The 109047-nt window shown below is 33.4% G+C and overlaps 1 protein-coding gene across 1 annotated transcript; it reads left to right on the top strand.

Annotated features, from left to right (window-relative positions):
- Positions 1-29005: 29005 nt before the first annotated feature.
- LOC129216862 (putative tRNA (cytidine(32)/guanosine(34)-2'-O)-methyltransferase) lies at positions 29006-72680 on the top strand. Its single transcript, XM_054851077.1, has 10 exons — positions 29006-29236; positions 33170-33239; positions 39431-39533; positions 43040-43118; positions 51429-51481; positions 55396-55449; positions 55556-55658; positions 58415-58498; positions 67699-67799; positions 72307-72680. Exons 1-10 carry the CDS (start codon positions 29116-29118, stop codon positions 72613-72615), a joined length of 1077 nt encoding a protein of 358 aa, XP_054707052.1. The 5' UTR covers positions 29006-29115; the 3' UTR covers positions 72616-72680.
- The last annotated feature ends 36367 nt before the right edge of the window (positions 72681-109047 follow it).

Below are 109047 nucleotides of genomic sequence, written 5' to 3' on the forward strand. Positions count from 1 at the left end.
TAATATTCCTTTTTAGCCTACTTTCCCAGTAAAAGTCAGAAAAAGAAGAAAAAAGCATGAAAGAAGGCTTAATGCATCTTAAAAATATCGTGAAAAACAAAAAAAGGTCAAAAATAAATAAAATAATTAAATGAATATTGAAAAATTAAAAATTGGAAAGTAGGGTATTGAGATGGGGAAAAATGTCTGTCTGTCTGTCTGTCTGTCGGTCTGTCTGTCTGTCGGTCTGTCTGTCGGTCTGTCTGTCGGTCTGTCTGTCGGTCTGTCTGTCTGTCCCCCCCTAATAACTTTTGAATGAATAGTCCGATTCGAACAAACTTTTTTTTGTTCGAAAGATCTCGGCGAGGACACCTCATTCCCATATTTCACTTTTTGATTTGAACTATTTTTTGTTCAATTTTGAACAGTTCAAAAAAACTTAACATTAGCGCCTACGGGGAAATTCAAAGCAATTCCGAACTGTGAGGCGAATTTGCTTCAAATAAACTTTGTAGGAAAAAGCTTTTGATAAAAAACTTGTATATAAGATATCTTTTTGATTTGAACAATTTTCCGTTCAATTTTGAACAGTTCAAATCCCTTAACATTAGCGCCTACGGGGAAACTGAAAGTCAATGTAGATTCCGTACTTGAAGGCGGATTTACTTCAAACAAACTTTGTTGGAAATAGCTCTTGACGACCAACTCCCGACTCCGACTCCGAGAATTTAGGGGGACCTGACACTGACTCTGACTCCTGTTCCCGACAATTAATCGGACTCCGACTCCCCGACTTCGACTCTGACTTCGTAGCTTTGGCAAACATTTATACACGGAGGACAAATGACTGACTCCGATTCTTGGATATTTGACTCCGACTCTTTTATCCCAAAATGAGATTGACTCCGACTCCGACTCCGCTGCTGTGGTGTTAACTGTGAAATAATTATTGTTGATATGATTTGTTTTTATTTTCACGCTAAAGTTTTAATTTAGGTATTTAGTTTTCGGTGAATAAACTCGTAAAATATGCGCAGACGATTTTTTTTTTTTTTTTTTTTGACAATGAAAATTATTTCTTTAAGTTGACATTTTATTGCTTTTTTTTTTATTTTGGTAAGTGCATTAATTCGTTTAAAAAATTATTTTCGGCAACAGGGGAAAAAGAAACGATTTTATTTATATGATGTATTTATTTTAATGAACATATTATTATTTTTTCGTTTTGAAAGCTGTTAAAAAAATTTTTTTAATGGAAAGAAGTGTATTAGCTGCTTTGTCTAAAAGGTGCTGCTATTTTATTTGTTCGTTTTTTTGAAGAAAAGTAAGGAATATTTTATTCCTAGAAATCAGCTTAAAATATTAAAAAATATATGTTTGAAAAAATTTGCGATTTCAGCTATTTTTGAGAATATTGATCAGGTACTAGAAAGTAGTATGGGTATACGGGAAAGTAGGCTCGTCTAGTTCTAGACGGAACTTCTTGTTTATTTTACATTCATAAAATTACTGGTAATATAACAATTTTAATTCATATTAAAAGTGCCTTATGATATCTCAAACGTTGGTCAGAAAAAAAAGAAAATGTCTTATGCTTGTGCATCGACTAATGAATATTTTTATTTTTGAATCATGCAACTGTGTAAAAGTAGCTAGCAGGGGAAAAAAATGAGTAAAACAGCTAATGTAAAATGAACTCCATTAAAATTGATAAAAATGTTAAATGAAATATTAGATATAAGTACTGAAAGAAAAGCTTAATTTTAATTCTACATATTGTAATAACAATATAAAAAAATAAAGAGCAATTGGAGGATGCATTTACTATTTTGAAGACTTTAGCTTGTGCTTATTAAAAATATCTAATATATATCAAAATATCGGATATTTTCGAAACATGATATTTTCGAACCGTGTAAATTCTTCTATTTATTTATTTTTTAAATGTGCGGTGTGCAATCTGTTGTCTGTTCTTGGAGCAACAAATTTACACTCTGATCTTCTTATCTCGTGATCTTTATATCTCGCAATTTTTGAGGGAAACGTTAATGTAATAACATTTCCTCAGCCCCTGGTTTTCGCGTGTGTATGAGGTTTTTACGTATATTAAAAACTTTTTCTCGTTGTTTTATTGTTTAAATGTTAATTTATGAAGTTGTAGATTGATAACTCGTCATATTACAAGCCTCATACTTCCTACTCCAGTCATAAAAGAATTTCGTAGGCAGTGGGATATTTATTGTTTAACAAGAAGTTCTGTCTAGAACTAGACGAGCCTACTTTCCCGTATACCCATACTACTTATTAGTACCTGATCAATATTCTCAAAAATAGCAAAAATCGCAAATTTTTTCAAACATATTTTTAAAACACTTTAAGCTGATTTCTAGGAATAAAATATTCCTCACTCATCTAAAAAAATTTAATGCGTAAAAAAAAAGCAGCAACTTTTAAACAAAGCAGCTAATACACTTTTTTCCATTAAAAAAATCTTTAACAGCTTTCAAAACGAAAAAATTATAATTAAAATTAATAAGCTCATTAAAATGAATACATCATATCAAAAAAAAAATCGTTTCTTTTTCCCCTGTTGCCAAAAACAATTTTTTAAATGAATTAATGCACTTACCAAAATAAATAAAAACAATAAAATGTCAACTTAAAAAAATAATTTTCATTGTCAAAAAAAAAAAAAAAAAATCGTCTGCGCATATCTTTATGTAGAAACATAAATGACTTCGAGTTTATTCGCCGAAAACTGAATACCTAAATTAAAACTTTAGCGTAAAAATAAAAACAAGTCAAATCAATAATAATTATTTCACAGTCAAAACCATAGCTGCGGAGTCAGAGTCGGAGTCAATCTCATTTTGGGGTAAAGGAGTCGGAGTCGAATATCTAAGAATCGGAGTCAGTCATTTGTCCTCCGTGTATAAATTTTTGCCAAAGCTACGAAGTCAGTTTCGAAGTCGGGGAGTCGGAGTCCGATTAAGTGTCGGGCATAGGAGTCGGAGTCAAGTGCCCCAAAATTCTCGGAGTCGGAGTCAAGTGCCCCAAAATTCTCGGAGTCGAAGTCTGTAGTTTGGCGTCAAGAGCTATTTCCAACAAAATTTGTTTGAAAAAAATCCGTCTTCAAGTACGGAATCTACATTGACTTTCAGTTTCCCCGTAGGCGCTAATGTTAAGGGATTTGAACTGTTCAAAATTGAACGAAAATTGTTCAAATCAAAAAGATATTTTATATACAAGTTTTTCATCAAAAGCTTTTTCCTACAAAGTTTGTTTGAAGCGAATTCGCCTCACAGTTCGGAATTGCCTTGAATTTCCCCGTAGGCGCTAATGTTAAGTTTTTTTGAACAAAATTGAACAAAAAATAGTTCAAATCAAAAAGTGAAATATGGGAATGAGGTGTCCTCGCCGAGATCTTTCGAACAAAAAAAAGTTTGTTCGAATCGGACTATTCATTCAAAAGTTATTAGGGGGGGGGGGGGGGACAGACAGACCGACAGACATTTTTCCCCATCTCAATACCCTACTTTCTAATTTTTAATTTTTCAATATTTATTTAATTATTTTATTTTTGACTTTTTTTTTGCGATATTTTTAAGATGCATTAAGCCTTTCATGCTTTTTTCTTCTTTTTCTGACTTTTACTGGGAAAGTAGGCTAAAAAAACTAAAAAAGGAAAATGTCAAAAAGAAACTAGAATTTGATGCGAAGAATGATTTTTCCTACCCACGATTTTTTAGTTTCTCCAGTTGTAAAACTAGCTTCTCTTTGATGCAAATAATTAGTACATATTGTGTTTGCGTTGTTTTTTATTTTAAAAATATGTCTATTTTGAAGCGACATCGTAAAAAAAATAATAATAAACTCCATGAGAACCGAACTTTTTAAATGTTTGCGAAAAGACTTGTTAAAACTAAAGATTGTGATGCAACTACACCGTCCATAAGTTTTCAAGCGCGAGATTTAAAGAGAGGAGACATTATAATGATTTTGTACAAATTATTGTTACATATTGTAATTTTGTTGTAATGTTTTTTTTTTTTTTTGTTTCTCTTTTTTATATTGATTTTTACATTCTTCTATATCTAATGTATAGAAAAAAGTACATTCGTGAAAATTTTTGAATTTTGGCAGATTTGCACGTTTTGAGGTGTGCTGAGTTTATTTTGACCTTTTTAGAAAAGTCTGTCTGTATGTGTGTGTCTATCTGTGGATCTGTATGTGTGTGACTGGTTTTTTGTGGCCGCTCTAGAACAAAAACTGCTGCAGGAAATCGGAAGAAATTTGTTACACATATGTACTCTCCTGTGAATTGGTGCCTATTAGTTTTTAGCTCAAATTCCTCTCAGGATGGAGCAATCGAACGTTTTCACCATCATGCGTGCCGACTATATCTCAAGAAGTAACAGTCGAAAAAAATTTCGTCCATATGGTGAACCTGGAAGGTACAGATATTGATTCAATTTTTGCGCTAATAGCTTAAAAAGGGATGAGCAATCGATGTTTTTTTTTTTTTTTTTTTGAGTAATAACGATTGCTTATTGCTTTCATTTGACTGTTTTGATGTGCTATGATTTTATTTTCCCACCAGCACTCTCTGCAGCATCACCGTCAACCGGTGGCCTCACGATGCTGCTCCTCTAGCGAGCAGTCTCCAGGTTGCGTCAATATCCTACACTTACACTCATACATAAACGCACGTACACACACACATACACCTACACACACATACACAAACACATACACATACAGACACCTACACATACACCTGCACACAACTACCCACACACTCATGCCTGCACACAGACACAAACACATATGCTTACACACACATACACATTCCCCTTCCCCACACACACAAACACTCATACACACAACTACCCGCACACTCATACCAGCACGCAGACACAAACACATGCCTACACATATACACATACCCACTACACACAAACACACATACCCCCCCCACACACACAAACACACAAACACACACGCCTACATACACATACACACACTCGTGATTGCGAAAAACATAATTTTAATTCCAGATGTCAAAATTCAAATTAATTGTATTTTATTTATTTTTTTTCCGTTACTTGTGACTGCTATGTCACGAGAAGTAATGAACGGAATCAAACAAAAGTGGACCGACAGGTAGACCTTAGAGGGTACAAGAGTTGATTCTTATTTGGCGCCAGTAGCTAAAAGGAGGGTGGTGCAATCGAACGTTCTTTCTTGTTCCATGTGAGTGCTATATCTTAAGAAGTAGAGCACATTTTTGATGAAATTTGGAGCAAATGTGAACCCACGCGGAAACAGGAGCTGATTTAATTTTGGCGTTAATCGATTGCCAGGGTAGTTGAATTTTGCCGTCGTTTACTCGAATAAAAATAGTTTCATCAATACAACGATGTGAAATACAATTCACATTAAAATACCATCTGCTTGAGAAATCCTTTCACATGATTTAATTATGATAAATGATTGGAAAAATCACAATGATTTAAAAGTTTTATCTGTTACTTTCTTCTATTTTCTAAAATATAATATGTTTACTCATATCATATGTTTGTAGCTAAAAGAAGCAAATATTTTGAAATGATTTTCAATTTTCGCTCTTCAACTCTGCTTTTGCGGGAATAATTCGATAATTAAGAAATAGACTCGGTTGTCAAATTTTTGCGTGGGTAATTTTACTTTGGGTAACTTTGTTATTTTATGATAATCCTATACAAATAAATATTTCCTACTCTTTGTTTGCGCATGTAAAAAAAAAAGGATCCTGGTGCAGGCATTGATCTCCAAAACTGTAACGCTAATGAACTAAGATGCCAATTTCCCAGCTATTGAAATTTTCTTGCTTTTGCAGATAGTAGAACTTTGTTGTAGGGATTACACATTAGATCCGAGAATTCGTAAGGTAGTTATAGAAAGAAATTTTCGTGATGGCCACAACATACTATTGTGTTCGAATTAATTGGGATAAAGCAATTATTTTATAGCTAGCTAGCTATTATATAGCCAGCTGGCAATCAAGTTGATTGCCAGCTAGTTCCAGCAGGTCCCATTAAGGTATACTGTCTGTCTTAATGCAATCTGGATATCGATTGCTTAGAACTGGTATAGGTGAGAAATTATGAATATTGAACAATTCTTGAGATTGCTACGATGAGAAGAAATTAAGTTTTGCATTTGTTCATTTTCGTACTCTAAAAAGGGATATAACTCATTGAATGTTGGCAAAGATAATCGTCAGTCACGTATCTATAGCTGTAAAAAATACTACTTCCGTGTTTGGTATTAAAAAATCGAGCTTCTCTAAGCAACTGAAGAAATGCATTTAACTAAATCATTTCCTCCGCCTGTTGATACTGATATTCATTGCTGGAGACTGTAGCGGAGACCTCTCACTGTTGGTCAGAAGAGAGTTGTCAAAAGTTCGATTTTCTAATACCAAACACAGGAAATATTTTTTATCCCCATGGATTTGTGCGTACTAAGTCCGATTATCTTTGGCTTTGTTCCAACTCTCTAGGTGTTGTATCCCTATTTCTTACACTATAAGGAAGAATGGAAAATGTTACTTTCTCCTCTTACAGAAAAAGCTAAAGAATTTTTCATTATTCTCAATTTGTCCTAGACTAGTTTTAAGCAGTAAAAACCGATATCCAGAGGACGTTAAAACAGACATAATTCATTAGGAAAACCCACTGGAGCTAGCTGGAAACCAAGTTGAAAGTCCCCGAAAAATTATCTTTGTCCCAATTAGTTTGAACGCTACTTTATTTATAGTTTATTTCTTTCTTTCTTTCTTTACTTATTATAAAGAACCCTACAAAATGAACTCGAGGTTGGCCGAAATAGATTTTTGACTGAAGCATCATCGTTTATCGTCGTTCAAAGACATTTTGAACGGAATCTTGGTGAAGAACATTCGCATAGAGTCAGGTCGATAGTCTACTCTAGTGGCTCTCAACCTTTTCGCTACTGGGGACCACTCATAACCCTTCCGAATCCCATGCGAACCACATACAATAGAAATAATATTTTCGCACCAAATATGAGGTGGAATGAGAAAATCCAAAAGTTTTCTTTAATAAATTAAATAACAACTAGAAAAGTGATACAGTTCAAGTTTCACTACTGTCTGACCACGGATTGTATGGAAAGACAAACATCCGTTTTACAGCCGGAAATGGACAAATCTATTATTTTTAGCGATGTCAGCTTTTTCAGAAGCAGTCTCATTCAAATGAGCGGAATACGCGCGTCAAATTTTTACTTTTCCCCCTCTTTCTGATAGATTCGTCTCATTTGGACGTTTGGAAATTCCATACAATCCGTAATTGGACAGTAACTCTTCGCGGACCACGGGAAAATTGCTCGCGGGTCACAAGTTGAGAATCACAGGTCTACTTTAGTTACTACTGGTTACTAGCTGGATCGTGTGATTTCAAACACAATGCCATTGATGTCTTGAACTTTGAGATCTCCAGATCTAATCCCAAGTGGTTTTTTCCCCTGTCGGTATTTTGTTAAATACATAGTGTTTGTGCCTCCTTTTCTAAACGATTTGCTCCTGTAAGCAGTGGCGTTGCCAAGATTTCATTTCGGGAGGGGGGGGGGGCAAGGAAATTTGACTAATTGATATGGAGATCGTCTTAAAAATAAGCAAAATAGATTTTAGAGATGAAAATTTTATTTATTGTTATTAATGACAAGTAATAATTTTGGTTGCATTTGAAATTAAAACGAGCAGCAAAATTTAACGCAAAATAGATTCCCCACTTCCCCAGAAAGTCCACGCAGGGAGAAAACTCCAAGAAATTTGGAGGAAACTCGACGAAGGATAAGTGCCTTTTTTTAGATTCTAAACTGGTACAGTGAAACCTGTGTAAGTTGACCACCTGCGGTGCAGTACTTTGGTGGTCAACTTAGACAGGTGGTCAACTTATAAAGTGGGTAATGATTTTTTTGAGCAATCACGATTGCTTATTGCTTTCATTTGACTGTTTTTGACGTTCCTTTGATTTTTCCCACCGCCACCCTCTGCACCATCACCGTGGACAGGCGGGCTCCTCACGATGCTGCACCTATAGCGAAAGCCGTCTCCAGGTTGCATCCATGTCCTACACACACGCGCATACATACACAACTACACACACACACGCACATACACACACACACAAACACATACACACATACACCTATACACACATACACCTACACACACAAACACATACAACTACACACACACAAACACATACACCTACACACACAAACACATACACACACATACACACAACTACCCACACATTCATGCCTGCACACAGACACAAACACATACACCTACACACACAAACACATACACACACATACACACAACTACCCACACATTCCTGCCTGCACACAGACACAAACACATATGCCTACACACACATACACATACCCCCCCCACACTTATGCAAGCACACAGACACAAACACACATACCCCGTACATACAAACACTCCCCCCCCCCACACACACACAAACACACATGCCTACATACACACACTCGTGATTGCGAAAAACATAATTTGAATTCAAGATGACAAAATTCAAATTAATTTTTTTTTTTTTTGTAATTCTTGCACCATGACACCTTTTGTAATTCTTGCAATTGACACCTCCTCTTTCTGTTTAACTCACTTTCATTGTTTAGCATTACTTTGAAACAATAATTAAAGATGTTATTCAAATATTTTTAGAGATTATTTTCCCAGAATGACGTATAATGTGTCGTGCAAATTTAAAATTTCAGTAAATTGATCAAAAAAAAAGCCTTATTGTTTATGAAAAGTTACTCATTTTATATTAATAGTTCCTAAAAATTTATAGTTAATCAAAAATTACAAAATTTTCGCTTAACAACAGAAGAAAAACAAGTTTGGAGAATAAAAGGGTTCTTAGTAGTTTTCCCATGTGGTTAAACTTACAAGGAGGTTTAGTTATGCTGCTGTTTCATTTAGTTGGTAAAATGCTTGTCTGGCATCAGAAATATTCTTGGAAAGCTTTAAAAAATAATAATAAAATCAAATAATTTGCTGAAGAAAGTTTTTAAAAATAAACCAAGTGGTCAACTTACAAAGGGTTTTTTACAATACTCCAAACCAAACTTGGTGTTCATTAGTGGTCAAGATAGGCAGGTGGTCAAGATAGAGAGGTGGTCAAGTTACAGAGGTTTCCCTTCATTATATAAGATAGGACTAGTTCCGTTCCTGACAAAAGCGGTCAACATAGACAGGTGGTCAACTTACAAAGGTGGTCAACTTTACAAGTTTTACTGTACAGTGAAACCTGTGTAAGTTGACCACCTGCGGTGCACTACTTTAGTGGTCAACTTAAACTGGTGGTCAACTTACAGAGGTTGGTTTATATGATATAGGGCTGATTCGGTGCCTGAAAACAGCGGTCAACTTAGACAGGTGGCCAACTTACTAGGGTGGTCAACTTCACAGGTTTTACTGTATATTCTTAGAATCTGCATCTACTTCAATGATTCAAGGGAAACCAATGCTTTGGAGACGACAGAGATTAATATTTTCACACACGAGGGAAAAATTGAGAATCATTGCAATAAAAGGTCTACGCCTGACACCGCCCCCTGATTCCCCCCCCCCCCTTCCCTCGCCCATTTTACTTTACCAAATTTCCCTTCAAAATTATTTTGTATGTTATATAACTTACAAGAGAAATACATATGCATATTTTTTCTTGTTCCATTTTTTTTTCAGTTAAATGCGTTCTTTCAACACAATACAGTTTTTTCTTCAATGATATATTTACATTTAGTCATTTCGGAGGGGGGCCGGGCCCCCTGGACCCCCCGGTGCATAAGGTCAACTCTGAGGTAATGAGAAACAGAATTTCATTGTTTCAACTTTAGGTTCCTTTTGAGTGAATTGAGAGACTAAATTTTGGTCATTGTGTCCACGATTACACTTTCTGAGAGTAACTGGGGAGGAATAAAATATGATTTTATTAGTGTTAGTTAGTGTATGGAACCATGCTGTCGTGGGAACAGCAAATTTTTCATTTTTTAAAAATTTTTGTCATCTGTTGTACGTTAGCTTTTGTGTACACGCACTTTACCTTACTTGGTTTCCGCTGAAGCTAAGTAAGGTAAAGTGTAAAAATGAGATTTTGAGATGTTTGAAGAAATGCGTTTTGGATTTCGTACTAAAAATAAGAAAATTCTGGAATGGGGTTGTTTCCTTCAGTCAAAAGTAGTACTTTTTGTCACTGAAATTGATAGAATAAACAAAAAAAATAACATGGAACCAGAAAATACTTTCATTTTCCCAACAGTTATTTTGAATTAATTTTTTAATGTGTCTGATTTTTGAATCAAGGTGTGGTCTTGATGACATCACAAATGATGCCCTTTGCCGCATCTTTCTACCGCGATTCCACGTTATGATAATCAAGAAACGAATTAAAATTGCGCTCCACGCTTGCTATCAACCCTATCGTTGCCAATGCACGTGAGTGAAGATGCGAATAAAATATTTTGCTCTGTGAATGGCAACACAGAATGGCATTTCATCATTTGTGATATCATCGGACAGAAGCATAAACATTAAAAGCGCGCTGATTTAAGTAATTTTTTTAAAAATATTAAACTTAGACAAATTATTTAAAAAATGGTCAGATACTATGTTTTTAAGCATGCTCTTTCAGAAAAAAATACTTTTAAAATTTTGGAAACGACCCCCTTGAACTTTTTTCTTTTCGTTCTTTATTTTCAGCAGAAACTAAATGAGCAAACTTGTACAATGGATGGCAAAAGAAAGAATACTGCGCTTTACTACGGCATTATTGATCCGGAATGGGAACTTGGAAGACTTTGTGGTTACGACATATTTAACGCGTCCGAGACACCATTAGTGAACACCGAGGATGTTTGACCGGCTGACACTGAACCCGCGACAGTCCACTAACGAATGGATCTTGATTTTTGGGAATCTTTCCACATCCTGAGGAATCGTTCTAATTTAGTTAACCGATCTTACTGCTATTCCCTATTTTTCTTCTGTGTGGACTCCTTTGTTAAAATTGGTTTAGTTTTTCGATTATTTTTATGTAAGCGTCGTAAATTTCTTACTTTTATTTTTTATTTTTTTCATTTTTTGCTTTCTTATTTCGCTTCGTGATTAACTAATTCCAATATGTTTATCCTTCACTCTGTTTGTTCCTGCATTTCTCCATTTGATACATTGCTTCCATACATAGTTTTTCCCGCTGGTAAATTTATTGCTAATTTATTCAGAGTGGTTTCATTTTTGGACTTTTTGCATTGTTTATGGGTTTTCTTGGAAAATTTATTACTTAACGGTTTTTTCCTGATGGAATTATGTAATAAATTTTGCCTCCAGGTGTCATTTTATCTTTTTTGTTTTGTTTAATTTCTATTTTTTTGATATTTATACTATCTCCTCTTCCACCGTGTTGCTTTTCTCGGATGACTTTTCATCCAGAAGCTCACATTTCTTTGCATTGAAAAAGGTGTTCCTTGTAACACCGAAACACGTGTCTGCAATAATTTTGCAATTTTTGTGCTTTATAACGTTGGATTACTGATCATTTGAATTTTCAGCACAAAGGTATTTATTCGTTTTTTACGTATAGTCAGTTTGTTATCATACTAAAATATTCACCATCAAGTATCCCGTATTCAAATATTTTTACTCTATCGTAGCTTATTTTCCATTTTCCTCCTGTCTAATTGAAAGTAGGTTATCTCTATCTCGAGTTAAGAGGCGGAGAAAACATTTTCTCGCTTCCGCCTCATAAAAAGTTTCCTTTAAAAGCTTCGGGAACAACATTTTAAATGGGACGTTTTCGATGTGCGAAATCGAAATGAGAAATGTTCGCCGCGGGCTCCGACCGCCCCCCCCCCTCCCCCGCCCCGACCGGACTCTAGACAACTCGAGGTGGTGCGCCCCCGCGGGGGGGGGGGGAGTCGCCATGGCAACCGGTGCCGCCGCGCATCGATTCTCGCGCCTCTTCGCTAAAAATAGACGCGTGGCATTTCACGCGCGGGAGAATTCTCCCACACACACCCACCTGTCGATGCTGCCGGAGGGTCCCGATCATGGAAGAGCCTCAGGGTGGTGCGTCTTCATCTTTTGCTCCAGGCAGGGGCCCATTAACCAATAATGGGGCTCAATGGAGGGCCCCTTGTAAGAAGTGCAATATCTAAAAGTCACACTGCATATAATGTGTATAAATAGTGTTATTCGACACATAATAATCTATATATATATAAATGGATGTATGTTTGTTGGTATGTATGTCCTTATACAAATCCACCGTTTTCGTCGGATTTCTTCCAAATTTGGCACAAAGGTAAACTGTTGCTCAGGAATTCATATAGGCGGGTTTTTGAAAATTTTAAAAAGACCCAAAGAGGTCTAATTTCATATTTTGAGTCATGAAATTGCTCTTTTCTGCCCGAATGAATTTTTGTATAGTTATGAATTTAGTCTAAATGAAAAGCCCGTAAAAAACTAGCCTAGATGAAGTTTTTTCAAAGATTAACTTTAATCATTAAATTTGTGAACCTTGGTTCAAAGCAAATGCAAACGGTTATCAACATCTAACCAACAGGAGCTACTTTAAATTAAATCATTCTTTGAAGATTTGAGCCTAGAGAGTGGTGTGAATGCAGTTTTTTACTGTCATTTAGATAGAATTCATCCATTTAATTATCTAAAAGATATGTTGCATTGAGAAGCACCCGGGTAACGCCGGGTAGTAAGCTAGTAGTAATTAAAGTATTAAGTAATGCCAGAGGGCGGATACAGAAAAATCTTTTGGGGCCCGGGTAAATGAATAGCCCCCCCCCCCCCCATTCGATGTTTCACAACAAAGTTTTCATGACTTTATTTTCAAGTGGTTTTCAGGCCAATGAATCTACTTCTAAATACATAAATATTATGCACTAATATACGGAGCAGCATCTTCAACGTTTCAAGCTAATTAAATACTAAACCCAATTTAATGTCACCGAGATCGAGGTGCTATAAATTGAGCGGTTTTAATTAGGCACATTGAGTGCAATGTTATCAAAAAAACCTCTCATTTGAGTTTAAATATATTAATTTACATTTTAACTGCAAAATATTATTTGAGTAAGAAAATCATAACTTCGTAACATATAAGTTTTTATTAAAGAATTCAGAAACTATTTCTGTGTGAATTTATTCAAAACAGTTGCTGATTTGTTTTTAAAAACATGACACAGTTGAGATAACATACTGATACTCCATGCCGTTTTCATTAAGAATCATGATTTTTCCAAGAAACTACCGTATGATTTCGTTCATTTTGCATTTTTTATAAGCTGAAAAAGAAGTTTATTGTTTCGCAAATAGCTTCCTGGATCAAAATGACTCTTTTAGGTGCGCCTACACATTTTTCTTAAAAATGTTAATTTTTGATTCCATCAAAGAATTAGTAGATGAATGGCGATAATAAGTTTCCTTGAATTCGAAACCAGTGAGATCGGGGGGCACGGCAGTGCCCCCGCCAAGTCGAGCGTGAAGCAAACACTGCCGTACCATCCTATACTGGAACCATTTCGCCGCATTTTCAGGCCCCTATTTGAGAACCTCTGGATGAGACCAGAACGCAGAAATTTTCGTCATCCAGTAAGCTATAATCACATACTTAAAATCCAAAATTTCAAGTCTGTAGGTCATTTAGTTCCGAAGTTAAGCGAAAGCAAAGTTTCGCATTTATGACACTCACTCACTCACTCATGATCATCAGAATAGAACTAGTACTTCCCATAAACTCAAGAGGTGAAACTTGGTACAGAGTTAGGGTTTAATGGCCACATAAAGGGAAAGCTATAAAAACTAGGCTAATCGAAGATCTGGAGTGACCCTGATTAGAAAACACAAGAGCCCAACCAAACTATTAGAGATCGACATACCGCCTTTACAAAAAATGTTCAACTTTGTGGGCCGCTTCATTTGATGTCAAAAATCGAAAGTCTGAAGTATCTAATGAAGAACCCTCAGCTGTATTAGAGATATGGTAATGCCCCCTTTTACTATTGGTACATAAAAAAAATCGACTGTCATTGCAAAATTCCAGCGTAGTGGGACACATCTTCTAATTTAATCTAGCCTAACTTTAGTCTACTCGAACATTACACAAATGTTTCTACAAAAAGAAGTGAAATCCCACCAAAAACATTCTGTAAAAAACTAGCCAAGTCTCGATTGAGCTGCTTGTTTATCTCTAAAATGTAATGAAATCTAGACAAAGTCATGACAAGTCTGAGGTTTCTTACTGCGATTTCTTTATTATTAATGTTGTGTGACTTGGCCGTTAAAGGGTACTACAAAACCAGGTGCTCCATGACACCATTGCACGAATCTGTCGCCAGAACCGCTACCCATTGACGATGGAAAATTGACACTTGGAAAACGTGTAAACAAAATTGACTTGTACCCACTGACGTATAAAGAATGTTTAACGGCCAAGTCACACAACATTAACTATAATAATAAAGAAATCGCAGTAAAGAAACTTAGACTTGTTATGACTTTGTCTAGATTTCATTACTTTTTAGAGATAAACAAGCAGCTCCGTCGAGACTTGGCTAGTTTTTTACAGAATGTTTTTGGTGGGATAAATGTATTCTGCCACTCTGAGCCTCTGACTCCAGTAATGCTTCTTTAGCAAACAAAAATGCTTTTATTCAAAATATGCTGTGTATGTTTTGTGTTCTTTTTAATAACCTATATTTAAAAAAATGCAAAAAAGAAGTCAATTAAAAACAATAAATAAAATAGTTAAATTATTTCATCCTTTTGGGAGGGGGCAGTCCCCCCGCTTTCCCCCCCTAAAATCCGCTACTGAGTAATGCACCTTTTGTGTAAATACAGTAGGCTCCCTGTTTAACGATGCTCTCTTTAACGACTTTCTCTATTGATACTCCACTGTAGTTTTAGAAGCATTCTATTTAAGGACGCATTCTACTTAAGGACGATTTTTTGTGGTCCCTTGAAAGTCGTTAAACAGAGAGCCAACTGTAGTTGCAATAAAGTATCACTATGACACCGCTAAGAACGAATTTGTGACAGCATAAAAATGATTGCGAAATATTCATTAGAAAGTATTATAGCATGCAAATAACCCCCTGACTTACGAGGTGCGTTCCTTAATGTCGCTGAATGAATCTAAAAAGATGTCCTTTTCAAGAACAAAGAAATTTGGAATTTTCTTGCGAAAAATAAAGAGAAGCTGTTTTCGTTTATTAGCAAGATCAACATGCTTCTTGATAGCGTTTACCGGACCGCTGCACAGTGGGCCGAAAACGCCAAAAAGCGCTTATAGATGTTTTTTGAACAATCACAATTGCTTATTGTTCTCACTTGGTTGTTTTGATGTCCTTTGATTTTATTTTCCACCCTCTGCAGCATCACCGTCGACCGGGTCCTCACGATGCTGCTCCTACATCGAAAGCCTTCTCCAGGTTGCATCCATGTCCTACACACATGCGCATACATACACAACTACACACCACACGCACACACACACGCAAACACATACACACACATACACCTACACATTCATGCCTGCACACAGACACAAACACATATGCCTACACACACACATTCATACACACAACTACCCACACATTCATGCCTGCACACAGACACACACACATGTCTACACACACATACACATACCCCCTGCACATGAACACACATACCCCTCCCCCCCCCACACACACAAACACACTCCTACATACACACACTCGTGATTGCGAAAAACGTAACTTGAATTCAAGATGTCAAAATTCAAATTAATTTTTCTTTTTCTTTTCTGTATTAAACCAATTGAGAATTACTAAATTTGCACAGGCCTACCTCTTAGGCAAGCAGAACTGGAATTTTAGAGTCCTTCGTCCACTACAAAGCTGAAGGGAGCCTTTAGAAAGTTGAAGATCCATGAGTGCAGGAATTTACAAAAATTGCTTTTAAGCAGTCTATATTTTTTTTTTTTATTGAAGGCGGGTATACTTAATTTCTCTCGTGTCCAATGATAGTAATGGGACGAAAAAAAAAAGAGCAATCGAATTCTCAAACCGAAATTCGGTTTTGATCAGCACCGAAAACCTGGAAATTCAAGGTTATTTTTCTCAAAACACTCTACAAAAAAAGTCCTCTTATATCCCCTCAGAAATTAATATTAATCAGTCATAAATAGTCTGTAGAAAGCAGGGTTGGCAAGTTTCTGCCGAGGCGGTTAAAACCACTGGTAGAAACCGGTTAAAACCGGCATGGCAAAAACCACTTTCTGCCACTTTGCGGCAGAAACTGGCAAAAGCTCACAAAATGAAAAATTTCTTGATATACAACAGAAAATGCATGAAAAAAATAAGTAATTGTTAAGCAAAGTACTGTAATTTTATTACAAAATTATCACAATTCAAAGTCAAATGTTACATTGTTTGGACCCTGCAATTGCCTCTTAGAAAAGGTGGTTTCAAAAATCTAAACAGGTTCTCAATTTACTGCGCACAAATGAGAAGTTTTAGAATATTCTTAAAACAGAAGAGCTAGCAGACAATGCATCAAGGAGCATGCAATGTTCGTGAAACTTTCATCTATTGTATAACTGGTCCACCATGTAGTAACTGGGGTTGTGGTAAAAATTTGACTCGAAAAATAAGTTTTGATAAATGGGACCAATTTGTTTTGCAAAGGTGTGACATTAGGTACAAAATTTAGGCAAGTAAAATTCTGGCACTTTCTTCTTGAAGCACATGACATGATAATTTCAATCACGAACAATTTAGAGGAAGCATATAAGTGAGCAAATCAGTAATGCCTGTTTAATTCTGTATGTCACTCCTCTTTCCTAAGCATCCCTGTATGATTTATCCTTTGTTAAATTAATCCAAATGCTACAAGCCTCTGCAATTGGAAAGTTCCCTTTCTGAACTAAATCAAAGGCACTAGCATGGGATTTTATTTTTTTAAGTGATGAAATGATTTTTAATTTTTTAGTTTACTTAAACAAATATCATTTACTAATTACTTGAGTTTTTAAGTTTTTGCCAGTTTCTGCCGGTTTTTACCGGTTATAACCAGTTTCTGCCACTGGCACGGCAAAAACTAGTTTCTGCCGCCAGAAAACCAACCCTGGTAGAAAGACCCTGAAAAGGAATTAGCTGCGTAAACCTGCGAACTTTGGACCATGAGCCTTAACAAATCGGAAAAAACATGCCTGTGTAAACAAATAAGCGAGAGAGGTTTAAAAACATTTTGAAGCGCTTTTTGACGTTTTCGCCCCACTGTGCGCCGTGGCTGTTGGATCTATGATTTTTCGGAGCCGGCGCAAATCTTGGAACTGCTTCCGTTATCTACCTTCAAATTTTTACATTGAGTTTCAATTTGAGTTTTCATTGTAAATCATTGAGAAGAAAACAGGTGGGAAGAAGTAAAGCATTCAATTCTCGAAACAAAGATCCCAAGTCACGCGATATGTTTGAAAATTAAGCATTGGAAAAAAAACAGGTTTCTCTTTCACTCGTGTCACGAAAAACGTGTCTCCCATTCGTCGAAGTTGAACCACGTGACTTGAGATCTTTGCCTCATCGTTTCCTAAGCCAATGATTGGACTTGCTTCTTCAAGTTGAGGAGTGTATGGAAACAAACTCCCATTTTGAAACTAAACTGTTGGTGAATGAAGATAAAGTAATACACAGAATATATTCCGAGATTTCCGCGTTTTTCTAACTATATGAGCGTCATCGTTTGAAACAACAGGGTAAAAAAAAAAATTTAAAACGTTTCTTTCATTTCATTTTTTGAAGTATTTCTCAGTGAGAGGGGGAAAAAGTTTTAAAGTCGTCGAAACGGGAGTAGGGGTGTAATCAAATAACTGCATGGAATTAAGACAAACTGAAGTAACGAAGCATTGAAAGTAACATTTAATTGTAACGCTGAATTAACTGTGTGTAATTATTTGTATTTAATTATAGTAGAACCTCCCTTAAGGGACACCTCCGGATAAGGGACATCTCTATTTAAGGGACATTTTTTTTTCTGATCCCAGTCCCTTTGAATAGGGACTTCCATGTATTTTCCTCTAAAGAAGGGACACTATTTAAGGGACATTTTTTCTGATCCCAGTCCCTTTGAATAGGGACTTCCATGTATTTTCCTCTAAATAAGGGACACTCTATTTAAGGGACATTTTTTCTGATCCCAGTCCCTTTGAATCGGGACTTCCATGTATTTTCCTCTAAAGAAGGGACACTATTTAAGGGACATTTTTTCTGATCCCAGTCCCTTTGAATAGGGACTTCCATGTATTTTCCTCTAAATAAGGGACACTCTATTTAAGGGACATTTTTTCTGATCCCAGTCCCTTTGAATAGGGACTTCCATGTATTTTCCTTTAAACAAGGGACACTCTATTTAAGGGACATTTTTTTTCTGATCCCAGTCTCTTTGAATAGGGACTTCCATGTATTTTCCTCTAAATAAGGGACACTCTATTTAAGGGACATTTTTTCTGATCCCAGTCCCTTTGAATCGGGACTTCCATGTATTTTCCTCTAAAGAAGGGACACTATTTAAGGGACATTTTTTCTGATCCCAGTCCCTTTGAATAGGGACTTCCATGTATTTTCCTCTAAATAAGGGACACTCTATTTAAGGGACATTTTTTCTGATCCCAGTCCCTTTGAATAGGGACTTCCATGTATTTTCCTTTAAACAAGGGACACTCTATTTAAGGGACATTTTTTTTTCTGATCCCAGTCCCTTTGAATAGGGACTTCCATGTATTTTCCTCTAAATAAGGGACACTCTATTTAAGGGACATTTTTTCTGATCCCAGTCCCTTTGAATAGGGACTTCTATGTATTTTCCTCTAAAGAAGGGACACTATTTAAGGGACATTTTTTCTGATCCCAGTCCCTTTGAATCGGGACTTCCATGTATTTTCCTCTAAATAAGGGACACTCTATTTAAGGGACATTTTTTCTGGTCCCAGTCCCTTTGAATAGGGACTTCCATGTATATTTTCCTCTAAATAAGGGACACTCTATTTAAGGGACATTTTTTCTGATCTCAGTCCCTTTGAATAGGGACTTCCATGTATTTTCCTCTAAATAAGGGACACTCTATTTAAGGGACAGTCATAGAGAAACAAAGTTACAAAAAATTATGTACAAGTGCTTAAGAAAGAGTGAATTTACTGGGATTCAAGTTTCACTTTTCCTTTAAAAATTAATTGAGGAATGTTGAACATTAACATATGGTAAAGAAAAAAGTATTATACATTGTAAAAATCTTGCTGAAAGTTACATGCATGATTTGCCCATCCGGATATTTTATTCAAGTGTCAGGGCCAAAGGAGAGGGCACAGAAACTGACAAGCTTTTTATATAAAAATTAAAATGTGAACACTAATTGTAATTCACACTGTCTTGCATTGTAAATTACGTGACATGAATCAAATTCATGCAATGAATTACTTCAAAATAAGTACTTTATGGGGGAAAACTTTGGACTTAAACTTTGGACAAATTTTTAACTCAATTATAATTAATAAAATAAAAATAGAAAAAAAAAGATTGAATTTTGACGTCTTGAATTCAAATTATGTTTTTCGCAATCACGAGTGTGTGTATGTAGGCGTGTGTGTTTGTGTGGGGAGGGGTATGTGTTTGTGTGTAGGGGTTATGTGTATGTGTGTGTAGGCCTGTGTGTTTGTCTGTGTGCTGGCATAAGTGTGTAGGTAGTTGTGTGTATGAATGTGTGTGTGGGGCGGGGAGGTATGTGTATGTGTGTGTAGGGATATGTGTTTGTGTCTGTGTGCAGGCATGAATGAGTGGGTAGTTGTGTGTATGTGTGTGTGTATGTTTTTGTGTGTGTATGTGTAGGTGTGTGTGTGTATGTTTTTGTGTGTGTATGTGTAGGTGTCTGTATGTATGCGTGTATGTGTTTGAATGTGTGTATGTTTGTGCGTGTGTGTTTGTGTATTTGTGTGTATGTGTGTGTAGGTGTATATGTGTGTATGTGTATGCGTTTGTGTGTGTGTGTGTAGTTGTGTATGTTTGCGCGTGTGTGTAGGACATGGATGCAACCCGGAGATGGCTTTCGCTCTAGGAGCAGCATCGTGAGGAGCCCGTCGACGGTGATGGTGCGGAGGGTGGCGGTGGGAAAATAAAATCAAAGGACATCAAAACAGTCAAGTGAGAACAATAAGCAATCGTGATTGCTCAATAAAAAAATAATTAAGTGTGAATTTGATTTAGTTGTGTACGAAAAATGAAAAGTATTTAATCTTAGGTGTTAATAGTGTTTGTAAGTTCATAACAAAATTATACTGAGTAAACACACTGTACACATAAACTAAAATACCTCCGAAGAAGGGACACCTCTATTTAAGGGACATAATGTCGGGTCCCATTAGTGTCCCTTATTGAAAGGTTCTACTATATTTGTATTAACTGTTGTACACTTATTGTAAAACAGTGCCACAATTTTGTACTTCTAGAAATTTTAGGGAACCGATACACGCAAAAACTGGTTATTTTAATTAATACAAAAATCAGTAGGAAGGTTTTTTTTCCCCCTCCCTTTTTTCGAAAAGTTAAATATTTCGACAGGTACTTCTTGATGTGTACAATTTGTTTTGACAGTCATAGACTTCATAGGTGGTCCTAATAAGGAACCCAACCGCAGAAATCCGTCTTAGAAATGTTAACTCTGTTTCCACATCACCACTGGGGTAAGAGTTCCGATGCGTTTTTGTTAAGGGGGTATCGCCAGGAGCCCTAATCCCCCGTCAAGACGTTTCGTCTCAACTGTAGAAGTATTGTTTTATTGAAGAATCATTACGTTTTCTGTTTCAGGTTATTCAAACTCCGGTCGATATAGGTAGTTACATGCTTGTGGTGTAGAGGAATTCACCTAAAATGAAAAAGAAAATCTATGAATATCTATAAAACCAGTTTCGGAGATATTTTTCTAATTACATTAATACCTGCACTGTTGGGACCACAAAATAAATATTGTTAAGACAAGTTGTCGTTATAGGCAATTTAGAAATTAATGCAAATGTCCCCTCCCCCACCACCTGCATGATCAATGTACATAATAGATCGAGTTTTATTTAGAAAACTGAACTTGATCGAAGTAATTTAAAATTTGAGAAAAAAGTTAATGTACTCGTATATATAATTATGAATTAATAATAGTTAATTTTACCATTTAAAAATTTTAAGCTTTTGTAATTAATGAAAATAAGAACTGAAAACGTATCTACATACTAGATAAGGACATAATTCAATACTATCAGCATTAAAAATAATTTTGCTCAGTTAAAATTTGGCTGCCCCTCAAAAAAAAAAAAAAAAAAAAGTAATGGCTATATTAAAGCCATTAAATAACATGAAAATAAGTTGATTAAATCAATCCTGCAAACTAAACAAAACAACATAAAAATGCAAATATAAGGGTTGCCCAAACGAAAAGTGAACAAAAAGAAATCGTCATGAAGCACAGGTACCAGCCATCGAGAAGAGATAAAATGGAGGGAGTGAAGACTTTCCTTCATGAATCCAAGACCCCAAGTCACGTGATAGATTTTGAAGCAAAGCATTGGAAGAAATCAGGTTTCTTTCGCTTGTTTCACGCAAAACGTGCCACCCATTCGTCGTTGTTGAGTCACGTGACTTGGGATCTTTGGGTCAACTTTTGCTAAGCCAATGATTGGACTCCATTTTAATTCCTGCTCTAAGGCCGATCCTTGTTTCCGAATGCACCCTAAAAGTAGGAAGTGATTCGAAATCAATCCAGAAGATTCGAAGAAACTCTAAATGACTGCACTTATTTTGTCTACAAATTCAATATCGGGGATGTCATAATAAAGAGTTTGAAAGTGATTGTGAGCTTTACTTACTTGTTTTGAAGTTCCTCTGTCGTTAGTATTTTGCTGCTGCTGTGATGTTTTCTTCTTGAAGATGCTTTAACGCAGCGCCATGTGGATTAAAAGGTGATGGTTGTTGGATATTTGGGCATAGATGTTTTTAGCCATGGAAGGCGTTGAGTGAGTTCGAAGTTGCCCTGAAGTTTTTGGTAGTTCACGAGCACAACATTGGAGTTGGCGTCGTGGTTTGGTTTGGAGAGGGTGTATTTCCCTCTCCGTTTTTTGAAAAGTGTGGATAGGATTGGAATACCACAAAATTTCATCTGAAAAAGAAGAATTCGACATTTATAAAACCAGTACTTTGAAGATATGTTCATAATTATTTGATAGATATGCTAATTATGGTGTCCCCAAAAAATGAAAGTCGATTTTTCAAGTCGTGCACTCTCTCTCTCCCTCTCTCTCTCTCTTTTTCTTTTATGTCAAAGCAATTTTAAAAATAGTTTCATACAATTTGAACAACGGCTATCCGTATCGACTTGCGTCTGAAAGTGTGAACCAGCACTCGTATACTAGGCCGTATCGAAAAAAAAAACATTTTTTAGACCCTCAAAATTTTATGATGATAAAACGTTGCCTCTATACCTTCATATACCACAAAAACACTTATTCAAATTAAAAAAGATTTAGGTATTTAACTCTAGGCCTAAAATGAAAAATTTTCATCCGAAAAGGATTTTTTTTCTATATATTTTTAAACAATTTAAGGTAAATTTTACGGAATTATCAAGTTGTTATTTTAAAACAGTAGAGTAGGTAATTAACATTAAATAGAAATTTTTTTTTCTCTTGCAAAATTAAGTATCCTACATTGCACTCAAAGGTATGGATATTTTCAAGTTTAAGTTAAAATTTTCATTTTTAATATATATGCATTTTTTTTCCTTATTTATTTGCAAATATTGATTTGAAAGTGTGTTCACTAATATTTTTTGTACTTGATATTTTGTTTAAATTTATATGTAATTTTTAGTAAGTACGAAATCGCCGTTCCAGTATTAATTCACCTTTGATATATATGTATTTATTGCATTTCAAACATTTAAGTATAATCAACATTCATTCATTGTACTGTATTCGTAACTTCAAAATCAATAGTTAAATATTTTTGCATAATTATACTCTAGTTTTTAAACTACCCCCACGTTACCTCACCATGGTAGAAAATGGGCGTACCAGAATATGTTGTTTTATTGTATCGCCGAGAGGAAAAAAGCTAATAAAATTAAACAGATTTGAAAAAGGTATCAGATTCATTAAAATGAATTTAACCGTCTGCTTCAGGGGATTTGATTTTAATCCCAACTTCCTAATGCGGCCCCACGTTTATTCGCAATGCTCTACAACTGGAGAGTTCAGCAATATAGCAAAGTAGAACTTATTTTTAAGAAAATATACCTTATTTTTTCAGGATTAGGCAACCAAACAAAATAATGACCAAACCCAAAGGGGGGAGGGTAATTGATCTGTCACTTGTGCGCATGACACCATCAACTTGAATTTTACCACCAAAAACATCGATACATTTCGCAGAACCATTAGTTTTACAAAAAAACGCAATTCCTGCTATTAAATTTTTAATCGAGCAGCTAAGTTACAAGACAAAGGGTAAAGATACATAAAAACTTACTTTTCACACAAGTTTTTCGCAAAATTTCACAAATATAGCAAAAAATTTTCAGAGCGGAAGCTAGAATCCAGCTATTCAGCGTCAAATCTGCTTCAAAGTGAAGATTTTCAGTTTCGTTCGCTCTGTTGCCGAGTTATGGCATTGTTGAACACATTTGTTGACAATTATAACAATGATCTCACTGCTAAGATGTGTTGCGTTACAGTTTTAAGTTGGCAACAATATGGTAAATTTATATTGTTGGAATATCGTTCTTTAAAGGTTAAACAGCATTCAAATCTAAAGCATAATTAATTGCAAAGGGAAAAAAAAACGCGTGCACAGCATACGGTACTATCAGTATCAGCACACACTTTAGTCCTATACTATGGTCGAACAAGGGAATATTCTGAGTTTCGGGAGAGGTCCCCTCCTCCCTCTTAGCTACGCCCTTGTGTACGCACATTTAGAAGTTGTAAATCACGAAGGAATATTGATGAGTCAGCAGAAAGCCTTCGCTGTTGTTAGTCTAAAATTGACACAATACTGTCCAAATACGGATTGTATGGAATTTTTAAACGTTCAGATAAGACAAATCTATCTGAATGAGAGGAAAAAGTAAAAATTTGATGCGCGTATTCCGCTTATTTGAATGGGACTCTGCTTCTGCAAAAGCTGACATCGCTAAAAAATAATAGATTCGTTCATTTTCGGCAGTAAAACGGATGTTTGTCTTTCCATGCAATCCGTGGTCAGACACAGTAGTATTACTACTACCAGATAGAGGCTGAATTATCAGCACAGCCCTTGCTAAGGACCTACCTTTACGTTGTGTTGTAATTAACTCTCTTTCAGTTAATTTATAGATGACAGAATTCCGCAACATAGTCTTTTAGTGAAATTTAAGGGGATGACAAATTGACACTCCGATTTTACTTCCAATTTTCAAAAGTTGAATGGAATGAGAGAAATTTTAAGCATCAGATTCGGCAAGTTTGACACATCTGCTGCTGAGTTCAGCGTTAACCAGGTATTAAAAGTCAGCTATCAATGCTAATTCGTTATTGAGCTTTCAGGATGTGTATATAGTTACTTTGGCGTGGCTTAGCTTCAGATTTAAAATATTTTACTAATTACTTTTTGAAATTGGTCCGAGGTTCATAATGGAGTGATGAATTCGTTCTTTGGAAGAAAATGTCATCTTTTTTCCTATACGAGACTACAAATCTCATTTATTGTAATTCCTTTTTATTTTCCTTTTTCTAGCAATTTTTTTTCAGATTGAATTTGTCAAATAAATATAAGTAGCAGCTTTTCTCGCCGAAATCGTCGACCGCATCAAGCGATTGGCTTATTCGTTTTCCGGATTTCCTTTTTTAAACTTGCATGGCTGTACGCAATTCTTTGCATTTTTTTCCCCAAATTTGAAATGATACCAGCAAAATTCGTATCGAGTTGAGATAAATCTAGACTTAGATCGGTTTCTGTACTATCTTGACGTACTACGTAATCTAGCATTTCAGAAAATTCCTGAAGAGTTTTCATTAGTTCGGCTATATCTGCTTGCAGTGCTTCCATTTTATTTCGATCGGCTGATGATGTTGATCTTGGCGACGAAATAACTTTCGCTGCCGGGCATATTTCTGACGTGCTATAAACAGCAACAACTATCTGCCACTTCCGCAATATTACCAAGAGAATCTTTACTTATTGGTAAAATGACTTGCTTGTGCTGTGGAATCCTTTGTAGCCACAAAGATCTTGTTAATTCAATCCAAATTGAAATTTCGTCAAAATTCTCATTTGCCGAAGAAAATGGAACGAGCGTTTCTCGCCAAGTTCAAGATCGGTCAGAAGTTTTTTTGATCTCAACGATTCTTCGGTGTCAATTAAACTTTTGAATACAGTACTTTTAAACGTGTCTAACTTATAACATTGCCGAGGATTCGATATTATGTCCACAATAAAATCCAAAGCGTTGTCGTCTAAAACACTTTTAAACGATATTGTGTTCCGTTGACTTGAGAAATGTCGCAACGAGCATATTTGGCTTCCAGCTGCAAAAATCATAACTTTGGTTGGTTTCGCCAAAATATCGGCTGTTAAGCGGATACTTCGTTGATTTCTATACTTTGTTATTCATTAAAGTTCATTTCAACGGCGTATTTTAATATCAATCAAGTTCAAAACAGGATTACGTCCAATTAAACCAGATATGGGGGCGTATGGATTTGAGTTAATACACGGTTACGTGAACTATATATTTATTACATCAAAGCATAAAGAGAAACTTTATGAACTACTGATTTTTAAACATTTAAACAGAATCGAACGTGACAACAACCTGATGCCAATACAAAACTACATAAATGAAAAGTCATTGAGCAATCACGATTGCTAATTGTTTTTATTTGACCGTCCGTCCTTGTGGTCCAGCTCCTTTTTCAGAATGGACTATCTGCAATACCGCCGTCCATCGGCCCATGCAGGTGCTGATCGTCTGGTCCTGGGCCTCCACTAGCAGCACTGTCCACCGGAATCTCCTCCTCCTAGGTGGTGCCGTCCATATCCTGCGCACACACACTCCTCACACACACATCTACACGCATACACGTCCTTACACATAGGTCCCATCACACGAGATCGATCGTTTACAACCAGAAACCCCGGATCCTGCAACACCTGAAAGACAACATCCGGCTAGCAATCGCCAACATTCCTGTCAATATGCTTGAAAGAGTGGAACAAAACTTATTCATATCTAGGGTGGATCAGTGCATTATTAATGAGGGCCGCCATTTGCCTGATGTAATTTTTAAATCTAGTTAAAATAAAAATTCAGATTGTGTACAATATCTTTTTGAAAGAAATATAAATTGATACATCAACTACTTTTTCTTTTATTGACTTTTCAAATCAGCAAGTTTCCCTGCCGCACCCTGTATTTGCAGGGCCCGACTAACTAAAAGTGAGGTCCTAGGTCCACAATAATTTGGAGGCCCCCTGAAGACTCTATAGCGGGATACGTTGGTTACAGGTTTGGTAATAGTCAGAATTCATTTTTGGGGCCTCTTTGTCTATCCCAGAATTACGTAAATCATTAACCATGTGCATTTATGTATCTCTTCAGGGCCCCTCATAGTTGTGACATGGTGAATTTGCTAATAGCAGAATGAATAAAAATTCTCCTTTAAGGAAGTTTTTGCAGTTAATAAGTTATTATTATTATCTTTAATTATTATGCATAATTCTTTAGGAAATTTGAGGCCCCTTAGGAAGATGGGGCCTCAGGCCCCATAGTAGGTTCTAGTTGTGCACCTCCCGTTTTGGTTGCATTCGGATGCTCAAAAGGGGGGCTTTTGCCGCTTTTTGGGGGAAAATCATTGTTAATTTAGATGTAAACTCAAGTGGTGTTAAAATTTACAAATACTCTCTTATTCAGCCTGAAATTTAAATTTTTTAATCATCCGCTTGCATGTGCATAGGCGGCTGGTGCATTAAAAAAAAAAGAAGGATCTCAAGCAACTATTTTAAGTCTTTGTTTTTAAATCTAAAATATCAAACCTTTATTAAAGATATATGATTTTTGATTTAAATTTCTTTTGAATCAATTTAAAAAATAATAAGTCCTAATTTTCGACACTTTGGTCCATTACAGGGTGTAAAAGACAAAAGACTACGAAGAACATTTTTGCAGGATGGAAAGATAAAGATTTTTTTAACATCATATTTTTAAAACTCAATAAGAGACGTAACATATTTGCATTACCAAAACGATAATTTTTAATCTAACCATACTTTGGATTAAATGCTTGTTTTTGGTAGATTTTAATAAATTAATGCAAAAAGGATTTATATATTTTGGGGCCAAATTGTTTACCAACTTGTTAATGCAGTTTTAGCCTTTAAGAATATTAATTTATGTTTTGAGATGGCGGTATCGATTATTTTTTAATTGTGCCTATTTTCATTTATTCGCCGGAAACTTATTCTAAGAGCCCTCGTCGATGCCTTTGTAATTGTAAACTGGTAATCAACACTGTATGATACATTATAGACCGTATAAACTCAACCTTCTTATTTTATGGAGTCAAGTAGTCATGTGATAGTGATAGTATATAAAAGTATCATTTCTCCCTGATGAATAATTCTTGTGTAGAATGAGTTATCAAATATTAATGAACTAATTAGTTAACTAAAATAACTAATTGATACTATTTTTTTAATTGCATTTTTATTTTTGCAAACAACATAATAAACATAATTTTTAAACGCTATTTTCCCCCTGGATTACATGTTTGCAGTGGCGGCTATTTAGGGGGAGGGGAGGGGGAGGGACAAACGCCCCCGCACTTTTAATGGTTTATTTATTTATTTTATTTTCCAATTTAGGAATTAAAACTAGAAATTATAAAAAAAAAGCAGAAATGTAAAAATTTTCATATCATAATTCGAGTAACGGCATCAGTAACAGACAAGGGTCCAGTAACAGAGAGTCGTAAGTTTAGATTTAAATAAGAACTTTTGGCGGGTAAAACTGATGTTGCCTCCACCCACGAATACGGTGCAGCCATCTAGTGTTATCAGAGTGACTTTTCTAAGCCAGTTGGCATTTACAAGACAGTTTTTTTTTTTCTTTTTTTGCTGCCGCTAAAAATGGCTTATAATAGTCGATTCTTTTTTTAAATTTGCCCCTCACTTTTCAGTCCCAATTGCCGCCTCTGTATGTCTGGAACCACCTTTGCCTCCGTCCTCCGAACATGTCCCTCCCCGAAAAAATATCCTGGCCACGGCTTTGCAAAGACGTGTAAATTATTATCCATTACATGAAATATACCGCCAGCTCAGTCATTTCAGCCGAGGACTGTAATTTCGTGCTTATTAGCACTCATCAGCCCTGCATAGGAAGTGACTGAGCTGGAGGTGAAAAACCACTAAGAAAGCCAAGAGTGCCAAACAAACTGGTAGCTAATATAAAATTAGCACAGCTGCCGTAGCATTTCTGACTAAGCCGTGGCTATAGGTTGATAACTTACTGATATTATCCAATATTTGTAAATATACAGGCGAAGCAAAATGACCTTTTAATATTCTACTACGGGCAAAGCCGTGCGGGTACCGCGCTAGTAGTAAATAAAATGTATCAGAAGTTTCATTAAAATAAATTTAATAGTCTGTTTTTAGGGTTTTTGTTCGTTTCTAATATAAAAGCCCACTTTCCAGCTCCTGACTCCCTGAATAAGGTGTTTTCATACACCTAACCCTTCCCTTCCAAGAAATAGGGTGGAGTAGCATTTCTTCTGAATATGTTTTGAATTACACAGGAGCTCCTCTCTAAACTGTGACTGTAGCCTTCGAATATTTGTTTACAACTTCGGAGACTAGTTTCGAATTTTTTTTGATGATGTGACTTCGATTTTCATTGTATATTTCGATCGAATGATTTAATTTTATAAGCGCTAGTGCTTGAATATTGCATTATTTTCCGGACTTGTTTATTTGAATCTCATGGGCCGATCATCGAAAGATAAGCGCGATGTTTATTACCGTCTTGCGAAAGAAGAGGGCTGGCGTGCTAGAAGCGCTTTCAAACTGCTTCAAATCAACGAAGAGTTCGAGATTTTCAAAGGTAAAAATCGTTGCTTCATATATGAATGATCCGCGCTTCAAAACAACCCTGATATCGAATTATGTAACGTAATATTTCAGATTTTCGTGAATTCCGCGTGGCATTTCATATCGAAACCGTTTCTCTACATAGTATAAAATGAAGTGTCCAAAAAGCGTCTGTGTGTTTGAACTCGCAAAACTCGAGAACTACCCGGCCGATTTTGCTGAATTTTTCACAGTTTGTTCCTTTAAGTCCTGAAAAGGTTTGCAGACCCGGGTTCGAAAACAATTCGATGAATAGTCCTTTTTTTATTCCAATTTAGGCCCAATTTTCACATCAATTCCCGAATATGGGTTTGAAAAATTATTCGCAAATAGTAATATTATACATCATTGGAAAGGTAAGAATTTTCCGCGTTCTAAGCTATTTGTTCCAACGCTCTAACTTAATTGTGGTGGGAGTTTTTTACGTTTTTAGCTTGAATTTTTTTAGGCTTAGCTGAAATTTAGGCACTAGTTTCATCATTAAATCCATCAATAAAAAGTGAAGGAATTGTCCCACAGTTTTCCTTTTGACAGCATTGGAAAGAGCTGTTTTTTTTACTCCAGATCTAACTCGACCTATGGTCGAAAATTCAACCCTCTATCTCCATTAGAAAAAAAGTTACAAGCGAATTAAATAAAGTTCAAAAAATCTCATTTCCATTCAAATTGTTAACCATTTTCTTTCACATTTTAATTCTTAAACGTATTTCATTTTGTGTTTCCATGGATACGCTTTTTAAATCCATCTTTCTCGATTTAATTTCTGAAAAGTATTTTAATATCTGTTGTCATTGTTTGGGAGGGAAATTTTGCATGATTTTCTTTTCTTTTATTTAAGCCTCATTTTAGAATGTACGTCACTTGACACAATTTTTATTTTCAAGGTAGATCGGGCAAAGCCAGGCAGCGCAGTTAGTTACTTATGTTTATAATCTTCTTAGAATTTTCCCTTTTGGAATTACCTTCGCTTTTAATGCTTTCCTAGTATTAAAAAGTGATATGATGCGAAAAGGCATTTAATGTAGATTGAAAATTGAAGCGAGAATTTAGAACGTTAGAAAAATTCCTGTTCTCTCAATTTAGCGTGATGTTTGTGTAACAGCATTTAAAATTTCAAATGAATAATCTAGCTTCTTTATTTATTTTATTTTATTTATTTTTTATTTTTTGTAGTTTTGTTAATCTATTATAAGGCGCTAGTGGTGAGAAGGAATAACTTATTTTCTTCTTCCATGAGTATTTACATGTTCTATTAGCTCAGGAGCATGAATAGACTAAGCAAAAATGTTTTGTGTTACAAAATTCTTGTTATGGTAACCCCAGGGGTGCCCCCCTAAGAGTAAGGGTGCACCCCCTAAATATCCCAACCCCCCAACCAAGAGCCCCTTTCCCCCATTAAAAGTAAAAAATACCCCTTAAAACAACCCCCCTAAAAATTTCAATGGCACGGTCTGCGCGATGACCCCCCCCCCCCTTCCCCAGTTGGGTACCCCTGATAACCCTGAGTATTGAGGTCTAAGGTTTTAGTAGCTAGAATAATTTACTATCTTTACCAAATTAGACATTTTGTGTGGTATAAATTTATGTAGAATTTGAAATATTATAGTGTTCATGAAGTAAAAAGAACAATAAAGTTGTGTTCTCTCTGAGGTGCCAAAATTTTCAACTAAAATTTGGGCGGGGGGGGGGGGGGGGGCGGCACACTTACTCTCAGTTAAATACTCTCAGTTTTATTTCCCTTTTAATTAGCGTGCCCAGATACCTTAAACCCAAAATCAGGGCAGTTTTTAAAAAAGCATTTTGAAAGAAAATATTTACTGTTTCAATAAAGCAATGCCTTTAAATATATCGCGTACCATATTTAATTCAAGAAACGAAATTTCGTCCCCCAAAATATTTTATGTATGATAAAAAATGAGTTGTACTATAATTTTAAAAAAAAGCATCGGCATTTCATTGTTTTAACCTCCAATCAATTTCGGTCAATCACTTTAAAATACTACTAGAATACTTAAATGAACAAATAACTACTAGTGTGCTCATAGATAAAGAGGACCTGTGCCTGAAAATGAAGACACCTATCAAACTGAAAGTACACAGAACAAAAATACTTGCATTTACCTTTTTAACGAGATCTCTTTACTAAGATTTGGGGCAAATCAGGATAAAAAGAATACTTTGAATTTCAGAACAGAATCAAGACAGTCCCAATAAAACCAGAAAATTTTGGCTCCGTACTTGTAATGTGTAGAGCGTTTTAATGTAAAAGCTGGAAAATGAACCTACTAGTTTGTCAAACACTTTGCCAAGGTGTACAATTAAGGGGTTTTTCTAAAAGTCAATAGAAAGGTAAGACTCAAAATGCAATTTAAAATTACTCTAACCTAAAAATAAAAGTTATTAAAGCATTTTTCTCTTTAAGCAACTGGCTGTTAAACAGAATTGTTAAGTATATTACAACTTTAAAATTATCTTATATTAGAGTTTGGTTATGTTAATTTTCCCCCCAATTATGTAGTTTGTAGAAAGACGTCAAACACAACTTAGGCATATTAAAGGGACCCGGGCTTCATCCAAAATAGTTTTGGAGCTACTCAATGTGAATAATGATACCAGTACAGTAAAACCTGTAAAGTTGACCACCTGTCTATGTTGACCGCTTTTGTCAGGAACAGAATTAGTCCTATCTCATATAATAAAGGAAAACCTCTGTAACTTGACCGCCTCTCTATCTTGACCACTAATGTACATGTACGCCAAATTTGGTTTTAAGTATTGTAAAAAACCCTTTGTAAGTTGACCACTTGGTTTGTTTTTTTAAAACTTTCTTCAGCAAATTATTTTATTTTATTATTTATTTATTTATTTATTTAGTTTTTCATTTGTTGTTCTATTTGGGATAGCTGTTTGTACTCTGTTCAATAAAAATAGGTGTCAGTAGAAAAGTTCAAAGTCTTTTCTTGCAGTTGCAATATGTTGTGGGAACACAGGAATTGTGCTAAAAAGAGCAGGCCCGGATCTATGCATTTTGGGCCCCCCTGCAATAAAATATGTAGGGCCCCTATCTAGTGGCCAGCATTGTCTATTTGTAAAGTAAATCAGTCTTAGTGCTAGTTTTTTCCTATTTTTTTTTCTTTAATTTCTAGGGCCGTTAGCTCCTTTAAAGACGCGGGCCCCTCGCTCTGTGGGTAAGCAGATCTGGGCCTGCTAATGAGTAAAGTTACATGTTTCTGGTGCAAGGGATTAAAAGATAGGACATTTTAATTTTGCCTTTATGAACTGGGAGAGTTGTGCTTATTGCTCTCTGTGCTATAAGTTGTACAAAAAAGGCTTGGAAAAAGAAAGTTAGTTGAATTTGAGATTAATAAAAAGTATGAAATATTATATTAAAAAATATTGAAAATGGAGAAAACCAGAGAAAATTAGCCGGCACATGTGGAATTTCTAAAACTACAGTGTCTAATATAGTTAAAAACAAGGAAAAAAATAAAATTATTTGACTAGTATTTTTAATTATTGTTTGACTTTCAATAATATTAAACAATGAAAGTGAGTTGAACAGAAGGAATAAGGGTGCATTACTCAAAAAATGAATACATGGTGCTAGAAATGACAAAAAATTAAAAAAAAATCATTACCGCCCTTTATAAGTTGACCACCAAAGTACTGCACCGCGAGTGGTCAACTTACACAGGTTTCACTGTATTGTCAACCATAAATTTGGAAATTTCCGATAATATTTGGCTTTGGCCCCTCCCAAAATTAATTCCTATGTTATATACTACTGACTTTTACCGAATGTGCTACCTTTTGTGACTCTGTGTTCTCATGGAAGACAGCATAACGTTCATGAGTGCTTATTATTTTTTTCCTTTGATTTATTGATTGATTTCTAATTTATTTAAAGGTGTAACAAAAGTGGTGGACTTATGTGCAGCTCCTGGAAGTTGGAGTCAAGTCCTTTCAAGGAAACTTAGGTTTGCCATAAATATTTTATTACCAATAAAATCAGTCATTCTGATCTGTTGCTCTTTTCATTTCAGGTTTTCTGTATAGCATGTTTTGTCTCGGCTAAACTTTGTTAGTTCAATTTATTATAAATTTTGACTAACTTCTGATTTAGTTACAATGTCTATGTACAGTGAAATCCCGTTACAACAAACTTCAACGGACTAAATTTTGTTTGTTGTATCAGGAATTTTGTTGTAATGGAATTCAAATAATGTTGTGGCAATTAAATCGGGACTAAAAATGTATTTCGTTGAAACAGAAATTTTGTTGTATTGGTATTCGTTGTAACAGAATTTCACTGCAGTAAGTTATGTTTTTTTTGGTCCTTTTGCATTAAGTGTTTTTGTTCATGTACTGTCTACATCCTTTGCTATGTTAAGTTCAAATATGTAATGAAATAGGATCCTAGTTCAAGCGTGTTGGAAAGACAAAAATATATATACCGTATTTTCCTGTGTATTATCCGCGGGCGGCCTATAATCCGCAGGCCCTAAAATCGGCCTGAAGAAAAAAAAAGCTCTGTATAATCCGCGGATAATTGGATGTAAAAAAATAAAGTTTGAATTTAACATACCATTTGAGCAACTAAACTAAAAACGTGAAAAAGTAATTACTTTGAAGGCGTAATCAAAATTAATCTGAAATATAATCTAAAATATAATGATTTCTTCTTGAAATCTTAATTATAGTACGCTAATTACTTGAAAAACAAAGAGTCAAGACAAAGGAGCAAACGCTCTAATCTTGTGCAAATGGCTACCTATTTCACTGTAATCTTGCTTATTTTACGTGACCTGAATCGCCTAAGAGGAACATTCAAGCAATGTAAAATAACCCATAGACATGGGAACCGGTTCGCTCTCGCTCACTTAACTAGATGGATCAGCCTACCGAAGTTCGGAGGGGAAAATGATTCTCCCTAGGAGTCGACTCGGCAGCCATTGTGAAGGCAAATGCAGTAGAACCTCTCAATAAGGGATACTGAGGGGACCGAAAATTTTCACCCTTAAATAGAGGTGTCCCTTCTTCGGAGGTATATGAAATGATTAGATATTAATTCAGAATAATTTCGTAACAAACATGAACTATTAAGGTTTAAGATAAAATGCTAAAATGATTTATGTATACTGAATAAATTCAAAACCATTCAAATTTCAAAATTTATTCTTTAAATAATTAAAATTTAATCAAAAATTTGATTATCCTAAAGTTTTGCAAGATACATGAATTATTTTGAAGTAATTTCTTACATGGATTTATTTGATTTCATGCAATTTAAAATTCAATACAGTATAAATTTCAATCAGTGTTCACATCTCAAGTTTTTTTACACAAAGCTATTCGTGGGCCGTTGACTATCCATCGGCTGTTAGCCTACTTGAATAAAGTGCTCAACTAATGCTTCAACTTTAAGTTTCAAAGATACTAGGAAACCATACGATAGTGTAATAACGAAAAAATACTGATGATTTAGTAGCAATAGAAGGAGCTATGTACATCCTGTGTCTAGATTCGTACATTTTTTGCCTTCGTGTCCCCGTAACCGAAATATGAAGTTTGTAGTTCTCTCGTAATTTTAAGAAAAGTTTTAATTTAGCAAGTTTCAGTGAGAAATGGATAACATTTTTCACACGCATGCAGGCAGATACCGCTCGAAAACTAAAGTCTTTTGTATTTTTAAGGACATAAAACTTTTAGATCAATCAAAAATTACCGTCGAAAAGTTGTCACCATTAAAAACTGCACGTAATAGAGAATTAATAGCAAATTTTCGTGTTTTATCAACAATTTAGTTGCAAGTGTTACATATTATTTTATTTCGTTATATTTGTTATTGATTCTGATCCGAAAGTGGATGTGAGATTTACAAATCTATGTACCTTATGCCATTTTTGTTCAATAAAAATATTTTGTAAATTTTACTTCTTGCAATTTAAAGTACATATTCTGATTACGAGTAATTAAACATGTTATCATGACTTTAAAAGCCATTCAATATCAATTTTGATTTCTTAAATTTATAATTTATTACCAACCAAAAGTACATATAAATTTATCCATGAATTGCAAATTTTATGCAGTAAACTTCACAGATATATCCGAGTTAATTTAAAATCCCTTTATTTGAAAATATGCGAGAATTCACACAAGATACGAGATGCAGCCTAAAAAATCCTCGTAGTGATTAAAACTGACTTATCCGTTAACCAAAAATTAATTTTTCGTTAAAGACAAAAGTATACTTTAATGTTTCGCATAATTCCGAATGACGAATGAGTTACAAATTAAGAAGATGCGAAATCTATTTTCTGTTTTGAAATTACCTCCAGTAGTTAATTTCGAACAGAAAAATTATTTTGAGGATTCTTTTTTTTTTCAAATTGAAAAAAAAATCTTTCACTGAAAGTACTATTTTAAAACAGAAAAATCCCAGAAAATTGCGGAAAACGAACCGATAGTAAGCTTATGTGATGCGCAGTAAAAAGTTCTTGCCCTACCAATGGCGGACGATCGTTGGTTGAAAAGGAATCACTTTTCTACCACAGGATGATCCATCTAGTTAAGAGAGCGCGAGCGAACCGGTTTCCATGTCTATGAAATAACCAGCAAACATGCAGGCAGCGAGGAAGAACATGCATGCTTCGTAAAATAAAAAACATTCAGTCGGCGTACGGTCTCTATCGGTGAATCCTACTGTAACTAGTATGTTGTGGCCATCACGAAACTTTCTTCTATATTTTTCCTTTTTCTGATCCCTCCCCATGCTTGACGAGGAAGCAATATTCCTAACAAAAACAAAATTACACATGCAAAAACTTGACGACCATCCCAATGTCTGAATTATTGTAAAAACAAAACAAAGAGCGAAAATTGAAAGTTACTTTAAAAGCCTTACTTGAATTAATTACAAATATTTTATTTATTAACAAACATGAGATGGCAACAGTTAAAAATTTTAAATCATTGAGATAATATTTCCGATCATTTCCATACAATTAAAATCACGAGAAATATGCAGACGACAATCTACTATGATTTATCTTTCTTATTGTTGCATTAATAAAGCTATTTTTTATTTGCAAAAAAAAAAAAAAAATCAACACCTCTTGGAGCGATTGGCATCAAAATTGAACCGAAGCCTGTTTACATATGGATTCACATATATTCCAAATTTCAACCAGAACGTAGCATTACTTCTTGAGATAGGGCACTCACAATGGAAAAAAAGAACGGGCGATTGCGCTACCCCCTTTTTAGCTGTTGACACCAAAATAAAATCAGCTCCTATACCCACTAAGGGCTACTTGTCAAAAAAATTTTGTTTGATTCCGTTCGTTATTTCTTGAGATACAGCAGTCACAATTGACGACAAAAAACGTTCTATAACTCAACCCCAGTTTGAGCTATATTATAGGAGCCCTGCTCCTATTAGGGGCAACATATGGACCAAATTTTGTTTGATTCCGCCAGTTGCTTCCTGAGGAATAGCAAGCACGCGTAACTCAAAAAACGTCCCATTGCACATATGTGTACCAAATTTCGTTCAATTTCATGCGGTAGTTTTTGCTGTAGAGCGGCCACAAAAAACTGGTCACACCAGACGTGACACACATACACACACACACACACACAGACAGACAGACATTTTCCGAAAATAGTCGAAATGGACTCGGCACACTCAAAACGTTCGAATCCTTCGAAATTCGAAAATTTGCACGAATCCAATCCTTTCTTCTATATATTAGATATAGAAGAAAGTAAAAATATTGAGGTTCAATGTGTTGGTGTTAAGGGGAAAAAATCACAGATAATCCGCGGCTGCGTATAATCCGCACCTCATAAACTTTGTCTTTTTTAGCAGATAATCCGCGGATTATACGCAGGAAAATACGGTATGTATATATCAGGGTTGGCAAAAACCCGGGTTTTTTTAAAAAAGCCTATGGACCCAGGGTTTTTTTGGGTTTTTTAAATAAAACCCCCCAAAAAAAACCAACTAAAGCTGGGTTTTTTTTAAAAGAAATGAGGTTTTTTTTGTCTTTTTTTAGGGAAAATGTGGAGTACTTGTAACATATTGTAGCATAAGTATATGGACAAAGTACAAAAATTGTCTTGGGGCTAAAAAAGCTGGAAAACTAGTTAAAATTCAGAGTTTTTTGAAGAAAAAAGACGACAAAACCCAAGAATGGTGAAGTTTCAGATTTTTTAGTTTCCATGATTACCAACAGTTAAGTCAAAGTTATTTCTCGCGTGATAAAATCTATTGTTCGTTTTTAATTACTATGTTTTTTTTTTTGCATTTTACTTTATTCTATTTCATTTTGTTATGCAAAACTACTGTAGAACCTCAAGTAGTTTAAAAATCCATTTTTAGTGAATTCCAGCTTAATCAAGACATTTCTTTGAACTTTATGTTGCCTATTTTTCTATTTCTGTGTACAGAGTAAGAAATATTAAATTTTTTCGTAAGATAATGAAAATACTGTACATCCTATTCTGTTTTCTGTCTGACCGTTTGAGAAACCTGTTGATTTCTAAAAAATATACCTTGTTTATTTGAGATTTGTGACGTGTTGGTTTGCAAAAAATAATTCACATGAAAGCCTTTTAGCTAGAGTAGTTTCCTCTGTACAATCTACAAATATTGAGAAAATCAGACAGGACAGGACTAAGTCAAGATAATTTGAGTTATTTATTGAGCAGTTAAAGAAAAAAGTTTAATATATTTATTTAAAATCTTTGAAGTATTTTTTTTTAATGCCCTCATGAGTTAAGAAATACTATTAAAGTTCAAAATTCATTTTTTATGTACATTGCCTGTGGTAAAGAACAACTGAAAAATAAGTTTAAATTGTGAAAATATTTAAATTAATCAATTTTTTAAAAAAATTCTCAGAAAATTTAAAAAACCCAAAAGTGGGTAAAATAATGGGGTTTTTTAAATGGGTTTTTTCAAAAAAAAACCATTGGGTCCAATCCGGCCAACCCTGGTATATATACAGAGTTGAACTCTGTTAATACTACCACAGTTAATACGAAATCACGGCTAAAACAAACATTTTGTCAAGTAAGTTTGGTTTACTATTGAACTACATTAAAAATTTCATGGATATTGCGTAGAATAAAATGAAAGTCTCGGTTAAGACGAACAAAACTTCTGACCTCTTCATAGAAAAATTTCCTGATTAAAAACCTTTTTTTTTCTGATACTTTGTGTCAAAAAGTATGTTTTCTCATATTCCTTGCAGTTCATACTAATGAAAAAGTAATAGAAATACCTTTTGACCAAAGACTGATCCTACCAAATTGCTGCACAATTGCAGTACAACTGAAAAATTTCGAATGAAGTGGCATCAAAAGATGTAAGAATCAGCTACAAATACATAAGAATCAGCTACAAATACAATGTCATCAATGTGTAAAAGTTTTGTATGATTTTTAACACTTAAATTTTAGAAAAAATTGCTTCCAGCGTTAAAATTTCCAGCAAAAGAAAATTTTTGTGAAATGGTGCAGCATTGATTTTTCCCCTTTGCCCTTGATTTTAAAACCCTTATTGTAATTCAGATAAAAAATATTTGAAAAATAAAACGCATTTAAAGCATTGAATTTAACTATAAAAAGTATTTAAAAATAATGTCCTTTAAATTAAATTGGTAGCTAAATATTTAATGCATCAGGAGAAAATTAAAAAGTTTAACAAAAATGAAGAAGATCAGGAACGTGATTTAAAATGAAATCTGCCTTCGTTTTCATAAAAGTAAGTTTTAAAGTATTTCTGCTCAATATTCTTGTTTTCCTAAAATATTTTACTACAGTCAACTCTGTACAGTCAGGTCCCGAGGGACCACCTAACATGTTTGAGTTATTGGTAGTTTGAGTTACGGGAAGTTTCCACAACAGTCTCCAGAGTTTGATACCCCAAGAAAACTTCGAGGCTAAGGAATATTCGAGTTATGAACTTCGAGTTATCGAGATTCAACTGTATTTAGTCGAGTCATTGATAATAGCTCTCAATGATTGAATTTTATTCATGTCCTGAAACTGAGGTATTTTTTGAAATTGTTTTTTATTGTCAAAATCCTTCATTATTTATGCCCATCATTGATATTTAGCTTTAATTTCAACAATATGTAATGAGCTGCCTCTATTCCAGGGGCAATGCCGAAAATCCGGAAGATGTGAAGATAGTTGCTGTGGATTTACAGGCGATGGCTCCTTTACCTGGAGTGATTCAAATTCAGGGAGATATAACAAAAGTAATGTTGCTATTTCTCATTCTCAGGTGTGCTCTGTAACAGTGAAGTAATGTTGAGTGTGGCAAGGGGGAGTATTTGTTTGAGCACAGTGTCAAACTCAGGGACATAATTTTGAGGAGTTAAACTCCTTCCTTCAAAAGATTAATAAAAATAAAATAATAGTAGGAAAGCAGAACAATAATTTAAAAAGGTAGAAACAATGCCGTTTGCTCTGGAAATAAAAATGACAGAAACAACTTTAGCACATAAAAGTAGTTGTAAATAAAAGCACAAAAGCTGCAAATGATTGCTTAAATGAAAATTGCTTAATTAAATGATTGCCTGGGTCAGTAATAATTGTAAGAAACAATCCCTACTTTAGTTTTCTGTTTTAACTGAAAGAACTCAAAACACACCGCTTTGACACGATTAAAAATCCAGCTTCTTCCTTGCCCATAAAAGTAAAATAGCAATAAGTATAAAGAACCAACGAATATTCACTTAGAAACGAAAGCATGAATTTATTAAATATAAAAATTTGAAGAATTTCCAAAATATGAACTAACAAAAATAAAGATCACTAAAAAAAACGTGCGCTTGCTTCATTTAATTAAATAGTACACACATACACAAAAAGAAAAGAAAAAGCTCTCCACTATGTTTTCTTCAGGGTGCGAAAAGTAGAGTTTCCAAATGTTTAAATGACTTTAAACTCATGTTTGCTCCGGAGAAGCCTTGATTCAAAATTTTCATTATGATTACTTTTCATATCGCTGTTAGGCAAAAAATTTTTGTAACAATGGATTTTGTATTTAACCACATAGAGTAAAGAAATTACATAGAGAAGCCTGCTATACTAAGAAATTAAAGCCGGAAGTTGCAACGCTGTATCCCAAGATCCCTAGCTTCTTGCTAAGTATTTTAAGATTCATCTTGATTCAAAACATTCCATTACTGAATTTCAATTGGTTGTTAATTTAAACTTAGATATTGTTGCAAGTTTATGAAGCACGTTTTTGAAATTTCATTAAAACATGAATTAAAATGCGAAACAATCTGCCAGCTACTTTATTCAGTGTCTTTGCGAGATTGGTGAAAACTATACTCGCAAAGCGATCACGTTATCATAACCCAGCTCATCATTGCACCACTGTATCCTATAATTCCGGCTTCAATTTCATCTCCTTTTTACCATAGATGGGGCCTCTCTATGCAGATTCCTTTACTCTATGTTTAATCATAACATGGGAAAATTACATGAAATTTACTGTTTTCCAACATAACTTTTTTAAACTAAGTTTTTTTAGCAATAAATTATAGCCTAAGTTGTTCCCCGATAATGTAACTATCTATGGCGAAAAAATGGTTAAAATCCGTCCAGTAGTTTTGAAGTTTACCTCGGACATCCGGACAGAAGTAGCTCTTTATGTATAAAGATAAGGATGCAACTCCTAAGAAAGCGATAAATATCATGCTTGCTCCAGAGAGGCCTTGATTCAAAATTTACATTATGATTACTTTTAATGGTGCTGTTGTTAGGCAACGAATTTTCGAAACAATGGGTTTAATCTTTAATCATTTGATGAGGAAATTACACGACATTTACAGTTTTCGACCAGAACGTTTTTAAACTAAGTTTTTTTTAGCAATAAATTATAGCCTAAGTTGTTCCCCGATTATGTAGCTATCTATGGTGAAGAAATGGTTAAAATCCCTCCAGTAGTTTTGAAGTTTACCCAGGACATCCGGACAGAGATTAGACCTTTATGTATAACTAGTGGTACCCGCACGGCTTCGCCCGTAATAGAAAAATTAAAAGGTCTTTTGGTTCGCCTGTAATAATGTATGGTGAATTTTCTCGCTAATTGGCTTGTACCCATGTTACGGTTCCACGTTATGATAATTTCGTAATTTACTTGTCCATTTTATAATATTTTTGTTCTTAAAATTGGATTGGAAAAAGAACCACATCGAACTTTCGAAAAATCGCTTCGAGGTGCACACCCCCATGCTACATACTAACTTTGTGCCAAATTTCATGAAAATCGGCCGAACGGTCTAGCCGCTATGCGCGTCACAGACATCCAGACATCCTCCGGACAGAGAGACTTTCTGCTTTGTTATTAGTAAAGATAAAGAAGATTATTGAGTGAATAAATGAAACAAACTATTTCACTTTGCCCCGCATGGACTTGACTAATTGTACAATTAATTTAAAATACAAATAAGCTTGATATTAACTGTATTAATAATTCATTGAATATTAGGAGACCTCAATTAATATTAAAAATGACATAACAAGAACTTTATCATTTAATAGTAACAAAAATAATTTTTGACTTGCAACAAAATATTACAATACGAGTATCATTTTTAAAAAATTGCCTGTATTACCAAACTGTTTAATGTTCGGCGATATTTTTCCCCTGACTGGAATAGACTACGTATGGTACTACATAGTTAAAATAATACCAGGTAGGTGGAGCAAAAAGCAGAGTGAATATTTCACCTCTTCACTTTTACCCATGTTCCCCTACTAATCAATGTGTTTGGTCCTGCACAGCGCATATTTTTAAATGCTACATTCTTATCTGAAGAATGGAACACATAATGGAAAAATGTACTGTGGTTTTCATCTTGAGTTCTCCAGCCCTTGGGAATCCTTTGATTGCTTCGAAATTTCGCCCCACACAACCCATAGTTTTGTTTCTTGTCCTTCCATTTTTGAATTTTCATCATAGCTTAGTCCTTCTGAATGTTTACTGCACTTAACCGCATTTTGGTCGGCTCTTTCGACACATATTGGGACTATTCTTGCAAAACCTGGTACCCGCATTGGCTTAATTTTTATTTACTAATTTATTTTTCTCTCAAAAGAGAGAATTTTGAAGAATATACAGTAGAATACCTTTATAATGCCGACCTATATAGCGCAATTCTCTATAAAACGCACAACTTTTCAGAAGTAAACAATAGGTTTTTAAGTTTAAAAAAATCCCTTTGTTTTGCCTTTCTAACTTGAAAATTGTTAGGAAAATTAAAAATTTTTAAACTTTTTCATCTCTCCAGCTTAATTCAAAGCTTTTAAATGCAAATTAATATTCACAGTAAAGAGAAAATATCAGATGGCTCTTGAAAATAGTCGTTATGCAAACTATGAAGCTGGCAGAAGTGCAGGATAATTCACTTTCTTTTAATTGTAAAGCATATTTATTTGTGAATGATTAGTTGTATAATTAGTGTTTTAATACTCATAGAACTAATTCTGAAGTGCTAATATATATATATATATATATATATATGTATTCTGAATATTAGATTCAAAATTTGTGAAATGAGCTATATAATGCCAAAACCTGTATAACGCAAAAGCTCTGGTCCCAAGGTGTGCGTTATAACGGTCTTCTACTGTATCATTCTTTCACATAATTAATCAAATGTTAGCAAAATTCCATTCATTAAATAATTGAAATCTTTTTTTACATAAAGGATCTAGAACAAATATTCTGAATATTTTATCTTTTCAGGTTTCGACAGCAGAGGAGATAATTGGCCACTTTGAAGGCGAGTGTGCTGACCTTGTGGTCTGCGATGGTGCTCCAGATGGTGAGAAAGTTAAATAAGAATTATACCCTTTCACAAAATTAACCAATTTGCTGAGGCTACCTCTCTTGCCATTTGACCAGGGTGGGCCGGATTGGACCCAATGGTTTTTTTTGAAAAACCCATTTAAAAAACCCCATTATTTAGCCCACTTTTGGGTTTTTTAAAAATTTTGAGAAGTTTTTAGAAGAAATTGATTAATTTAAATATTTTCACAATTTAAATTTATTTTTTATTTGTTCTTTACCACAGACAATGGACATATAAAATGAATTTTGAACTGAAATAGCATTTCTTAACTCTTGACAGCATTTAAAAAATACTTCAAGGGTTTTAAATAAATATATTTAACTTTTTCTTTAACTGAAAAATAACTCAAATTATCTTGATTAAGTCCTGTCACGTCTGATTTTCTCAATATTTGTAGATTGTACAGAGGAAACTACTCTAGCCAAAAGGCTTTCATGTTAATAATTTTCTGCAAACCAACACGTCACAAATCTCAAACAAGATATATTTTTAGAAATTAACAGGTTTCTCAAACGGTTAGACAGAAAACAGAATAGGATGTACAGTATTTTCACTATCTTACCGAAAAAGTTTAATATTTCTTACTCTGTACACAGAAATAGAAAAACAGGCAACATAAAGTTCAAAGAAAGTCTTGATTAAACTGGAATTCAGTAAAAGGGATTTAAACTACTTGAAGTTCTACAGTAGTTTTGCATAACAAAATAAAATACAATAAAGTAAAATGCAAAAAAAAATAGTAATGAAAAACAAACAAATGAGCAATAGATTTTATCACTCAAGAAGTAAATTTGCCTTAACTGTTGGTAAAAATGGAAACTAAAAAATCTGAAACTTTCTTCGGTTTTGTCGTTTTTTATACTTTTCTTCAGAAAACGCTGAATTTTAACTCGTTCCAGCTTTTGTTACCCCAAGACAATTTTTGCGCTTTGTCAATATACTTACGCTACAATATGCTACAAGTACCCCACACTTTCCCTAAAAAAAGACAAAAAAAAAACCCATATTTCTTTTAAAAAACCCAGCTTTAGTTGGGTTTTTTTGAGTTTTATTTAAAAAAAACCCTGGGTCCATGGGCTTTTTTAAAAAAACCTGGGTTTTTGCCAACCCTGCATTTGACTAACTAGTAGTATATATTTATACATTTCTGATCACTGCATAGTTGTTAGTATATAGTTAGTTACTTTTTTTTGGGGTACAAAACAAGATATTCATTCATATTGCTTATTTATGGTGAGCATAGCATATTGTTTTTTAAATGAAAACTTCAAATTGGTTTTGTATGTAAATCCCTTTTCTTATTTTCATATTCTGTCGCAGACAGTGGGCTCTCAAAGGGAAATCTGGGGGTGTGAGAATCCAACTTTCTTGCTGATTCTGTTTTTGTTAATTGTGTACTTTTGTTAAATTGTTTGAAACTTTTAATGTTATCTTCGACAATAGTGCCTTGTGTTTCCGTTTTTGAGAAACGAAACAGAAGTACTGTCAGCCCTGCTTAATCGAGTAACAGTTAAACCAGACTTACATAAAATAGAAAGCTTTCTGCGAACAGAAATCCTAACTGGAAAATTTTCTGCAAATAATTATTTTGCCTAACTCACCTTTGAATAAAGAATTACATTTATATTCAAATATGAGAGACGCCAAAAAAAAAAAGGCTTTAAATCCTTTTTTTTTTACAATAGCATAGTTTGTGCTCATTTTTCACCAACTGAAGAAAACTGTCAAAACCATTATTTTTTTTCACATATGTGCTTTAAAAGGCTTTAACAGAAATAAACTGTGATTTTTTTTTTAAAAATCCCCCTTTTTTAACCCGCTTTTATTAGCTTCACCTGTATGTATGTATGTATCTTGTAACGGAATCTTGCAGCTCAAATTTCGCCCACTTCCTGTGATAGGATTCTTTTGAAATTTGGCACGCAACCACAGACCCGATGACAGTGCCATATTCTATAATCAAATTAATTAACTCTTTTAATTGTTAGTTTCCTCCAATTTTAATCAATATTTTGGCATAAATCCAACAATGTGAAAAAGGAAAAATTTTAAAAAATACATTAAAAAATGCTTGCAAATTTTTTTTTAAAAATATCTACAAAAACCTTTAATTTTTCTGCATCAGACTAAATTTGTTCCAATGTTCCAAGGTAATTAGAACATGAAATATAATTGTTTTTAACTCATTTCATGCCAAAATTTAGGTGAGCCTTCAATTGGAAATTCATTGCTAATCAGACCATTGTTGAACAAAACTTTTATTCAAATGCATCTCAAATTTTCACAGTATTATAAATATAATTTCCGCAAACATACATCGATGACTCACAGTAGCTTCCCATCGGGGTGCCCTTGTCTTAACTTTAACATATTACCTCGCACTCGTTTTATAAATAATTTCGTCGCCTGATAATTCTCCAACATAAGACTAAAATCCAGAAAATAAAATAATAGTTTAAAAAACTAAAATAAAAACACGCTTTCGTAGCAAAATGAACTAAAAAGTGAAAAATAATCTTTGGATGATAGTAGTTGACAAATCACTTAATTTTAATGTAATACAAAAAAGCGTGGGGGCTTCTCATCCGTCGTCTTGAATTTCTTCCATTTGTTGTCCAAGCAAAAATGTAAATGGACAGCACCCCACGCTTTTTTGTATTACATTAAAATTAAGTGATTGGTCAACTACTACCATCCAAAGATTATTTTTCACTTTTTAGTTCATTTTGCTACGAAAGCGTGTTAGTTTTTTAAACTATTATTTTATTCTTCTTTTAATTATTAAAGTTAGCAGTTTGAAAGAAAAATTCTGCAGAGCCAAAAATTTTCTGCGAACGCCGTTCACTCGTTTGTCTATATTATACAAGACTGGGATAAACGAATACCCCGCTTATATGAATAAAACCTCCCGGAACCGAATATTTGCCCATAGACGCAATGTCAAAGATCCCCGCTAAATCGAATAATTTCTCTGGGTAATCGAATGAAATTGGTCACCTTTACCAAATATTTTTGCGGGGAAAATTTTTTATCGATTAAATCAGAACAATTATTGACAAAAAAAAAACCAAGTGTAATATTTTTCGCAGACAACAAGCATGAAAAACAACATTCATACTCCATAAATATATTTCTAGTGTTCTACAAAATTTCCTTTGTCTTAGCCATCACAAAAAAAAAAAAAAAAAGTTATATACAGTCGATAGTTAAATTAAGTAACACAAAGAAATATACACATTTTCGACATTGATAAATATTCAATCTAAAACATGGTTGACGAGGTAGAGGAAAAGGGAGTCGGAAATATGTTTCCAAAAGACCTTGAGCAAGCAATTCACTAGTATGGATTTTTTTTTTTTTTTATAAAGAATGTACTGAAAAAAGAGAGAGATACCAAAACAGATCTCATAACTTAAGTTGTAAATTACTTTTTACAATTTTCATTTATACTTATAATATACATACTAATTATAAACTATCTTGTTGTTTATTTAACTTATTTCAAAAACTTTTTGCCAGTAACGTTTAAAATTTCCTTCATATAGCTACTGATTTATTATTATTACTTTATACAACTGTTGTCAATTTAAAAAGGCAAAGAAAATTTTGTCACTTAAGGGTCAGTCCATGTCAAATCATCCAAGATTTTTTGAAACTGCCTCCCACTATCTCCAATTTTGTTCAAATTTAGTGTACTTGTAGATTTTTTGATGCTGATTATGAAAATATAAATCATTTTGTGATTTATGAAGGGGTTGAAAAGTTACGAGCCTTTAAATATATGCCAAGATGTTTTTTTTTTTTTTGCCGTCTTTTTAATTGACACTTAGATGTGTATAAATGGCTATAACTCATTAACAAATAATCACAGAGCTTTGTTTTTTTTTTTTTTTTTTTTTTCATTTTGTTCAGTATGATGTACTCTTGAATTTAAACTGGGTCTAAATTGTATGCCATATTTAATTTTTTTTTCAGTAAGGGTTTACTTTTAATTTTTTGACTCGAAAACGTATTAACTTTGACAGAAATTTACTTAATTACCTCTAAGTGTCATAAAACATCTGGTAAAAAAATCTCGGTGGTCCATTCACCGGCAGTCGTTAAAAACACATTTTTTTCATTTTTAGTCAAAAAAATGAAACTCCTTTCAAAAATAAAGTTTATTAAACTGTGTTTTCCCTAAAATGAAAGCCAATACGTGTAAAAGAAGCCACAACATGAGAAATTAGGTGTGTACAAAATAAATACAAACATCAGAATACATTAAGATTGCCTATCAGTAAAGGTATTTACTACTTTGACTTACAGTACACATCGAAAACATTAAATTTGAATCTGAAACTATTATAAATATAATAAAATATCTATGAATAATCTTATTAATAAATAAACTACAAATAGATAATAACATGAAATATTACTCCTTGTATTTGGACTTACCTCAACTGATGTAATTGCAATTCAATAAAGGTTAACATCGATGAGTGTTGCATAAATTCCGTTTCGTGTGAAGCGTAAGATAATAATTGCAAACATTTTTTTCTTACGCTATCTTTATCTTTACTAATAATAAAGCTGGAAGTCTCTCTGTCCGGAGGATGTCTGTAGGATGTCTGTGACGCGCATAGCGCCTAAACAGTTCAGCCGATTTTCATGAAATTTGGCATAATGTTAGTATGTAGCATGGGGGTGTGCACCTCGAAGCGATTTTTCGAGAATTCGATGTGGTTCTTTTTCTATTCCAATTTTAAGAAAAAAAATATCATAAGATGGACGAGTCAATTACGAAATTATCATAACGTGGAACCGTAGCATGGGCACAAGTCAATTGGCGAGATACGAAATGATCATAACGTGGAACCGTAAGATGGGTACAAGCCAACTGGCGAGAAAATTCACCATACATTATTTGTAAATATACAGGCGAACCAAAAGACCGTTTACTTTTTTTATTACGGGCACAAAGCCATGCGGGTACCACTAGTATTTTATAAAGTGATCAATGTCTTTTCGAGTTACTTTATTGTTACAAAATTTTAAAATAGTAATAACAGATTATGTGTAAAAATAAAAAAAAAAACAGCAGTAGTTTATTATTTTTTGTTCCTTATGTATAGACTAGTTTCCAAAATTAGAATTTTCCACTTTTAGAAACATGTTTTATTCTTACCGCGCACACTAGAACTTTAGACCTATCACCAATTCTATAAGGCATGTGCTTTTGCATTGATATCATCAGTACAAGGAGTAAAAGCAGTCATATTCTGGCCCAAAGTAAGACGGTGCAGGGCCCAATACAGGCTAATTTTGCTACCGTTTTTCGGTACCTTCACAAAAATCTTGTTTTGAAATCGGTACTTTCACAAAAATCAAATTATAAAATCAGCGGCTTCACAAAAACATTGAAAATTTCACAAAAATTTGCATTTTAAAATATAAAATTTGTTTCTCTGTTTAAAACAAAACTTACTCATAAAATAAAATTCTAAGCAGGTTTATATGAACAATCGCTTAAATAGAAACCTTTTTGTAGTATTTTAACTAATTTTTAGCTGTTTCTCGCCTAAGTGTATTTATGCAATATTATCGCAATCTTTCAAAATCTGTTTTGGGAAACCGTTTTTCTCGTAATTTCCTTGTACACAGTACATAGCCCATTAAGCTGAAATTACAATGATATTTTTCATACTTATTAGGTTTTTAGCTCCCCCTCCCCAAAGAACGAAACCTATTAAAAATAATACTAGATGACATTTACACTTTTCAAACTAAAATTTCACTTGTTCTACTTCTCTTTTACAAAAATTAGGATGCCTCTAAAATTTCACAAAAACAATGCTGATGAAAAAAAAACTTTCACAAAAATAGAATGATGCAATACTTTCACAAAAATAGGTTGGCCCCAGCGGTGATAGACAATGCAGATAAGTTGTTGCATCACTTTCATTGGAATAATATTCTTTTTCTTCAGGTAGAGGTCTAACACTCAACACTCACAAGGACTTTTTGTGTTAAACTGTATGTAAAATATATCTTTCTTTGCAATATGTAGAATTATATTATTTAAATAATCTAATTGAGAAATGGATGGTGACTGGGCAGAAATTAATCTTCTAGCAAATAATTTTAATATTACTGCTCAGTTATCAGTCAATGTTTTCCTATTGAGTGATTTAAACATAATTGGATTTAAGGAAATATCTGTCTTTTGGTGTTTGTTATCTTTTAAACTTTTTCACACATCACTAATGAGTAAATAAAAAAATTTGAAACATTAAAAATTTTAGATTTAAAAAAAAAAAAAAAAAAAAAAAAAGACACCAAAACTCATGTTGTGGCTTCTTTTAGATGTATTGGCTTTCATTTTGTGGGAAACACAGTATAATAAACATGATTTTTGAAAGTAGTTTCTTTTTTATTTTGATTGAAGATTTAAAAAAAAAAATTGTTTTTAAAAAAACTGTTGATAAGTCTACAGTTTTCGTGTGCGCTGTGAGGATAAAATATGCTTCTAAAAGTGGAAAATTCTAATTTTGGAAACTTGTCTATAGATAAGGAACAAAAAGTTACAAATTCCTGCTGCTTTTTATATAATACTTAAAATCTGCGATCACTATTTAAAATTTTTTTAATAATAAAGTAACTCGAAAAGATGTTGATCACTTTATAAAATATAGTGCAAGAAAATAATTATTTTACAATTATTACATTATTATTTTACAATTCACACGAAACAGAATTTATGCAACACTCATCGACGCTTACCCTCATTGAATTGCAAATATCAACTGAGGTAAGTCCAAATACATGGAGTAATATTTCATGTTAATTATTATTTGAAGTTTATCCATCAATAACATTATTCATAGATATTTTATTACACTTATAATAGTTTTGGACTCAAATTTAATGTTTTCGGTGTGTACTGTAAGTCAAAGTACAGTAAATACCTTTACTGATAGATAATCTTAATTTATTCTGATGTTTGTATTTATTTCGTACACACTTAAATTTTCATGTTGTGGCTTCTTTTATACGTATTGACTTTCATTTTAGAAAAAACACAGTTTAATAAACTTTATTTTTGAAAGGAGTTTCTTTTCTTTTTTTTTTTTTTTGACTAAAAATTTAAATTCAAGAGTACATTATACTGAACAAAATAAAAAAACTCAAAGCTCTGTGAGCATTTGTTAATGAGTTATAGCCATTTATACACATCTAAGTGTCAATCAAAATGGCGGCAAAAAATCATCTTGGCATATATTTAAAGGCTCGTATCTTTTCAACCCTTTCATAAATCTCAATATAATTTTCATAATCAGCATCAAAAAATCTACAAATACACCAAATTTGGACAAAATCGGAGATGGTGGGTGGCGTGGCCTGGATGATTTGACATGGATTGACCAGTATCGAATAAAATTTCTTGGACCAGACGATATTAGATTAAGCGGGGCCGATAGTATAGAAAAGACTCTAGGTACTCAAAAAGGACAGCAGTGACAGTTTTAAGGGAGCAGTAATTGGGATCCCCCTCTCTAAAGGAGATAAGCCTTTTTTCTTATTTCAAATTTCAGTGAAGCGAGAATGTTTAGTCTACATTATGTAAAAATTTTAACAAAGTGAAGAAAGGTAAAATATTTCTTTAAAATATGTGTGTGTGTGACTAAGAGCAAATGTAAGTTAACACTAAATTAATTACAGTAGATCCTCGTTTTACGCAGGGGTTGCAATTCACGGAAATGCAGCGTAAATCGAAACCACGTAAATTGAGATCTAATAGTAGTGTTAAAATAGGGGTTAGGTTTCGAGACACAAAAATGCTTCATTCTAGTGCTGACTATGGTAGTCTTTTGGCAGTCATTAAGAATTTTTCTCTGTAATTCTTTTGCAGAGCATTAACGCATCCATGACCAATTTTGAGAGTAAAGCAATTGTGGGAAAAGTTAAAGCTATAGTAAAAGTATTGAATGTTATCTATGATTATTGGGGAATATTTCAGACTCAAAAGTTTTGATGTAGAAAATTTATTTCTTGTATTTTTCAGCAGCTTTTAAATTAAATGCTTACTTTTATTATTTCATATGCCACATTCTTAAAAAAAAAAAAAAAATATACCTCTTGAGTGTGACTCTAACTAAATATGCTTGTTTGATTATTTCAGAGTATTTTTTTCAATTCATAGCTATTGTTGAGTGTTTAAGAAAACATAGTTTGAAAATATTCTTGTAAAATTTTTGAGAATAAGTCCAAATCTTTTAATCGGTGTTCTGTGTTTTACAGTTACTGGATTGCATGATCTTGATGAATACATTCAAGCACAACTGTTATTAGCTGTAAGTAGTTAGTTGGAATAAATTTTATACAGACATTTTTTTCTTCCAATTTTTACTTGTTGCATCCTTTAGGATACCAATTTTTGAGACATATTGCGTGTATGTTATTCCTGCCAAATGAAGTCCTCTTTATATCTCATATAAGTGATAGTTTTCAGATATTAACCGACTCGTGATAACATTGTAATGCCAAAAATTGCAACTTTTTAAATGTTTTGTTTTGTTTTTTCAATACAAATTAACAACTAATTACTAATTCCCTTTTTGACACTATTTTTGTGCATAATTTTGTGTAATCGTTCTTCATCAAACTCAACTGGATGTCCAGATTGAGGCGCTTCTTTGAAGTCAAATTTCTATTTTTAAACTAACACACCATTCACACTTGGTTTCTTCAGCTATTGCTCCCTCTCGAGTTTCAGTGCACAGTACAAACGTGTCACAAGCAGCTTTGGGGACCTTAAAACCTTGATTCAAAATGGCAGAAGGACATATTAAAAATGATCATTTCTCTCAATGAAACATTTTGTTTTGCTGATCCTAAATTAAAATAAATGAACTCAAATAAAATATAAAATATAAAATATAGATTCCAATTGAATGAAACACCCAGGGAGGATTGTGTTCCGGTATTTTACCGAATTTCCGGTATTTTCGGACGTATTTCCGGTATATTTATGTCCGAAAATACCGGAATTATGTTTTTTTTTATGCTTTTATCTCTCAACCTCCGCAATTTTCAAATATACCTGCAAGAACCTTAAGATGGACACCTATCCCTTAAGATGGACAAATGCCAAGATAATTTGTATAACACCAGCTCAAAAGTAACTTTGTAACCCATTAAAAATTTAATGAAATATACACACAATATTTTGACTCAGAACTATTTAATACTGTGGCAAAGGTGCACTTAAGTAATAGGGGCCAAAGATTACCCCCCCCCCTTCTCGCTTTAAAACTTTCAGGTATTTTTTGATGAACTCACAATCACTCCTGGAAACACCCTTTGTAGAACAATTTAAATTACAATGCAGCCACTGAATGTCATGTAAAATGTTAAATTAAAAAAAAAATGTGAAAAACTTTGTTGCCAACTGTTTTCGAGTTATAAGAAACACCTTGCACATAAAAAAAAAAGTTCTGTAGTTCTGAAAAGCTTGTATATAATATTTTGCAACAAGTGTTTTGGTGAATCAAATGTTTTCTACTCACAGCTTTTTTCTAGAGATGGGGTAAATCTTTGACCTGACCAATTCTTGAGATGTGATTCAGCAGCTTCAGCTTATAATAATTTATGTTATGAATATTTATTTTACAATTGTAATAGTATAAAATCTTGTCCTTTAAGTTGTGCTCGATTGTACCATATAATAAAACATGTTAAAAATTTATATTTAGTTGAAAAGTGTGTGCACCTCTTGGAACTAAAAACTCCAAATTAACAGTATATTCTTTTTAACTTGAAAGTATCCAGAGAATTATCAAAAAGTAGACAAAAGTTGATTTTTTATTATTTTAAACTGGAGGGAGTTTCCCATTCCTTGCACATCCACTTTTGATCTAAACTCTGAATATTTGTTCTCTTGACAATGAAAATCATATGCAAAATGAACCTAGATACAAGACTATAAAAGACAAGTGAAAGATACGAAGTTTTGATTCCATTTGTTACTTTGAACGAAAAGTTTGTTTTTAATTTAATCCTTTTTCAAATGAAAAGTTTCAAAATTAAATATATTAAACGTATTATTAAATATAAACATAAAGTTAAATGCTGAGCATGCTTTTAATGTTCCAAATAATGCTTCAAATTACTTATTTGCAATTAAAAAAAATAGAAATATTTGTTTTTCTGATTCTACCAGTGCAAAACAAAAATAATTAGTGAATTTAATTAAAAGAGACAGTAAGCTAAAAATGTTGTATGGCACTAAGAATATAAAAACATCTGGAGTAACTTTTTATGTGTTCAATTTGCATGCTAAATTGATTATGCATTTTTTATGTTTTTAGTTATACGAAGTAAAAAGCTCAATATGTACAGCAGCCGATGCTTTACCATGAGTTCGCTAAAGCTTCGGAATTCGCCACTTTGGCGATATTGCGCTTTGTACCATCTCTACTTTTTTCCTCACAAAGATAAGCATTTTACTGCTTATTAAGTTTAAAGCAATAGTTTTAACATGTGGATTGAATGTACATTGCACATCTCATAGGTTTTTGATTTGCAATATATAAAAGAATTTTTAGTTTCTGCATGAACCACCTGCCATATCTTATTACATCGTGAAATTTGATGCATAGTGGGACAGTTGATGTCTATAATACTTTTCTTACAAAATAACTCAATAGCTTTATTTATTTATTTATTTATTTTTTGGAATTGTTTGAAGAAAGTTGAAATTTACACTATTATAAATTTACACTATTATAATCACTACTATATCAGTTTAAAGAGTTTAAAAAACAGAACAGAAAGCAACCAGGTTGGGCTCTCTGTGTCAAAAGGTTTCATTGCTGTTGTAATTTAAGGACATAAAAATTGTAAAATTTGGCCAATTTTCGCTTTTTCAAAAATTAATGACTCCAAAACAAAAAGCCTAACAAATGTATCATTTTTATTTAGTTGTTTTATTAGCATGAGGCTAGGTGCTATCTTTGAAATCAATAGAATGAATATCAGTTTTTGAGATGTTACAACTGTGGCTATTCATTATATAATATCAAAATTTACATGAAATTAAAAAAAAGTATTTTAGTTTTCTGTAATGATTTTGGAAATGAAAAGGTGGAAACTTTTTTGCCAATCTTAAACATAGCTTAACCTACCAAATATCCTTTTACCTTCTTGACAAGTAAGATTTTCAGGGTACTTAAATACTGCTATGTACAATTTTATTATTATTTTTTTAAGAATTCAAACACTACTTTTCAAAAAATAGATCATTGTTCTCCTTAATGATTCTTAATTTGTTAAATACCGATTTATGTTTTTAAAAAAGTGAATTTAGTACTAGGTTGTTGTTCGTGTTTTTCAGAGTGAAACTGGGATGTTTGTTTTAAAAAAATTGAATTTATTATTTTTGGTTTTTTTTTTTTTTTTTTTTTTTTTTGTCATTTCGCTTGTTTGAGGAAAAAAAACTCATATAGTTTTTGTATCTCTTTGTTTTGTCACATTTTTACAAATTCCTCAAGTATTAACAATAATAAATAACGAGCAAAATTACAAATCAATTTATTTCATAAAAAAAAGAAATCCTTTTAAATGTAGTAAGCATATGTTACTTCAAAAAAAATTCTTAATAAAATATAAAACATTTAGGATGAGCACCAAATATTTAACTTTTAATGGTTTTTTTCCTTGATTGTTATTTATTATCTGTTCCTTTTCTGTTTCAAAATCTGTTCCTTTTTTACTTACTGTGGAAGGACTGTGAAGGTGATGTTTGCAGTTTTCACCTGTGGGCTAGGATGTTCATTTGTTTTATTTATTTATGTTTATTAAATTTATTTTTTTCATTTGATGAAAGAGACTGAAGTTGTATTGTTTTATTTATAATAAATTTGTAAATTCTTTGAATATTTAATATGAAAACAATGCAATTGTTTTACTTTGTGCATTTATTATTTTCAAAATAATGATTTTTTCTATGGTTCTCTTATAACCTTTATTATAAATTTTTTACAATTAATCCATCAATGCAAATTTAAAGGAAATTAAGACTATGATTTATAACAGATTTTAAAATCATTACCTTTTTTTGTAAGTAAGTTAACAGTTTTTATTTTCTGTTGATGACCTGCCTTTCATATCATGAAAAATATTTTTCATGATTCTTTTATTTTTTATATTTTAAAAAATATGCCTTTTATTCTATTTTAATTGTGTGTTATACTTTTCTCCTGTATAGGCTCTGAATATAACAACACATGTTTTGAAAAAGGGTGGCACTTTTGTTGCAAAAGTAAGTTGAGTTCCTTTTCTGCTTCCCTGTCATCACTCAAAACTGGCAAATTTGTGACAAACGTGTTTCAATATCTTATTATTTATTATTTATTATTTTCTTTCAGATATTTCGAGGGAAGGATGTTACTCTGTTATACTCACAATTAAAAATATTTTTTGAAAACGTCACTGTGGCTAAACCTCGCAGCAGTAGGAACTCAAGTATAGGTATTGCTCTCAATATTTACATTCAGAGAAGAAATTCAGTACTAACTGGCTTGTTATAATTAATTCAGTATTTTATATCATTATATTTTGTTGAAAATTCCTTTCTGTTGATTTCTCTCTCTCTCTCTCTCTCTCTGAAAAAAAAAAGAAATAAACCATCCCAGTTTGAGTTGTAAAATTTCAACTAAACAAAATAGTAAAATGACGTAAAAAGTAATAAAATACAGTGTACCCTCTCTGAACAACATCATTGTAAGACGACTGGAAATTGACGGAGTGGAAATTTTCCCTCCCCATTTGGTGTTACATACTTGCCAACTCTACTGTTTTTAACGGGAGACTCCCTTTTTTTGCTTCCATCTCCCGATTTCCCGTTTTTTTCCGATTTTCTCCCCGTTTTTTCAGTCAATCATCAAAAAGTTTCACTTTCTTCTCAATAGATGGCGCCCCTTTCTAGTCTACCAATGTCAGGGAATAAGAATTTTTCCAACTAATACCTTTGTTAGTAAAACTTAATTTTTTGGAAGCTTTCTACATTGCATGTTCAGTGAAGCACGTGCTCTGCCGAAAATTGCAGCTGATTTCAATCTTTTTGCATCTTGAAAATATTTCAACTATTTGGAAAGTTTGAAGTTATTTTAACATGTGCTACCCTATACCTACTTATTATATATATTATTTTCATTATATATTGATTTTTTTTTTCGGATTTTAGGAATTAAATTTTGGTAGCTACTTTTCTGGAAGAGACTGGGGACTGTACAGAACTTTAAGCAAGTTCACTACTTATTATTAGGTTTTTCCTTTGCAGTATGTTTTTCTTGCTGCTACCAATTAGCTTACATCTGCGAAAAATCCCCATTTCAATTTAAAATTTAGTATTCATGTTATTTAAAAGCACAATTATAATTATGTTGTGAAGATATGTCGCTGGTGAATCACCTATATACCTCTAGTGGAGTCTCCTGTTTTTTTTTTCTTCGAAGGTTGGCAAGTATGGTGTTAGTTTGCCCTTCATTCAACCCTTTAATGAAATTTGCATTGCTTTTGGACCAAAAATAGCATCTCCAATTTTCCCCTTAAAATGTGCTGTGGTTTCTGTACTGTATGTATGATAAATTAATGTTGGAAATGTATCTTTATTTTTAACTAGTGGTACCCGCACGGCTTTGCCCGTTTTAGAAAAATTAAATTTCTTTTGGTTCGCCTGTATGTTTACAACTAATGTATGTTGAATTTTCTCACCAGTTGGCTTGTGCCCATGCTACGGTTCCACGTTATGACAATTTCGTAATTTACTGGTCCGTCTTATGAGAATTTTGTTTTTAAAATTGGAATAGAAAAAGAACTACATCGAATTTTCGAAAAATCGTTTCAAGGTGTACACCCCCATGCTACAAACTAACTTAGTGTCGAGTTTCATGAAAATAGGCCGAACGGTCTAGGCGTTATGCACGTCACAGAGATCCAAACATCCATACAGAGAGATTTTCAGGTTTGTTATTTAAAAAGAAAAGAAAAAAAGAAAGATAAAGATAATATTTTCGAACAAATTCATCCCTATTTTAATTAATTTCTGTGAAAAATGGACTTAAAATTGGAATAGAAAAAGACAAAATCGAATTTTTGAAAAATTGCTTCGAGGTGCACACCCCCATGCTACAAGCTAACTTTGTGCCAAATTTCAATGAAAATCGACAGAACGATCTAGGCGCTATGCGCGTCACAGAGATCCAGACATCCTCCGGACAGAGAGACTTTCAGCTTTATTATTAGTAAAGATATACAATTTTATCTCAAACTATTTAAACTTAATTCCAATTTTCATCTACATTTGTTACCATTTATGCAATATTATTTATTTTACACATTATTGTTATTATTATAACTACAACGGAAGAATAAAGGATGATCAAACCCCCCCCCCCTTTTTTTTTCAAGAATGCATAATACTCATTGTCATTTATAATACTTTACCCTTCCGTCATGTGTGTTACTTTTTCTTCCCTTTTTTCAGCATTCAGAATTGCCTATCTTACAGCTTTATCACTTGCTCTTGATATTAATTTGTCCTCAGCATTTCATTTTGCTTTTTTCTCTTCTCTTTTTTCTTATTTAACCTTTTTTCTCTTCTCAGTTCAGATTTACTACCAATGCTCACCACTTTTCAAATCAGATAAAACAGCCTTTTGCCTTTTCTTCCATGTAGTTTCTTTTTTTTTACCTCCTCAATTATGAGTTAAAAATATTTAGCTGTTATTTATAATGAAGTAATAAACCTTATTTGCCAGGTTATTATTATTATTGATTTTTAAATGTGCTTTATAGTTCCTTCATTTTCATTAGCAACATTGTTTTAGAAAAATGATTCATATTCAATATGATAGAAAAGAAAAAGATTGTTTTTAAAAAAGTAAATTCTACCTCAATATTTTTCCTTAAAATTAATAAAATACCTTTGTGAATTAAAGATAATTATACTACTTATTTACTGTCTAATGTTTCCCCCCCCCCCTTCAGTTATTGAAGTACATCTTTAAAGAAAAAAGGAAAGAAAAGAAAACAATATGTGTTTCTGAATCCATGATGCATTGATTTGATCATTGTTTCTTTAAAAAGTAAAAATTCTTTATAGAAAGAAAAGGTCTTTTTTTTTAACTGTGTAATTTTGTTTTATCCAGCCCGATTTTGTTTCTTGTGTTGAACTTGTTTTTGATTTTATTTCAGTAATTTAATTTTGTATTTCAATATTTTAGAGTCATTTGCTGTGTGTGAAGGGTATGCTCCTCCGGACGGATATGTACCGAACATGATGAATCCTTTACTAGATTTGCAATATGGTTAGAGTTTTTTATTATTATTACTATCTCAGTCATTTCAATACATGTCTTTGTTTGTTAGATCTGTTTAGTTTATATCACTTTTGAATTTTATTTTAGCATATCTAGCATTAAATACCAGCTGTTTCTTGATTACTTTATTTTTAAGAATAGATCTGCCCTGTGCATAAATCTTCTTTTCATTTTTCATACTTCTGAACAATGAGAAAAATTTTTAGACAAAAAAGTAATTTTTATTGCTTCTAATTGTGCTAAGATTAGAAATGGAATAAACCTTCTTGGATGTCTTTTCGTCCATAAGCTCACTTCTATAACATTGAAGAAGAGATTACTTGTAACCAAAAAACACGTGTCTGCATTTTCTCGTAAATCTGTGTCTATGAATGTGGTTTGATCTTCTGTTACTGTGCTAAGATTATTTATACATTTTTTTTTTTCAGAATTTTAAATCAAAGTTTAACGATCGGTTGGGTTAAGCAGATTGATTTTTATAAGAATTACTTGTTCTGAATTTAAACTATTGTTTTGTGTTAAAATGCTAGGGGAACTTGAATCAAGTATATAACCACTATCATAATTTTTTTATTTCTAAACTTCTTTGCTATATCCACATGACCAGGGTTGTTTGGTTTAAACCACATTGGTTAAAACCATGGTTTAAACCATGGTTTAAATCAATTGTTTTTTTTTTTTAAAAACCATACGGTTTTTTTAAAAAATGGTTTTTTTAAAGAAAAAGCCAAAAAAAAAAATCCATTTTACAGGTTTACATTGATTTCCCCACACATATTGAAAAATGTAAAATTCCATTTATGCTAAGTTCCTAGCTAAGTTGCAGAGATAAATACTAAAAGTGCAAAGTTGCTTCTTCAAAATGTATTACAAGCTTTAATCGAAAAAAAATATTAATATATTTTTTATTTCATATATGTGCCGTAAAGCAGATTTCAGTCAACTTCCATCATTATGCTTAATTTGCATGATTAGTTAAGATTTATTAAGGATTAAATCTTTTATTGTAGATGCAATTCATTATATTGCTCACTCCTGTTGCAGGGGTGTGACATTTTTGCCCATTTATTTGCACTTTCCTGGAATTTTAACTTTGACTTGTAAGGTAATCAACAGTCTAACTTAATTGTTTGCACCTAAAAATTAAGATTTGTTCTGCAGGTGAACAGTCCTTGACACATTTAACCTAAAATACCATTGTTATGTGTCGAGGACTTCTCGGACACCCTGTATATGTAATGTATTCAACTCATTTCGTAAATATGTGTATAAATCTTTTTACAATTACATAAAATCAACTTTACACCACAATAACATATGCATAAATACATAGCAACTATTACGTTATAAATTAATATTATTTTTATGTTATTTAGTACTTTGAACAAAAAGCAAGTTTTGAAGCTTTTCCAGAGCCGAATCAATTTTTGAGTTATGAATGACATCTAAATGACGAAAATATATGCACTGCACTTTTCTGAAGCTGGTTTTAGTAATGTTGAAGACTTTTAAAGACGGTTGCATTGCATTTTTCAAATTCTTTTTCCTGGCTTTTCCACCACTCAGTCACTGTTGCAGAAGATATAACATTTTTGGCAAAAAAAGTTTCTTGAAATAGAATTTGCTACACATTTATTTGTTCTAAAGAGTTTGCATTTAATATTTTTTAAATGCACCATGTATGCATGATGTATGTATGTATGTATGATGTAAAGATGCAACATGTATGCCAGTAAATAAGCTGTAATTTAAGCCATGTTACACCAATTTTTGTATTTTTGATTTGGTTCTTTGTTTTAGTGATAGTCGATATCTTTTCCAAGTCTTTCCAAAATAAGAACGGAGTCGAATATAGAGCAGCACTTTTTTTTAAAACTTTGTCAGTACAACAGCAATCGATTTTTCGACATTCAATCACGTACTGTTGTACATTTTGCTTTACTTCAATATTTGCGACATTGTGTATATAAAAATCAGCAATATGTAAGATCAGAAAGAAAAAATATGAAAGTTGTTCTTTTGAAAAGATTATGCTTAAAAATATAACTTTTACCTTTATTCGATAATTATTCATATTATGTTGGTTTTATAAAGTTTTTTTCTTGGATCTTCATTATATTTTATCTTAACTTGCATCACAACCACTTCTTGAAGTATTTCGTATCATAAAAGGTCTATATATCCATGCATACTAATATGTTACTAAAGTCAAACATTTCAATCAATATTTCCCCGCAGAAAGCTATTTTAATTATTTAATTTAGTTACAAGATTTTGTTCTTATCTCTTTAATTAATCAAGAAATTAGGTATAATGTGACTATTGAATAACTGTTAATTACATGGAACCTTAATTACCTTCCAAAAATTAATTGTTTTTCTCGCAAATAGTATTTAAACCAAAAAAAAACCTGGTTTAAACCAAAAAAAAAAAACCTGGTTTAAACCAAAAAACCAGTTTTTTTGGTTTTTTTGAAAAAACCGGTGTTTTTACCAACCCTGCACATGGCAGCTTGTATTCTTTTTTCTGTGAATAACTGGCAGTATTTTTCATTTTAGTTTTAGAACATTGTTTCAAATCTTAGATGTTTTTTGATTATACTTCAGCTTGACTTTAGTTTTAATTTGATGGGTATATCTAACTAAAGTTATAGTCTAGCTTAAAGCAGGATTCGTATGCTCCTTCAAAACTCTTCCAATTCTCCTTCATTTAGGAAATTTTTTTTGAAGGGCCCTTCAAACTCCTTCATTTTGGTTTGAACTCCTTCAAAACTCCTTCTTTCTTAGTTCAAGACTATACTTCCATCGACAACTTATCTTTGCCACAAGGGCGGTTTTAATGTAGTAATTTCGTATATTTTTTTTCCTCACAAAGATGTGATTTACAAATTGATCATAGAAATTGTAAAAGTTGAAGGTGAAAATATTATTAGATTTTTAAGACACTTCACAAATTAAGTAAACCATGCTCAAATGGTGCTTGACTATTTTTTCAAATTAAATGATTATTGCTTTTCCCTCCAACCCACTCTCAGTGGCAAAAGTCAGTTTGTCTAATTATTATTTAAATATTTAAAAATACATAAGCAGATGTGCAATATTAAGTGATTGTGGTAAAAAATGCAATTGTTTGGCAAATCGCGGTTATGATATTGTAAAATGAGTCATCCATAAGTGATGTCATGCCTTGAGAGGGGAGAGAGGTTCATGAAATTGTGACAAGGGGAAGAGAGAGGGTGGAAAAAAAGTAACATCATGCAGTTATTATAACAATATGTTTTTTAAAATATGATATGTGACAAGAGGAGGAGTAAGATTGAGTGTGACACTTAGCGACAAAGGTGAAGGGGATGAAACACGTTGAAAAAAAAGTGTGACATCATTTAAGGACAGCCCATTAGTACTCCTTCAAAATTTCATTTCGCTCCTTCAAAACTCCTCCAAAACTCCTTCATTTTATTTCTGAAATTGAGTATGAACCCTGTTAAAGACTAAAGTTAGTTAAGCAAAGTTAATCAGTTTATAAAAATTTTCTTTGATTTAAACCATTTTTTATCCTAAATGCTAAAAGTCCTCTTGACAAATCCAAATCTCACTCAGTCTGCCATTTTTATAGTAAAACCTTCCATCTGTGTTGTTAATTTTGTCCCTACTATTTATCTTCACTTTTTCACGTTTGCAGATCTTGTTTTCAACCTTTGGTGTTTGTGCCTAGCATTTTTAAGAAATTAGGAGTGAAAAAGGCTGCCTGACTAGCGTTCATGTTCAAATTTGTAAATAAATAAGAGTTATTTTTTATATTGTATGTGTTTTTACAAAACTTCATTTGAAAAATATTTCTTAAAAAATTTGTAAAGTCATATGGTCGTCCAACTCTGCCATGTTCCAGAATATATCCCCTTTTTAAACGAAGTGCTTTAAAATAGTTATTCACTTTCCAACAAAAATTATTTTGTTTGCATTTGCATTATTGACTGGGTATTTACAGTGTTGTGTATAAAAAACTGTTACCTTTATTTTAGTTTGTTTTTATGAAAGAAAATTATTTTAATCAAACAAAATGCCATTTAAATTTAAAAATATATATATTACCCTGCATTCTTCCTAGGGTCAGAGTCATTGTAGTTTTCCTAAAACTCCTAAACAAAACTCGGTATTTCAACAGCCCACAGGGGCCAAGGCCCTCTGTGCCCATCTCAGCTTTTGTGAGCAAAGGCTCTGGGGTGCAAAGGCTGATGTTAGCCAAATGCGGGACCCCCCCCCCCCCTCACCTCCCCCCTAGTGTTCAGTTTCCAAGCATGCTTGGTACTTATTTCATCAACCCACCGAAGGGAAGGAAGCCTAAGTACCAGGTTGGTACTACCATGACCAACCTGGAAATCAAAACCCGGGTCTGCAGCTTGCAAAAATGAAACACTACCACTACACCACTGGATTTCCTATAAAACTCTCAATTTTTTTCAAAACTACCAAAAGAAAAAATTGTTCTTCATAATTTTTGAGATAATTATCCTCAAATCTTTAGTTATTTTATTGTGGATTTTTTAAATAAAAATATTGAGTTCCACTTTTTCAAAACAGAAGCATATCTTCCATTTTGATTTACCCCTAGTTTGTTGTAAAGTGTTGTAAGACTTTATTTTGTGTTGTACATTTTACTGGCAAAATTCAAAAATATAATGTCTGTAATTCACCTCCTTGGCCATCTAACGAATCTAACTATATTGTTATTATGTTTTCATTATGGAAGCTCAAATTAATCAGTTTTAAGCTCTTTGTGAGCTGATTGTACTGACTGCTTATCGTAAATAACTTGTGGCATGATCATCAACTATGTGGCTGATATGAATCTGTCTTTCATATACAGGGTCAAGAGTGAACCATTTTGTGTTTTCAGGGGGGGGGGGGGTTTCTCCTTTGATTAATTTCTCTTAATTAGAGATGCACCAAATACTTTATTTTCCCAAATACTAAATATTCAGGTATTCGGTTGAATATTTGTGTAAAAAATTTAACTGTCATATTGAATTTTATGCCAATCAAAAATAAAATCATATTGATCTATTTCGGGAAGCGTAAATTCATTTCCATTCAACATCCTAAATTTATTTATACTGAGCATAATTTTTAAAATATATCATTCCAAAAGCAAAATCAAATTAATATTGTAAATGGTTAATTTGGTTTATGTTTGTCTGCAATTCTGCATAAATGGATAGAGTCGAGTCCCGACTTACGCGAGGGATGCATTTCAAGACCCCTCACTTAAGTCGAAATTTTGCGTGGTAGTAAAGGGTATGCTTACGACTTTTTGATAAACATCAACATTTATTTTAGACACTTGTAAACACCCTTCACACTGCTTAAAAACATTTCTTAAGTGTATGTCAACATTTTCCACATAAATAACTGATATTATCCTGCATTTATTAAAAACCTACATTATTCAATATAAACTCATGAATCACAAAACCAATATTAGTAGCCAATATTGAAGACGATACTTACGACCAGTGATTTCTTAATGAAAATTTTCGTGTTGCAGGCGAGGAATTCACGTTTGCTCGAAAAAACGTGTACGCGTGAAAAACTCCCGATATATATATATATATAGCCATTTCGCGTAAGTCGAATTGCGTTGTAGCGCAAGTCGACTGTAATTAGTTTTTTTCCTGATTCGATAACTAACAACAATGCAACCTGTTTTGTCATTAATAAAGAATCTTGCATTTACCTTACACAGGGGCATGCACAGAAATTTTAGGACCTGTTACAAATGACTTTTACAGGCCCCTCCATATTGTTTACCTTTACCTCTCTGCATACATTTCACCCCTCCTTTTAAAAATCTCAGAACCCCTTCAGGCTCGAGCCCAGCCAACAGGTGTGTGTGTCCCCCCCCCCCCCCGTGCAAGCCCCTGACCTTACATACAAATGTAAACCCAAATTGCCTAAAATATCATTACAAATTAGTTTTTTCGAGTGATTTTCTGCTATGTTAATCTTTTTGGTAACTAATAAATAATTTTTTGATTAAAATTGAGTAATTAAATTCAAATTTTGCCAGATATATTTTTTCCTCTCTAAGTGCAAAGGATTATTAAACTTTGATTTTAATGATTGATTTTAATTAGGGTGTTTCTAAACAATATTTAAGCTTTCATACGGTGTAACAGTTTACAAACTAAAGTACTGCAAAGTTTAATGTCCAAGTATTTTCCTTTTTTTTTAGCTGCATACTTTATTTGAAAAATTTGCAGTTCAAGTAAAGTAGTAATAAATTGATTGTACATTTGTTCGATGTCTTTTCATCCAAAAATTCATTTATTTTGCATTGAAATAGGCCTTCTTTGTAACCCCCAAACACATGTCTCAGTAATCTGCAATTTTTGCTATGTGACGTTGTTATGTCTAATTTTACTTTTTATGCACTAAGGTATTTAATATTAAGGGGTAAGGTATTTAACTTATATGAAATTGCTGTTTAACTTAATGATTTTTTTAAAAAAAATTTTTATTTTATTTATTTATTTATTTATTTATTTATTTTTTTTTTTGGTTACAGTGCCATATTTGAATGAATTTGGAATAGTAAAGCTAATGTAATGTATCATAAGAATTAAGAAAAATTAAAAAGCATCAAAATTTAAAATTGAATCTGAGTGTTTTCTCTTACATTAAAATTACTTTGAATGCAATAAAATAAATAAATAACAATTTGAATTCATTTTGTACTGTGGTACTTACTATATTGTGACTATCATTCCACGTATGAAAAATATGTTTGTTTAAAAATTGTCAAACTTTTCAATTTGTTTGCAATTCGGCTGCTGAATATTAAAGTGTTCGGCTGAAACAAATATTTGGTTTGTCTGCTGAATATGCAGTATACCAAATAGCCAATGTTTTGTTATCTAATCTTAATTTTTGTTGAGAAACCAGTTGCAATAATGACATTAATACTTAATAAGTATAATTGCTATGTCGCTATCTGTATTGTTCAATTAAAACTTTCACGGGCCTGCAGCATAGCTTTTATATTTTCATTTTGATTTTCACTTCAATTAGTCTCATAGTAAGGAATCAAGTATCCAAAAAACCTTTTAATTAATTTATTTTGCGACTGCTGCTTTTCCTTGTAACTAAAGATTTTTCTAAACATTAAGAGGGGCAGTAGTTGTCCTTAAAATTCCTAATTTGTTGAAAACTGTTCTAAAATTCCTAATATTTTGAACTTGGTCATTAATGTCCCTAAAATTTTCATTTATTTTCACTTCATTTCTGTTAAAAAAGTGAAGTTATTATGTAAGTACAACCTTTGAGTTTTGTATGTGATGCCTAGCATCACTAAAAAACTTGTGAAGGTATTGAAATAATATTAATATATTTGGTATAATATAATAATATATATATAATATAATTGGCACAGTATAGCCTTGAAAAGCTCTTGCGCCATTAAAACAAAAAAAAAAAAAAAAAAAACAACCAACCATATGAAACTGTTCTTTGTAAAACAAATGAAAACTTACATAAATGGGTATATGCTGTTTAAAGTTGAACTACACTGTTAACTAATGGAGAAAATTTTAAAAGATTGAGTTTGTTTGCATTGGAGAATAAAAACTTTAATCCAAAACAACCACAACAAATGTTTACTGAACCAAATTTATGAACAAAAGGTGTATTGGCAAAGACTTGCGGTTTGGCTGAGGTAGTATTTTTACAACATTGTGATGCCTGCACAACATCAATGTCATCTTTCTTGGGTAGCACATAGGATAATACGGCAGATGATTTTGTAGCAAACTTCTCAGTATAATCACCTTCAGCTGAGATTTCAGTAATTAAAACTATGAATTCGTGAATCGACTTCTTCCACAAATTTAACCACGGCCCAATCCCCAATGGCTGGGTTTAACAACTAGGAGAACCACTAGTTTTCATTTCTACTTCATTCGCTATTTTATCAGTTATTGTTAATGTTCTTTTATTTATTTATTTTCTTGCTTTTGTCTGTGTCTCTTGATTGTTCTTCAGTGTACAAGTACAATCTTGCAGCCACCTGCTCTGTAATTAAAACTTCTTCCACCTTTGTACCCTCTTACTTTTTTTTTTTTTTTGCAAATGTTTCAGTCTTACCAGTGCTAGAAAATGGTTGTGGAGCAAGAGATACAGCAGGATAATTTAGTTATTCAGTACAACTTTGCTATGAGGTGTAAGGATTCTGAGGCTGTACTTAGATTATGTTCTAGGCATGGTTGGTTTTAAAAGGAAATTAAAAAAGACGGCATATTAGCTATAAATACGTACTATGTTTCATAATTTGTAGCAATGAACCATATACACCATAAACCTACAGTAAATTACTAACCTACAGTAATCATGAACTATATCGATAATAATCTAAATATATAATATTTTTAAGTACTAATTGGCATAAGTTATAGTAATTAAAATAATTTTAAAAAAAAAACAAATAAATGCCGAGTACTTAAGTACTTATTTATAAAACGTTTAAAAAACATTCTTTTAGTTTAAAACATAAGCAATATCACACAACTGTCTCGCAAAGATAATTTAGGTTAATCTTCGTGTATTCGATGTCGTAAACTCGAAAATGTTGGCTATACCCATTTTACCCCGTGCAACTAAAAGTACTATAAAGTTTTTGTTAATATTAAAATTTACTTATTTTTTTAAAAGTTTTCTGTTAGAAAATATCTTCTTCTATCAAATCCAAATAAAAAACTTCCGAAACTTTTCCTGTAAATTTTTCTCGGAAGAAGTTTATCACTCACTATAAACACATTATTTTGCGTTGTGAAAAATAAAATTGTTGCTAAGCCGGGTAAATGAGTTGCTAGATTTTTTTCCTCCAAGTCATAATGTTGCCAGATATGTAAACATTTTCATCATATTTTTTTATTTTCCAAAAATGTTGTCTAGTAGAATAAAATCAAGAAAAATGCAACTATACCCATTTTACCCCGTGTCCCTATCTAATTCAAAATTAAGAACAAAAAGAGTGTACAAATGTCAAAATTTTCAGTTTATTATTGTACAAATATATCGTTTTGTGAGATTATTCAGCATAAATCTTTGAAGTGTTAAATTTTATTGGTTATATTTTATTTTAATGTAAGTTATGCTTCATTTGATACCCAACATGAATTTACTCTTATTTTGTAGATGATTTTAATCAACTGACGGGTGTGAATCGAGTCATTGTCCCATTCATTGCCTGTGGAGATTTAAGTGCCTATGATTCAGATAGATGCTATCCACTACAGGTATGGCATATTGTCTGGCGTATGCTGACATTTATAACATTTTTGATTCAAAAACCTTATTTTTGTCAGAAGTTTGGTTGTTTTGTTATTGTTACCATTTACTTATTTATTGACATTACCTTTAGGATTGCAGAAAAGACTTCGAAGTTAGCTGTAATAGTAAATGATATATTTTATGAAATATAAATATAAGTTGTAGTTGGGAAAACTTCAGTTTATAAAATGTTTAGGAAAATAAAAACTCAAGTGTGCACAAAAGCACCAGCAAGCATATTAGGTGAAGTTAATTAAAATAAAAATAAATTAAAGAATTCTAAACCTTATTTTATAATAGTAAAAGTCTCAATAGAAAAAGAAAAGGATCTTAAAAATATAAATCATAAAAATTACTAATAAAAAAATTTTTTACTCATTATTAGAATTTCCATTTATCTAGATTACCTTTAGTCTCGGTTAGTCTGTATAGATGAGGTTCAACTGTACTGATGTTATACATATTCTTATAATTAATATTAAGTGATGATATTGAACTCTTATTTTATGGAGCACTGAGTTTTGCAGTCGACTCATAGAGCTGGTTAGTTTTCTGATACGTAGTGTTTGTGCTCTGAGAATCTTGTAGAAACTTCAAACACACTTGTCCCTCATGATTAAAGCTTTGAATTTGTCTAAACTCACAAATTGGTTCGATGTCTAAAATGATTTCTCTTGTCTAGAGTTTCTCATTTTTGCCAAGAAAATACCTTGAGGTTTCTGTAATGTTTTATTTTTACAAGCTGGAAAAGAAATCCATAATTTCAAAATTAACTTATTTGATTGAAATACCCAATGGCGCAGTGAAGGGGGGGGGGGGTGAAAACACCCCCCAGAGCCATTGGTTTAAACATAAATTAGCATAAATTAGTTAAATATATATCAAGTTCTAACACAGTAGTTTATGCATATGAAAAGGCCGTTTTGATTAAAAAAAAACCCTCCAAAAGGCATTCCTGGCTGCTCTAGTGCATACATACATACACTTTTTCTCTCACAGAATTACTTGTCAAATCATGATTTTTAATACCTTTGAACTCAAAACCAGTAAATACCTCAATTTTATGTATTCTTTCACACCAACATCTGACTTCATTATTATACCTACGGCAAACCAAAGTTTATTCAAATACATTTGGTGTGTGTGTGTTGTTTTGAGAATTGAGAAGAAATTATGGAAAAATAACTCTAAAATAAAAAAAATGGGATATTTAAATTAATTTTATACTCTGGATTAATTTTATACTCTAAACATGTAAACAGTATTAATTTCTTCAATAAATTTAATTTTACGGTAAACTAATGTTTAATCATGAATTTTTTAAACTATTCCGGTTATGACGTCGCTCCGGCTATGACGACACTTTTTTGACAGGACCAAAGTTGTCGTGGTAACGAGGTTCGACTGAAAACCATTTTCCAAATGTAGCATTTAAAACTACACTATTGGAGGAAACACACGGGTTCCATGAAGAAGGTAGACATAAAAAAGGGTCCCACTGATCAAAGAAATTAAGAAACCGTGATTTAAAAGAACCTTTCTATGAAATTCAGCTAGAGTTTTAATTTTGCACATATTTTACTCAAACCTTTAAAAAATCCACTTACGTCCCTTTACTTCTTCCTGCTTCATTTTTTAAAAAATTCTTTGATAAATCTTAAATTTACTGATAATGGTTTTTATCTGAAAGTCTAAAGTTTACCAGGGTTCGTACGCTCCTTCAAAACTTCTTCATTTAGGAAATTTTTTTGAAGGGCCCTTCAAACTCCTTCATTTTGGTTTGAACTCTTTCAAAACTCCTTCTTTTTTATTTCAAGACTCCATTGTCTTCTTCTATAACAGTAACTTAAAATACTTCAGTTCACACAACTTACCTTCATCACAAGGGCCAAGGCATAAGGGCGATTTTAATGTAGTAGTTTTGTATATTTATTTTTTTCATAAAGATGTGATTTACAAATTGAGCATCCACTATAATATTAAAATCTGTTCGCGTCCGTCTGTCTGTCTGTCTGTCTGAAGATCGATCTTCTCGAGAACCACTGCGAATCGGGAGTCAAACGAGATACCGATCAATTCGAAATTTTCCAAAGAAAACAATAGGACCAATCTCATAATTGTACGACTTTAATTAGCGGAGATATTAATTAAAACGTTAATTAACATAACGCTATTCAGGAATTTTTATTTCTTTCCTGTTGCCATTTTGCATATGGGTGAGCAAATAAAATTCTAATAATTGTGTCAAAAGAGATTTTTTTGGCTGCTGTCCAAATCTTAAAACAACGTTTCCATCTAGAATTTCATTTTTAATTAGTTTAAAATTGGTTGCTCTATTCAGACATTTATCGTCTGTCCTTTCTTATTTTTTCACATTCAAAATTTTAACTCTTTTCAGCATATGAAAAATGTTTTTTTAGTAATGTTTATTGATTGAAGTGTAAGTTTATCATTCACCGGCCTCATATTTGGGTACATTTAGGATGTACCCAATTTTGTTGGACTTTTTTCCGTCACATGGGTGAGTTTTCGAATTGTAATAACTCTCTTTTTCCTTCCTGTTTCGATTTTTGCAATACAGTTTGTATCGTTAAAAGAACACGTTAAATTAAAATTGTTTGGATTTCTTTAAGAGAAACAGAGGTGAACAAAAAAGATTGTTTTTAAGGCTTTTAACTAAAGCTTAATTGGAATCTGATGGCTTGATATTAAATTAATGCTTATTGGTATTTAATAAGTCTTGGTGCTTTAGTTTCACGTAATCAACAAAAAAGTGTGTGTCATTTTATGTAAAAAGCTGATTGTGATTGTACATAAATATTTTAGATATATTCTATCAGATTTAATTCAGTTTAAAGTGAGCACATATTATAGTTGAGAATGCATATATTTTCATCATTTATGCTAATTGAAAATACTAATAACTTGTATCATTGATAACTATGATTAACGTTAAAGAGGTTTTTGCCAAAAATATGCTCTACTGGTGTTTTGCAAACCTTGCATTACGCGTAATTATTTACTCCTTAGCGCTTTAGAAACTGATGTCAGAATAATACAAAAACATCAATTGAACAGCTCTTTCATTTTTTAAGTAGCCCGTGCAACGCCGGGCACGCAGGCTAGTAAGAATCATAAAAGTTGAAGGTGAAAATATTATTAGATGACTACGACGTTTCCCAAGTGAAGTAAAACATGCTTAAATGGTGCTTGGCTATTTTTTCAAGTTTTATAACTATTGCTTTTCCCTCCACCACACTCTCAGCAGCAAAAGTCAGTTTGTCTAATTATTATTGAAATATTTAAAAATATATAAGTAGATGTTCTATATTAAGCAATTGTGTTAATGAAAACAATTGTTTAGTAAATCGCAGTTCTGACAATGTAAAAAGGGTCATCCATGTTTGATGTCATAACTTGAGGGTTCATGAAATTGTGACAAGGGTAAGAGAAAGAGTGATAAAAAGTGACATCACACAGTTGTTACAACACTATATTATGACATGTGACGAGGAGCAGTAAGGTGTGACATTTTGTGACAAAGGGGAAGGGGGTCAAATACGATGAATAAAAGTGAAACACCATTTAAGGACAGCCCATCAGTACTCCTTCAAAATCGCATTTTACTTCTTCAAAACTCCTCCAAAAGTCCTTCATTTTATTTCTGAAATTGAGTATGAACCCTGGTTTACTGAAAATACAGTCGGACCTCCATATATCGAAGTAGCAAATTGCCAGAAGAAAATTCGATACATAGAAATTTCGATATATGGAAACGATCTTATTTTATCATAAAAGTCTAATGAAAGATTAAAATTAAAGCTAATTTTCGTGTATGAAACCCTATTTATAATTTATACGAGCATCGGATTAAATGAAAATTAATAATTAAAAAATTAACAGAAGTTACACATTTTTCTCCTTCATACATCTTCATTCTTCGGCAATTCAACTTGATCCGCAACATAAGGGGATTTTCGTTTTGACAATATAACCGAGAGAAAAGTAAAAAATTAATCTACTTAACTTGAATGATTTTTACTGAAGTTAAAAAGATTAGGAATGATAATCAACAGACAAAAGGGATAGTTTGAAACTACAGTGCTACTGGTTGCAACTAAAACTTCAATTAAGAAATTAAAGAACTCCAGAACGGAACAACAACCTATCTACACACCCCTCAACCCCAGATTCCTTATGTGTTTCGTAGCAACCATTAGTGAGCATAATTTTCTCCCCTAACCTTCATTTTTCATGAGACAAACAGTCTAAAGTGGAAAAAAAATGTACGAATGTCTCGATTTTTTTTTCGATATATAGAGGTTTTTTCGATATATAGAAATAATTTTTCCATGTAATGAACATAGAAGTTTGCTCGGATTTCGATTTATAGAAAATTTCGATATGTGGAAGTTCGATATATGGAGGTTCGACTGTAGTTTCATGTGATATGTCCTCTGAATCCTGTTTCAGCTGAGTGAAGACAAGGAGTACGTGTACCACTCGCCGACCCAACAGCCCATCAAGCCACCCTACGAAGAAGCGGTCAAGCTGAAGCGAGAGAACAAACTGGCCACTCCACAGACTCGGGTCTCTCGCATGCAATCCGAAGGGAGTTCCGATCCCCTGGCGGAGGCCAAGGCCGACGCCTACCTCAGGTTGAAGTCCGGTTTGGTCGGGGAAGCATCGGAAGGAAGCAGTTCTATCCAGAGCTGTCCCGATGACTTGCCCAGTCTCACGAAACTGACATTGGATGCTTCTGCGGTGGATGAGGATGGTTGAACATCTATTCTTTTTCGTGTATATGTTTGTGGATAATATTTTTTATAAAGTAAAGTATCTTTAAAATATCCTAATAATAAAGTCTCCTACCTTCTTCAAAACTCTTGGGATGTTGATGTGACGCTTAAGCCTACACACATTTAATAGCTGAAACTGTGGTTAGAGCTCTTGTTATTGTTACCTATTGTATTCTTTTGTAACGTAAAGTAGCCAAAATTTTGACTCGCCTTAGCAGAATCCGTTGCTGGTGACTGAACTGAAGGTCTGTTCAGGAATGACGTCACATTTTTTCCCCACCATATTTGCACCCTTCCCCCTCTCTGTAACAAAGTGTCACACTTCACCTTACCCCCTCCCCTTGTCACATGTCATGCTCTTTTGCATAAGCATATTGTTGTAAAAAAGCATGATATTACTACCCCTCTTGTCACAAACTGTTACAATTCATGACCCCTCCCCATCCTCAATTTTTGATGTCCACTAATGTTATTAACCAGACTTTGAGAGGGAGTCATATAGGAAAGTTGTTTCTGGGTTGCTGTTATGTCGCCAACATTTGCCACTTTTAAGATTTCCTTGCTGACTGAATTATTTTATTTGAATTGCTTGAAGGCTTGTTAGACAAATTTTTGGTATTTTAAAAACTTGATATCATTTCAGCCAGATACATGCTTGTCTTTCAGAGTTAGCTAATTAGTTTTTAAATATGGATTTTTAATTAAATTTCAAGTGAAATCCCAAAAGTAAAAATATTTTATTTCCCCAAAAGCTTTCAGGCAAAACAGTGCAGTTTTCAATCATTCCACTGTCAAGCAAGTAATGACACTGCAAAATGCCACATACTACTTTGTTTACTTCTGCTGTTAATTCTCGTTAACTGAGTGTAGGTTTCCCTAACACTTGTTTTATGAAATGTAAGTTGAAAATTTCAATAAGTGGTGACATTGAATATGAGTGTCGTTATCATATTCTATTCTCAAGAAAATGTTAGCTTGGTTGGAGAAGAAATTTATTTAACTACGTTGTGTGAAACATGATACATACCTGCCAACTCTTCTGGTTTTTCTAGTAGTTTCCTAAATTTTGAGCATTTCTCCCAAATTTTATTAAAAATCTACTGGATTCCTATAAATCTTGAGGAAAATCCTTTTATTTTGTGGAAAAAAACTTTGTAAAATTGTGTTTGTCAAACTGAAGCATATCTAAATCTTAGCAGCATTATTGATGCTTATTCTGCAAACCATCTACATTTGACCTGTTTTAAATAAAAGTTTTTATACAGTTTAGTGCAGTAAAATCACTTTTTATTTTCAGTACATACAAATGCTTGTTTTGGTTTTAATGGTCTATATTAGTCTAGCAATAAAACAAAGATGACATATTTTAAATTATGTAAAACTTGAAAAACTGAATTGTTGCGTTTGTGTCTTAAAATTATGTTTTAATACAAAATAAAATGAAATGTTCCGAAATATTTTTTCATCAAATTATTTAAAATCGAACTGAAATTGTTTAACGTATTTCAAGTGAAAGAAAAACTTTAAATATTTTTAAATGATGAATTTTATTTGAGGTATTTTATTTTACAAGCTGCATTAGATTTAAAATACAGTGCCCTCAAAAGAAAATGAAATATGAATGATTATGTGGAACATCTTAAATTTCATAGCATTATGAAAATTGTTGCCGCTATGTACACGATGCTCGCAAAAATAATCGCTACTGCTGATTTGGCAAAGCTGCTGCCTTTGGAAATTGTTACATACAAAGCATGTGTTCCTCCTGTAGTTCCATTTTCTGTCCGTTCTCTTTTCTTAGACAGTGTTATTTCATGCCAAGTTCCAACTGAAAAATAAAAGGGAAAATATTGAATCTAAATTCATCTTGATTGAGAAGGTGAAAATGACAAAAAAAAAAAAAATTCAATTGCGTGATTTATAACACAACAATTATTTATTGGTAAGGAGAATTGACAAAGACAACCATTATTCACTCAACTTTTGCCTTACTAAATGCCTTTAAACTTACTTTCCTAACCAAACTCGAGATAGTGAGCACTTCTATATTTAAATGCGAGCTTGAAAATGTCAGGGGTGCCATCCCCTCCCCCCCCAAGAGCAAAGGTGCCCCCCCCCAAATGTCACAAAGACCCCCCAAAAGCAAGAGCCCCAAAATGAGAAAAATACCCCTTCAAAAACCCCCTTCCCTAAAAAATTTCAACGGCGTAGTCTGCCCATGACCCCCCCCCCCCCCCGATGGGCTCCCCTAAAAATGCTTATAAAACAAGTTGAACAATTTTTTTGATGCTGAAATGAGAACAGGTCCCTTTTCTCCGAATGTAAAGTAGAGGCTGGAGCACCAAAATGAAGATTTAGCACCCGACTCACTATCTACCAATCGCAAAGCGAATAAAAAGCCACAGTAAAGTTAAACTAATAAAATCTTCATTGCTCAAAAAAAAAAAAAAATGAAGGAAAAAAAACTTTGAACGTGATGTTACGTACCTCCGTGTGTCGGCAGCTGTGACGTGTCTTCAAATTTGATAAAAAATTTCGGATGTTCCGATTGGTTGGAATATCCTTGGAGCCATGGAAACCAGGTGTAGAGCAAAATACCATCCCGATTTGGTGTAGTTGTTTCGGGCTTGGGCGTGGTCATTTGTGTCGTCGGTTTCTGGTCTGTGAGAGGCTTTTGCCTGCTGGACTTTGCCCACTGAATCCTTGCTGATCGATAGTAACTCTCTTCCGCTTGCATAAAGTCCTCGTCTGAATGGATGGTGTCCCCTAGGAAAGAAGCAAACAGCGCTGTTATGAACTCGGTCGGTAAGGATCTAGTTGACAAGACAGTTGTTCATTGTCACGTTCAAAAGGCCCGACGAGAAACCATGTCAGCCTAGTTGGATACTAGGGGCCCAGGCTTTGGAAGGGGGGGGGGGGGACGGAACACTGATGCAAAAAAAAGTAATGAAAAAAGAGGGAGGGGGACCGTGGGTGCCCATATGCAAAATTGTAAGGGGGGAGAGCTCAGATATTTTAACCACGGTTTAGCTTGACATTTACTGAGGCTCTTGTTTACCGAGGCTTCTTTTGGGGCTCTTGCTTTTGGGGGGGCATCCAGGGGCGTAGCTAAGGGGGGGGTTTGGGGACAAACCCCCCCCCCCCGAAATGTTAGTCTCAAAAAAAAAAAGAGAAAAAGAAGAGAGAAGAGAGAAAAAAAAAAAGAAGAAAAGGAAAAGATTCCAAGCGATTATATATATATATATATACATATTATATATATATATATATAGATAGATATAAAAGAAGTAACCCCCCCTCCCCGAAAGTCGGGTCTAGCTACGCCACTGGGGGCATCTTTGCTCTTAGGGAGGAGGGGATGGCACCCCTGGCATTTTCAGGCTTGCATCTAAATATAGAAGTGCTCACTATCTCTAGTTTGTTTAGGAAAGTAAACAGTTTCCCCATGAAAACCAATTTCAGGACAGTTAGGGTCATTAAAATTGGACATTTTTAATTACTTATTCTTTAATGGTTGGAAAAGAAATATTTTTACATTTTTGCAAAGAAAAAAATATTAAAAACAAGCAAGTCCTAATTTCTTGGGGGGGGGGGGCTCGAGCCCCCCTTGTCCCCCTATATTGGCGCCCTTGAAGGGGACTCCAAATAGGAGAAAAGGTAAAGTTAAGTAAAATTTACTCTTTTAGTATGTACTGTTATAGCACTTGAAATAGAATTAATTGTTTTTTAGTGAGCAGTTTTGTTTTTTTTTTCTTCTTGTCCCCCTTCTTTTCTTCTCTCCCCCCCTCTTTTTCCCCCATTTTCTTTTTTTTCCCCTTTTCCCCCTTTTCTTTTTTTGGGGGGGAGGGGGGCATAACTGGACAAGGGGCCATGATCAAGCGACAGATCTTAGCATTCCCCTCGACGCAATAATTTATTGTCAGTTATTCGTTATCAGTAGCTGATTAACACACGGTCCTACAGGTCCCTGGACCTGGGCACCACAATTTTAGAGGAAACAAAATGGGGGTAAATTTTCTTTCTTCCCTCTTTTGAAAACGAGTGAATTTTCTAGTGAGAGGCGCACTAAAATTTTACCAGGACGTTAAAGGTCAAGACTCTGAAATTTTCTAAGTGGCCAGTGGCCACTGCACCCCAAAAACTATTAGTAGCCACCTTTGTCGCCGAGTTTTGAAGTGCAATATGAGGGGGGGGGGACAGTTTTTACTTCTTTCATAAAAAAATAAATAAGTAAAACTTTGCCTACTCTAAAGGAGAATTGTTCAACAGTACCTATTTACTTTCTTACAGAAAATTTCAGGTAAAATAGGTTTTTGAATTATGTTTCAAAAAAGTGAAAAATAAATAAATGCCAGTCGGCAGGAAACTGCATTTTAGATGAAATAGTTTTAGTTTATGGTAAAATCTCCGCAGCAACGAGTGTCAAATACAGCTGTGCAGACATGCAAAATTTCTCTTTTCAAGAAAACAATTTTTAACAAAAACATGATTTATTGCAGTTATTTTCAAAAGTTTGCATTGAGATAACATTCAATTCTGTTTTTGGAAACTTAGGAAGTTAATAATCTCTTCTACTTCCATCTTGAGCGTGACCAAACATGGCGACCACGCGAAAAAATGTAAGATAATAAATAGATTTTTCAATTTATTGAATAAAAATAATTATAGATAATTAAAAATCTTCGAAAAAATTACAATTCAGGTGAAATAGTCAGTTTTTAGCACATTAGCATCTTAAGCGATGAGGATAATGTAACATTCTGAATATAAAATTTTGCATTTTTCAAGGATTAAGAATTATTCGGGGAGCGGGAGGACCCATAAGAACCATGCAGAAAAAAACGAGGGGGGGGGGGGGTATGCATCACATTTTGCGTTATTTTCAATGGTTTGCATTGCAATAAACATCATTCCGTTTTTGGGCACTTAGGCACTTAAAGAGTCTTGTGTACTTCCATCTTGTGAAAAACCAAATATGGCGACTTACGCCGAAAACTTAAGATATTAATATTTGAATTTGTAGCATAGAAATACTTAAAAAATAAAATCCTCATAAAACTACAATGGAATCGTTTCCGAAATTTTAAAAGTATTTTTTTTTTTCTGAAAGAACATGTTTAAAAACATAGGATATGACCATTTTTAAAATAATTTGACAAAGTTTAATATTAAAAATATATATATATATTAATCGGTACGCAGTTTGTTTTCTTTTTTACGCTTTTGCACATGACATCACAAGTGATGAAATGCCATTCACTGATGCCATTAGCGCAGAGCGCAATATTTAATTCGCTTTCTGACTTATCATAACCTGGAAACGCGATAGACAACAGGCGTAAACATTCAGTGCGCCAAAGCTCATCACTTGTGACGTCATAAAGACCACGACGCCTTGTTTGAAAAATCGAACATTTTAAAAAATTAATTAAAAGTTAAACGTTTTGAAAAAATAAAAAGATTTCTCTCGCTCCAGGTACTTTTTTTTTTTTTTGCTCATTCTGTGAACTTCAGTGACTATAAGTAGTACTTTTGACTAATGGAAACGCCATTAGTCGCGCACCATTTAACTGAAAGATTTTTAGCATATTTGCATGGTCATGCAAGGATAAAATGAAATTTTTCATTTCTAAAGAAAATTATCTATAATAATAATAAAAAATAAAAAAAAGCACGGGTAAGTTGTTCCCTTTCGACTTACTATTAAATTAATTACGAAAAAATCTTACGAAACACTACTTTTAAAACAGTCGTTACATCATATTGCTGTATTTTAATCTCAGAAAAGCAATTCCCCAGAACTAAGTTTCCATAACAAATTATGAGCTTGTTTGAAAAACGGAACTTCTAGTCCCACTCGTCCTCTATATTTTTTTTAATGTAATGCATATTTTAATTCGCTAAAGTGTTGAAGCATTTAGAATATTCGAAATTTCGGTTGCATCTGGAGTAAGTTCTGACCTCGTGAGGGGGGGGGGGGCGAGCGCTATAGACCCCTTAGACTGGGAACTAACGTAAGTAAAATATATATGACTTGGTTAATTTTCAGATTAAAAACCGCGATTGCAGAACGAAACTATTTCTCCCAAGCCTTTCCATTCCATTGCAGATCACAATTTAAGCTGTTTTATGTTTTGACAAAATGGGAGAATTGGCTACAGTCTCCTATCCCCCCCCCCCCTTATTAATGCGCTATTTTATATTATATTTATTTACATATAATATACAAACTTAAATCGCAAAAGTATAGCAGGATTAAAAATCTCTAAAGTTTCGATTTTTCCTAGGGTAAGTTCAGACCTCAAGGGGGCAATAGCCCCCTTAGTGTGCCCCCTCTTGGTTCCAAGGGCGCCCATATGCAAAATTTTAAGCAGCGGGGCTCAGATATTTTCCCCATATAGACCGATTTCAGTACAGATTAGAATTATTAATATTTGACATTTTTAAAAACTTATTCATTAATTTACTGAAGAAGAAATATTTTTACATTTTTGCAGAGAAAAAAAGTACTAAAAGCAAGGAGGTTCTAATTTCAAAGAAAGGGCCCCCCCCCCCCCCCCCCCCCAAATGGGCGCCCTTGCTTGGTTCCACTACTGTTCGATTGCTTTCAAACATTATTCTTGCTGATTCTTATGGGGGAAAAAAAACCCTGAATCCAAATATGACTGCAGGAACACCACTTTTTAAAGAAGATAGCTCACACCCTCCAATTTTTTTTAGTTTTTCAACAATTTCATTAGTCATTAGTTTGATTTGGAGGAACAGGGAGCATTTTTTCCTGTGGTTTATTTCACGTATTTTTTTCACGGAAAAAAAAACTTGAAAGCTTGTAAGCATTAATGTCTATATTTATTTCTGAGGACGCACAACCTCATTGATCTTATAAGGAAATGATAAGCACTGTTTCTGTTTGACATCTTTAATTTATATATAACTAGCTGCTCCGTTAGGCTTTGCAGGGTCTTCCTCGAAAATAAAAGTTTTTCAAGTGACTCTATTCAACAAACTGGCAAATTTCCCATTCGATTAATGACAACAGTCCCTGAAAATCATCATTAAAATTTTGACTTTAGTCCCTTAAAATTGTTATTGTTTAAAGAGAACTTCGAAAGTGAAATCAACAGTCGCAATGGGGTTCTTTCCTTCAGTCACAAGTGCTACTTTTAGTCACTGAAATTGATAGAATAAGGAAAAGAAAAACATGGATCCAGAAAATACTTATGTCCGATTTTTAAAACAAGGCGTGGCCTTTATGATCCGCAGAAGGAGAAGCGTAAACAATGAAAGCGCACCAATTAAATTATTTTTTTTTTTGAACAATCACGATTGCTTATTGCTTTCACTTGACTGTTTTTGGTGTCCTATCATTTTATTTTTCTACCGCCACCCTCCGCACCATCACCGTCGGCCGGTTCCTCACGACGCTGCTCCTATAGCGAAAGCCGTCTCCATGTTGCATCCATGTCCTACACACACGCGCATACATACACAACTACACACACAACTGCCCACACATTCATGAATGCACACAGACACAAACACATATGCCTACACACACATACACATACCCCCTCCCCACACACACATTCATACACACAACTACCCACACACTTGCCAGCACACAGACACAACACATACACATACCCCCTACACACAAACATACACGCCTACATATACACACTCGTGATTGCGAAAAACATAATTTGAATTCAAGATGTCAAAATTCAAATTATTATTTTTTTTAATATTAAACTTGAACTAATTATATTTAAAAAAATGGTCAGATTCTATGTTTTTAAGCATGCTCTTTCAGAAAAAAAATACTTTTAAAATTTTGGAAACGACCTCATTCCGTTATGTCTGGTGCTTCGCGCCTGCCGAGGGGGAAAAAAAAGTGAGGGAGTGAGACATGCCTTTTTCTGTTGCATAAATGTTGCAAGAGAATGATAACAGTTTCATGTAATGCTGTATAAACACTACGCATGTGCATCATGCATATAAAATCAAGTGATTACTAAATTGTGCTAGTTTCGTTAGCGCTATTTATTATAATGAATTTAGTGGAAAATACCCACAACCGATGTGGGATGCAATTGCATCACGAATTTTATCCTTCTTTCAAACCTCATTACGAACTCTAATCTCTACATAGTATAAAATGAAGTACCCAAAAAGCGTCTGTGTGTTTGAACTCGCAAAACTCGAGAACTAGCCGGCCGATTACGCTGAAATTTTTAGTTTGTTCCTTTAAGTCCTGAAAAGGTTTGCAAACCGGTTCGAATAAAATTCGATGAATAGTTCTCTTTTTATTTCAGTTTACGTCCAATTTTCACATAAATTCTCAAATATGGGGGTGAAAAATTTCTTGCACATGTTAATATTACATATCGTTAGAAAGGATAGAATTTGCCGCGTTTTACGCAATTTGTTCTAATGCTCTAACTTTATTCTGGCGGGAGTTGTTTGCGTTTTTAGCTCGAATTTTTTTAGGCTTAGCTGAAATTTGGGTACTTCTTTCTACATTAAATAAATCAATGAAAAGTGATGGAATTGTCCCACAGCTTTCTTTTTGACGCCATTGGAAAAAGCGACCTTTTTTACTCCAGATCTAACTCGATCTGTGGTCGAAAAAATAAGTTTTTATCTCGAAAGGGAAAAAAAGTTACAAACCTTTTTAAATCAAGTTTAAGAAATCGCGATTCCATTCAAACTGTGAACCATTTTCTTTCGCATTTTAATTTCTTAAACTTATTTTATTTTGTGTTTCCATGGTTACGCATTTTAAATCCATCTGTCTGGGTTTAATTTCTTAAAAACTTTTTAATATCTGTCGTCATTGTTTCGAAAGAAAATCATGATGTTTTTTTTTTTAATTTTTTTTTACTCCTGATCGTTGATTATACCGTCACTTGATATAATTTTTATTTTCAAGGTAGACCGGGCAAAGCAGCTAATATTAAGCAAAGTAGTTGTAATAATCATTTACCAGTATCTTCTATATAGTAGCCTTAGCTAGAGTCCCTAACTACGCTTTGATATAGGGACTCTAGCCTTAGCGTACTGTAGGGACTCTATCTTACCCTGGCACACTTGCGTCACTCGGCTGCTTGTTGAACTTCGTTTTCCCTTTCTTCTCCTCTCCGCCATCCTCCATGGTTGCGTTCGACGAACCTCACCGGTCGCCGGTAAGTAACCAGTTACGAACCGCAGCGTTCTATGATCAACCGGTTACCATTCCAAGCAGTTGATTGGAGCACGTGATTATTAGTTGTCACGTGATTAACTAACCTGTCGCTCTCGTCGAACGCAACCCATGCTTAGTCCGTTGATATGATTTGAAGTGAAATACAAGACTGTTTGGTTCCCTAATGGTTCGCGTAGATTTAAAATATTTACCGCGCCTCTTTTGGTTATTAGTGTTTTGTTTTTTTTTTTACATTTTATGTCAAATAATGCTGTGCAAACATTACTTTCTTCTGAAATGATGCAGTTGCTTTTATTTCTCTCGTTATTAACAGTATGCTAGAGCATTTATTATACTTTCACCAAGTTTTTCGCTTCGCGAAGTGTGCCGATAAAAATCATGTCAACTTTTCAAAGTATCACGAACGAGCACGCAGTAGTACTGCAAGAGATTCCCGGGTGTGCGAATTTACTGGACTACGTGAAGGCAGTGGCGTCGGCCATCGGGTCGAGCCACATCCACAGCATCGTGAAGAGCGATAACAAAATCAAACTCTATTTGAAAGAGAAAAAATACGTCGACTATGTTATCGGCGCCGGGATCGTACTTCGGGGTCACCACGCGAGCGCGGAATACGTAAACCCACCCGCGGCACACATCCTAGTTTTGAACATCGACCCCATGGTGCCCGACGATCGTGTGCTAGCCCTGCTCAGCCCCTTCGGGATCTTCAAATCGAACGTCATCCGTCCGACCCTGTCCGAGGATTCCACCTACTGTCACATCCTGAGCGGCGAGAGGAGGGTCTACATGAAGCTGTTCGACCACGTCCAAATCCCGGAAACCCTGAGCGTGGAATACGAAGGCGCCGAGTACGATGTCGCCTTGAAGGTCGAAGTACCTCGAATCTCCGAAGTCAGGTCCAATGTGGCCTGCGTGAATCCGGTGCGAGAAGGTCATCGGACCTCCGCTGCCGAAAAGAACTTGCCTGGGGAACACGAACTGCATTTCAAAGAACGGGAGGTCAAGGTGGAAGTGGAATCCGGTAACGAATCGGAGAACGACGACGACCTGTTCGAACTGTTCTCGGAGGTCAACGACTGGGATCAGTTGCTCTCGAACGACTGCGGCCAGGAAGATCAGCCGAAGGCTCGCGAGAAGCTCTCGACGAAATCCAACGCGAATGTGTGCAGCGTGAAACCGATGCCGTCCTCTCGCTCCGGTCGAAATGTGCCATAATTTATGAACAGTTATAGATATGGTTTTTGAACTCTCATTGAACGAGAAAATACGGTAACCCCTCGTCATATCTCTCGTTCGGAAATATGCTTTTCCTCTCTCTCTCGAGAAGTTACATTTAAAAAAAACATTTCGACTTGCTTTACATTTAATATCACAGAAAATCAAATGTTATGTTTCCAGGGTTTTAAATTTCATGATGTTTTCAAAAATATCCGATATTTTGATTATGTCGGATATTTTGATACATATCCGATATTTTCAAGCAGCTCAATCTAAAAACATCAAAATAGTGAATGCATCCTTAAATCACTCTCATTATTATTATTACAATTTGCACACTTAAAATTAAGATTTCTTTCATTATTTATATTTGATATTTCATTTTACATTTTTATCATCTTTAGCGTTAGCTGTTTTACTCATTTTTCTTCTGTTAGCTACTTTTACACAGTTAGAGTCAAGCCTTGATATCTCGAACCTCCTTATCTCGAAACCCTTGATGTCTCGAAGCAAAAATTTTCCCTAGCATTTTTTATAAAAACCCCTATGTATTTCCATAGTTATCTCAAAATTTATTTTTCGAAACCCTTGATATGTCGAAATTTTTGCACAGAAGCAAGTTTCAATTGTCGTTTTGCTTTGGCAATTTTTGTAGTAAAACCAGTTCCAGAGACAATTGCTTAACTTTTTTTATCCCTTTTCATGGAAATTTTGTGAATAGGGGATGGGGCAAGATAATAGAGGAGTATTGGCATGAAGGGGGTGCAATGAGAGAGGTGCCCCAGAGTTTAGAATCTTTGTGCATTTCTCTCGAACATGTTGTCCACTTTGAGGAAAGGGGTTCGATTTTTCGTCCGTCAGTTTTCGAGCGAAAACGGAAAATGCGTTCCTCAGTTTCATCATTCAGCTTTTTTAACTCCTACAAAATGGCTGCTGAGAACTTTTTGAATGTGAGGTTACTGGGTAAAGATAAAATTAGAATTTTTTAATTTTTAGGTGAAAAAACAAAGTTGAAATTGGTGTTCATTTTAAAATCTCATCCTGTGCAATTTCGGCAGTTAGAAAATTTCAAATCTAGTGAAATATTGAAGACTACTTTATTGATCTTAATTCGAAGTGGTCCCATAGTGCATATATAAATGCATATAGCGTACGTCTGTGTAAATGTGAGAGTTACTAAGTGTAATTTTTTTAAAAACTTGATAACTCGAAAAGTCGATATCTCGAAATTTTTCCCCGTCCCGAGAGATTTGAGATATCAAGGTTGTACTGTATATGATTTAAAAATAACAAATGCATTAGTCGGTGCACAGTTATTAGACATTTTCTTTTTTTTCTGACTAACGTTTAATATTTAATTAGGCACTTTTAATATGAAATAAAATTGGATTAGGATTTTAGGAATATAAAATAAAAAGGAATATTAGATTAGTTTGTTATATTAATGATGAATTAATACATCACAAAAATATAGTACATAACTTTTTGCTTATTTTTAATCATAAATGAACATTATTACGTATGATTAATATAATTTTTACATTGAAAATACGACAGTTGAAAAAATAAATATTGAGAATGTCATGATATTTTCAAAATAAATATCGGATACATATCGTAATATATATCGACTGATGCATATCGGCAAACCCTGAATGTTTCACATATGAAGTATTTTTTTCTTTTCTAAATGGATGATCAAAACTAGTATGTTTACCTTACATCAAATCCATTGCAGTGCAAGCTGAAACTTTCTATTTGTTACTACCATAAAAAATAAGAAATATTTTAAATATTTCTTTTTAATTTTATTTATTTTAAAATAGCAATTAGTAAGCTAATTTTTTTTGTTCTCATTTTAAAAAAAATCGTCCTAATATGGCGATAAAATCTTTTTGTTGGTGAACGTTTCATAGAGTTGTACGATAGTTCAATCGTTGCTAATTATGACTGGTTACGGTGCGTTTTTGGATATAGTGCTTTTTTGTTGTCGCTCAACGAGGGCAATATAATGAGGGGCTGCTGTATATTCGAATCTCATAATCTCAGGTTCATGGAGCAAAAAAAGAAATTTCGATTACTGTCTGCCCGTGTGTTTTATGAAGCAAAAGTGTCTTCTGCATGTTCTTTCTTCAGTTTCTAGTGAGAAGTGTGTATTTTAGTTGATTGCATGCAGTCTATAAGAAACGAAAATAACTGTATCACAACTGTTTCTAAAATACAAGTTGTGTTTGTTATTAAACTTTTATGGGACAAAGAAGCCAAGTTCCTGACATCTCTAATTTATGGAGCAAAAAACCAAAAGTTTTTGACTCTCTTTAATTTTAAATGAGGGTTTGTACATGCCATCAATAAGAAACAAAAAGTAATGTATCATGATTTATAAAAAAATAAGTCATTTTTCTGAACCAGGGTTAGCAAGTTTTTGCCGGGGGCGGAAAAAACCACGGTTTTTACCACCCGGCAAATAGGTTTTTGCCAGTTTTTGCCAAAGTGGCAAAATTTTATTTTGTGTTAACAACTTACGGACAGTTTTTTTTTCCTTTTTATATAAAAGTAAAAGCATGAAAAGATTTTGATAAAATTTTAATTTAATTAATTTTATAGTTTAAAAAAAATTTAAGGTTTAACTTACTTTTAGAGTTATGGAGCATTTTTACTTTTAAATTTTTAAACATTAACATGAAATTTCAGTTTGTAACATCTAAGACAAATAATTAACTTACAATGAAAATCTAATTAGCTTGTTTATTATAACATTTTTTACAGAATACTAAATATCTGTATAAAGTATATACTTAATCAAGATGCAACTATAAAATAAAAGAAATAAAAGTTGGATCATTCTGAAAAAATTGTTTTAGCAAACATTTAAAATCTTAAGTTTTGCAATCCCAACATTTGTTACTTATTTATTTTTCACCTTATAAATTAGAAGCAACATGGAGAGACATAACTAAAATATTAAAGTGCATTATTTATATTATATTGTCAATATTTCTTGATTAACACTAATGCTACTTTATTTGGAATTAGGTTTTTGCCGTTTTTTCCATTTTTGCCGTTTTTTCCATTTTTGCCGTTTTTTTCCATTTTTGCCATGGTTTTTTCCACTGTCCTGGCAAAAATACCTTTTTGCCGGCAAAAAACCCAACCCTGTTCTGAACTTTCGTTTTTGACGGGCATTTTCGATATTGATGCATGCAATCAATAAGAAACAAATTATAGACACTTTTTCGAAACTTTTACAACTGTCGGTGTGTTTCTGAACGAAAATTGTTATGCATGTGTGTACAATGACTGCAATTTCTTTCTGCAATTTTAAACAAATATCATTTGACTATAGTATCATGGTATTAAGGGTAGAAAATAAGCAATTCACTGGTCCAATGGACCAGTAACTACTAAATGTCCCTGGTGAATCTAAATTTTACATTTAGTGGTCAATTATCATGTCCTAGATTCAAACAATAAAAAATTAAAGGACATGATATACGGAGGGAATTAGTTATTTTCAAACGACAAAATTTTTTTTAAAAAAAATCAAGAGATAAAAACATAACATTATAATGGCTTAGAAATTTTCAAGCCTATCTTTTCTGGCAAAGAAAACCTGTACATTGTTAGTCAAGACTTTTAACAGACTAAAACAATTAAAATGCTTATAATTTTTAAAAAGAAAACAGTTATAAAACATAACTGGTCCATGGACCTCTAAAATTTATATTCTTCTGGTCCTATGGATATTTTACTGGTCCTAGACCAGCAGACCAAGATGTTAATTTTGAGCCATGATAGTATGCTATATGCAGCTTTGATGTTGATTACATTGATAGAATTACGGTAACCAGGTCGCGGTGATAAATGTTACATTCTGGCAACCCGCTACCTCAATTGGCGACAGAGCAATATTAGCAACCCTACAACAAAGCTAATTCGCTATTCGTTTGGCCAATCGGCGATACACAAAACTGAAATTGATTTGTCTATGAATCTTTTTTTTTTAATTCCATAGAATTATATTTTTAAATTTCTGAAAGTTGATTTTTTTTTCTGAAAATTGGCAACGTAAACTGTATTTTTTCAATTTTTAGATTGTCGAAACATTTTATAAATTTTACATCGTGGAATGTTTTTCACTCTTAACTATTTTGAGTTGTTGATTTAAAAATTAGTCATTCTTATCTTTTGGATACTTTTTTTAAGATTTTTCTCGCAGTAAGTACTTTCCTTCATGTTTTATTGTTCCATCTTTAATTTAAAATTTATTAATTATTGTAATTATTCAATAAGGTAAAATTAAAATTTGCAGTTATGATAACGTTCTCTGACTGGATCTTTTCGTGTAGTTTAATTTATCTAATAGATTTTTTTCGTTTTACTGTTACACTTCAACTGTACTTAATGGCGTTTTCTGTTTACTTGACAATTTATTTCATACTTTAATGTCGTTTTCAATCCAACTTTTAATGTTTTAAATTTTGTTAGAATTTATTTTACATTTTTTTGTTCTTTAGAATTTGTTTCAAATGTGTTTTGGTAGAGTAATTTAAATTTTAATGGAGTTGTTGAATCATTTAATTAGAATGTTATTTTACATTTTAACAGAGCTTGTAGTATTTTTTGATTTATTTAGCAATTTTTTTGAATTTTAATACAATGTTAATATTACATAATAATGTTTCGTTTGCTATTTGCTCATTTCGCTCATTGCTAGTTATGTATTTTGTTCGAATAAAATATGCACGCTAGCCAAAAACAGCTTAAAGTTTTTTTTTTTTTTTTGCATTACATGTTTTTGAAAACTATCAATTATCTGTTCCAAATATCCACTCCCCCACCCTTTTTTTTCTTTCAAGTATTTAATTGCTTTCTCTCTTTAAAAAATGCCAGCTGTACTCTATGATTTCATAAATTAGGTTTAATAATATGTTTCTTTGTATATTTTGTTACATTATCATCATTTAAAAGAGGAAAAAGAATTTGAATATTTTTTTTCTTTGCGGTTACGATCAGAGAAAGAAAGTTAACAGACTCTTTGTTACCAAGGTGATAGTTTGGGTCATTATTACCTCCGCCCATTTTCTTTGAATCTATTCTTATTGGTGAATTTCCTTTGTTTACATTGAAGTACTATGCTAACATTGAGTCGTAGGTGCCAACTTTGGCTGTTTTTTGAAAAAATCCTCCAACGCGACCCGGTTACCGTAATTCTACCATTACATTTGAAAATATTTGTTAAAAGTACATAATCCATTGAGCTATCTTGGGCTCAAACTGTTAAATAAGTTTTATAAAAACTTAACTTACTGCTTGTTTTCTTTTTTTTTTTTTTTTGACACGGAGTCTTACGAGGGGCTCAACAAACTGCAGTGCTACAGTTTTATAGCTGCCTTAAATAGCTTTACCATTGATATCAATCTCAATGTTTTGTATAGATGTGATTTTTAGTGAATGACTTTATTTAATTTTGCACGTTTATCGATTGCCTTATTTTTGGAATTATAACTCATTCTATGACCAGAAGTTTGACTTTCTTTGCTTAAGGGTCATAGTACCTTTCAAGCAATTTTTTTTTTTTAATTTAAATAAATTCTATTTTTTGTTGAAACCATAACATGCTTACTTTGTAATCAATAATTTTTTTTTAAAAATTTCAAATATTGCTTATTTTTTTAAAAATTTCAAAACATTTAGAAAAAATTCAATTTTTTAAAATCTTTAAGGCTTTTTTGTTATTAAACTAATATAAAAAAATCTTTTTGCTAAACGATCACAATCATCATCTCTAAAAATCTGTACATTCATTTGCTTTTGTGTTTACTAGAAAATTTTCTGTGATCAATTACGGAAAAAATCGTAATTTTTTTCAAAAAAAAATTGGTTTTTAAAGGTATAACATGCTCTAAACATTTGAATAATTTATGAAATGCTTATCCAATGCACAGTTTTGTTAAATATATTATCTTAATTGCAAAAAGTATTACTTTAAAGCTGTATCTTTAATAGAAAAAAATCCTTAAGGATTCTTATGACACGAAAACACAAAAAAAACGATCATCGAGAAAAATCAATTTAAAGTTTTCTTTTTGCATAAGAACACATAGCGAGCATGACCTAAAACCATTCATAATTTTTTTAAATATTTGAACTAAAGCAATGAAACTTTTCCTCTGTGTTTGGACTAGTGTTTAGTTTCGAAATAAGCAATAAAATTTTTTTTGATCGTTTGGTCATTTTTGAGGTACCTCAAAAATGACCAAACGATCCTCTGAGGTACCCTTGGTCTTATATTGATTTTTAAGAAAATATTTTGTCATTTATTATTAATTTCAAAGCGTTAGTCAAAGAAGACAGTGATAAACCTCGGAAACGGCAAGGTTTTGAAAAATGAAAAAGCTGGTACTTAACACTTTCCCATTCATAGTAAATGCCACAATGGTATATTATTTGCCTATACTGTATACAATTAATGCCAATATGTCTTGGTGTGTAACACAAATAGCTGAGAGTGCTTGTTTTATTTATAGGCTCTTTTATTTTACATTGAAGGTTACCAAGTGTTCGAAATATGAAATTTAAAACATTTATGTAACCGAGAAAAGCAATAAATACTTTTCAGAAAAATAAGTTTTTCTATTTAATTGCATTTGAATTAATTTATAGTAGAGTAATTTTAAAAAATAATTAAAATCATATCTATTTTGAATTTTATTCTTAAATATTAATTATCTGTCTGTAAAGTAACAAAATTATATAAAAGCAGCTATGGAGGCAAAACAGGGTTCGAAAATATCATGATATTTTCGAAAATATCGAATTTATTTTTCGAAAACATCGAAAATATCCCATATTTTGATATGCATCAGATATTTTGTTATATATCCGATATTTTCAATTGGCACTAACTAATGTGTTCAAAATAGTAAATGTATCCTCAAATCAGTCTTTAATTATTATTCTAATATGTAGACTTAAAATTAAGGTCTCTTTTATTATTCATATCTAATATTTCATTTTACATTTTTGTCAATTTTAATAGAGTTCATTTAGCATTAGCTGTTGTACTCATTTGTCTTCTGTTAGCTTCTTTTACAGTTTATATGATTCAGAAATAAACAATATGCAATAATAGTCAGGAGCATAGTCATAAAAATTTTCTTTTTTTCCAACCAATGTTTAATATTTAATTAGGTGCTTTTAATATGAATCAAAATTGTTGCATCACTTCTAATTTTATGAATATAAAATAAAAAAAGAATATTATATTATTTTTTATATTAATGATGTATTAATACATAATAAAAAAATAGTACATTACTTTTTGGTTTATTTTTAATAATAAATGAGCAATATTACTATGATTAATATAATTTTTATATTGAAAATACCGTAGTTGGAAAAATAAATATCAAAAATACCAAAATATCATGATATTTTCTAAATAAATATCTGATATATATAGTGATAGATATATATTGGCAAACCCTGAGGCAAAGTAATAAAACTTGACTTGAGTAATCTGTTAAAATATTGTAAACTTATCTGCATTCTGTGAGAGCATGTAAACTGGTGCTGCTTTATAAACAGTTTGTTACACAACATTTTTGTTTTTCTTCCACAGGTGGTAGGAAGAAGGATAAAATGGTAAATTATAAGATATGTCCTACATTCCACATTTGGTAGCCCTATACTGCTGTTTGTATGCGTTTCCTTTTTTTTTACTGATAGCAATCTGCTTATTCAAGTGATTACTTATTATTGTAATCAAAAAATATGTTCAGCACCTGCTCTGTTTGAATTTTCTTGGGTCCAAGTTGAAATCTTGTCAAAAAGAGGCCTTAAATTAAATTGCATTTATTACTGTTTTACTGAAATTAATATATTTATACATTTAGAAAGAGCAAGAACTGGTGCAAATTAGTATAAGTATTCATTTTTATACTGTTAATGCTACAATCATTTTCACGCCAGTTAGGTGTATTTTTAATCTAATGTGCTGTATCTTGCTCAATCTATTTGTAGGGGTGTGATCAGAGCCTAATTAAGATATGGGGGGGGGGATAGGCCAACGGTTTTTTGATCCTTCAGACCTTACCGTTGACCTCAGTAGTTTTACCTCAGGCTAAAACAATTCTAGCCATTTGAAGACTCTTTGACATGTTGTGACTACAGTCACGAAACTTTTATATGTTTAATCAGGGGTCATTCGTAATATCGGGTTGTGAATTTTTTTTTTACTTACCTTATCATAAACCCCGAAAAATCAACTGAACAAAAATATCCATAATTAGAAAATGTACACTTTTTATTCAGCATTCCACGACTTATCACTTAGTTTGAAATTTTAAACTACTGAGTAATGGATGTTTGACAATTTCCTTCATACTCGACTCGAAATAGTTCTCTTTCGACTTTATGGAGAGAAGAAAATACTGTGTCATTTGCAGCCTGCTGCATGACGTGTTTTTACAGTTTTCAGGTTTCCAGGCCAGGTAAAGCATTTGAAAAAGTAAGTTTTAATGGGAAATTTATTATCGCTTTCTGCATCAGAATCACTATCCCTATGCGTTGGTTGTCCCTTCGCTGGTAAAAAATTGCTGATTCCAAGAAAAGTCTTTTTCTGCTTCAGACAATATGATTTAAGATAGGAAAACAATCCTAATTCAAATCAACCAAACAGATTTTTTTTTTTTTTTTTTTGGCTGTTAAAGTAATTTGTTAATTTGGAGTTTATTATTCCGTTTAATAGGGGTTTTTGCCCTATTAACCGAATAATAAACTAAAAATTCCATAAAACCAGGTCCGACTATATAATACTTGCACTTAATTCTCAGGATTTCAATCTTTGGTTTTAACTGTTATTAACTGTTGGTATTAACTGTTTAACTTGTTCTAGAATGGCGATTTTGCTTCACTGTTTTTACGTTTAACTATTAGAAAAGTGGACCTTCGATCCTGGACCCCCCTCCCCATTTTGAGAAATTCCTGTGTGTGCCACTGTCACACACGCATCACGTACAGCTCATTATATGTATAAGAAAACTTTTTAGAAGGTTCGTACTTATTATGACACATAATATTTCCTTATATTCGAATATGTCACAATCATTAAATTGTGACGTGACATGAAAAGGTTGTAGGTGTGACCGTACAGTCACACTCGCAACACTGACAAGTCATTATATTTAAATAAAAAAAAAACTTTTTAGAAATTTAATGCTGCCCATTATAATTCATATTGCTTCTATATATTTGAACCAAAATTTAATTTCTACCAAAAAAAGTGCAGGAGCCCAATTATTCTCACAACTTATTTTTATGCATATTTCTCATTTATGCATATAATGGTTGAATTTCGCATAAAATGTTAACATTTTTGTATAAAACTGAAAAGAAATTCAGGCGCCCAGCCCCTATGCAAAGTAAGCCCTGATCACAATTAAAAGCCAAAATTTAAAGTTTTCAAGAACAGAGTGCAATAGATGCATAAAAATCACAACCAATGCAAACAGATTGAGCAACATGTGCATAGCTATCATCACAGTGGCAATTGCTGACTTATTTCATGCCTAAATTGAGGGGGGGGGGGGGTGTTTATGTTGCTACCATGTTTGCTCCTTTTCCTTTTGTTTTAGACTTGAATAGAACATTTCTCTGACTGTTCACCAAAAGTTGATTTGTCAAATTTATTAACTTTTCGAAAGAGTAAAAACAAAATCAAAGGTCATCCTGCCAATTTTATTTTATTCATTAATCACTCGATTTTTATTATTTTTTGATGAAATCTTATCAGACATTACCGTAACTCACATTATGATTTGATTTTTAAAATTCAATCCTGAACAAGGGGTTAACTGATATATCATGTTTTGGTAAACATCTCATATTTTTTAGACATATCCAATTCTGGCAAAGAAAAATACCACTCTAAACACACATAAAGATCGGTGAAATAGAAAATGGTTAAATTTGACACGTCGACTTTTGGCAAATAACCAGATTTAATAATTGTATTTATTTCACAGACAATTTTGTGTTTTAATGAAGCATTTTATGTTTTATTTATTTGGTGGATTATTTTATATTTTGATTGCTTTTTTAATGCAAAATATACAAGCTTATGAATGTAAGGATGTTTAGCAAATAACTAAAAATTTAAATAACTTTATAGATGTAGAGATATGTAACGAAAGCTCTTTTTTTTTAAACTCAATTTTTTGTGTTTGATAAAGGGGTTCTGTGTTACTTCAAAACTTGTGTCTGCGATTTTAGTGCAAATTCTCACTTTTACGTTATTGATTTTTCTTTTAATTTCTTACCTGGTTTCTATGACATCAATTATTTTAGTACAAGAGTATATCTATTGTTTGCAGTGTTGGTGTACCTGTTTGTTTTAAATCTTTATTTGAGATTTAAAAAAAAAAAATCCTGTTATGTTGATAAAAAAAAAGGAATGTATAAGTTTGAAAGTAAAATTAAATTTTTTTTTTTTTTTAATTGATCAATTATTGATTTTTTTATGTTTATGGACTTCTATGACATACATTTTGATACGACATTCACTCATTTGGAGAAAGTAAAATTAAATATAACAAAGTCATTAATTATATGAATGACTAGCGGTACTTATCTTGGCTTTCCTGTGGTAAAACTTAAAGGCTAGGGCTTAAAATCTATATTTTGCAATTATGTTTCTGTTTAAACTACGGTAGACCTTCGTGTTACGCGGTTTCGATTATACGCGGTTTAAGGTTTGACTTTTATTTTACGTTTTGATTTTACGCGGATGCAGCATTGAAAACAGATCAAGTTTTCCCCTCCTTCAAAATCCTAACTCCTGAAATGGCAGATAACAAGTGATAAACTGCATTTTGACGTGCTCACCAGCGAGTTTGAGCCACTGGATACTTTTCTTGCGATTGGTTCCAAAGCTCATTCCGTGACGTTACTAAGACAATTTTAGATGAAAGATAATGGAATAAACGCCAAATTTAGCTAGATTACGTATTATATATATATATATATATAAATGAATGTTTGTCTGTATGTCATCCATAAACTCAAAAACTACCCGGCAGATTTGGCTGAAACTTTCACCGTTTGTTATTTTTGGTACTGGGAATGTTTATAGACCAGTTCGAAAAAAAATCCGCGGTCGATAGTTCCTTTTTTATTCCAATTTAAGTCACAATCCATTGGATAAATACGAATAAAATGATCGGCTGCAGAAATTATATGATAAGAAGTTAGCTGTTGCCATTTTCTTGAGCTTGAACAAATAAATTCTTTCTTTATTGTTTTATGGCTTTTCATGCAACGGGGGGATTTGAAACTTTTTCTATTTGATATTTTTAGCGATGGATTGATCTTGCAAACTGCGCGAGTACAAAATTTGACGGCTTCACTGGATACTTGGACCGATTATTATGAAAATTGCTATATATGTGTATTTTTCCACGGAGAAGGTGCATAATATGCTCATTGAAGCCACTCGCCACCAGGTGGCACTGCAGAGTAGCAACTTCTGCCCCGTTCAACCGATTGTCATGAAAATCAGTATAATGATGTTTTTTTTTTGTTGGCGTAGCAACGCGCGTCGGGTACAGCTAGTTAATCATAAAAATAAATACTATTTACAGAATTTGTAACAATATATTTAGTTTTTTTTTTTTTAAATCTACGGAACGTAACCCCTATTATAACACTGTTATTAAGTCTTAATTTAAGCGGTTTTGATTTACGCGGCATTTCCGTGGCGTAAAACGAGGGTCTACTGTACACGTAGGGGTAAACAAGAGGGGGGGGGGGGCTATAAAAGTCATTTGTACCAAAACTTATAGTGCATCGTACGTCTCTGCACACACACACACATACAGTCGTGATTGAGAAAAGCATTATTTCAATTCAAGAAATCAAAAAATAAGTTTTATTTTTCTTCTATTATCTTCGGAAGCATATTTATTTCCTTATTGAAACTGTTCAAAGGGCTACTAGGCTAGTAAGGGAACTTTCAGATTCAGATTATGACCCCAGACTTAAAAGAAGCAAAGGAGCCCGTGTCAGAGCCGCCCATCTAGATTTTCATATAGGGACCTGGTGGTTCGTTACCTGGTGAGAGGGGGGGGGGAGAGTTTAATCCCTAAAACCAACCTTAAGTTTTACGTAAATTACCCGATCTCAGTGTGGAATTTATATATCTGTAGGACTGTTGTGCCCTCTCCTACGGGGGGTAGGAAGAACAATTCTGGCTGCGCAAGCGACCCCAGTATAAGGCCACTATAAGGGGAGCTGACTTATCCGACATTTTGGTTCCAAAACTTTCGGGTGGCAAAAATTAGTATTTGTACAAAAGCCTCGTTGCAGAAAACGAGTCACCAAGCTATAGATGTGTTGCCTGATGGACGTTTGAGTTTTTGATTCTGTAAATGAAGAAGATTTAGATAATATAAATAAACGAGCTGATGTGTGCATCACATGACTTCCTTTTACTCCAATTTAATGTCATTTTCTCATTATTGGCACTTGTAATGTGATTCAATAGGTTACTCTCTAAATATCACCAACAGTGGCCAAATTGAAACCAGATTAAAAAAAATAAATAAATAAATTAGGCAAATTTGTCGCCAAGCTGGCGATATATCGCCAAGTGTCCGCCAAATTATAACACCACTTGAGTTTACATCGAAATTAACAATGATTTCCTCCCAAAAAAGGGGCAAAAGACCCCCTTTGCGTATCCGAATGCAACCAAAAAGGAAGGTGCACAACTAGACCCCAGTAGGAGTCTACGTACCAAATTTCAACTTTCTAGGACATTCCGTTCTTGAGTTATGCGACATACACACATACGCACATATATACGTACATACAGACGTCACGAGAAAACTCGTTGTAATTAACTCGGGGATCATCAAAATGAATATTTCGGGTGTCTGTACGTTCCTAGGCACATATCCACTTGTGGTCGGGTTGAAAAAAAAACTCAACATTCATTCGGGGGTGCGCAAAATGGAAATTAAGGTCGATTTTTGGGGTGAACATTTTTTTTCGAATACAATACTTCCTTTTTTGTAAAAGGAAGTAAAAACAAATAAGGTGTAAAAAGGAGGTTCATAACAGTAAACATTTCCCAATGCATTTTTGTTGAATTTGTGAACTAGGTTATCTCTCTAGATTTACCATAAGTGTCATTTTGCTATTGTTTTACGAATTAGCAACCAGAGAATATTATAACGTAATTATAAATACTAGAAACTGGGTTTGGATCCAAAACCGTATTGGAACCAAAATATCGGATAAGTCGGCCTGTCCCTTTCAAAGGGTTCTACCCCCTGTATAACCTTCATTTTACAGCTTTTTAATCAAACCTTGTTTGTTTCTTTAAGAAACCTTGTTTGTTCATTTTTAACCGAATATGTTTACTCATTTGGTGCACTAAAAACTGTCCACATATGTATATTTTTTATGCAGCATGTATGTTAGGTTTTATATTTTGAAATAATGCTTAATAAACTAAACGACAAAGAGCTTATTGCAGATGCAAATTACATTACCAAACACAATCACTAATGCATCTCCAAAGGCACAAATTACAGAAAAACTTCGGAGAAAAAGTTTTTTTTTTTTTTTTTGAGCAATCACAATTGCTTATTGTTCTCATTTGACTTTTTTGGCGTGCTATCATTTTATTTTCCCGCCAGCACCCTCTGCCAGCACCACCGTCGAACGGCTCCTCTCGATGCTGCTCCTATAGCGAAAACCGTCTCCAGGTTGCATCCATGTCCTGCACTTACACGCATACATACACGTACACACACACACAAACATACACGCACGTACACACACATACATACACACCTACACACATACATACACCTACACACACATACATACACCTACACACACAATTACATACACACACACTCAAACACATACACACACCTACACACAATTACCCACATACTCATGCCTGCACACAGACACAAACACATATGCCTACACACATACACATCCCCCCACACACAAACACTCATACACACAACTACCCACACACTCATACCTGCACACAGACACAAACACATATGCCTACACACATACACATCCCCCCCACACACACAAACACTCATACACACAACTACCCACATACCTGCACGCAGACACACATACACATGCCCCCTACACACGAACACACATACCCCACACACACACTCGTGATTGCGAAAAACATAATTTGAATTCAAGACGTCAAAATTCAAATTAATTTTTTTTTTTTTTTTTTGTTAATAAAAGACAAACATACATATTCTTCATTTGACTTATTACTTCTGCCCCAATGGGAGGGGTTTAACCCCTAAAACCCTCCTCTTTTGGGCACGGCTCTGGTCAGAAGGGACATGATTCAGTTGTCTAAATGTATCTAAATGAAAGATGTTAATGGAATCAATTTTTGCACTGTAAGCAGGTGTCGTTGTTTTAACCAAGTAATTAGGGAAAATGGCTAATTTGGTTGGGTTGTGGGCACTTGGGACGGCTTATAAACCGACAAGAACCACAACCAGTCAAGCTGGACTCAGAGCCTGTTTCTGGTGATCACGTTTGTATTTGCAAAAGTGATGTTGCGTGCAGTGTATAGATTAACTGATCAGACGAAAGCTATCTGTTTATTCATTTAATCGTGTATTATGTGTTCGATAACTTATCAAGGGTCAATTTTAGCTCCTAAACTTTTTTTTTTGTTCTTTCTTTCATTAATCAAGTACGATGATACCAATGTTGTAAAAATTCTTGTTTCATTATGTTCCAACAATGTAAACTTTTCTTATTGTTATCAACTGAGGAAAAAGTTGTAAAGTAACAAATAAAAGTTCATTGTTCCAACAATGGTATCCTCTACAACAGAGCGAACGTAGCCGGGAAATTTCACTTTGAAGCCGATTTGATACCGTATAGGTTGGATTCTGCTTCCGCTCTCAGCAAATTTCAGTTTTTCGACGAAAATTTGCGAAATATTTCTGCGAAAAGTAAGTCAATACTTTTGTTCAGATTTCGTATGATGATCGAGTTGCTCTCTTTCAAAAGATTAAATCATAAACAGGGCCGATCCTAGGGTGTCGGCCGCCCGTGTGCAAAGACCTAATGTGCCGCCCCTCAAGAGTAATTTGCATATTTTGACTAATCTTTAACGTTTATATAAATCTTTCTTTAAATTTCTATGCCAAGTTCGAATTTAAAAAAAAAAGGGGGGAGGGTACAAAAGAATGATCTTATGAAAAGGAAGAAATTTTTTATAGTAAGAAACTCCTTAGGTATAATTTATATCTTTGAAGAAAGTAATCAATAAAAAATTTACTAGTCGTAAAAACGCATTTTATAGTCTTTCTTCAGTGACATCAGAGAAGGGACGGAGGAAGGGGAAGCGTGGGGGGAGTTGTCAGGGGTTCAGGGGAGGAGGATTGCTCCAAGAAAATTATCGAAATTGGCGCATGAAAAATATTTTTAGTTAATCTTTAGTTGTGTTTGGTTGCAAGGACAAAAAAGCTAAGTATATTCAAGTAGCATGGAGAAATTTTCGAAATTGACGTCATATATCGCAATTTTAGGAACTTTTTCGAGATTTTAGGTGAAAGTAATGTTGCAGTTCTTTCCTAAAATTCTTTCAAAATTGAAATCAATTTGAAGCTATTTTTTGAGACCGTAGCTTAGGATGGATCGACGTTCTTCCCGAAAAATCTCCGAAACTGAAATTTTAAACCAGCAATTTTGGGTTACCTTTGTTGACGTTGCAAGAGGGAGGGAGATTCAATCGTCTCCCATCGAAAGATTTCGAAATATAAGTTTAAAACGTAAATTTAGGCCGTCTTTGGTGACGGTAGGGGATCTGGCGGCTATCCTCCGGTAATTTCTCGGCACTATTTTTTCAAAAACCTGTTTTTGGCTAGATTTGAAAACAATAGGGGAAACGTGAAAATATTCAAAACCAAAATATTTTTCGGAACTGAAATTCACTATAGGCTATTTTTGGGAAGGAAGAATTTTGGGGTTCTTAAGCAGATATTTCTAAAATCGCAATTTTATATTATCTTTGGTAACGTTAACAAAACTGGGAAGCTTCTACGGATCTTTCGGATATTTTTCAACATTAATATCTGAAAAATATAACTATAGACCTTTTGTCCACCTCACCTCGATAATTGATGGATATGCCCTAGCGCCGTAAAAAGTTACATAAGCCTGGCAGTTCTCCTCTGGAAATCTTTAGAAATATATGTCACAAAATCTTATTTTAAGCATTGTTTGATAACGATGGGATTAAGACCGGGCGGGGGTTCAGTGTGCCCTCACGAACTGTGTTTTTGAAACTGAAGTCAATTTTAGGCTAGTTTAGGCAGGAAGCTGTGGTTCTCCACGGAACCGTCTAAAAACGAAATTTTCAGGTAACAGTGATTGCGTTGAAAAAAAGGGGGATCGGGGGACTTTCCCCAAAAGTTCTTGAAACTGATGTTTGAAAAACGCAATTTTAGTTTGTTTTTCAATACGTCAAGTGAGAGGGGGTGGAATTAGGGGCTTCTCTAAAGACGCTAACTGAGACTGTCTTTGGTAGTAATGTTTGCGAATGGATTTCGGGGTCCTCCACTGCAAAAATTTCGAAAAATGCCAAAGCAATTTTACATGACGTTTGATAATAGGAAGGGCTGTCGTCTGAAAATACGTTTTGGATTTTGGAGCCAACATTTTTAGGCTATTTTGGTTAAGTTAAGGTGAAAGAGCTGAATCAGAGACTTAATTGGGTCCTTAAGATCGATGGTTCAACCAGCGAAATTTTCCAAATAAAGTCATAGAAACGCAATTTTAAGCCTTCTTTAGTTTCGTCAAGGAGGTCATGGCATCTTTTTGGATCTTCGCTTTGGAGCCATATTTAAATTTGCTTCCCGGGGCAAGGGCCCTGTCCTCCAAACTGATCTAAAACCGGGCAGTTCATTCAAGAGTTTAATCAGAAAAATTGTCGTAAAGAGGGAAACGTACAACATTTTAGTTCGTCATTCATATCTGTTACTCTCAAGGGAGTCGTAATTTTCCACTTTCTCTCCACGCATCCGCGATTGTTAAACACAGAGTTTGTTACATAGTTTGTTGTTTGAAATGCTTGCAAGAGTATCTAATCAGTACAGCTTTTTTTTAATAAATAAAATATGTCTTCATTGCTTAGGTCTATAAAAGCTTGGGGGTTAAACATTAGTGGCCGCCGTCGGTGCTCCTTTTAGACGGCACCATTTCATGCTTCAGAAGGGGGCCTTTCCCCTCCCCTGTATCCATGCCTGATTACCGGTTCTGTCAAACTTTGCAACCAAATGAAACATGTGTGTAAAGAGTAAATATTAATGGACAATGAACCAACACAATGTTCCCTAATATTCCATTTTTCTTAAACTATGCTATGGTGTCGGGAAATCGACACATACTTTGACAATTGAACATTTAAAAATCAGCATATTTATTCTACTTATTATAAGTTATCTTGTGAGAAACTCTTGAAGAATTTTGCTTGATTATAAGAACTATATGATGCGGCCTGCGGCCGCCCCTTGCTTTGGCCGCCCTTGTGCGGCGCACACTCTGCACACCTGCTAGGATCGGCCCTGATCATAAATTATGTTTTTCGCGAAAGAGAAATGATTCCCCCAAATGTGGTGATATTTTTGGTGCTAAAACTTTGGTGGTTTTGTAACGTACAAACTGAATGACTAACAGAAGTGGCAGATTTCATATTAATTCAAAAAATATCCCTGTGCTAATAAAATTTATGTTTCTGGTACTTTCAAGTGCATTACTTGGCGACAATTCTACCTTGGCGACCACAGAAAAAATGCTTGAAGCAATTAACGATACCTACAAGGACTATATGGCAACCGTAGAATTTAAAAATTCAAGTTGTTGAATGTCGCAAACTACGAAATATTTAGATTAATATATCGCGATTAATGAATTAAACCGCCAAAAATTTAAAAAATGCGCCAAGTGACGTACTTTTAACTGAAAAGTACCGGGTCATGAAAGTAATCAGATTTGCTCTTTTTTTTAATTAAATCCCAGTCAAAGAAGGATCAAGTATGATTGTGCTAGCTTGGGAATTTGATGTTTGAGGAATGACGATACAAACGCCATTTTAATGAAATTTGAAACTAAAATGTGCATCCATTTAGCCGGGTTATTCCCCACAACTTAAGAAAAACTTCGCCCGTGTTTGATTGGCCACAGCAGGTGAGGCCCCCTAGTTAGAATTAACATCCGTCTTAATACATATGCCACGTCATGATGCACTTTTCTGCAGCATGTGATAACTTCAAAACGAACTTGTTTCTACGTTTAATGACCGTTTCAGTTATCAAACATTTTGTGCAGATGAAGATTGTTCGAGAAACAGAATTAACTTAGTTCTCAGGACAGTTTAGTGGGAAGTGTTAAATTCTTAGTGATGAAGTAACAATCCGTTTCGCATATTTTACGCAAAAACTTTATGAAAAGGCACTAAGGCATTTGTTATGTTATGTGTAGGGGAGTTAAAAGGCATTATACAAATATATTTTAATAATATTTCAAAAAATGTACGCACGTTTAAAAATATTTTAATTACTAATTGAGTAATGAAAAAAGCAGAATTTTAAAAAAAATGTCCTTTTTTTTCAGGATCATTTCTCCTCACTAAACAAAGAGTAAATTGATCCTTCATTTAAAAACAATTGTATTTTTCTCATGAGCTAATCAAAGATATGAATGTAATTGATTCGATTTCTGTATTGTGAGTTCTAAGCAAGGAAAGTGAATGCTCAGTTTATGAAAGACTAGTGGTACCGCACGGCTTTGCCCGTAATAGAAAATTAAAAGGTCTTTTGGTTCGCCTGTATATTTACAAATAATGTATGGTGAATTTTCTCGCCAACGTTCCACGTTATGATAATTTCGTAATTGACTCGTCCATCTTGTGATATTTTTGTTCTTAAAATTGGATTGGAAAAAGAACCACATCGAATTTTCGAAAGGTGCACACCCCCATGGTACAAACTAACTTTGTGCCAAATTTCATGAAAATCGGCCGAACGGTCTAGGCGCTATGCACATCACAAAGATCCAGACAGACAGAGGAACATTCAGCTTTATTATTAGTAATAATAATAATAATAATAATAATAATAATAATAAAGACAATAGAAAATAAAATTTTCTAATTCGATTTCACTGCTCAGAAGCGAAGCACTGCGAGCATTCGAATACTACCATTGCTTCTTTTACACTTGCATCGCTAGTTTAAGTGCCACGCGGTACTGCGAACAAAATGCGCTTTTATTGTTTCATTACTATTAGTGTATAACTGTTATAACTAGCAGAATTAGTAGTTTAACTTTTTTATTGTTGCTTTATTTTAGGTACTTTGAATGAAAATGGATCTCTCAAAACCATCTCAAGACATGAAGGAATACTTCAAGTAATTAATTTTAATTAGATTTTTTTTTCATAGACTTTAACTAGTTGTACTGAAGTTAATTTTGACTTTCGCAAAAGTCGATAAGAAATTCACACACACACACACACACACAGTCCTTTTCACTCACTTGTTTTCGTGATGCATGGTGTATCAAAAACCAAAAAATACAAACACAAAACACAGCAGATGATTTTGCCAAAGCTGTTGGTGATAAGGCCTGATGGTAAGGCGATGGCCTTCTACGCCTTGGACCCGGGTTCTGACCTGAGGTGGCGAGTCGGTGGATTTTCGAGATGTAGAACATCGTCAGCCCCCATGTCGTATGGTTATGCGGCACGTAAAAGATCCCTTGGATATTCATTTGGCTTTGAATTCCATCGGCAGAATTGAATTCCTGGTGCAGTTTCGCAAACTGGGCGTCAAAAACTACTAGTGTCCATGCATGAGTGCCTAACTGGTGGCACATGAAAGACAGATGCCTTATCGGTTAGCGCACTAGGTCTGGTAAAAGCCAAATGGCCACAGCCCCACTAAAAAAAAAAATAATTTGAATTTTGGCATCTTGAATTCAAATTATGTTTTTCGCAATAACGTGTGCGTGTGTATGTAGGCGTGTGTGTTTGTGTCTGTGTGCAGGCATGAGTGTGTAGGTGTGCATGTATGCGTGTGTGTGTAGGTGTGCATGTATGCGTGTGTGTGTAGGTGTGCATGTATGCGTGTGTGTGTAGGTGTGCATGTATGCGTGTGTGTACGATATGGACACAAATCAAAGGACGCCAAAACAGTCAAATGAGAACAATAAGCAATGTGATTGCTCAAAAAAAAAAAACATTGTCGGTGAAAAGTTATATTTATTTTCCCATAGTATCCCGTTCCAGACTCAATTAAAATTAGTTTCAGAAAAAAAAAAAAAAAAAACTGCACAAAGTAGATTCTTAGTGCTTAAACGCCTCATAGAGTTTGCGAATGGATTCTGAGAGCTCAAAACGTGGTGGAGCAGTCATCCAGCTTGTTTTAAACCTAGGTTTAATAGTCCCTTTTTATTTCGTAGTCGGCTCTGGTTTTATCTGCTCTACTTATTACAACTACTCTGGAAAGCTCGAGACCGGCAAAAACCTTCGAGTTGTTAGTAGTTATAGATTTAAAGAAAGTTCCCACGATCTTCTCAAGAGTTTGGGACCCAGTGAAAATTTCGTGGCAAAAAGGAATATTCGAATTGTGAGGCTTCGAATTATCGTGTGAGGACTGCACTTTTTTTTTTTTAATTTATTTTATAGGTTCCTAACTTTTTATTTTAATTTTTTTTTCTTTCAAATATTCTTTTTCCTTCATTATTAATTTATCTTTTCTTTTTAAGCACTCTTATTATACTTAAAGTGCGGCTCAAGTCATTTAAAATCAAACTTTCGCCTAAAAATATGCATGTTTCAACGCTCAAATTTATAGTAAGATAATATAATAAGAAATTCTCTCCCTGATTTGAGCCGCACTTTTCTTCGTTTGTCGTGTCATTTTCTTAGAATAATTGAAAACTACAGGAATACTTAATTTGTCCATTCTGTCCCAGACAAGTTATTTTGTCCTTTTGAGAGCATTATGAAAAATGCTTAGTATTTTTCTTTTATTAATTCGGTTATTTAATTCTGAAAATGAAAGTTATTGTTGTCTATTCACTCAAGGGGAAAAAAAAACTTTTGAAACCTATTAAAAAAAAAAAAAAAAAACGCGAAATTGATTGAAGTGCGTTTACTCTCTGGTTGGACAACCCTATTAATGTTTGGGACACCGGGTGCTTGGCGATAACAGGAACCTGGAGTCAGTATAGAAACTAATTTGACTCATTCACTTAACTATTCTGTGCAAATATGTGTTTTAGCACGTTTACGCGCCTTCACATTGATAGATCTATATATTCAACTCTCTCTGTTTCCTTTAGAAATCTCCCTCATGATCAAGCCAAGATTATCATTCCCAAAACCATTTTTGGCAAGAAAATCACTACAAACAACCAAATCACCCAGGGACCATCTCCGGTGGATTACTTGGACGAAGATTTTGACTTCGGACTATTTATCTTTCCAACTGAGTCCGCCATCAACAATCAACGTTCGTTTGATCGTGAAAAAGAGTGGAGAAAAACATGTCAACAAAAGTGGAACAAAATGTCCCGCCTGAGAAAACTTTTCAAAAAGTAAGTCGTTTTCAAAATTTTCATAAAGTTACTCGACAACTTTCCTGTCTGCATTTTATCCCACCATTCCGCTACTTTCTTTCTATATATGTTTATAACTTCATTTTTCAAACTAATCAACCCTTGCGTTTGGTAAGGTTGAAAAAACCCTCTGTTATGTATATCAGTGTTCTAACTAAAGACGGAGAGGTTATAACAGAACAACGCATTGTAACCATATACAAAGACAACCATGAAAAAAAAAAAAGTCTTTTCAAGAAGTATTTGCTAAAATCTCCGTAATGAGATTAATTAGTATTTAAAAGAAAAGCCTAACAAATAGTTCAAGGATTTTGCATTTCGTCAATTTCTTTTGCATAATTTGAATCTCGAAAGCCTATTTAACTTCTGTAGTCTGCCTCACCATGGTTAGCAGTCGGCAAACTACAAATATTAATACTTTTATGTGCGTCCCGCTAGCAAAATTGTAAGCAAGGTTGTTTAGCAACTCTTCCAATCGATTTGGGAATGGATTTGCCTGAAAACGATACCAAAAATGGTGGGGTGGTTTACAAATTTCTTCTTTTTTGCTGTTCTAAAACGTTATTGTTTTAAATCTGAGCATGACTAACTAAAGTCTTTCTTAAAATTTGTAGATTCATATACAAACACAAGAAACCAGATAGCGTCTGGGACGCGTGGATTAAAATGTAAGAAAAGGCGAAGATCTGAAATCAACAACTATGACTACTGACTATGACAACTGACTGAGACAACTGACTGCGACTACTGACTGAGACAACTGATTACGACAACTGACTACGACTACTGACTGAGACAATTGACTAAGACTAATGACTACTGACTGAGACTTTACAGACTAAGACTTTATAGAGACTGTGACATGATCACTGAAGGTGCAATGTGGCGAACTCTTATTTTCCCCTGTATGGCTGCTTTCTAGTTCAAACCAAGGATCTCTCTTCTTTCTCCCGTGAGCAAAAAAATTAAAAAAATAAATAAAATACCCCTCTGATTCAAAAGATATTTTACAAAAAACACTGTTTTGGATCAAAAAGCTTCATTTGTAAAGATTCTCATTTTATTTATTTTTTTACTCTTTTGGATAATAAACCTATTTTAATTTGGCAATTGTTTTTCGTTTCCTTGTTATTGAACTTAATCTTTCCTAAAGTTGGTCATTAATAAAATAATTTTCTCTTAAATTTAAGCCACAAATTTTCGATCATCATCATTTATCTGCATCAACAGTTTTAAAGACATTATTTTAAAGTGCATGAACGGTTAAAAGTTTAATTAAAAATGACAAAATGAAAAACGCATTTTAAAGGAATTCAATTAAATATCTTTGGTGTAAGAAATCTCTTAAATTATCGATATTATTCATATTAACCGCGTTTAAAGTTTAAAACGTATAAGGATAATTCTCGGTAGAATATCCAATGCAAAAGGTATTGCGAGAAGTAAATAAATAAATCGAAACTAAAAAAACCATCAATAAGATGCGAAAAGATTCACCGTCTTCAAAATAAATATATGAATAAACAAATAATAAAATAAGAAACGCCAGTAAACAATGTATGACGTGATTCGCTATCTACCTATTATAATGACGAGATTGAGAAACGTGAAGCCACTCTAAAATGAAATCATAAGCAATCTTAGTCACTCATGGGAGAAAAAAAAAGAGGGAATGAAAAAGTACAATGTACATTTAAGAGCAATTGGCTTTAGAGTATTTATTTTAGTGTCGCAGCACGACGTCAACCATTTTATCAGTAATTTCATTCCCCGACTTCTCAGCGGGCCCGTCATTTCGGTGTTTTCCAGCGGGAGGGGTCAACGTGTGCATACCCAATGCAAGTTATACCGAAAAACAACCAAACCCACGCCCGCTTATATGTTAGTACATTCATTTCTCAAAGCCAGGAAGGGAGAGGGTCAAATGCCAACTCCTTCCCTTCTAAATGACGGACCTGCTTTCTTGTTGAAGTTGCATTTAAGAAATTTAACGACGAGAGCACAGGTGAATGGAATATATGATTGGATATAAATTATAAGCATCCGCAGCAAAAAATAGTATTTTTTGTGAGGCTGTTATGAACGAATTTCAACTTACAGTTGCTACGGGGTTTACTTAGCGAAAAATTTGTACAGTGAAGCACTGTTTATGGGGCATTCCACGGTATTTTTGACATTTATGTAGAGTCCGTAACGTGACCTTTTTTTGCCATAACTTTTTAATTTACCGTTTGATTAGCAAATTATTTAAATTTGAGTTGGTGTGTTGGTAGGAAAAGATCAAAATAAAATAATATGCTAATCAAACAGTAAATTAAAAAGTTATGGCAAAAAAGGTCTCGTTACGGACTCTACATAAATGTCAAAAATACCGTGGAATGCCCCGTATACGTTTCTCTTTTATACGTTTTTATCAATTATACGTTTTAAAATTGGTCCCTGCAAAGTCTAATACACATTCACCTATACCTATTATACGTTTTTTCGTTTGTACGCTTTTTTCAGTCCGTTCAATAACGTATAAACGGTGCTTCACTGTACTGTTTGCAATACAGGGTTACTACAAATGATTCATTCGCTTCCGAAGCGCTATATATCCAAAAGTATTGCACGTACAACGATGAAGAATGTATGAAAATAACTACAAACTCATCAAGATTTGAACTTGCGTTAATCGGGTATGTAATACGAGTGCAGTATTTTTAAAATGACGACAAAACAAAAAAACTTTTTTCGCGTGTTATAGTATGCGTACTTTTCATCTGCTTTGGGAACACATTAATGGCCTGGTTTATGCACCCCCATCCAGTACCAAAAGCGTAGAAGAACTCAAGGATATCATCCACGCTGTAGTGATGACTTTACCAAGATGGCGCTGGATGTAACAGTACGCGTAACATACACACAACGCTCAATGCACATTTTACCGAAAAACAACAAAAACTGCTCCCACCTTATGCAAAAACAATATTTTTTCAAAGTCTTCAGGGAGGGGAGGGGGGGGGGCAAATGACCTATCTGATCCCTCTAAAGTACGGTCCTGCTCATAAAACAGTTATATACAGTTTCTGGATGATTTTTGTATCCAGAAATTATCAAGCTGATACCTTATAACAGTTTTTGGTTGATTTTTAACCCGGAAACTTTTTTTAGTTTCGAGGTAATTGTTTCGTTTTGAATATCATAAGCACATCAATCAATATTGTTTCTAGACTTTTACAATGGTTTAAATGTTAAGTAGTAGTAATATGTCATTCAAAGAAAGGTGAAAAAATGCAAAGTATGTCTGTAATTGAAAACTTAATGGATCAATTTCAATTTATAGTATGCATATCACCTAAATGCTTACTTTTTTGAAAGCCTTTAGAAAAGTAGCAGGAAAAAACCCTACTCATTAATCAAAATGTTAGTTTAAAAAAGGTGATTAACTTCTTAAAAGATGTCCATAAAACACAACATTTGAATTGCAACACTATAATTTTGATTTAAAAAAAAAAAAATAGTACCGATGCTCCAAAAATTGAAAAATGACTTCATTCTTTGAACACCGTCAATAATATTTTTAAACATAATTTTTGAAGTTGGCGCAAAAACAAAAAGTAAAATCATGTGTAAGCGTGATTCGTTCATATTTTTTTCAGAAAATCATCCACAGTTAGGAACGAAACATTTGTACCGTTACTCAAACACGCTGTCATTTTGTCATTAGTGCATAAACTGGGCCCAGTTGAATTTATTTGTAGTTGAATTATTGCTATGGCTCATCATTAAAGATAGCCAAAATTTGCTATTTTAAAAAAAATTGCTTTTTTTCCCAAGAGGGGCCTCGACTCCATAAGAGACCAGCGACTTCAATTTTCAAAACAATTTCGAGAGAAAATCACTGCTCCCTGTCTTACGTTACCGAAAGAGAGAAAAAAGTCCTAAAACTGCGATTTTTGACAGTAGTTCAAGGACAGTCTTTTTCTTAGACCACCGTAATTTATTGTAATATCTGTACAGGAGCTTTACATTTAACAAAAGAAAAAGCAAATGTTTGGCTTATTACAGTTACGTTACTGATAGTGTAATTTAAAACAATTATGTTTGTAAAGATAAATATGTTTTTTCAGAAAATTTGATCCGGACGAACGAGATTCTACTGTAATTTTATACGCATAATACATTTCATATACACTCGATAAACATACTTTCCCTCCCAAATCCATAGTCTGGATCCGCCACTGTTTATATTAAATCATTTAATAGGGAAAGTGCATGAAAATTCACTGTTTTTATCCATAATTTTTTTTTC

Source organism: Uloborus diversus, chromosome 2 (assembly GCF_026930045.1).
Source record: "Uloborus diversus isolate 005 chromosome 2, Udiv.v.3.1, whole genome shotgun sequence".
Classification (NCBI taxonomy): domain Eukaryota; kingdom Metazoa; phylum Arthropoda; class Arachnida; order Araneae; family Uloboridae; genus Uloborus; species Uloborus diversus.

Excerpts from the sequence above, each read along its gene's own strand:
- LOC129216862 (XM_054851077.1), top strand. The coding sequence starts at position 29,116 with ATGGGCCGATCATCGAAAGATAAGCGCGATGTTTATTACCGTCTTGCG. Across the intron at positions 29,237-33,169 it reads AGAGTTCGAGATTTTCAAAG|GTGTAACAAAAGTGGTGGAC; the intron begins GTAAAAATCGTT and ends ATTTATTTAAAG. Across the intron at positions 58,499-67,698 it reads TTTACTAGATTTGCAATATG|ATGATTTTAATCAACTGACG; the intron begins GTTAGAGTTTTT and ends CTTATTTTGTAG.